The 144,179-nt window shown below is 37.8% G+C and overlaps 3 protein-coding genes and 2 long non-coding RNA genes across 10 annotated transcripts; 1 reads left to right on the forward strand and 4 right to left on the reverse strand.

The window, feature by feature from the left end:
* Positions 1–623: 623 nt before the first annotated feature.
* ccdc3b (coiled-coil domain containing 3b) lies at positions 624–22,736 on the reverse strand. Its single transcript, XM_083534689.1, has 3 exons — positions 21,955–22,736; positions 13,112–13,286; positions 624–2,207 (listed from the first exon to the last, which is right to left on the reverse strand). Exons 1-3 carry the CDS (start codon positions 22,398–22,400, stop codon positions 1,923–1,925), a joined length of 906 nt encoding a protein of 301 aa, XP_083390815.1. The 5' UTR covers positions 22,401–22,736; the 3' UTR covers positions 624–1,922.
* Positions 22,737–26,703: 3,967 nt separating this feature from the next.
* On the reverse strand, positions 26,704–30,531 carry LOC310721867 (uncharacterized protein). The gene is made up of 4 exons (XM_083533893.1): positions 30,429–30,531; positions 29,451–29,584; positions 29,106–29,162; positions 26,704–27,438 (listed from the first exon to the last, which is right to left on the reverse strand). Exons 1-4 carry the CDS (start codon positions 30,496–30,498, stop codon positions 27,397–27,399), a joined length of 303 nt encoding a protein of 100 aa, XP_083390019.1. The 5' UTR covers positions 30,499–30,531; the 3' UTR covers positions 26,704–27,396.
* Positions 30,532–32,608: 2,077 nt separating this feature from the next.
* Positions 32,609–61,518, reverse strand: LOC310721866 (actin-associated protein FAM107A). Of its 2 annotated transcripts, XM_083533891.1 has the most exons (6): positions 61,038–61,152; positions 48,186–48,243; positions 46,674–46,983; positions 40,049–40,277; positions 35,138–35,288; positions 32,609–34,532 (listed from the first exon to the last, which is right to left on the reverse strand). In XM_083533891.1, exons 2-6 carry the CDS (start codon positions 48,192–48,194, stop codon positions 34,416–34,418), a joined length of 816 nt encoding a protein of 271 aa, XP_083390017.1. In that variant the 5' UTR covers positions 48,195–48,243; positions 61,038–61,152; the 3' UTR covers positions 32,609–34,415. The 2 variants fall into 2 exon arrangements, with proteins under 2 accessions (XP_083390017.1, XP_083390018.1); XM_083533892.1 differs by lacking the exon at positions 46,674–46,983 and having other exon boundaries at positions 61,038–61,518.
* Positions 61,519–62,123: 605 nt separating this feature from the next.
* LOC310722032 lies at positions 62,124–84,313 on the forward strand. 5 transcript variants are annotated; one of them, XR_014532257.1, is made up of 7 exons: positions 62,211–62,446; positions 63,200–63,334; positions 63,455–63,569; positions 81,098–81,346; positions 83,600–83,718; positions 83,803–83,846; positions 84,045–84,313. It is a non-coding gene; the product is annotated as an uncharacterized lncRNA (long non-coding RNA). The 5 variants fall into 5 exon arrangements; XR_014532256.1 differs by lacking the exons at positions 62,211–62,446; positions 63,455–63,569 and adding an exon at positions 62,124–62,202 and having other exon boundaries at positions 84,045–84,272; XR_014532258.1 differs by having other exon boundaries at positions 63,200–63,569; positions 84,045–84,308.
* On the reverse strand, positions 81,392–85,808 carry LOC310722068. The gene is made up of 2 exons (XR_014532297.1): positions 85,698–85,808; positions 81,392–85,586 (listed from the first exon to the last, which is right to left on the reverse strand). It is a non-coding gene; the product is annotated as an uncharacterized lncRNA (long non-coding RNA).
* Positions 85,809–144,179: the final 58,371 nt, after the last annotated feature.

Here is a 144,179-nt window from a genome sequence, read left to right on the forward strand (position 1 = left end):
CTGGCAAGTTTTTATCTACACGTTGTCGATTATTGACATTGACGTGTCAGGACACTGTCTAATTTTGATTTTATTTCCCAACAAAAACTTTGCCTTTAAATATGGCTGCCATAAACCCAAAAATCATTAAAATCACACACCCACAACAGCATCCGGGTTACTGATTTTTCCACACACCTGTGTTTCCTGTCACACAAACATCCAAATTATTTAATTATTACCTACACCTGCATTGATACAGTGCCTCTTACACAACACTATGGATTCTGTACTGTTAAATGCTATTTGAGAATGCTATTAATTCTACTGTATACCTTTAAATGGAATGACCATAAAAATTACCCTATAAACTCTAAAACATACCCAATGGACAACAGGGTTATCAATCAAATGCTAGTTCAGTGTGAGATCTGTACATGGAAACAAATGTTATTCCACTACAAAATGATATTCTACACATACTGTATCATGATATACAGTATCAGTGTAGAACTGAAAACAGCTTTCATCCAGATCCCCAAATGTCAGAATGATGGGACCTCAGTAAGCCCTGAATGTTGTATTCTTTATAACCCACCTCTTATATTTTATATCATTTATTTAGTAAAGAATGACACAGCATATTTTTTTACAAATTAATTTATAGTCCTATTTATTGCCTGCAAAACAAGTTCCTGCTGGTGTGGTGTAAAAGCTGTTAGCTCTACATTAGGCAGTTACATACAACTGAGTAAAAAATGTTTTACATTTTAATAACATACATAAAAGCTTATGAATATGTTAAACATACATGAAAAACAATATTGTTTACAAATTCATATTTTTTTTTTCAAAGAAAATTGTCAGTTCACTAAATACTAAAATGTGTCCTTATGATAAGCCATACCGAGTAGTGGTTCTATTTATGGAGTGCTCAGCACCCTAATTGCATATCTAAAAAAAAGAAAACAAAAAAAAGTTTAACTATTTCACTCAGAAGTATAAGAAACACTAAACAGATTGGAATAATAGAAGAACTGTTGAAAGACCTTTGGAAAGAGTGTAGTGTAACATTCCAGAGTTGTCAAAAGCACCATGTATCAAGAATATACAGAAATACAGTTCAATTTTAACCTTACATGGTAAAATATTGTGAAAATTGACATTCATGAATGCAGAACTAGAAGGTATAACATCAGTCTGATGGCTGTCTACTGAAAAATGGCTGAGAGTCTGAACCCTAGCCCTAACCCTAACTTTCAAAATTATCTTACTTGAACTGGAGTGTTTTCTCATTGACTTATATAATGGATAGGATACTTCATAATCCACTGGTTAATATTTCTCATATGTCATATTTTTGTGTCTATTGTGCCATCTATGTGTATTGTTTTCGTTACTGTCTAGTTTGCTGTCTGTTTTTTTATTTGTTACCTCCCTTGGCTGTTGACTGTTATGTGTTTCAACTGCACATTGGAGCTTTTGGAGGAATATTATTTCATACTGCTTTGCACCCTGTTACCTGGCTGAATGACAGTAAAACTTTTGACTTTGACTTTGATTTTTATTGCTTTGTTCTGATTCTCGCTCTGAAGACGCTGATCTCTAACCATGATCGAATCTGCAAATGTCTAAAACTGTGTTTTGGCAGTTTCCTGGTAATATGTCTCCTATGTGGATCTGGAAAAATTAACTGGTAAATATTCATTCATTGATAATTAACATTACTTGTCATGACGTACTAGCCTGATGCACATGCATATTCTTTGGATCTTTTCCTTTCTCTGTTTATCCTGACGTACATACATAGCCCATGACCTTCCATATTACATCCATTATCATACTAGTCTATGGAAACTTTTATGGATACACAGACCTACATCTGTGTAGCCGGCAGTACTTAGGCAAAATTCCCCAGCTTGGAAGCAATGAGACAAAATTTTCTAGTTTTTCAGCTTCCTAGGCAGGATCTTCCCATTACCAGCTTTCTGGACTGGGGTAGTATCTTGCAGTTTATGTGGAAGCTCTGGATCAGGCTCATGAAGCTGTTTGAGAAGCACCGTCTGATCCTTGGTCTCCCGTTTGGCCAGCCTCAGCAAACGCTTCAGGTTCTTCACTTTGTCCCTCAGGTGGTTGTTGGCTTTCTCGAGAACCTTAACCTTCTGAGAAAGTGTTTTAACCTTCTCCTCTTCCTCAAAGAGAGCTTTCTGCACCGTGGAGCACAGGAGCTGTGAGACAGGAAGAGGTGTAGGTGTAAACAAGATATACGGAAAAGAGAACTGTAAATTCTTGCATAAACTACAAAATTAAATAATATAAAGAGCACAATATATTTAAAACCTTAAGGGAAATGGCAGCTTATGATGCAATTGAGATCCATGTAAGGAATAAAACACAATGCACACATTTATAGGGCAGTATTTAATAACAAGGTGGTGTGATACCGCCCAAGATGCTATGGAGCTACTAGTATCACCCTGAAATTGATTGGACTTTTAAACAGTACCTTTTAAAGTTTTTTTTTTTTTTTTTCAAATTTACCACAGCAGTTTTCCGATGCTACAGTTAAAGACACATATCTTTGTTTTCATCCTTTATTGTAATATAATTTAAGCAAAACAAGTAAGTTCCTGTTATCACTAATGCTAAGAGTGCTATAAACAGCTTTCTATATCTTCTACTTTCTAATAAAGTTAATATGACTTGAAGTTAACAAGGGTGGAAAAAATGCAGGTTGCTACAACTAGAAAGTGCATATCATTCTGCCCGGAAGACTTTCTCATAATGAAAAAAAACCTTAACATTACAGCTTAAACTGTTAACACAGAAGACTCCTTCCTAAATGCAAAATAAATGCCGCCTCACAGAACATCTCCAAAGTGCTGCCAAACATTTCTTTGAGCTGTGCTGAAATGTAATCAACACCATTTGTTCAATCAAAATAGGACATTCACACGTGATGTGAAAATAAGTAAATAACATCTGCCCTTTATTTCTTTCCGATTTCTCGGCTAATCAGTTTAAACAGTGCAAGTTCGGTTGATAGTATTCAGGATATGACTTTGAGTGCTCATTTTGCTCATGTCTCATTTTTAAGCCTGTTAACCATAAACTGCTATGTTTATGTTCATAACTTATTTTATGAAATGTCCTTTTGCCTGTGAGGTGAAATTAATGAACAGCTTTTAATAAATGGCATAATTTATTATGCTCTCTTTAATTATTTACCATTCGCCTCCCCAGGCATTTTCTTTACATCATAACATCAACACAACTTTATTGCAATTTTGGAAAGAGCACTTTAACCATGTTAGTTTATAAAAGGTTTAATGAAAAACCACTGGGGGTATTCCTATGTTTTACTATACTAGCATGGGACTTGGTATTGTGGGAAATCTTCTTGAAGCCAGCAGGTTTTCCTAATTTATACGTATCTGTCTCTAATTACGAACAATCTTTCTTTGAGTGAGTGCAAGCCACTGCTGGTTTTGATAACCAGTTTGAACCACAACTATGGCAGCTTTGCTTAATCGTCTGTGGCTACGGAATGTTCCATACTTTAGGGAAAACGAAGCATCTACACACTTCACACTTCTCAACGCTAATCTTTTGTATTCAGCCTAATGGAAAGCGTGGTGTCACCGGCGGGGTGACATCACGACCAGGAAGCTATGAATAAATAAATAAATAAAATTAGTGAAGCTGGCACTAGCTTCTGAAAAGGGTAGGAAGAGCCACAGGGATGCCAGCAGTGTGTGTGTGTGTACATACGTAACCTGGAGACGATCCCCTTCGGTAACTCAAGCTGCTTCAACAACGCTTTGGGAATGAGTGTCCAATAATGCCGGACTTACCAGTCCCTACAGAACCAGTAAACCACTAAACTCCAGAAACAAGGGGGCCACAGAGAGGGCCTGAAGATCCCCCTCTCTCTTGAGAGAGGAAATGGCCAGGTGGAACACAGACTTGACTGTGAGGAACCTCCAATGCACCTCGCACAAAGGCTCAAATGGAGGCTCAGATAGGAAAACAATGCAGGCACTCTAGGTCGTGCCGAAGATCTCAGTCTCTAGGTAATGCATCACCAACGGGTTTATACCCAGCGACTGCCCCAGGGGCATGATAAGCCACAATGGCATACATGCATACTTTTAGGGTGGAAGGAGCCAACTGGAACCAACCGGAAGGGGCAACCGGGCAGTTAACTGTATCCAAATGGTGCAGAATGCACCATGCCATGAACAGGCGCCATCTCGCAGTGTACAACCTCCTCGTCGAGGGAGCTCTGGATTGGAGAATGGTCTCTACCACAACGGTGGAGAGACCAGAGTCTAGGAGCCTTGCCCCCTCAGGGGCCACAGTCTCCAAGCTCTGGGTGAGGGTGAACTATTGTGCCCCCTGCCTGAGAGAGAAGATCTCTTCTTAAAGGACGGCTACCAGGTCTTTAACCCATGGTCTGCCTGGCCACCGTTGGGCCACCAGGAGGAGACGGACTCCATCCTCGCAAACTCTCTTCAGAACTCCCAGGAGCAGCGTGACAGGGGGAAAGTCACACCTGGACAATGGCATCCAGCCAGGCTGGGGTAAAGGGGGATCCAGAGGGGACAGTGTGACATCATTTGAGTTGCAACAGGTCCACTTGAGCCTGAAAAAAACTCTACCAGATCTGCTCCACCAGGTGAGGGTGGAGTCACCATTCCCCAGGTCCCGGCCCTTGCCTCGAGAGGGCGTCTGCTCCCTCGTTCAAGTAGCCCGGGATATACACTGCCCTTAAGGAGAGCAGCTTCCCCTGGGCCCACAGAAGGATCTGATTTGCCAGCTATTACAGGAGGCATGAGAGAACCCTTGCTGGTTTATATAAAAGACCACAGAGGTGTTGACCGAACAGACCAACACATGGTGGCCTCTGAGGTCCGGAAGGAAGTGCTTCAGAGCCTTGGTTAGGTAGCCCGGGATATACGCTGCCCTCAAGGAGAGCAGCTTCTTTCACAATGCAGGCAGGAGACAACTGAGCACGCATAATGGTTGAATTCCACACAACGCCTAAGTAAGTGATTCTATGTAGTGGAGAAAACACATTCTTTTTGCGTTCAGCCGTAACCCAAGTTTCATTCATTTGAGCAAGAACGACATCTCGATGGCGATAGCCAAACCGCTAAGTGCTCTGATTAAACCAAAATCAACCAATCGTCAATACAGTTTAGAATGCGGATGCCCTGAAGTCTCAGAGGGACTAGGGCCGCATCCACACACTTTGTGAACGTGCGGGGTGAGAGGGCAAGACCAAACGATTGGTAAACTTCGGCCCTAAAAGCAATTTAATTCAATAAATATTTATTTGTATAGCGCTTTAACCATAAACATTGTCCCGAAGCAGCTTTACACAGATAATGTGGCGATAAAAATAAAAATTAATGATGAAAACCGTCCCCAGCTGCACAGAGTGGCCTCCAATCGAAGAGGACACTATCCAGAGGCAGGCCAGGATGAAGTGGGAAGATCCGTGGAGGGAGGAGGGGCAAAAACAGTGGTCACTGGAACCTTAGAAGCATGTTTTTATATATATAAATATATATGAGATTATTCAGATTATATTCGCAGATCACTTTAACACTGCAGATCATTATGTATTGGTAACATTAGTTAGATTAGAATATATAAACTACATTAATAGATCACATTACTGTGTCTCCTCTGAATATTTTAGACCGCATTTATAGCTTCAATTAGAATGTGTAGATGAAAACATTGGATAACATCACTGTGGTAGATCACATTGTTTGATCTCAAATCACTTTTCAGAATGCATAAACTGCATCATTCTGGCAAATCAGACATATAGATCATATTTGTATATCCCATTACTGTAGTAGATAAAAAAATATCAGATCAGATTAGTGGATCACCGTAGTAGACCACGATCATTGATTACACCCTTGTGTTTGATCACGTGATTTGACGTATAAATAATAATATGCAGACTGCACGTTGTACTGTATTAGAGGTGAAGATCACAGTAGCTCGCATCACTATTGTAGATCAAGATTTGTCAATCACATCAGTGGATCACATCATCACTGTAGAACAGAAAGTTCATGTTATGTCACTAACCACTGCGGGTAGACTAAATGTGTAGATCATGTGATTGCATCACATCACTGTGGTAGCAGTAAAGACACATTATATAATATTCCTAGATCTGATTTGTAGATCACATTAAGTGATAACTGTGCTCACATTAGAACATAATAAAGGCTGTTGAAATAGTGACTATCAGCTCGCAAGGTTTTTGACACCAGTGATTTGTACTTTACGGGTATAATATATATTGCAAATCTAGCTGAAAACCTTTTAAAGTAAGCTGAATTTTAAATGTAGTTGACATGATGTAGTGGTCATTCCTATAATCTGAGATTTCCTACATAGTTCTTTTAGTAGTGTTACCATCTGGGCTTATGTGTAGCCATGATGTGAATCTGAAGTATTATCATATAATATGTGACTTGGAAAAATGTGAACCATATGTAGATGGAGGAGGGAGTGTGCTTTCAACACAGTGGGTACTGTGTGGTGTGCCAGACTATACAACACTATACAATAATAAAAATAAAGTAGAATATATATATATATATATATATATATATATATATATATATATATATATATATATATATATATATATATATATATATATATACAGTGAGGAAAATAAGTATTTGAACACCCTGCTATTTTGCAAGTTCTCCCACTTAGAAATCATGGAGGGGTCTGAAATTGTCATCGTAGGTGCATGTCCATTATGAGAGACATAATCTAAATAAAAAAATCCAGAAATCACAATATATGATTTTTTAACTATTTATTTGTATGATACAGCTGCAAATAAGTATTTGAACACCTGTCTATCAGCTAGAATTCTGACCCTCAAAGACCTGTTAGTCTGCCTTTAAAATGTCCACCTCCACTACATTTAATATCCTAAATTAGATGCACCTGTTTGAGGTCGTTAGCTGCATAAAGACACCTGTCCACCCCATACAATCAGTAAGAATCCAACTACTAACATGGCCAAGACCAAAGAGCTGTCCAAAGACACTAGAGACAAAATTGTTCACCACCACAAGGCTGGAAAGGGCTACGGGGAAATTGCCAAGCAGCTTGGTGAAAAAAGGTCCACTGTTGGAGCAATCATTAGAAAATGGAAGAAGCTAAACATGACTGTCAATCTCCCTCGGACTGGGGCTCCATGCAAGATCTCACCTCGTGGGGTCTCAATGATCCTAAGGAAGGTGAGAAATCAGCCCAGAACTACACGGGAGGAGCTGGTCAATGACCTGATAAGAGCTGTGACCATTGTTTCCAAGGTTACTGTTGCTAATACACTAAGACGTCATGGTTTGAAATCATGCATGGCACGGAAGGTTCCCCTGCTTAAACCAGCACATGTCCAGGCACTTCTTAAGTTTGCCAATGACCATTTGGATGATCCAGAGGAGTCATGGGAGAAAGTCATGTGGTCAGATGAGACCAAAATAGAACTTTTGGGTCATAATTCCACTACACGTGTTTGGAGGAAGAAGAATGATGAGTACCATCCCAAGAACACCATCCCTACTGTAAAGCATGGGGGTGGTAGCATCATGCTTTGGGGGTGTTTTTCTGCAAATGGGACAGGGCGACTGCACTGTATTAAGGAGAGGATGACCGGGGCCATGTATTGCGAGATTTTAGGGAACAACCTCCTTCCCTCAGTTAGAGCACTGAAGATGGGTCGAGGCTGGGTCTTCCAACATGACAATGAACCGAAGCACACAGCCAGGATAACCAAGGAGTGGTTCTGTAAGAAGCATATCAAGGTTCTGCCGTGGCCTAGCCAGTCTCCAGACCTAAACCCATTAAAAAATCTTTGGAGGGAGCTCAAACTCTGTGTTTCTCAGCGACAGGCCAGAACCCTGACTGATCTAGAAAAGATCTGTGTGGATGAGTGGGCCAAAATCCCTCCTGCAGTGTGTGCAAACCTGGTGAAAAACTACAGGAAACGTTTGACCTCTGTAATTGCAAACAAATGCTACTGTACCAAATATTAACATTGACTTTCTCAGGTGTTCAAATACTTATTTGCAGCTGTATCATACAAATAAATAGTTAAAAAAATCATACATTGTGATTTCTGGATTTTTTTTTTTAGATTATGTCTCTCACAGTGGACATGCACCTAGGATGACAATTTCAGACCCTTCCATGATTTCTAAGTGGGAGAACTTGCAAAATAGCAGGGTGTTCAAATACTTATTTTCCTCACTGTATATATATATATATATATATATATATATATATATATATATATATATATATATATATATATACACATCGATCAGGCTTAACATTATGACCACCTGCATAACGTTGTGTTGGTCCCGCTTTTGCTGCCAAAACAAACCCTGTTGTCTAGCCGTCACAATTTGTCCGTTGTCAAACTCATTCAAATCCAACACTTTCAGCACATCAACCTTGAGGACAAAATGCTCATCTACTGAGAAATAAACCTCAAATAAATTACTGACACCCCTTAAAATTTAAGGAAATGGTAGAACTGAACTGTGGTAAAGATCAGTCAAAATAATAGGATCAGAAACAAATCACCAGATGGTTACTATCCCAGATTACCACTGTTTGAGTCCTAAAAAAACCTTATCAGTATCAGGGGCATTGATCCGGTTTTGTCCAGGCACAGTGCTGCCAGCGATTCAGCTCTCTTCCAAGTGTGAAGACGCTGTATATATTCACCACATGTCTTCTACAGTACCTACATGTACACCATTAATGTCTTCACATTTACATTTACATTATGCTGACCAGCCCTAATAATTTATCTCAGTCAGCCTTTGCATTACTAGATAAAGACTTCGTGATAACTTTGTGGGGGAAAAAACACATATAGCTGGAGAAGGCAAGCATCTCAATACTTTTGTACATATAGTGTATGTACATAAAACTAGTAGATTGTATCATTGTGGTAGATCAGAATGTGTAAAATACAGAGTAAATATCCAGAAATGTATAGATTATATTAATTTATATTTAAATATAAACGTATAGATTATATTTGTTCATATATCTGTTACAAGGTTTTATGACAATGGAAACGTTTAAAAGTAAGCTAAATTTAAATTTGGTCTCACATGATCCTGTCATTCCTAATGACTTATTAATCTGAGATTTCCTACATAGCTCTTTCTGTATTGCTACCATCTGGGGTTTTTGTAGTTAGGAGGTGGATCTGGGGTATTCCAACATAAATATGTGACTTCAATAAATGTAAACCATATGTAGGTGGATGAGGAAATGCGCTTACAGCATTGTGAATAATGTGTGGTATGACCAGTCTACAAAACAACACAATACAATAATAAACCAGCTGCATAAGCACACATCTGTATGTCAGTGGAGCGGTATCTATGAGCCTGTAATTCATATGAACTGTATGGACACTGTCCACTGCACTTGAAACAGGGGCTTTTTGTACAAGCACACTGCTGCTGTGCATTCAATCTGTTCAGTGACCTTCATGACAGCCTGTCTCATAGGTATGTGAACATTTCAATGGAATATTTTTTTAATTTGAAGCTATTTCCGCTGGCTATGAACATTTCTTGATGACTATGTACTTTTTCCTCCCGTTTTAATTTTTTTGTTGGGTAGACTGTGCAAAATGACATACAAAATGGGAAAAAGTAGCAAAATATTTTCATATTATAGTCATTATCAGTATCAGTTAAAGCAACTTTGTCTTAATGAAAGCTGAAACAAGGGGACAAGAGGCATACGTAGCCTTCTGCAAAACTTGGCTCTGACTTCAACAAAAATATGAATGCGATTACATATGAAAGCAAATAATGTCTGCTGTTCCCCGTCCTTCCATATGATCGCTGACACAAACCCAGACCAACTCATTAATGTAACCTAATCTGCTCTCATTGCTTTGCCATGACAGAAAGCTTTCACAAAAGTTCAGGACCTGATTGAAACCAGCTCCCAAGTTAAAAATGCCAAGGTCATAGGAAGGAATGTTGTGATTTATTAATTTCTGTCAAAAAAAAGACAGCATAGGACATGGACATGGATCAGAGAGTAAGCGTTGCAGAACTACGCAAAAATGTACAGCCACAGCGAGAACTAATGTACAGTAAGTGAAATAATGTAAGTGGCTGTAAAACAAGATTTGAATGTATGACAAATAATTTATGAGCATAACATACTTCTAGGAGAATAAAAGACTAAGAAGTGCAGACTCAGACTGATTGATTATTACTTCCAAAGCTCCAAAGACCTTGACCCAGACATAACCTGTGAGTTTTTTTTTTCTCTTTAATGCTTTATGCAGTGGCCAAGTTGAATATAAAGCTATTTCGAGTATACAGAGATCAACATACAAACACCATACGATATCTTTCAGCAAGCAAAAGCCACAGGTCCTGGTTTTGTTGGTCATCCACAACCCACAGCTTGTGATTCCTTATCATGATCAGAACCATGGTCACCAAAGGATGCTTACATAAGCTCAGGCGCATACACATGCTTACAAGTATTGAGGAGAGAAAACCACACTGGTGCGATTTTGTTAGATTTGTTAGTTATTTTATCTGGGATCTAATAAGATCCCTAGAGATTTAGCATTTCCTTGCCTGTAATGAGACATAAAAAAGTAAAAAACATGTTGCCTGTATGGTAATTAATCCTTTTAATCAGGCATGCTGAAATACATTAACTAGAGCATGTCAATGGGAATGTAGAAACTGCTGATTATAGTGCAACTGCTGTAATATTTCCCTGCAAGTAGCAGGTTTTTGCCTTTAAATGAAATTATGTTCTGTTGAACTGTAAACATTTTCTCCAGTGTTATTTTCATACATGTATTTTGGAAATCAGCAGGATCGACAAGTAAAGCTGTAAGGCTGTTGCAGGCACATGTGTGTTTTGAAAGGGAGTGTGCTTTAAATAGTTTTTGAGGCTATGCTGTATGAAACTGCAATTCATGGAAGACATTTCAGTGTCTCAGAGAATTGCAAGAACAATAAAAATGGAGACATACTTTACATTAACGTATTTTGAAATTTGCTACTGTATAAAGCTATAATTGATACCTGGCTTTTCCAGCTATTTGTGGTTCTTCCCTAAACTGGTACCACAAAGAACGAGGCACACAATTGTTTTATAGGATGTCTGTAGGATCCGGTAGCATGAAACTTTTCCTTCACTTTGAACTTGAAGTCTTGAACCTCTTCCAGCATGACAATGCTTCATGAAAATATAGTTTGCATGGGTTGGAAGATCTTGAGTGACCTGCTATTCTTACCTAATCCTGATTTCACGCGTGAGGTAAATTGAAATTCAGTGGTCGACGAAGTACACAAACCATATAGTTAAGTTGGGACACAGTAGGTAAAATGTGACTCCAGTAAAAGTACAAGTGCTCCCTTTAACTTTTCACTTGAGTTAAAGTACGAAAGTATTTGCCTTCAAATGTACTTAAGAATCCAAAGTACTATGGTTTATTATGTCTATAATGTTTCCATTATCATTTTTGTCTCAATCTTAATCAAGTCAGTTTATGTGAAAATACTCTAATGTTACTCTTAGCACAATCTAACCAATCCATTAATAGAATGATATTCATGAGTCAAACACTGATTATCTATTAAAATCAAAATCATGAGCCCAAAACCTTCTTTTCAAATACTTAAAAAAGGCAGGGGTTTTGTGGCAAAGTAGAGTCAGGGGTTTCTTTCATCATTTATTCCTCTCAAAATGTTCTGCTTGCTGTTAAACTGATGCTGAGCTGTATGTTGGTGATAAGTAGATTACACCAAGAGGCAATCAAAACAAGTGCTATATGGTGGCTTGCTGTGTGCTGGACCAGTGAAGTTTTTATCCGCTCATAAAAAAAAAAAAAAGAGAGTCTGATTTCACATAATGTAGTTCAGTTCAAAGTCAGATATTTGACTTTAAAATGTAGTGAAGGTAAAGTAAAATTCCCCCCAAATGGAAATACTTCAATAAAGTACATATACCTGTAAAAGATACTTATGTACAGTGACAAATTACATTTACTTCATTACTGTCCACCACTGTTGAAATGCACCCCCATCCCACTCACCCTACATCAGTACCTGAATTGACTAACACCCTTGTGGCTGAATGAGCACAAATCTCAATAAGCACACTCCAAAATTTACCAGAACATCTTTCCAGGAAAGTGGAGGCTATCATAACAGCTAATTTGGACTAAATTTGGAACGGGATGTTTAAAAAGCACTTATGAATATTCAGGTGTCCACAAACTTTTGTCCATATAATGTGGTTCTGAGTTTCTGAAGAGAAATATACTTTTGTTTGATTTTAGAAGAAGCGTCCAGATTATTTAGTACATGTAGTGCATGTAGTGTTATTTCCTAGTCCGTTAAAAAACGTTTGCCTATGTCTACATATAAAGAATTGTAAGCTGAAATGAGTCACTTTCATATCCACAACAGGGTCTGTTTCTTTACCTGAAGTGAATTTATTATGGCATTTAATCATATGCCTCCTCATTATCTCCTTACACTGTGATCTCTGAACTAGCATGCTAGCAACCATGAGGAAACAACTGCTCTTTAATTAAGTCAATTCTGTCATGAAATTACTTTTCTTAGGTCATTTAAAATGCTGTCTGCTGTTGTCTGTACAGAGTGTGTAAGTGTTCTTTCGGCTGAGGAATCCAGTATCTGATTGCAAATTGAATGAACTGGGCATATATCCACTTCAGTGTGGTATATAATTATCCACAAACATAAGCACATTGTTAGGAAATCATACACTAGCAGGGATTTAGAGATTGCAACAGCCAGGCCACTAAGCGCTGAGAGTTTTTTAAACTCTCGAGTTGACGGAGGAAGCAGTAGGTAATTTTGACTTCAAATTATATAAACTTAATTTTCATGAATGACATGAGATCATCTTAACATTTAAAGAGATTAGATTACAGAGACTTTGTGTTTAAGGTAAACGTACAAGTGGGTTTTATTATGGCTTTTTGAGTGATGACGCTTTTCATACTTGTAATTGCGGGGTCGATTGTTTGACGAATGCTTACCCGGCTGTCCTCCTGCGCCTCCCACTCGGGGGTGTACGTGTGGACCTGCACCCCGGCTGTGCAGTTGGAGAACTGGAAGAGGCTGGCAAACATGCGGTGGTTTTCCGGCGTGTCGGGAAAGATGGGGTCCTGAAAGTTTACTCCGTGAGGGATGATGTTGTAATTTTCATCCATCCTTCAATGGGTAAAAAAAAACAAAAAACAATAGCAAATCATATTACCTATGAGGTAAAGATGGTTTGTGCTCTTTGTTCTGTCTCCATGGAAACTGATTTTGTAAACTTCTCGAACGGTATAGCTGTTGTTTTTTTTAATGTCCTCTGCCAAAAATCTAGCACAGTTTATAATGCAAGAAAAAATTAGCAATTATTAATTTGATGTCATAACATCAGATAACATGTCAAAGCCAATCAGATTATAGCGACCGTCCTTCAGAGACCTTCTTTGTTTTTTTGCTTGACAGTTGAGCTAGCTGTGTATAGAATTTGATTTAGTCCCAAGCTGTCTTTTTTAGAAAAACACTTCACACGCTCACTCAAGTAGACTTACACAGCATCAGGGAAATGAGTAAGGTCTGTTGTCAGATTTCTTAAAGTGGTTGGATAAATATTAATTTCAAAACCATGGTTACATTGGCACAAGGTAGAAAAAATGAGAAGCTTTTTTTTTTTTTTTTACTTTTCCCTCTATTAAAACCCAACTCTTCTTTTTATTCTACCAGTGAGTTTTGGCAGGTGGCCATGAGCAGACACAGGAAAAAAAAGTGTGTGTGTTCCATTTGATCACAAGGATGACAGTGTAATCATTAAGAAATGAACCCAACAAAGAAAAACATTGTTTTACTAATATTGGAGGACTGCAACCATATTAGTGTGAGTTATGATATAGAATAAGGAATTGATGGAGCTCTGTACAAATATGATGTAACATGCTTACTTATTGGAAAATGTCAACAGAGATGTTTTTTTTATTGCTATAATTACATTTGTACTGTCTTACTTTATTCTTGGGGGATGACATCGTACCCCAGCTGAGAAAACAAAAACAGTGTCATGTCATGTTTAGCATTGGTCAGTGTTTCTGCTTGTTTTGGAAAACACTGAAGTATTGTGTGCATGCACAGCGTATTCATCATTTGGCTGTAAACTACAGTGCAATGGACTCCTAAAGATACATTTCCAGTCTACCTGACTCACATACATTGACTTAATGTGTGTACTGTATTTGGTAGAAATGTAAATTTTTCAGCCTCAAAACCTGCAGCTACCTCTGGAGGATCCCGAAAGCTCTTTCTAGCTTAAATTTTCAAAATCAATCGTTTGGTTGGCATACATTTGGAATGAATCCTGAACAATTCTTTGTTTGCCTATGATCTAGTCTTGCAGGCTAGTTCAATTGTCAGTTAAGAAATGTATGGTTCATTATTTAAGCGATAAAAATATCATAACACTTAAAGCATGCTACTATGAGAAAACCATGAAAGAGGTGAGCATTCTTTTTTATGTATCCTCCTTACTTGCCTAAAATATGATTATAAAAAAATTTAAAATAAGAAAGAAATATCATTGCTACATATATTATACTTACATTGTAGCATCTATAAATCTGGCATCTCTGAACAACAAGTGTTTAACTCATTTATGAAGCTGATTAAACAAACTAAGAAGAAATGTTAAAATGTTAATAAGAAAACAGGAGGTTTCTTTCAGTAGGTAAACTTTTAGTCAGAAGACTTTCCTTAAGTGGAATGTCTTTACCTCTGACTTTTAAATTATGAAATTCAAGACTATACATAAAAATGCTCTATAAACTGTACATCTTACAAAATCACCTTTACACACTTTGTAATCCATACATAAGGACGTTCCTGCTGCAATCCCTGTTTTTAAATGTTACATCATGTTTCAAAACCAACAAATTAATATAGCCCTAGCAGGTGGAACTACTGTCAGATCTTCTGACCAATCAGAATCAAGCATTGTATCAACAATTTTTTTTTAACTTACTTCTGGTAATACTACATAGCTTTTCTTTTAACATAAAGTAACTGATACGTTTCATTAAGCATGTTTATGATGTGTGAAAAACCAAGACAATGCCAAGGTTTAAAGCTTATTTCCACTCTAGACAAATATGTGTTAGATCATGTGTCATTCATTTCCTTTCAATAAAGACACGTGAAAGGGGCTGGAAAAATTCCCACAAATGCTTTACTTTAATATGGCAACACGCTTTAAAAATAGGACATAATGTGCTAAAAATTTATGAGACAAAAGTTGTAAAGCTCAAGCACAAATACATCTGTCTGAAAAGAAATGCGAATGATAGTCGATGCTGAAAGGGAAAAGAACTATAAAACATTTGTGATGCTCTGTGAATGGTAAGTATTCAGTAAACACATGCTTGCTAGAAGAAAAGGTTGGGTTGCTAAAGGGGTTTGGATGCATTTAGTGTTAAAATGACAGTGAACTGGATTTGTGGTCTATATCTTGGTGTATTCACCATCTGCATAACAAATGCTGCAATATGGGATGAGGACAAAATGTGTTGTGTAACAAATAATATTGTTTACTTCCACCCTTTTTAATTCCTTGCCAAAACTTCTAGGGTTTCACAAATCGACTTCAATTAATGCCTGGTATGCTAGAAAATGGTTGTGTCAGGTATGCATTAGCAAAGAGGGTCTTTACAGCTTCCATAGAGATTTCACCAGATGTGAGTATGCTATGGCCTGAATTTCCCTTAAAACTTTCAATCACCAGTCCAAATGACCTTTCACCTTGTTATATTAAAAACTCGGCACCCTTGCTTGGAAGGCCCTGCCATGTTAAATGTTGTTTAGCTTAGTATCCATGCTGATTCGATTAACATTTCCATGCTCTGCCTCTCTGGCTTTTCGCATTGTTTTTTTTTTTTTGTTTTGTTCTTTGACTTGTAAGATTTGTACTGTTAAACTTAATCCAGCTGAAAGCTTAGGTTAGGGTTTCTGCTTTTTAGTCAACACACACACACACACACACAAACAAAAAATTGCATATAAATTGAGTGGTGTAATCTTACCATATACTATCTTACCACAGTAGGACAATGACATACTATGTGAAATTGACAATGTACATTTATCCACTGCATTGGACATAATTAAAGTGTATGGTTGCTGGTTATGGTTAAGGAAGCTTATGGTTAGGGTTTGGGATAGAGAAACTAGGATTAAGATATGCGACCTTGATATATTAGGCTCTATGTTTAAGCCAACTGTGTGTATATCACAGGAGGCATGCCTTTCAGATTCTGTAAGGTTAATAGAAGTAATTTTTTCAAAAAAGGAAATAACATAAGTTAACACTATGACCATGCCAAGACAAGTCAAACCCAAAATCACAATCTTACCCTTAATTTAAACATGAGCAGAGTTTTTTCAGCATCTACAAGTTGAAGCAGGGTTGGATGTTTAGCTGTCCTAAACATTGTGCCTCATTGTGGCTATTACTTTCCCCCTTTCTATCTCTTGGGTCCTATCCAGAGGACCAAGACTGATGATTGATTGATGGCAGGCTTTGCCGGCTGCAGTTTGGAGTGTTGCAGGAAATGAAGAACCCAAGAGAGAACTAGAGGGAGGATTTACATTTTTCAACACTGGTTTGCTGATTCAGCATGGCCTTAATGGGGTAAAATGTTGAAAACAATGCATTCTTTTGTTCAATGTGCTCCTGATAAGCCCTCTTAAAAAAGGGTTCTGGAGATAACTTTTGTGAAACCCCTCAGTTTTCTTTATCAGGTCCACTAAGGAAAGCATCCTTTGGACTGTCTAATTGTTTATACTACATGATCCTTTCAGGTCAAGGTCAAGAGTGCATTTGTGTTCTCCTTATGATATCAGAACAGAGATGATTAAAAGGTCACTTTGAAATGTGCATTCCTGGACTTAAATCTTTGTTGATCTTGGGCTGGAACTCAAGTACTAACCTGGGACGTAGCTGTGTGACCAAGCTCGTCCATAAAAAAAAAGGAAAAATTCCTTGAAGAACAACACAAGGCCCTAGCTCTGAGGCTGGTTTGGCTCTAAGAAATTGGTTCATGCATCACCCTGTCAAAATTAATGAGTAAAGCAGCCACCATGTCAATCCTTCTACCACTTCGCCCCTCAAGGTTTAACTTGGCTAGCGACCTCCCGAAGGTGATCTGGCCTGGAATTCCTTTGATATACAGTAGGTGTAAATCACGTGCAGTTGTTGTTGTTATCTGCACGTTTAAATTGCGGTGGATCCTAACCTGTCTGTACAAGCCTGTTTCTTTAAAGGAAATGATCTGGTGCAACTTGGGTGGTGGTGCAGACAATGATGTGGATATGAAAGCTGAAGTGCATAGACAACTTTGATCATGAAAACTCTTCTCCAGGACAGACAAGCAGTTGACTAAAACCTTAGGCTTTAGTTCTTACTCATTATATAATGGGTTTCAAACATTTCCAATAAATCCTGCCAATTCAAAACCCAATTTAGGCTCTAAAATCAGATATACATCGCATGAGTCTTTTTAGATCTTTCACCCTCTAGCTGTACATGAATCTTGGCATCCATTCTGGCAGTCTCTGTTCCACATATGGAGCCACATGTTTCACTGTGATGCTGTTACTGTGGAATTAAGGGACGTTAACGTAACTGATTAAACCCTGAATCATCAGGATGGTATAGTTATCTGATTCAACCGATTGACTATTTTAAAGGGAAAAAAATCCATTGTGTTAAATTGATACAGCCACGTGACATAAACACTTCGACAGCCTTGTGATTGACAACAATCAAGATGAACACGAAATTCTAATCCTCCAGTGCAGTACAGTACAGTGGAAATGATGACATCAGATTATATTTGTGCTTTCTCTTGCTATTTTATGTTTTGTGAAGCCTGAAGGCTGTCAGGAGATGCTTTTTCTCTGTTATTAAATTTACTGAAATGCCACAGATGTTTGTTTTTTAACTGTACTCTTTATGATAGGAAAAGGATCAGTATTAACGTGTCCCTTCTCTTATCTTTATGAAATCCAGTTAATGTTCTTTTGAACTGATTCAGCTGTAAAACTTGGGCTAGAAACTTTCCTTCAGCCCAGAACTACCAGTTTAATGTAAAAAGAGCAAAAAAACAACTTGATACAATAATGGGTGAACAAGAGGAAAAGAAAATTAAGCCACTGTCAGTGTATGCATTGTTGTTATTAATTGAGAAAATAACTACCCTTCTTTCCACCATGTCATCTATTTTTCTAATACGTAGATACACTATACATGCGCCTCATTCGTTTAATCTCATGGAGTTTAGTTTATATAAACCATAAAGTACATTTTCTTAATGACTTGAATACCTGGCTTCCATTAACAGCTAAAGCCATACAGCTGGTGGGGAATTTCATTCTGCATTTTTTTATTGTGAAAATATTGGGTGTTCACATACAGATGTTTTTCATGCACATTGAGCACAGCTGTGTTTGGCATTTTTACAGTCAAATGGCTGATTACCTTCACCAATTTCAATACGTGTTTGCCATTAAAAACAATGAGGAGAGACAGAGAGATATTTGAGAGACACTAGGCAGTGTTACATGTGGGAGAAAAGTATCACCCACTTCGATTTATTGGGCTTTTGAGTGTGCCTATGATGCTGAACACCACTAAAACAGTCTGGTTGTTAAGATATACAAAGCATTATCTGTCAAAAACGTAAATCGCTTCCAACAAGCCTTTAAAAAGTGAATCAGTATAGCTATGATTAAATACCCAAAGGAATAAAGTGCAAATACTTTTTGCCTCTTTATCTTTTACTATAATCCATTTAACATTAGGGTGCTTAGCCAATTAATACACATTATATGGTTTAACACTTAAAGGTTCTTTGGCTTGTTCATCTAAGGCAGACTCTGTGTAAAAGTGTTCCTCTTTCAAAAAAAAAGTATTTTGGAAGGATCAAACTATTATCAAACCAAGTAACAATTAAATATATATTTTTTTTTTTTTTGGTAGAAAAACATCAACGCACTGCACAAACTGTTATATAAAGTGCACAAACTGTAAACAAAGACCATACTTAAATATCCATCCCACTATGCCTCTCTCTATTTTCTTTTAGAAAAATGTCTAGGCAGAACAATTTGTAAAGTGTAGACAATAGACATCCAAAGAACCTTATTTCTAGGTTTATGTCCGAAGGTACTGGCCAATGGCCATTGGTCAAAGCATCACACAATCTGATATTTCCAAAGACGAGAACCTACCTAATGAGCACACATTTCTTTCCTCTCATACATGTCTTTTATTCTATTGTAAAAAAGGCCAACGAGAAATATTTTAGAAAATTGTAAAACTGTTAACGATTCAAATAACCTTTTAGGTTTTTTTTTTACTTTTATTCCTAGGTATGAGTCACTACTGTTAACATTTCTGTCAATCTAATGCCCTAATCCCCCAAATTTTTAGAGCAATGTCCTTTGGACAGACCAAACCAAAGTGGAAATGTCTAGCTATAATGCACAGCTCCATGCTTGGCAAAAACCAGACACAGCATATTGGCGCAAAAATTGAGCACAGTGGTGGAAGGGTGATAATTTGGACTTGTTTTACAGACACAGGACCTTGGCAAAATGCAGTCATTGCGTCCATGAACTCCTCTGTATACCAAAGTATACTGAAGACATTTGAGTCCATCTATCCGACAGCTAAAGTTTTGGAGAAAATGTGTCATGCAACAGGGCCATGATCTCAAGCACACCAGAGAATATAGAACAGAATGGCTGAAAAAAACCAGGATCGTTGTACCAGTCAATGTCCAGACCATAACCCGATTGGAATACTGTGGTGGGACCTTAAGTGAGCTGTGATTAAACAAATGACCACAAACCTCAATGAACTGAAGCAATGCTGTAAAAAAGAGTGAGCCAAAATTCCTCCACATTGATGTGAGAGACTGATAAAGACATACAGAATTACAGGATTACTTCAAGTTATTGCTGCTAAAGGTGGTGCTACATTGAATCATATTGAATCATATGGTGTACATACTTTTACATACATGTTTTTTTTCCTTCTTGGCTTTTATTTTTTTAAATAAATAATGACACCGTGTAATATGACATGTGTTGTTCATCTGAGAATGTATTTACTTAGTTTTCAAGACCTGCTAAGGACTAGATGATCATTATTGTCATGATGTGTAAAACCATAGAATTTAAAGAGGATGTACTTTCTTTTTCACACTGTGAAAGAAAGTTTTTCTACTGCAGCTCCTAAAATGATCCATTTTTGAACCTTTTATCCCATGAGAGGAATGGATTACAGGATCTGACATAAAGACAGGAAAAGAGAAATATCTTATTCACCTTCTCTCTCTTCTGTTTCTATGATAGAAGTGGTCCAATTCAAAACATGTTAGAAAGAAAGAATCAATGTTTATTTAAATAACCCTTGGGGAACCTTTCTAAGTATCTCTTTCAAAGGTCAGTTTTCATGAGATTCCAAAACATATAAGTATTTTAATGGAATCCCTGACAAAGTAACACCACCTTCTTCTTCCTCTTCTTTCTTCCTATTCTTCTTCTTCTTCTTCTTCTTCTTCTTCTTTTTTTCTTCTCTTTCTCTTTTCTTCTTCTTTTACTTTTCACTCTCTTCTAAAATCATGCTGGTCATACTCCCACACAGCTGCTTTAGTTTAGTTGCTTGACCTCCAGTCGCTTCTCTGCCTGTTGGATCACAGTCTTTCTAAACAAACCGAGTCTCATGCTGGCCAGACACAACAAATGAACACTGATATATATACTGTTCTCCAACAATGGGGTATGGGTTCTCAACTTCAAATGTAGAGCTCTCTTAGAGTTTAAAGTTTTCCCTAATACACCTGATCCAACTTACAGAGGGCTCACTACTTGGCTTGGATTAGCTCATGAGTTGGAACAGTTGCGCTGGAAGTGGGGTTCAGTTACTGAAGTTCAAAACCTCTGCATTACAATTGTAGTGGAACATCATTCCCCCCAACCCCCCACCCAAAAAAACACATGAGCCCTGCACATCTAAAGATTTAACTTTACTTATTACTTAAAGAAATACTATGTCTGATGTTCTGATGTCTATGTTTTTGCTAATTTCACATATCTCTGCTTTTACTACTGTGTTTACCCATGCCCATCAATTCATTCTTTTGAAAAAGTGGTCTCTAATTTCTCCTGAATATTTTCAGGGAAACTTGCTGAAAATCCTGTCTAGGGTAAATGCTGGAGTATTCCTTTAACCTACCTACCTACCTATCTACCTATCTATCTATCTATCTATCTATCTATCTATCTATCTATCTATCTATCTATCTATCTATCTATCTATCGGCATATGCACTATACCCATTGTAAGACGATCCAGTCTACTCCTTTTTGTGGCATTTTTCATTACCTAAAGACAACACAGGAGTTTTGTTTTCTCATCACCTCCCCTGGATCTTCATTATAAGGTGTTTATTGTTCTTCAGTACAGGAAACCATGAAAAAACATCTCATCTGTATGCAGTAGGTGGACTTATACTGTAGATATAGTAGATTTAGACAGTAAGTTAATAGACACTAGTCAATTCAGCCAATTATTAGTAGATGTAGAGTGTGTAATTATACATGCCTGAGCAGTTGTAAACTCTAAAAAAGGAGCAACGTGCTTTTGATAAGTTTCCAAACCAAACTGGCCAAAAGCATGGATGAAAAGTTGGTTCATGTATGTGAATAGATGCACACCCTGTGCATTAGGTATAATTTGTTATCTGGGATGCCCCTTGTCCCATCTTTAGTCTAATGGCACACTGGCATTTGAGTTTACCTCAAGAAGAAGTAGTAATTGTTGTTCTCCACCACGCTGTAAGAGTAACATGGAAAGTAGCCGAGGCCGGTGACGTTGAAGCGCGAGCCGGCGGGGACCTCCAGCATGCTGCCCCACGCCTGGTCGCATTGCAGCTCGATCTCAGCCGAGAAGAAAAGTCCAGCTTCGTGTTGCCACGGCAGGTAGTTGTACGCGCCGCCGTGCGCGTCCTCGTGCACCGCGAGCACCCTGGCGAACACGATGATCTCCGCCAGCTCGGCGCGGCACGCTTCCGTCTGCGGTCTCCAGTCATGGGGAAGCTGGCATCCGCGCGCCGAGATCACGCACAGCGCGAGCAGGGACCCGAACGTCGCAAGAGCACGCATCGCGAGGAACCGTGTCCGGGAGCGCGCTAGCCTCCAAATACGCAAATACGCAAAACCAGGTCTACTCACAGCGCGCAGCATCCATGTGCATGGAAACCGTTTCGGCGTGAGGGATGATATTGGAAGAAGGTTGTCAGAGTGTAAGTTTCTGAACCTTCAACATCAGGCTGCACGAGGCTCATTCAAGTTGCTGCTTTTCTTTTCTCCATCCCCGCTCTGTGATCTGGCATTACGCACGGCTTGGTTGGCAATCTCAGTTTCAATCCAGGTTTAAAATCCGTCCCACTTTAAAGTACAAGATTTCAGACCACACTTAAGGCTACCTTAATCGAATGCATGAATGATCCTGCATTAAAACAAGGAGAACAAGTGATATTAATGCAGTGCGTCTTTGCATCCAATGCGTTTAGCAAAAAAAAAAAAACGCATTTGATTGAGCATACACAACTTTTTTGTTAGAATGCTGCAATAAATTAGTTAAAAAAAATTAAATGTTTATGAAACACACTTCCAAATAAAAGCAATATATTTGCTTAAAAGCTGTTTCTGGAACTCTCAAAGGCATTTCCATTCCAGATGTGTCAGCCATTTAAGGAGAATGAGCATATAATGTATGCTTGTGTTCAATCTTAAACTGAGATTAATCCTGGATTTATGATACAAATATGTGTGGTGTGGTGCCATGAATACACCGAATCTATCCAACCTCTTCCACTCTGCTAATGAATACATAATAGCATTGTTTAATAAGCTTTAATGTTCCTGTTTGTGAATCACACCTATACATTATACGGTTCTTTATCCTGCTGAGGGAAGCACACACTTGTAGGCTGTAGCAATACAATTTATTTAGACTGAACCCAATAGTTACCAGCATCAGAATGGTACTGTGCACAGATGAGGACCACAAAGACGTGATTTGAGGAGGTTGGAGTAAAATAACTACTGGAATGCTGCCTTTACAGATGGATGTAGTTTTCACAAACATTTTTACCAGATCGTATAATTCCACTGCTATAGTGATGTTCTGTGATCTACATCTATGTTTATCTATCTACTCATCCATTCAGCTTTATGTGTTGCACTCAGATAGGTATACTTATGCATGTAAGCAGAAAGAAACAACAACCTGAAACCTCCTGCTCTGGATTACAGAGTTTGTCAAGTGGTAAGGTCTACAGGTAATTTCTAGACGGTAGTACCTGGAGGAAGTCGTTACATCTGCATGACTTAGTGCCACCTAAGAATGAGATTTATCTTTTCAGGAAAAAGGTTAGGATTATAAAATTCAATGTTAAGACTGTAAGACGGTCATATTATTACACAACCTTCGAAAAAAGAGTACAAAATCTCAAAATGCAATACTGTGCAATGTAGAGTTCAGCATTGCAGTAATGTGATGAATAATGCTTCATCTATTTTCTCCCTCAGTCACCAACATACTTTGCCTACATGATGGTGTGAATCAGATTTGTCTGGAGCAGACCTAGCATCAAGAGGTAAAAGATGTAGGATCAAGTGGAAAATCAGTAGCTTTAAATTTGCTGTACATTTTTACTTAACATGACTGGGCAGGCATAGTTTAGCCTGTGTGAGTGTGAAGTCTCTGAGGAATGTTGTCTGTTGGCACTTCAACCTCTGCCCCATGACTTTCTGGCCATAAATAGTACTGGAGCCTGTGGAATGACAAAGATAAACCCACAGAGAGCAGCTCAGATTTATACTGAAACATGCACTACAACTAATTAGATAATATTAGTGTGAATCTGAATGTGAAGTACACATCCAATAATGGATTGGTTCAAGATTGAAATATTAGTCCTGCTTTTCCATTACACCTTCAGAAAAACAAAGACTAACTAACCATGAGGTAGTTTACAGTTTTTGGGGAAGATTTTGGTGCCACCTTGTGGTGGTTCTTTAATTTAAGAACTGTTAGTCGCTGAGTGTATAGTCACTATACACGATTTATTCTAAAACATGCACTACAACTAATTAGTTAATATTAGAGTGAATCTGAATGTGAAGTACACATCCAATAATGGTGTTTAAAATTGAAATATTAGTCCTAATATTTTACTCCTAACACTAACTATACACTCAGCGACTAACATTTCTTTATTTGAAGAACCACCACTGGGTGGCAGCAAAATGTTTCCCAAAAACTGTAAATTACCTCATGTGTATAGTGTATAGTATAGGATACACATTTAAGGCATTATGATAATGCACAAAATACGAGTTCCATAGAATTGCACATGAATTGCTTAATAATTCCAGCTACATGTAGTAGACCTTGTAGTCAAATGCAATTTTTCTAACCAGGAACACTGTAGTATAAAAGCGACATGTTTGTATGTCCAAGCTTTTACTCAGGGCATTCAAGCCACTAGGTGGCCCGGTAAGAATGCACTGTAACTGCAGTGCTCTTCAGAACAGTTAGTGGAAATGGATTCCAGAGAAACTGGATGCTTCATTCTAATTGTTATTATCTTATTTTACCATGGTGTGCATCTATGGAATTACAATTGATGCAGAATGTCATTTAGGCCTCCAATAGCCCTGTATACAAGAGTCTAATCATGCCAAATTAATGAATAGTAAAACAACTGTACTGTTCTGCCTGTATCAGTTCACAGTATTACCATCATTAAGACACCATGGTTATAAAAACCATCAACATTATACAGAAGCGCAGTACACCAGAGCGCTGCATCACAGACAGTTATCCCATGCAATGAATTAATGAATGAATTACTAAACTAAAGCAAGAAGGCTAATTAAAACAAATTAAAAAAGTCTCTTTTAACATATATCATCTCTAGTAGAAGCATCAATATTAACCTTATAAAATGACCCTGTTTGTTTTGTTCAATTTTTGCTGGGGATTTAAAATGAGGGCAAAATTGTGGTTTTGTGTAAATTCAGCAGAAAAGAAAACGCAAAAGTATAAATGGTTCATGAAAAAGTCTAACAACTGTTTTACTGTTTGGCTGACTTTTCCTCATGATGTCCAGCTTTTCCTGAAAAGTCCATATTGTAAATGTCTTTATTAGTATATCTGCGGCCAAATAATTTTCCCCTCTGTCAGCCATTGTGGAATAAAACAGCTATAAAATCCACACAAATATATCTCTGACTAGTGTGTTCTCTGACCATTCAATCAAAAGACGTGATTCAATGCCTTCTATAGAGCCTCAAAGTAACCAAGTTGAAATCTTATTTGTTAAAACAACATGGATTTGAAGCTACTGTTCCAAGAGCCTGTGCTGTTCATTTTTGCAGGCCTTACAGTACTATGTGATGTGATGGCTGAAATCTGAATGGATAAAAACTCCAACCTAAAATTAAAGCAGCACACCAGAGAGAAAAACTATGAAATGAAAAAAAATAGACTATTGGGAATAATTCACTACATATTCATGAACAAAAATATATTAAAACATAAGTCAGTGAAATAGAGTTTAGGCCAGCAGAGAAAGCCTTGCTTGACCTAATGGCCCACCACTGATATGTATCCATGGAGGAACATATTGCAGTCTAATGTGCAACATCAACTTGCTTACAAAGCAATCCAATGTGTGCATAGTATGTGTTTTCCTCCTATAAGGAAGTTCTAGGCAGCATAATTCTCAAATCATCTACATGAATTTGGCATGGATTTATTCTTTATTTATTCTTTCTAACTTTTATTTGTGAACTTGACTAGTCCGTCTTATTAAAACCTATAAAAAAGTATTAATAAATCTAAAAACTTTTCTAAGGATAGGTTGTGATTTTCAAGACAAAATTGCTTGATAATTTGATGGGGTTAAGAACCATGGCCAAGAGCAGTGTACAAAAAAAATGCAGGGTTTTTATTTCTCCACAGTATCCCAAGTTTCACTTGCACAACCCTGTTTGCCCATAGGCTGCTCGTGTCCTGCCTCCTCACACAGATCATTCCTCAGACCTCTGAAGTGTGACGGCTCCCATGCTCCGGCCTGCATCGCCTCATAACCTGCTCTGGTGATCCTCTAAATGAGCTCAGCATTCTGTCGCTCAATGCGTGCAAGACCACAGATGTGTTCATCCTGCAGGAAAATCTGCACGGCTTGCAAAACCGGGTCATTATGTGCTTGGTGGTCCCATTCTGGAATGCAGCGGGCAAGATTTGTGCAGGATGTGCAGCAGACAGAAGATGGCAGCAGACACCAGAGAAAAGGTCATAAATCAAAGATCTCTGGTCTTCTGGCACATACTTTTGTGAAGAATTGAGCTTATTTAGGATCACCCCAGATGAACTCCTTATATCAAATGTGAGATCAAGATCAGGGATAGAACGGTGTGTGAACATATTGTACAGATGCAGTAAAGGGAAAAAAAATCAGATCAAGAATAAATATTTACTATATGTATTGTAGTAATTATTTTATTATAAAGAAAATACGTGAAACAGTTTAGATTATATTAGTAGAGAATAAAATAGAACAAAATACAGAAATGGTTACAAATCTGGTTATTGTACATTGTATTGTGATCATTTATGAAAATTCACACTAAGACAAGATTGTATAAGAGATAAAAAATGGATTAAATGCCATTTTTTTTACACTGATGTAGACTTAGCACCATACATCTACTGTGGAGAAACTCAAAACTGAAAAGAAAAAGTAGCAGCATTATTTGTATTTATTTATTCTTTTATATATAAAAAGCACCAAGGTTGGCAGCACCTTGTCTACATTAACGTTCTTAATAAGAGAATCTTATCCATGTACTTCAGAAAAAAGAAATTAGAGAATAAATCTGGCTATAATGCCAACCAGTATGTTTAACATTATTGATAATATCTAATGTAAAATTAGGTATATTAGGTTCAAAGTCAGTCACCAACAAAATGTTAGATTTGTATATGTATATTAGACTTCAAGCTGCTATGTATTTTTTTTTTTTTAATTAATCATATAATTCTCAACCCGCTGTGTGATCCGTCAGAGTGTGTGTTGGTCCTTACATCTTGCAGTGTAGAGCTTTCCTGGCCAGGTTTGCCCCAGGCACACTTTCAACTTTTACACACACAATTTCTGCCTCAGGGTTACATACCTGAACCTTCCTGCCTCGAACCACCAAATGGGGCCTAAGAGAATAACAGAGAGAAAGAGAGAGAGAGACAAAGACACACACACACACACACACGTGTGTGTGTGTGTGTGTGTGTGTGTGTGTGTGTGTGTGTGTGTGTGAGAGAGAGAGAGAGAGAGAGAGAGAGAGAGAGAGAGAGAGAGAGAAACGCATTACATTATGCAATCTTGTAACTTAAGCCATTTGTCCATAAAAGGCACAAGTGAATTGAATTTTAGCTAAGTATGATGGATAGCTAATGTGCTAAAGTGTGTTATGAGGTGCATTTTCACTAAGATGTATCAGGGCTGAGGTAAACAATCAGCTGTATTTTTTATCTTTCTCCCTATTTTTAGTTTAATTGACAATTACCTGATCGACAGGAAGTAAACGATCCCATAGCTGTCTAGGCTGCCATTTCAGATGTGAACACTGATTTTCCCTGATACTTTTATTGTACATAGCAAATAAAGTTGTATTTATTGTTCTTATGAGAAAAATCTTAAATCCTTGACTTAACAACAATAAGATTAAATTTCCTAATTCATTTGACTTTGGCTAATGCTAAGTCTTTGGCCTCATTTCAGTCACAGAACAACACTTTCCAAATAATTTAACAACAAAACAGAGAGAAATGTCGACATTCCTGATAACTTTTTCTCGTTTTCTTTGTCACTGTGCTTTCACATCGCCTGTAATAAATTTTGATCTAATGATGGCTTTGAACTAGCTAGCAAAAGTCCTTAGCCTCAGTTAGATGCTTGGTCTCAAAATTTCTCATGCTGTCTTGAAATTTTTAATAATAATAATAAATATAGATACCAACACTGTTAATAAGAAAAAAAAAAGTCGGCAGTGAAAAATAATTGAATAATGGTGGTTGTATATGCATCCATGTAGCTTTAGCACCATGTTTGTACGATGCACATAAGTGTTTTATCTTTATGTCTTTTATTCATAATCTTTAGGTAAATTTGATTTGTTTTAGTTGTTTGCGCTTCTGCTTTAACTATGTCAACGTGTCTTTTGTTGAAAGCACAAATTCGCAGGTTGCATAGGAATTCACCATGTGACTAAGTATACCCAGTCTTATACACAAAGGGCCGGTGTCACTCACATTCTAAATTGTTTCCAAGTTTCCAGATCCCATTAGGCCTGGTAAGCTGATCTAGTAAACCTGGTTGACTAAGACTAAACAGCATGCCGCAGATTTATCGCTGTTGTTCAGGAATTATGTAGCATAAAGTCAGAAAATTTAGACTGAGAACTTTTACATTTTGTGATCAAGCATAAGCAAAAAATGCATGCACATAACAGAAGGATTTATTTACTGCTTTAGTTTGCACACCCATGTTAAAGGCAGCTTACTGAGTGTGTGAGAGAAGAGAAGAGACCGACAGTGAAAGTAAGACAAGCAACAAGGGATTTCCCTGAGGACGGATTTAGTTACAGGCCACTTTTCACTTAATCACAGCCGAGAGGTGAGCAGGATGAAAGTGAACAAATGGTCTTCTGCACCTCTCAGATAGAGCACCAAGTTTTCAGTTTCTCAGTAAATACATTAATGCTTACAGCACAGTATGCCACAATCTAGGACCATTGCATACAAATATTGTGCAGAACAATTCAGAAAAAGATATTCACTGCTTCTTCACACTTTTCTTCATGCTTGCAATATCTTACCTTGAGCACCCCTGCTTGTGATCCACCCGGATAGAGCATCTTTGAGTTTTCTTGCTCCTAAAACAGACAATTTAAATTTCACCTTTTATATGATTATCAAAACAAACAAACATTCCACTTATTTTTTTCCCATATAGATATATTCACATTAAAACCCTATAAACCAAGCCAGAAGTGCTGACTTCATGCTAAGTCCTGAAATATAGTCCAGAGAAAGTGATCTACTTGTACACTGGCTTATAGCAGGTTAGGGTTGGTTTTTTGCCCAGTGATGTAAGCCACACTGCCAAAGGGCTGCTTGTAAAAGCTTGTAAGTGTGTGCTCGGTGTTGCAAAACACACTCACGTAATCGGAGTTGGCCTCCAGGATCTCCTCTGACTCGCTGCTTTCTGAGCTGCAGTCGCCATTTGCACACCGAGCAGCTCTCTTCTCACGGCCTGACTTCAGAAAATCTGCGGCCGAAGATCTTCTGAGCAATGCTGGGGCAAAAACGTTTGTTATTAGCATGGTGCTAAAATGAATCTTCAATTGCCTTCAAGCAGGAACTATGAAACAGTGACAACATTTTTACCACACAGCACCAAGTAGATTAATGTTTAAGTACATTTGAAAATGTGATGTAAAGAAAAAATGTCTATATAGACAGAAACTGTACACATCTGGTATTTTTTTATAGGGATTATTTGTTATTTGACACCACAACTAACAAATCTAATGCTACAGATCCCTGATAATTCTATCAATGTGTTGTTCAGTCACCACAGTTATGTAGTACAAGTGTGTAATATTATAATATTACAATAATAATCTTATAAGCAATACACTATAATTTGCTAGTATATTAAATGATACATTATAAAATATGTATAACAGATAATAAATAATAAACTAATATTGCAAATTTACTGCAAAATGAGAACATTATAATATACATGTACCAAATTTAACATAGTGTAAGAAAATGGATCCAGTAGGAAGTTAAAGAAAAGCAGCTGCTTGGTATAATAGCTGCAACAGGAAATCGCTAACCGTATTCTTAATCTCTTTGCTCTGGTATTTTTTTTAATAACTGTTATGTACTGCAGCAATTAAAAGGTGGCCTGTCTCCTCTGGACACTTTTAAATATAAATATATAAATATTTACAGGAAGTAATAAGTGCTCGAGAAAATGGCTGGCGAGAGTCCACTTTTGGGAAGTTCTGATGTAGTTCTACTTAACTGAGCAGAAACTCATTAACATGTAATTTCCTAGAAAAACAAACATAATTGTATTTTTTTTTTTTTACTTCATACTCAATGAGACTATTAAAACATTACATTACCTGCTTCACAGATGTAGGCCATGAGTACCAGGATAAGCAGAGATGCAGCCAGCTCTCCCTGTCTTCCCATCTCTTCCTTTCTCTTCAATGTGCTCGTACACAGTGTCCAAAGCTCTCCAACTTTGTAGCAAATCTATCCGCCAGGCTCCACCCATCCTCTACCTATAGGGGTGTGCTCTCAAGGCATCTAGTCCTCTGGTACACCTGTGCAACTGTGTTGCACTTCCATAACCCAACCCACTGTCCACCATGGTATGCGGGTTGAGGTACGAAAGATGATTTGTATGGTATTTAACACGATGACTAGGGGATATTGAACACCCAGCACTAGCCAAGGACATTCAATAGGTGCTGGATAATGTGTGCACGATGTGTGCAAGGTTGCATGTTTTTCAGGAGGTAAAATGTCAAATAAAAGAGGAACAGGGGGATTTATAGATTCTTGCTAGTCTTATAGTCTTTAAGGCAATGAAGCATTATTAAAGTGAAAGACTATATTTCTAGTGCCCTAGTACAATTACATTAGAGATGTTTTATAAAAAAATATATATATATACTACATTTTAGATGGAATGGCCGAGTGTACAAAAAAACAATCCATTCAATCATTCAGCTTTAGTAGGGATTTTATCCTGGTCATCATCATAGAGGCTCTAGAATCATTCCGAGGAACACTGATTTTGGGATGGGAATATGATCGAGATGGGACATCTGTCCATTGTGATCTAGGGGTCAACTGAGGGTCACAATTCCACCAATGGGCCATGTATTTGGGAGTTGGGAGGAACCTGGAGAACACATAAGAAAAAACAGGTATGATTAAATCAGCGGAAAGGCCATGTTCAAGGATCTAAAAACAGAAATCTTTTTACAACTATATAAAGGCCACTTTCTTTTCTAAATATCTTACATTTTTCCCCATCATATTTTGCATTGTTTGATATTTATTTCCAACTGATATTTATTACTTTGCTGATGTGTCTCTTCTAAATATACATAACATTTATAAATTAATGCACTTGTGTGCCAATTTTTTAATAAACGTGAACCTCTAAAGCAGACCTTTTCTAAAAGTGTGGGTTTCAAACTTCTCCACTTACTTCCCTAAAGACCTAAGGATGCCAACCTCACCCAAAGCTTGACCAAATCTTAAATCACCTCTACTAAATGTTGCACGTGTGCACCTTGTGTTGTTAGTTTAGAGTTCTGTGTGGTTCTTTGTTCCTTTTGTTATTTTATGTTGTTAACCCCTAACCCTGGTCCTGCGGAAATGTTTCGTTTCACTGTATACTGCAATGTATATGGTTGAAATGACAATAAAGCGTACTTGACTTGACAGCTGAAGGATACATATTTATATAAACTGCAAATCATCATAGTAGGGTAGAAAATCAAGCTGACAGTGAATCTGTTGGGCGAGTCAGCCCAAACACCTAGTAGTATCTTTTCCTCTTTAGATCACACACCTGTTCTGTATCTGGAGCCCCACTGCGGTTCGGTTACCTGCTCCAGTTCAGGTCCACTTCTTCAGCCGTGCCATCATTCAGTTCAGGTTCAGCGGCGTCCCACCTCGAACAGTTTCTCCTTTGTTCACCAGAGCACAACAGATCGGATCCTGAAGATTTTTCAGGATTATACAGATTGAAGGTGGATAGAGTGGTTGCATGGACAAAGGGTCTTGTGATTTCGAGGTGTATAGTTACTTGCGCCTCTAATTAAGAAGTCATCGAGAAGCTGGACAGGAGGCAAAGATGGAGACATTCCATGGGGGGAAAAAAGTCTACCGAAGTGCCATTAGGATGAAACTGACCATGATAACCCCTCTACAGGAATCTGGGATGTGCCAGGCATAACACTCTCGCTGGTGTTTGTTTGCAGTGTCTGCTGAGGCTGCTGCTTCAGATGACTCTTACAAGCCCATTAATCTCTATGGTTTCACTTTGGAGGCTTGCGAAATTCCCTATACAGTAAGCTGTGATTCTCAAGTCTTGCACTGATGCCTGGATGCCTGGCAGTGTTAAAAGAGAGCAGTTAAGATTGCAACTGAACCCGATAGCCCATTGTGAAACAGTTGGTGTGACTCGATGGAACACATTTTGAGTGTGTATTTTCTTTCAGCTTTTACAGGAAGAAAAAAAAAATAATGTGAAGAAGTATAAATAAAAACTAGAAACAGTCTGTTACAATATTACTCTTCATTTATTTTATAGAAACTAATAACACTTTCTCCATATTACAGGATTGTGTGTTAGTCTATGTGCCCTCATTTGTCATAACAATCAAAGTGTCATTGATTTGATTATTTAAATGTACTGAAATGGTATAGAACCAAAATATCACCGTTCGATGAATGGACATTTTACAATAAAAGCTTAAGAACAATAATAATAATAATAATAATAATAAAAAATTATATATTTTTTAACATTGTTATTTGACTGTAATTTTGTATGTTATTCAGAATGCCCTTGGAAACAAGTATAAGCAAAAATATACCGAAATATAGTTTATTTTCCTAATGATCTTAGGTGCCAGTTAATTATGAGGAGAAAGAAAGAAAACCTTTTTACTGAATGTTTTCTGTGTATATAAGTGTAAAGTTATGGTCAGTTTAATGTAGATTGCGAATATGCTTCCTGATTATCCTGTTAATGCGATTTTAATGGACAGTTCTTGCACTCTCTCTCTCTCTCTCTCTCTCTCTCTCTCTCTCTCTCTCTCTCTCTCTCTCTCACACACACACACACACACACACACACACACACACTATGTGATACACCATTATGCTATACACCATTACCTTATATCTCAAAAAACTGTGACAATGCAGAATACAGATAGTGATATATCGACTGAAATGCAGCAACACTCAGGCGCTCTGACTGCACTCATCTGTTCGGTAGCTCTCGTAAAGGCACAGAAAAAAGAGCAGAGAAATTTAGGCATCACAACACACCTGTGTCAAAAAAATAAAAATCCTGGCTCAAGACCCTCACAGAGAGACCTGCCAAACTTTATACATTTAAGGAGGAGTTTCACATTGTAACAAATGAGTTGTTTCAAAAAAGGTTTTAAAAAGAGCAAATGATATATAAAACAATATATAAATCTGTTATGACTCATGGTCGTGTAAGTGTTTTAACCTTTCTAATATTAACTGACACTCCATTGGAAGCCCTGGCCTTATTCCCAAAAACAACACTGAGAAGAAATAAAAAAAAAAATCTAATATATATTTAACAAACAGACATGTTTAAACTGCGAATGTTAGCTTTGTGGAACCATTTTACTGTTCATCTGATGAATAAAAGGACAAAAATATACCATTTGATGTGTTTTTGTAATTCCCCTCCTTCTACATGACTACACATTCCTCCTCTACCAGGTAGGCAGGTCTGCGGTTACTGATTCATTATGATCTCACAGTAAATAGGATGCAGTCTGATTTTAGCATTCATTTTTCACGCAAACATGCAGCCTTGTAGATATAGTCACATCAGAAGTGAGAATTTATGAACAAAAGTGACTTGTGCTGATTGTTACCTATCAGTAAAAGAAAAATGTTGCGTCTCAAACATCGATTCCTCAAATATCTGGGCTGTGCAGTGCACTTGGCAGTTAAGAATCCAATGATATGCATTAATACTGATTGTATACAGTATAAAGATCTTAAGTTAGAAGTTAATAAAGATGCTCTGGTGCCTCTGCAGAAAAAAACCCACAACGTTAGAACGTTCATCTCCAAATACGACGTTCTGTCTCAGAATAAAAGACTTGCAGAAATAGTCTGATTCCATCAAGACAATCTCAATTTATGTCCCTTTTTTTTTTTTAAGCTCTGGAACTCTGTCTGTCATCCAAGTTGACATTAGAGCTCTGGAGGCATGAGTTTTGTCAAGCAGGAACATATATTTTTGTGTAAGACAGAAAGTGAGAAAGACAGAAAGAGTGAGAAAGAAGCACAAAGATCTATTGTGATCTCGTCCTCTACACCTCTTTCTCTCCAGTGCTCATGAGTGACGTTCTGCGCAGGTTTTCCTTGACCTTGACAAACTCGGGAGCGCTGCGAGAGCACTCATCCTGACGTTCCTGCTCCTGCTCCAACTAGGAAACACATTAAGGTACGTTCTTAGGAAATGTTTAATGGTTGTCTGAATAGAAAGAAATTCTTTCTGAAATCGGTACAAGTTTGAACCTACTATCATGCTTCTATACAGTTAAAAATGATTGTTACTTCTTTTTATTTTGTTTTCACTGTGGAGACATTTAAATTTTTTTTATATTGAGTAGCTCCACCGGATGTTACCACGAGAACTAAAGTAACGTAATTAACTGGCCAAATAACCTAAAATCCCAAGCTAGTACACGAAACTTAGAATATATATTGGAACAGCAAGGCTTTTAATGTACTTTTAGCAGGGTCAATAAAAGATTTCAGTATGCTGAAATTCCGAGCCATCATCTCATATTCATCTTGTAATCTCAAACTTTAATGTCTATGATGCACACCAAAAAACTGGCTTTGAATTTCCATCACTTTTAAAAGGGAACTGCATACAATTTGGCAACCATTACACAATTTTAAAGAAAGAAAATTCTCAAGCGATCACACACACACACACACACACACACACACACACACACACACACACACACACACACACACACGCACATTATATATATATATATATATATTACAGGAATTTTACCTCCTCAAGTTGTTTGTGCCTCTTGAGAAGCTCTTGCTCCAGAGGTGAGATCTTCCTCCGGGCTTCCTCCTCTTGCTTTCTCTGTTTGATCATCTGATCTCTCTTCCTTTGCTCCAATACACGCTGGAGCTCTGGTTTATTCTCCACACCTCTGTGAAAGACAGATAAAGAATTATATAAGATCTGGAAAGCCTTAGCTCTTTTGGGAGTTCCCTTAATGCTAATGTAAAAGCCGATATGCTGTTATCTCTGGGAGTGATTAGTAGCAATACATATTAGATATGTGGCCTGTGTCTTAGAAGTAGGTGCCCTCTAAAGGTTGAATCGATTTTTTGGACCATTTTAAAGCTATTTTTTAACGTGTGACAGCGTTAAGAATAAATTAATTGGTCTAATCTAGATGCTAACATTGCTATCTTTAATTTAAAGCTAAAGCTAACTCTAGCAGATTACTAATTTGCTAATCGTCATGAAATTAACACATGAAACCTGGTAGAAATTTGTTAATAAATTAGTCAAATCTACAGGATAAATTGTTTATATTATATTAGAGAGATAGAACTGCCAGGTAGCATGCTAGCTAGCTTTTGATGAATGTTAGACAATACTTTCACAAATGATAAATAAAGCCTTTAAAACCCCATCACATGTATCACATGATACTGCTATATAAAAGGTCTTGAGGCAAACCCTTTTTCATTTTCGTTAAATATGTAGGAAATTCTTAGATAACTAGCTTACTAAGTTCCTATTAAAGCTAGTCAATCCATGCATAAGATAATATCAGTAACATTTGTTATTTGTAGTACTTTTAAAGCAATGAAACATCCCATCTTAAGCACATATTTAAACTTGGAAAGTTGTATTCCAAACTAGAGGCTGAAATAGTTAGCTTAAACCTTGCCGCTTTTCAAAATGGAATTGTATTAATAGTTTTAATGGTCCGCATGAGTCTTTACTTTTAATTTATTGTTTAATTTTGGTGGTTACTATGAAGGACCAATAGAACAGCTTTGGCAACTTGTAGGTGACATGTTGGTATCTACTGGATACCAGTAGGGAGATTTAAGACATCATTAAACATTCCAGGAAGATTTTACTGATTTGGTTTGATGACGATTTGCTGAAATATAGTCCAGAGTTATAGCCACTTCATAGGGTAATGTGTAAAGGTATTTGTAGTAAAAAAACATTAGAATTTTTTTACTTGTATGTTTTTTTTAAATCAGCCATTAATGTGAAAGTGTGCAAATATAACAGAAAAGCTAGCGTTGCTAAAGAGCAATTGTTAGCCTTTATTTCTCCAATAGATGGCACTCATGTTATACTCTATGAAGGTTGAGAGTTGAAGACATCAGCATGCATAGATTTCTTACCGAGATTAAAATGAAGTTTATTTCATGTCTCTAACTCTAAGAACACTCAGAAATCGACATTAATCATGATTGTGTTTAGGATTCTTAGGTTTGCCTTTTACAAATCTGAATAGAGTTGCTTAGTCTTGTTCCTATCATCTGTACAGAGATCACGTGACATTAGTGATTGTTCCCATGACAACTCTGATCTCTGAGAATACATCAAAACCAGATGTGATCCACTGAACACATATGCAGACACAGGTTCACTCCCTCGCTAATTGCTAATTAAATTAGGTGCATGCCGGTTTCCTCTTCAAAAAGGGGGGGTTTGCGCTTGCTTAGAAGTCGAAAAGCAGTTTGCGCGCTGTAATTAGCATCCCTCCTAATTTATATAGCGTCCGTCAGGCCAAGGAGACATGGAAACAGCAACAACAAACAAACAGAGTAATGAGGCAAGTTAGACACATGGCCGCCTCCAGACCTGTTCCCTGAGACCCAGAGGACAGAGTAGTGTTCACACAGACACACTGATGGTACATTAATTTAAAAAGTGGAAGAAAGATCATATTAAAGAGTGCAGCATCATTTTCCTGAAATAAGTCACTGACATTCTAGAAAAAGACTGGATCGAGATTTTACTGTAATAAGACATATCATTAAGTGCTAATCAATCTCTCATGTAAAGGCTCAGCCGCTTCACTGAAAACCCACATAGGTACAATTTGTGAACAATTTGTGAACTTGTGAAATTTTTGACTTGGAAATGGTGAAATGATAAGTTTGGGGTGTTTATAATCTGTCAGGGAACATGACTGAAAAAATACATTTTGTATAAAAATAATGTTTGGTGCTAGCTATAGGGAAAAAAATGCTAGTTAGGAGGCAAGTCTATCTAACAAAAACATTTCACAGTAAATGTCCAGTACAGGAGTTTTTTTTTTTTTTTTCAGGGAAGTAAAATATATGAATTATTCACAGTTTAGCACAGACTATCAGTGTGTGTTGTCAGTATTTGTGTTAAAAACCATTCATCAGAATGCTAACATTATGGTGTCATTACTAGCATCATGTACCCTTTTCAAAATGTGTTGGTGTATTATCTGAACACACAGCAGCAGTTACAGTATTCAGGTAAAAGTAAAAGGATTGCTGATAAACAGCTTTGGAAAGCGCAAACCTTATCCATGTGGGACCATTTTGATGTCATTTTGCCCGTCCCAGTTATCATGAATGATACAAATTACACTATTCCCAAAGCGAGTAACATGAGCAGAAATAAAAGGTTAGTTGATGACAGAGTAAGCTGTGCTCTGTGTCTGTCTATTGCATTTCCCTCATTTATTGTCACTGCTTTTGTCTTTTGTCTCTGTAAGCTCTAAAGACCCAAGCCATATAAAAAGCTTGTCTTCGGAGGGTTCAAAAGAAGAGATGGGCACCGTTTAGTGGTGACCCAATTCTTTTGCCACTTAGGCTAAAAAGACTAGATCCTGTTGCTGTTATCTCCTGCTTTCTTTTCCCCTCCCTGTGGAGTGCCCTCACTGTGCTCTCTTAAATCATCCAGGGCCAAAATGACTTCAGGTGCCAGAAGTGTCCAACCAGATAGCTGCCTAATTGCAATGATGGCTCGGTGCCAGCTTAGTGTTGTATATCCTCCCCTCTTGCAGCATGGACATACACATTCATGCACACACCTACACACAGTACCACCCCTGCTTAAACTCCCATTTAGGCCTGCCACGCTGATAAAAGTGTAAACAAGAGAATCTTTTTCAACGATCCCTATTTTTTTTTGCATCAAAATCTGTCCTGCAAAATTGGGCCTCAGGAATGCAAATAAGACCCAAGAGAGCGCTTCTGGAAGCCCAGTGCTGTTCCAGAGACATCAGCATCGCAGGGCCCGTTTTAGATAACGGCTTTCCAACCCAAATGCAATAATACAAAACAGTGGGAAAGTAAGAGCTGAACAGAGCCACTGTGCTTGTTGTTGTCAGGCTGACTGGGACTCTTTTTAAAAATGTGCCTTCAAGTGTCCGAGACGGACAGAATGGCAGGATAAAGGTGCCTATGTTGGCAAGTTTTTCGCTTAGTTGTCCTCATCTCCACACAGAGAACGACTGTGTTGTGAATGTGTTAAGGCTTGGAAGGGGGTAGGCGTTGTAGCTCATGGTTCCCAGGCAACTGTAAAACTCATGTCGAGAACGCTTATTCACAAAAAAAAAAAGCTTTTTATCAGGTCTCAGAGGTCTGTGCTTTTTTTTGCTTCATATATTCCTTTAATAAACTTCTAACATGCATCAAACTTGATCTTAAACGAAACACGAAGATAAACTTTTGTGCATCTTTTGTGAAATTTAGACATAGCTTAGTGACTAGTGTAAGTTCTGAGTTCATTCCTTTGGGAAGTTGTAGTGAAACGTGTAGCAACAGATCCCATGGGTCTGTGGGTGTTGCAGTTGTGTATACAGCTTTTAGGAGGAGCAGGACAACGGTCCCCTACAGAGATGTTCGGATATTTAATCAGCTCTGTATCATGTTTTGACTTCTATCTCTCAGTTAAGGATAGTTCCAGTGTTTGAACGCAGACCATGGAGGAAACTTGGACCATGAAACAGGACCATGAAGCAAACTTGTGCAAACTTTGATAAAGAACATCAATTATTCAGAAGTACTTATTTTTCATAAAGTGAATTGACATGCTGTGCAAAATAGCATTAATAATTGACTCATGCGGTGTTTACACACACACACAATTGTATTTGTGATTTTCCAATTACATTTATATTTAGATTTCATGCATAGGTTTTTGTCTTTGTAACTCAGGGAGGCAGCCAAACAGTTCAAACCGTCTGTTGCTGTTTTTCTTACAATATATTTGCAAAACACTTAAAATTTGTGCAATTTAACTTATTTGATTTCCGCATAGATATGTTTTCTGTAATGCAAGAATTAGAAGAGGAAATAGAAAAATAGCTAAAATGCTGAATGTACTTTGTACTGACATATTGTCTCTTTTTTTTTTTTTTCTTTAAACTGAAAAGTTCTAGACAAAAAAACAAACAAACAATGTGTACCTTAAAAATTTCTCCCTTTTCCATTCACATGCTGCCATTTGCAGAGATTTAACCTACTTGCTGTGAAAGCATGGTGAGAAAATGACTACAAATTGCATTGCTGATTAAAGCAATCTTGGCACAAGTATAGCTATGAGACACAGTTTCTTGAAGGCCAAAATACATGTTGTTAGTTTATCAAAAACTTTAAAATAATATTAATATCTATTCGAGTAGACGTGGGTGCTTGAATTGTCAGGTGTTAGGTGTTAAAAGTTTCTAAGTAATATACTTAACACTTATACTTACTAATAAAAGTAATATTTATACTTTTATTTTTGTAGTAATATAATGTATTCTGCATAACAAATAATTTACAATCTGCATACCAAATACATTAATAATGGTTTATATAAGATTGTTATATAATGTCTAATGTGTAGCTCCATGCTATTTATATATATATGTGTGTGTGTGTGCGTGTGTGTGTGCTGTCCTCATACTGTTTGTGGTTCATAAGCAGCTCTCGATGAAGCTCCTGGTGGCTTTTAGAAGCTTTCACGGGATTAATTAGCTTTTTGGGCTTGATGAGATCATCGTCCCTTTGCACATATTCAGGATGAGAAGCATAGCTGGCCACAGGCAGGAAATTTCTGCGTGGGCATCTCAAATGGTCGTCATAGGTTTCAGGCTGATGAGGCTGTTCCCACTGGATATCTGCATAGGCTGAGGCTGAAGAGAGAAAGAAAAAGCAAAAGAGACAATAGTATAATGCAAATAAGTACATCACGGCATTTATGCAACAAAAAAAAACGCCAGTTGGTTACATCATATTTTTGAATTAGAAGATTGCCATATGATTCATGCATGCATTAATGCTTGATTTACAATATACAGTAATGTAATGCTTTGTAGATGTAATAAAAAACAGTGAAAGACAGTACTTGTAATTCATATTCACGTAGGTGATCAATCAGTGCCTTTATGTTTAGTGAGTTTGCATCAAACATTGGCATAATTCTATGTGAATCAAGTCATCATGCATTTGTTTGCTTGTTTTTTTATAGACGCTATGCTAAATGATGAACAAACTGGTGTCACAAAAAATTTCAAACTAGTTTTTTATATAACAAATGAGTTATATATTGCCAATGTGTTGCTTTGTGGTGCTGATCAAAGAAAGAAACATATGTGACACAGTGTAACCAAAGTGTCTTTGAAAACCCCAATATATATCTATATAACATATATGAACTAAGCCAATTAGAGTAAACTATTTATTATAATTACAATCAATTTAATTACATTAAAGTGCACAATCATGAATATTAATCACCACTAATTACTATTAGTATTGCTGTGATTTTTTGTTTGTTCTTGTTTCATACACAGAATGTCCATATAGTATGTATGTAAACTATGTTCTGTACATGCACCTTGAAATAATTGTCTTGGTTCAAAGAAAAAAAAAATACACTGACAAAACTCAACATGTCATATCCAAACAGTCTGGTACTGGTACTGGCATTTCCAAACACATCTATAGTTTGAGTAAATGATTGAGTGAATGATTCCATATGAGAAAAACTAAGTGGAAAAAAAAGATCTTTTCACTAGTAGGTGAACTTTTTTTTTTTTTTTTTTTTTTTCTGTTTATGTTTCTTTGGATTCTGCAGGAAATAGCTTGAGATCCATTTCCTGTCTGCTGAACCCAGCAATTTAAACATCCAAACAAGAACGGCAGGGTCCTAACATGCCACTAGAGCACCTGTTATTACAGACAGATGTGTTATGTTTAAGATGAAGAAAACTAAAATAATACAAGAGCCATGTGGTTTGAGTTGAGAGCATAAGAGCTCATTTAGATGTGAGACTACCACTTGTGCTGACTAAATCTGGTATCAGTTCCGGGCGCCACCCCTGTGACTCTGGTATCTTTTGTACACTTATCTGGTCTTAAGCTTTGGAATCTCGACCTTGTCCTTGCTGTGTTAACAAAGCTCATCCATTCTTTTCACACTAGGTTTTATAATACCATACGCTTTAGGACCAGTTCTCACTTTCTAAAAGGCCAAACATAGCCTTAAGGCACTTAACTAATCAAACTAATGTGTGTAGCCAAGGAATTTTCATTATGTTCTGCACTCAATATTTTCCAGGAGATCTTCCAAGATCCAGTATAGCTCCTGAACAGTACAACTGAATAAGCATTTACAGATAATAAGCGAATATATATAAAAATATATCCCATATTTCTCATAGGCCCAGCTAGATAAATTTACGGATCTGAACGGTTCTGTTTCAACCACAGGCATACTTATTGATTCAGCTCAACTTAAGGGTAATTCGTTTTTAAAGAGAGCCCTACAGGCCGCACACTCCTTTAGTCCACGTCGGATGGAAGATATTAAAGGCGAATTGATCCTTAGCTGAGTGACGGTGGAAAAAGATCAGGTGTCATATGCTCGGAGGCCAGATCTTAACAATGGTGGAGGTTTTGAGGAGGAACCAGAGACGATCTGAGCTTTTCAATATTAAAACCAGAGCACAATAGATTCCTCAGGAGCAGCACGCCTAAATCAAAGCCCAGGATTATGACGGATGAGAAAGTCCGAACTGTCTAGCACCGTATCCTGTAAAGGCTTTTACTGTTTATATTAGCATTCATAAACTGTTTGTGGTGGTGATCTGATAACCTGTGGTCATGTGAGGTGATGTGGATTTTGGAGGAAAGCATATTGACTAAATGAAGGTTGCTGTCCAGACGAATCGCATAACTAGGGCCAATCCAAGTTATAAATGTAATCAAGTGACATCCTCATTATAATTATTTAATACTGATAGCTGTCCTAGCAATCACAAACACTCCTGATTATCCTAATTACAGCTGATTACAATTCTAGAAGTCGATACAAACACTGAGTGATAACTTTAAGTAAGTTAGAGGAAACATTTTTGGTGTTCTATGCTAGCTTTTACATGCTAGACCTATGCTAGTTAATTTCACACTGGACCAACCAGCCTTAGGTAGGTAACTGCCAATATCATGCCAATAAATTTACAGGCAAAACTAATCACCTTTTGTCTGAGATATGTCTCTCGCTAGAATCATATCCTGAGAAAAAACCTCAGCTTTCTTAGCTTTTGCTAATTGTATTTATTTAGGCAAAATACCATTGTCTATTTGTAGAATGTTGAATAGCACTTAAAAATACAAATAATAGAATGTGTGTAAAATCTCAGCAAAGATTGAGTTGCCTATGAGTCAGTTTAGTAATTTGCACATTCTCAGCCAGTTTTTGATAGCAATCTGCCATAGACTTAGGTCTAAACTAAACATGCAATTCTTTGCCTAATTTCCAGAAAACTCTGGTCTGCTAAATATATAATGAACTATATGTTGGGCATCGGTAGTAATTTTTTTCCCAATGTGGAAAATTATGCAAATTAAATTTTTACCTGAACTGTTACTAAAATCAGATTAGAGAACAAACATACTAATCTTCCAGATTAGACTAATGTGAAAATACATAAAATAACATCTATCTCTTTGTTCAGATGAAGCAGTCTAAGAGGTCAGGTCACTGATAGAAAGCTTTCAACCTTCCCTTAAAAAAGTGTGGTCATTTCCTTTTTATTAAAGATCATGATGAAGGAGGGTTAGACAAACTAGACGTCAATGAAAGGATTGTACTACTTCGATTGTGGACCCACTGGTAATGAAATCATTTGGTATAGTGTGTGTGTGTGTGTGTGTGTGTGTGTGTGTGTGGGCATATATAGATCCTACTGGTCCCCATAATATGGGAATATCCAACCATTGTGACTCTGTGGGACATTTAGCAGGTTCCCATGAGGAAAATTGCTTTTGCTTTAAACACTGTGAGTGCTTACTGAGTTACTGAGTTACCAAAGTTAAAGGTAGGTGTCAACATTTAGCTACAGCATTATGCAATTCAATGGAAATACCAATACAATATATTGAATTTCCAAGTCGGAGTATGTGTATCATGGGGACTTGAATGGAACATGGTATTTCTCTACTGAGAACGCTTCTGGTAAGAGTTGCTAAAAGTGTGAGTGGGTGTGTGAGAAAAGGACAACATGAAAGATGGAGTTATGGAATTAAAAAAAGGGAAGAGCAAGAGAATGGAGTCACAGGATCTCCCGGCATATCGACTGCTCCATCGTGGAAGGATCTATCTCCTCATTGATTTGATATCTATGTCATGCAGGGCAGAGGGGAGTGAGTTTGCTGCATCTGTTCTGAAAGTTAATATCCTTCCATTTTCATGGCCGTAATGCATTCAGCTGCCTCCCTCAAGACCTTGGAAGTCAGTTAACGTGTCCAGTAAAGGAAGTCTGCTTCCAAGAGTCTGCTTTCAGGAACAGACAAACGTTAATTTAATTCCACCATCTTTGTGACTGTGAAACACAGGTATGACTCTGGAAGCTAGATCTCTGAAAAAAAAAATAAAAAAGAACGCTTGCCTGAATATGAGTCATGTGTTTTTCATCGGGGGAAAAAAGCGATTCGGAGGCGCAGGCGGAATTCTCCGGGTTAAACTTGTTCTGGCCTTTTACTGTCGCTTGCTGTAAGTGCTGTTCATGCAGCGAGAGGTGATTTATTATTATTTAGCACAGAGTTTTATCACCACTGCCTGACACAAGGAGGTTCTTGAAAGACTTTCCACGCACTTTATTTCCTCCTACGATTGAACACAATCTGGGCTGTTGGCAACAAGCTGTTGTCATGGGGATGCCCAGAATTCGTTCTCCCAAGGGAGGGGGAAATGATGAGGTGGGGAAGTGTATGTGTGTGTGTCTAAGAGTGCAGCAAAGGCAATGGGGCATGTTTCCCATAATCCATTCAAAATTCCAAGAAAAGGAGGAGAAATTAACATTATGAAAGAGCTGCACAGGATGGAAAACTATCCACAACTGGTGAAAAGAAAAAATTATTTTAGTTTAAAAAATCAGCAGATTATGAAATTAACTTTTTAAACTGGTAGTTTCGCTTCTACAATCTGATTGGCTCAGCCTCTCAATTCACACTCTCTCACTCACACACACACACCTATACCCACCCACACACACTCACTCAAATCATGGCCTCTAATCATGTTGCTAAGCAACCTAAGCTTCCTGTTAGCAGGCTGCATTTCACAGAGGAATAGGTTATTGTGAAAATGATTAAATAATGGAATTTATTATTTATTTATTTATTTAGCACTTGATTTTATATTATTTTCTGCTGGGCCTCAAGAACAACCTTACCCATGATTAAATTAAAGCAATATTAAAATGTTGCCTTTGGGAAAGTATGCAATACTTTCAATTTAGTAGGATTCCACAAACTTGAAAATGATTCCTATGGACAGTTTTGCTACCAAGTGCTGCTACTAAACCTCTGCTTCATTTAAAAGAATAAAGCTAGCATAATGCCAGTGTTTGTTATTTACTTATATTGACCAGCAGCCCATTTTATTCAATTTGTGAACACTTTACTGTTGCCACTGTTGAATTGATTTTATATCATGGACTTTACACTGTATTGAGGTTTAGTGGATGAAAGTATGTTATTTTTTTTGCACACACCAGTATATAGATGTTTCTGTATATTTAATGAATCATAGATTCTCAGGTCATCCATAATAGGATGCATATTTCATGAATATTCTCTTTTTGTGGCCACTATTGATTGTTTTTTTTTTTTCACATTGTTGAAGTAAGGAAAAGAATAGTTTTTGGTGAAATATGGTTTTATAGGAAAATATTAACAACCCCCCCCCCCCCCCCCCCAACAAATGGAATTTAACCTAAAACTTTTTTAGGTTAAATTCCATTTGTTGGGGGGTTTTTTTTTGTTAAAGGATGATCCCTTGTTGGAAAAAGTTTCTGTGTTGTTGAAGTTAACTTCAACTACACAGAAACCTTTTCCAACAAGGTATTAAGGCTGTTACAACGCTGTTACAAAGCTCTGACCCTGGAGACTCTTTCCAGAAAATGTTAAACATCTCCTTAATGGAAAATAATAACTGCATTGTATCAAAAATTATCGACAATCGTACACATTTCTAATGCGTCAATGATGCATCCCTGTGTTATTACGCTACCAATAAGAATCAGGAATTCTTCATGAGGTAGTTACGAAAAACTAAATGCCGTGTGGAAGTGTGGAAAAACTAATCGAATCAAACTTTCACTATATCAGATTTCATCTTGTGTTACTGTAAGTTAGCACTGACAGCACTTCCAGGACTTATGTGTAAATATGCACAGTGCAGTTTATTAGGGCCATCCATTCCCAGATAAAGCGGACTACATGGACCTTGTGCTTTTTCCCCAAATGCAAACACTGCCCTGGGCAAAAATTAAAGTGGCGATTGTGAAAGAAGGCTCCATGTCAATATTAAGAGAATACCAACACTATGATTACACGTAAATTTGGTGCTACCAAAAAAAAGACAAAATTTACATATCACAATGTTAAAGTATACAACTTTTCTCATCGCACATGCATTTCGTGTGAAGTGTGTAGTTTGTATGTACTGTAATATCTCTGGGAAGGCACGCGTGACCTCTGTAAACCTTTCTGAGAAGTTTTCGCATGGGTTTTTAATGATTAACCGTTCCCTGATGCGTCGTCAAGTGGGCCACAATCACAAACAATATTCCCCTCGTGTGGCTTTTCTGTCTTGGAAACACATTCTCACGTTGTTTGTGGTGTTATGTGTTATTCTTCAGAGCATTTAACAGACAGACATTATCATCCAGTCCCTGTTGTGAGTCTCATTTCCTGCATTCGCCCAGGGGACATTATAATTTTTTTTTTTTTAAGTGCATCAATGCTCAGACTTCTAAGGAAAATCTCTGAAGAAGTTGCAGCTGAATGAATGAGTGCTTATATACATCTGTATGTTCCTTAACATTTCATACATTCTTGTACAATCTATAGCGATTTATGCATGCTGGATTTAATAAAGGTTCTAACTTATTGATAAACCTGTCACAAATGTTAAAGTTGAACAACTTAGACACAAACAAATTGTCCAATTTGCCACTCTTTTATTGTAACCGTGGTAAATCTGGGCAGTAAAGCTGTTAGGTTGTAGTTGATCATCTTACCTGATTTGACCAGCACATCTCTGGGTCTGCTGGGTGGACTGTCGGGATAGACACCGGCTCCTAATCTCTGATCCATCCTCCTATGTTTCTGTTTTCTGCGTGAGTGTGTCTGCGAATGCCTGTATGTGCATGTGGGTGTGTGTGGGGTGCTCGGAGATCCTACATGTCTGCGTGCAAGTGCGTATGTGGGCGTGCACAGGCCGTTTTTTCGCCTGCTCTGCTCACACACTCGCGCCTCTCCTCTGTTTCCTCTCAGATGTAAACAGTCACATGACTCGCTGGGCATTCCACAGCCAGGGCCCTCCCTCTCCTTTCAGACACACAGCAAAACACTCAGTCACTCCCCACCGACTTTCTGTTTCTCACTCTCCAGTCTTTTATTTTCAATCTCCTTTCTTATAGAGGTCTGATGCCGAAACGGATAATTGGAGGATTAAATCTCTTTCCCTGAAATCGCATGTTGGCCATCAGCACTCTATCACGTCCATGCACAAGCATGCACCAGCTCATAGGCACTTGCTGTAGAGATTATGTAAGATGTAAGAATTTCTGGAATATATATATATATATATATATATATATATATATATATATATATATATATATATATATATATATATATATAATATATATGCTTTTTACAGTTAAATATAACAGAGTTTATAAGTAGTTCAGTTCAAAGTTAACGTAGATAGGCAGGCATCATCGTCTTATGATGACATTTGTATAAAATCGACTAAAGTCCAAACATATTTGACCAGACTTGTTTGAATTTTTTAAAACATGTAAACAAGCTGATTCACATCTAAACAATTCATAATTATTCATGGATTGTGCCTCTTGGACAAAGTGGAAGGATAAACAGCTAAAAAACTGTCTGGGAACTGAGTTGTTACATCATAACTCCTACAAGCCAATCGTATACTAGTAGGCAAATATGTTCTGTTTTAAGACAAAAATTGGAATGTTGATTGGATTTCTTGACAGGAATTGCCACTATCTCTTATTTGTTTGTTTGTTTTTCCTTGCTTAAAACGCATTATTTAATATACAAACCAAACTGTACTGACCATCGCTAATACGATTTCTGATGGAACGAGATTAGCCAACGCTGTGGTGAGACTAAAATATTTATTAAACCAACGCCTTGAATACTTTCACTGAAAATATGTATAAATAATTTAACTCCAGTTATTACTTTTAAAGTATATCAATCAGTCACTGCTTTGAATTATTCAGTAACTACACTCAAGTAAGTGTAATCATGAGCTTGAAAATTGGACATCTGGATCCACTAGCTGCAAGTTTGTGCTGCTACTTTTTAAAAAGAAATGTTCATTGAATTCAGCATGTTTTTGTACTTACTGTATCTAACTATTTATGCTAAGCAGGCAGTTCTGTGAAAGTTGCATGCCAAGAGGTTGTGATAGCAGAGAAATATGGTTCACTGGGCCCAACGTATAACGCATTGCAGAGACTATTGTTCTGGAAGAAACACGAGTGCCGACTTACCCACGCCATTCACATGCTTTTTACTTTTCACACTCTGCTGCTCGATATTATACGCCTTCTGTTGGTGAGAGACAGAGAGAGAGAGAGAGAGAGAGAGAGAGAGAGAGAGAGAGAGAGAGAGAGAGAATTAGAGATAGGCAGACCCTGGTCAAATCACAGTCTTTAAAAAGCCCATGTTAGCTCCTGTTGAAGATTTTAATAGAACATTTCCTGAATAGTTTTCCAGAACTCTCTTTGCATTATATGCATGATTCCAAACAGGCTTAATAACTTTTATAGAATCTGTTTTCTGAAAAGGCAAGGAGATGGCATTCGACTGTTCGTCACACAATTGTCAGAAACTTTACAATATTGTTATTATATTAAAGTCAAGATTTTTATTCAGAATTCTTTCGTAATCCTGGGGCACAAATTCTACTGTAAAAAATTCTACCTATATATGTCATAAATTTTCCCACTCGGAATGTGGTGTAGTTCCCATTGTGGCCAGAGGTGCTTGCTCTTGTTAGTGGTGCATGTGCTTTTGTTCACAGATAGCTAAGTGCATTTGTTTTGGGTCTAGTCCTGCCTCTTTTTCTGCCCTGACAGTGTTTTGTTATCCTAAAGTGAGCACCTGTTCTGTATTTATCACTTAATTCATTTGTTTAGCTTTCGTGTTTCATGCAAATTTGTATCAGGCTTCTTAGTGCAAGTCTATGTTCAAGTCTAAGTGTTGTTAATTCCTTCTTTTTTTTTTTCCTACTATTTTTGGATTTAAGTATGATAACTTGTATATAATATGCCATACGATTCTGATTATGTAGTTACTAAACTCTGTTTAAATCATCTTATATTGTGTAATTGATTATCAATAAACATCCACTTTAATCTACAGTTTCAAATATCTCCTATTCATAACCACAGGTTTTATATCCAAATATCAGCGGTTATATTAGGATTTAATGGTCCTCTCTTATGCTATTCAATTCAATTAACGGTTATATAATACCTCCATAATAGGATCTCGCTGCCCTTCCGTGGTGCTCTGTCATTGTGCAAGCCTTTAAGCCATAATTTATAATGAAAAGATTACATGACATCAAGGCATTACATGACATTATGGCTCTGTTAGAGGCTCCCTGTAGAACAGCAAATTGTTCATCCAACAAGTGATGAATCTGCGTAGTCGCAAAATCAAAGAACCCCATAGTGGAATTTTATTAACAGGCTCTCGGATGACTCATTTCACCACTAAATATTCAGTGTGTTGCAATATATTGAACTTGATGTAACTGGTGGCACACAGGACCAGTTCAGATAATTGGTTTGTATACTCAGTTTAGCAGTTTAGCTCAGTCTTTGGGGTTATCAACACTTTATGCAAGATTGCTTGCTAATGCTTTATTCTGATGGGTCAGAAGGTGACACTTAAATTATAATTAGCATAATAATGACTTATAAAAGGAGTATGGGTAAACCCTTATTTGTATATTTAATGTTTTTTTTAGTTTTTTTTTTAAGGAGTCTCCAGTGTCAGCATTTTGAATATTCGAACACATAAAACTGAGGGAATGTCGTGAGGTTTACAGCTGTTCTAACAAAAGTGACAACAGGACAACAGGAAGTTTTTTTCCATGGATTTGCATTTGATGTAACAATTACCATAAAAAATGATTGAATAAATAAACCATTCTCATCACTGCTGAATTGCTGTGGCACAACTTATAGTTATATAGTTTATAGGCACGTTATTAAGCATGACATGTTATTAGGCTGAATGAGGCTACACATTTGTGGTCTACTCATTTATCCATTACAGTTACATCCTACATTAGAGTTACATCCTTCCTTTCCTCTGCATGAAGGATACGGGGGTGTTTGGTGGCAGTTCTCATCTCTGGAACATCATGTGACCTTACGTTTCATCATATTTATTGTCTTTTTAGAAGTAGTGAGCAGAAAAGCTGCATCCAACTAAGGTTCGGTCTTGAGTTTCAATAAACAAAACATGCAAAGCATTTCTCCTCCTTCCCTACACCCCCTACGTACATCTTTCTCAGGCATTCTCTCGACTCAAGGCCTTAGCTGGAGCCCAGAACACACTCCTTTAAATGGCTAGCGTGAATAGATATTGTTGGTGCTGACTAGTGGTTGCTATGGGAGACCTGCTCATGCTTGATGCCTCTGCTAAACAAGGCATCTACTGTCCTCTGTTACTTCCTCTACTCCCTATAAAGTATGGCTACAATTATGGGGGGTGTGGTATATCTGGACACTAATATTACAATGAAGCATTCTATAAAGTATTAGAATTAACTTGTTTTGCTAGAACTACATACACATTTGGAATTTAACACATAGTGCCAGATCTTAAAGAAAGTTCATTAGTTGGTGAATGGGTGACAGGGGTGTTTTGGCAGGATGAAAGAGTTCATGCTGTTGTCAGCATATTTCTGCTCTTCCAACATCCTGTATCTAACATGTTGACTAATACACCATTGGCAACACAATGACCAATTACAAACACATCGGTGCTTGTTGAAATAGAAAGCATTCCCTGAGTTATACAATCTTCAATTTGCTGCACAAAGTTACTTCGTATTTTCACAACTTCCTTGTAACGTCCTGATATTTCTCGCAGCACTGGAAATTCCCACATCTAGTCGTACATGTTTCCAAAAGTCGCCAGCCATCGTTCGAAAATGAATGGTCCCTGGTCACTTTGTCATTGTGAATTGCTGTATGTCTGTATTCAAAGTGACTTAAGCTCAATTTGTAATCTCGTAAGGTTACACGTATTCACAGTTGGTTTATTCAGCTGCTAAAATCAAATCACTGTGAAACGGTTATGCCTTCAAGGTTGCCAGATGTTTTCACTTTTGTATTTTTTTAAATCACAAACCTTTGAGCTTTGCATATAGAAAATGTGTATTGAAAACAAATCACTTTTATTTGATTTGATCTCACGTGCAGTATGATGCAACATACAAGCAAGAGATTATTTCAGAATGAAACATTAATAGAGTAATACAATGAAAAGGCTGCAAAAAAAAGTGAAGGTGAAGCCGCCTAGAGAACTACACACAACATATACCCATGCCTAGAAAAGTTAATCTTGGCTCCCTTTTGGAAATTTTGAAGTGGGGAGAATTTATTCTTGTCAAAGGCAGGACTGCCAGATTAATGCTTGCCAAATGACTTTCTATAAAATGATCCTGAAATTGCTGGCAATCTAATTGCACCATTTAAGCAAATGAATGCAATGTTGTTGTTTTTTTTTTTTTTTTTACGATGTGATAAGCTTTAATAGGCAATTATGGTGATATAAAAAATTCGAAATCAGCTAATTTTTTCTTTTTGACTCAAGTACATCCTATTCAAACAGCAATAATTACAATGAAGCCAGCAAATATCTATCTAGCAAATATTTACCACCTGCAATATATAACAGGCAAATAAAACCCATTTCCTCTAAACAGGCCTTTATTCTCAAACGTACAAACACATTATATTGATATGTATTCCGTTCGCTCATGTTTAAAGAGGATTTCCATGTTTCTTCAAGGCTTCAGCCTGAGCACTGAGACTAGCTACGAGGCGTAAGTTCCAACACGTGCTCTAATAACCAGGCAGTCGAATTTCAGTGAGCTCACAGGCAAACGAAAGTCGAGAGCTTTCGTTTGCCTGAGCTAAGCGCAGCTCAGTGGAGATGCGCCGAGGCTGTGATGGCGCAAATAAAGATTTACTGTACGCTGTAACAGATGCAAAAAGACAGCTGATTGATTTTTCTATGATTCAATTACAGGAGCTGGACAATGTATCGTATGCTACTGTAGGTTTGCATCCTGTAATCAGCTTTGAAGTACATATCCACATTTTCAGTGTGGCTAAGCATGGTGTGGAATATTATGGTCTGGCAACAAATCAGAAGGTGCAGGGTGTAAAAGATTCCACGTCTAGTTGCAGGATGTCCATCAAATATTCAAGCAGAGACGGAAACAGGAAGTCATAAAGGCTGAAATTGCACAACAGCTTTGATGTAGTCAGTTCCAGTCTGCTTTCACATTAGCCGTCATATTTTTTTCTATTTAAAAAATCCTGGCTTTTTATTTTGCTGGTATAAAAAATTACACAGTCAAAACAACTCTGCTAGACAAAACATTTTTTTATATTAAAGAACATATAGTGCTCTTTTGTTTATATATCCATGTGCTTTTGTGTCATGGTTGTATTACCTTTCATGGTACATCAGTATGTCTCTTTATAAAGCATTGCTGATACTACATCCAAGTTTCCAAGGTGCAAGTTTTCCAGCTTTTTTACTAATGGATATTTCTTTTTTCATACTCTGCTGTCCTTTTTTGACCCTATATTTAATAGGATATAATATGTTTGAGAGTTAAATATGCTAGAGTCATAAATATAGAAATGTACAGTCTGTAACATATCTGTTAGTATCTTGTAAACATTTGTATTCTATATTTTACATGTTGTTATTCAGAACACTCAAAATATACTTAATACATGCTAACAATGAAAACAAACTCAGTTCCAGCTTGACCAATTATCAAAAATAACTTTGATTGGTAGTAAGCCAAATACTTTATATTTATGGGAACAGTGTTTGACCTCACTGCTCATGTGAAATCAAAGCTGCTCACTGCTACCAGAAGTTGCAGAATGAAAACCGTGGCCAAAGCAATCTTGCGTCACCTAAAAACAGTGAAGCGTGAAGCCAGGTAGAACGCCTCATTGTTCCTCGAGGCAACCTAGACGCTACAGCCCACCGCCCGGGTCCAGTTACGAGATGTTGTGTCCACCTGACCTTTCCTCTCCTGGCCCTGTGTGATCTTGGCCATGATTTATTTACTCTGTTCGGAAACCGGCGTTCGCAGGCGACACTGCATCCCACTAATAAGTAGCAAACAAAAAAGCTTTTTATAGAATTCAGGCATGCTCCAGCGCTCTGGTCGCGAGCTGAAGGTTCTCAGGTTTCTCAGACAACATGCGCAATTAGCAGAGGCCATGCAAAGGCGGGAGATGCAGCCCGACTAATTACTCGGGGATCCGAACAGAGAACAGAAGCACGGATCAGTGGGTTGGAGGTGCACCCCAAAACCTGAATTGTACTAAATGTAGAGTCATATGAAAACTCATCTATTTTGGCTTCCCAGTTTGCTTATCCTACGTTCACCATATAAATATCAATGCTCTAAGGTAGGTAACTCTCACCCTCACCCAAGCAGACGCAGACAGTCCCCCTGTCCCCTGGTGGGTGTAATGACTTTTAAAGCTTGTCTGTGGGGGAATGTCTCAGTCAGGAGAGGAAGGACAGAGTCAGTAATGATCTCTCCTGATGAGATGAAAGAAGCTACAACGTTCCAGCACCTCTGGAGGCTATGACATCAAATGAGGGGTGTGTGGAGGTGCAGGATGTTTATGCGCAGATGTGGGGATTCGCATGTGCGTGTGTAGGTTTGAGTATAAAGAACCACTAACAATTTGCGATCACAATCAGTGTATGATTGGATATTTACTTCACCAGTTGATGTCGCAATCTCCGCCGCCATATGGACTCTCGCAAAGTCATACAACACGTGACGGCACAAACTGTGTAACGCACTTCATTTGTAAACACAAATTGCTATCTCTGCTATCTCGTTCTCAATTTATTTTGGCATACATAGTAGCTATCGAAGCAGCTACAAACATTGCATTGCTGAGTGGAAATAAACAATTTTAGAAAATTATTTCCTTTTTGGATAAACAGAGAACATTATACAGAGACTCATTATATTCCTTCATTTGAATGAAGTCAAAAAGTCGTCTTGCTGAATATCAAATCACACTCTTAGTACGGAATAACTCACGCAGAACCTGTTACTATAGAACAATACTGTATTAGAACTTTCTGCCGGCTTCTCCCATTAAGGGTCGCCACAGCGGATCCTCTGCATGTTTGATTTGGCACATGTTTTTACGCTGGATGCCCTTCCTAACGCAACCCTCCCCATTTTTCCGGGCTTGGGACCGGCACTGAGAGTGGCTGTGGTTGGTTCCCTGACCGGGTATCAAACCCGGGCCGCAGCGGTGAGAGCGCCGCATCCTAACCACTAGACCAACAGGGACCCTAAAAACAATACTGTATTAGAACAAATGCACTAAATTAGCTAATGCTGCATCTGGATCTACTGTTATATGAAATGACACTACATCAGATTCAGGAATTCATCTGTGCATTTAATACAGACCATTATAAAGTGTGCCTGCAGGGTGTCATGTGGTGTGGTTCTGGATATTAGACTATACTTTTACACGTTTCAGAGTTTGGCTACAGACTGTAAGTAAGATGCAGAGTCACAGGGGTACCTCAGTCCCATCATTTAAGAAAGCTTCAGGGTTAACAAATATTTAATTCAAAAGGGATAAAGGGTAGTAAAGCTTTCAGTATAATTTCTATACAACCTTGTGCTTGTACTCACTTCTGACATTCATTTGCTACAAATGTTCTTTTGATTCCTTGCACACATTAAGGGTGTAGTTTAAATATAAAGTTTCTTTAGTTCCTCCTGTTCCTTTATTGCTAATTGGGCCTACTCTGCCCTCTTGTGGGCAACATTTGTTTCAATTCTGCATTACAAAACGAGAAGACAATGGTAATTGGGAAAATGTTCTCCTGCTCATTACAAAAAAGTAACACAATGAATAAAAGCAAAGCAGAATTGTGTTTTCTTTAGTAGTCATTATCAGGAATCGTGGTATGGTTTAAAGTTTATAGTGAGCCTATAGTAGGGGTCTACAAATAACGAGGCCTTGAAGCGATAACAATATTAGAACAAGTGCATTATTATAAACTTGTGACAACATAGCTAAAAGAAATTAAATTAATCAACACCTTGTAACCACTCAGACTTTCATATCATTATACGGTGGTGTTATCTCGAAAGCTTTCATGAAACCACCATTGTTTGTGTGTAGGCTTTTGTGTGTGATGTAACACACCATCTGCGTTAGTTGCGTACAGCTGGCTAGTATGGTAGCAGTGCGTGTGAGGGTAAGAGGATGAAAAACACAATGTGTTAAAACCGACAGAATTATTAGTCTTATATAAGTTATAGTCTTAAAAATACAGTGTATCGTACAACAGGTTTTTGAGCTCAAAAAAATGAAATGTTGTGTTAGAAAAAAAAAAACCAGAACAAGGCAGCACTTTACTTTGTTGGACAAAATGAAAATTCTCTTGATAATGATAGCAACATGATAATAATAGCAGCTGCTATTACAGTAGTTAATGCATTTTTCATTAGAGATGCTTTGGTTAAAGCAAAAGAAGTGCAGTACATCTAATAGACTTCAACAGGAATTCATCAGAGATCCGTAAAGCTCTGTTTACATAACATACTACATTAAGGCACTATGTAAATATAGACGTGTGTCGTCACGTTCGCCTCCCTTCTAACAGTTTAATGGATGAAAATCGATTGTTTCAATTGCCTGCTAATTTCAGAGTACCACAATGTTTTATTCTTCTTATAACAGATTGCTACAGATTCTATAGTTAAAATAACACTGTCTTTGCGTTCATGTAAAACATACAGTATTGTCGGAGCTGTTGTTGGAGAAAATTATTCAACAAATCTGATTTCAGCCAAGTTGTGTTATTTTTTTTTTTTAATATAGTAGTTTTGTGTTTTTTTTATGATTCATTCATAAAAGTTGCAGTACCTGTATTGTCCTGTAGAGTCAAATATGCATACTTTTAAATTCAAATATTAACAGGGTTACATTTTACATATTATATTATATCCTTGATTAATTACATTTGTAATTTAAAATGTTTTTTACATTTCTAATCTTTAAAAAGACTTACTTTGGAAAATCTTACTGTTTCCATCTGGTGCCACCAAACCTTCTTGGAATGCCCAACAATACTATGGTCCATTGGTTTGACTAATAAAGTTTTAAAATGCTTGGGAGCATGCTGTTATTGAAAACTAACCAACAAAAGGATTGTGTAATGTAACCAGATGCAAAAAAAAGGCCTACTTTTATATTTTTGAGTTTATTATATATGCCAAAATTACACATTCTTAACATTTTGTTCTTCTTTTACACAACACATTTGCCAGTGTCTTAACTGTAGTGTAATTTAGCTGCATACCTCAGCAAGCAGAATAATGTAACTGCTATAAGGTTATATGTATGGCCGGCGAACTGTAAGGTTGGAAAGCCTGAATATATTACCAAAAGTTTTATTACTGTTTCATCATTAATAAAAGAAAGTAAATCATAGTTGATCTTGAAGCAACTTATATTCAGACTGGATAATTAGATATGTTTCAGTTTCATGAGGTTTTATCAAACAATAATGGGTTTTGGTTCATTGTTAAATCATGCGATATTAAATAATACATTCAGTTTGGTAAAATATTCATAACATATAAAATTAAAAAGTTAGTGGACTCAAGATTTATCCAGCATTACTGTCAGATTATGTAAGTATTAAGTGCTGAAAATAGATTTTCAGGTGCAATAATACATTGGAAATGAAAGGACCAAACTGTATTACATCAATACAACCTGTACTTTTGTATCACACTTTACACAGAACATCCTATAAATCAAAACAGCCAATATTATTTACTCCGTAGATCTGACAGAAAAAGCCTGTGGCAATTTTATCTGCTTTTTCTAAACATTTACATTGTAACCTTGGCGCTCAAGGTTATTATTTTTAGCTTCAGTCATTAATTTGCAAAAGAGTTTGATTAGCCTTGTCTGCTTTAGTGCACTTGATCTTGAGTGCAGTGGGTGTCAAGTTGATGTCAAATATAGAAAGGCAGTCAAATGCTATCATACTGTATCTATAACTGTACCAAGAATGTAATCATCTAATCATTATAATTTTACAGGAACTTAAGAATAGCTATTCCAAAAATGTTGTGAGCAAACACCCCACCACTGCCAGTAGGTACTCTAAACTCTAAACAAATTGAGTCTTTCTAACTTGTAATCCATGTTATAAATATAAATAAGCCATACAAATAAATGCTAATAAAGGCTGCTTAAACTTTAGGTTAAAATGCAGCATGCAGGTTCTGAAACTATAGGAACAATTCAGAGATGCAAATAAAGAGCTTAATTTCTGTAGACTTTGGATACAGCCTTTTCAATTTAGCACTCTGGACTCAACTAGGACCCTAAGGCTTAGTACTCTGGTCTCAACACATATTTTCAGCTGTATACTCTGGATTTAACCAAGACCCAGGGCCTAAAAACACCATTTGGAAAAGGACACTCGACCCAAAATTAACAGCTTGGGTCACTGGATTCGACATGGAGTCTATGGCTTGGTATAATAGACTTGGCTTTGCTTGAAACTTTAAAATCAACTCAGAATCTCTTTATACTGTGGAATCCACACAGACTATGTTTTTTTTTTTTTTTTTTAAACTCATTTCAGACTCTGAGACTGTTGCTGTGGACTTTGTAAATTCTCTGACTAGATATTTTAATGTCAACTTGAACTCTATGGCTTTCCATACCAGGCTTACTAGCAGAACATTTTGAAGACACCTAGTTATATACAGTTATATTTGATGAATGCAGATTTAATAAATGCCCCCAAAATGGCCCTGTTTGACCTACGAATGAAACAGTTCATTGCTTGTACTGTCATTAATAAACAAACATAAAGGAACAAAAGTTATCAAAAATAGCTTTCATTCAAGGTACAGTTTTAGTAGATGGTTCCTACACATGAATCATTTAACAATATGGTCTTTATTTTTTAAAGATTGCTGAAAAATGTAAACATTTTCCTGAATAATGGAATAGTTTGTTGTGCTGTTATTTTGGACATTGTAATAGAGGTACAGGGAGTGGGGGTGGGTGCCAGCACTGTGAGGTGTAGCTGAGTTATTCAGCTCATGCCAAGCTGCCCGGAAGCTGGCACACAGATAAAATTACAGTAGTGACATTTCAGCTCTGTAGAACTACTCAGTCTCTCTTACTTGCCTCTTTGTAAGGCTCAATAACTTCCTTCTTTTCTGAAGTTCTTTCAGGTTTTGTAAGTTACTACATACTATATATTTATGTACATGCATATACATGGTTGTACAGAGATCCAATTAGATTGCAAACTTCAACATTCTAAAGGTTGTGAACAGAAAAGTCTATAAACAATATAACATGGTCAATAGGCCTCGAGTGGGCTGTCGAGACTATGACATACACAATATGGACACCTGATTGATATATTTAAAATGATCAAACACCTTTGGGATTATTAAACCCCAACCCATCATTAGTACCTCACTTTAGTAATCTCCACAATCTGTTAAAAATCTAGGGGAACATCTTCCCAGAAGAGTGGTTAACAGCAAAGGGGATCGAAATGTGGAATTCATGTTCAAACAGCACATACAAATTGCAACTCAACCTGAATGAGATTCTAAGGTTTGCCATGCTGGACTTAACTTGGGGTGTCTGTGTTGCCGAGAAAAACAAGGTAGGTATTGGTAATCGGTAGAAAAGAAAATAATTATGAAGGCAAGCAGTATTTCAGGCTATGTGTGGCGTGTCTGGTAGCGGAGCATGCTCGGTTGGCTTCTTTCACTTTCGGAGCTAGCGCTGTCTCCACGGCATGTGCTTTTATAGCTTACTGGTTGTAATGTCACCCTGCCAGTAACGTCGCGTCTTTCCTTTGGACAGATTACACACCGTGATTTAGAGCTTGGAAATGCGGAAGCATTCCCAAAGAGTTGTTGATGCAGCTTTTCATTCCCTCAGGGAACCAGGGTTACATATGTAACCTAGAGATGTTCTTTAGCTTAGGATTTGATTAAGTTTTTTCAAAGTTTAAAATTCTGAACTTAAATTGAGCTCTCTGGCTTGGAATTAAATTGATGGCCTGAGATTCTAGCCCTAACCCATACTCAATGCATGTAAAATGACTTGGGGCCCTGAATTCTACTCAGCTTCTACTCTTTAGGACTCTGGAATTGACAATGACTTGACAGGGATTTGACTCCATAGCCTGGGACTCTAAACTCAATTTTTTTTACTATATGGCTTGGGTTTCTGGTCTTAAATCTATAGGCTAGGACTACAATTTATGGCAGAAAAAGATTAACTTATAAGTGGACATAGAATGAAAACTGGGTTTTAATATGACATCAAGACATTCAAGGCCCAGGAGTCATAATATCATTTAACATCAAGTCTCTGCCATGATGCAATGTTTAATTTTAAATCTATTTTAACTTTGTAGGCATGCTAAAATAATTTTTATTGTACAATTTATATCTAGTAGCAGCAAAGAAAAAAAACATTCAGGTTTATCTTTAATAAGAACATAATGTACGTCATTAGTCCCATACCACTCTTGTTTTGAGTCTCCATCAATTCTTTAATTTTTAAAAAAAGAAAAATTGTTTGGTGCTTTCTTGGGTGATGCATTTTAGCATTTTGGAGTCAGTCAATATATTAAAGACCATCACAGGTTGCAAATTCTGAAATGTATTCATTTTACTAAGTGTTTTAACAGGCATTTGCTCAAACAGATGGGCATAATATCCTTAAATGCCCTGTGGGGTTGGTTTTATTTCTTGGGTTGGTTTCTTTCTTTCTTTCTTTCTTTCTTTCTTTCTTTCTTTCTTTCTTTCTTTCTTTCTTTCTTTCTTTCTTTCTTTCTTTCTTTCTTTCTTTCTCAATAACCATGCATTAAAATCCTACTCAAATAATGCTATAACTGTGCAGCCTATAGCCGCAAAGTGTTTAAACACTATAAATATACAATTGGCATGGTGTTGACTATCATGAAATCAAATGTCTCATAGAAACATACATGTTTGGTGCTGTCACCATTCAGTTAAGTTAGTTAATAATCCGGAACTTTATAAGCTATAGGATTCTGAATTTGCATGGTTGTGAAGGGTTTAAAGTGGCGAAAGCCGCACTATAATACGAATCATGCTGTTCCCCAGAGTGCATTTTTTTCCCAACAGGATGCCTGATTTCCACTGGCCTGGAACAGTCTCAATCCCAGAGGAATGTGTAAGGGCATATCAGTCCTGCTATTGTTCTTTTACAGCCAAATTTCACTTGTTGAGCCATGATTGTTGTTTTACAACGTAAAGCAACAGCCTGAGAGTCTCATAGCAAAAAGTGCTCAACTGAAATCTAATCTAAAAAAAATATATTTATTTTGTCTGGAATCTTGTTTCTATGGAACATGCATGCTTTGGCCAAAAGAAAATCAAAAGTAATCACATTTTTTCAGGTAACAAGAAGCTGCGTAAACATCCCATAATCCTTCAGTAACCCTTTCAAGAGCAGCTGTCAGCTGTCACATGCAGCCCTCAGCTCTGAATCACGCTTGGAGAACGTCAAACCCTGCTTAAACACCCAGCCCTCATTGCTTAAATATTTGTGAGCTCTGCTAGATGCTGTGGATGTTTCCAATCCAAGAACAAGGTTTTAGATTTATCAGATGTGCAAGTATGGAAATGTAGATCTGAAATACTGATTGATAATAAAATGCTCCAGAAAATTATTAAGTGCACTGATTATGTGCTGATTATGCAGTGTTGCTGAGTATAAATGCAGCAAAATGTTCTTTATTATTATAATTACTATTATTATTAACATTAGTAGTTGATCTTTTTAATATTAAAGTGCATTTATAATAAATTCTTCACTAATGACTGATTTTGTTTATATCTTTCCCTTTTTTTTTTTGTAGGAGAAATAGATCTTATTAATGTTAAACCATTTCAAATGGAAAAGCAGAAACTTGTCTATTTAATGTTTAGCAAGCTAACGTACATTAACAGTTATAAACAGACTACAGTAAATTACACGCTCACTTACTTTCTTGCCATGAGAAGCCCCCATGCTGAGCTCAATGCCTGATTTAGGTGCTTCTCGGCTGGGTCTCCAGGTCCTAGATTTTCCCTTGTGTATTCCTGTGCCTCTCCGGGACGAAAAGATCAGATAAGGGAGGGAGGAATGGGGGAACTGAAAAGAGAATAGATTCTTCTCTCTGCCCCCTGGCACCTTGTCAGCAGAAGGGGATTCCAGCGGGTGGATATTTGCAACATCACATCTATTAGGGTATAGTAACCTGGTAGATGGATTCTGTCTCCCCAGCAGGTCAACCTCTATTGCACTACTGTACACGATTTTACCCAAAAAGGAAAGCAAAAGGGAAAAAAAAGAAACGCACAGCCAGTCCGACCCTTTTGAGCCACCTGTTGCTAGTGAACTCCCCTCTTGTTTCCCTAAGGACCTAGCCTGTGCAGATTACACTAATTGCTAGTGACAGAAGACAACGCCTTAGTGCACATAGTGGTAGCACATAGTGGTCACAAGGTGACAGCCGGTGATCTTAAGTCACTGGGGTTTGGTGTCCACACTCATCTGTGATTATTGAAGCACTACGGAGATTCACAGAGGACTCTAAAGACTTCCTCTATAGAGGTTTGAATTGCAAACCAAAGCTGGATCAAAAAGGGAATAGTGTAGTTCTGTTGGGATTTGGGCTGCAGAAGATCTGGGCGATTGGTCCGGGGTGATGAGAATCCAGCTTTTTGACTCATTACAGTCAGTTTTATTTGCATGTCTTATTTGTTTAAAAGTTTCACTGCTTCAAAATGTACCGGCAGTTCCATAATTGGCGTGACATTAAGCCCCTCAAGAAGCTCTCAAGATAAAAAAGGGTTATGTAAAGGGTGTGGGACTAAAATGTAAAAAGGGCCCCCACAAATTAACATTACACTTATGGTTCAAAGTAACATATTTGATTTACTAAAAAGAAAAAAAAACATTTACTCCTGTTTTTCCTCGCCATGGACATGGAATCATTTTTTTGCTATGGGTTAATTAGAACTGTGCGACCTATAAGACAAATGAAAATGAAACGAAACCTAATTAATATTTACGTTTGATTTGCTCAGCCCACGTCCATCATATTTGGTGTGGATTTATTGGTTTATTTTATGGCAGTGGGCGGGACAGAGAGGTGCAATTCAGTCAGGTGAGCTTTCGATAATAGCTAGCTAATTGTAATCACAGGACGACAATGAATATGGCGGTAAAACACACAAAAAAAGAAAATATGTTTGGAGAGTGTATTTCATCTGGATTTTTTCGGTGATTTTTTAATGACTTTCCTGTCTATTCCTGACGATATTTTAATAGGTAATATAAAGTTAAGCAGTGCTGTGCCGCTATATAAAGCTTTGAAACAAAGATGGCGGCGTCGTGTCTCTTTCACTGAGGTAAAATGAGTTTATATTTAGACATTCGTATATTTCTGTTTATTACCAAAAATGGAAAGGCAGATTATTAAAAGACTACATAATTTGAACGTGTCTACATTTGTGTAATCATGTAAGGAAACACTTAATTCAAAGTTAAACCTTTTTTTCATTGAATAAGTGCGTTGATAAACAGTTAGGGACCGTCTCTAAAGTGCGACAACCAGGAAAAGTGAAAAGAATGAGGACGAACTGGGACGTGCACAACATTCACTCTGATTAACTATTCAAATCATTAAATGATTTTGTGATCAAATGGAATTAAAGCAGTAGATCCCAAACAACAATAACTGCAACAAGAAAATAACAACAAAACTAACCTTTTACAACATTAACTAATTGGCCATATATTTGTAATGAGCATGTAATAGATTTTTAAATCATAATTATTAATTCATAGTTTTATTTATTTATTTTTTATTCATAGTGTCTATGATGTCAGAAATTATCTGTAGATTTCATGTCATGTTTGGGTTGGAGCATGTTAAAATTCCTATACCGGTTTATAAATGAATGTTCAGTTTGTTAGATATATTTCTCTTTTACCTCTATATAGTAACAGTTTAAGCTTTCTGTAAGCCTTGATCACAATATACCGTGTGTAAACGAAGACTCTGGAGATAGGTGACTTTTTATGGAGCGTCATATGTTTTTTTGCCTTCTAAAATGCATTGCAACGCTCAGTCTATCTCAACTCTGCTCTTCTTCCCCCAGCCTGTGGATCACCTCAGTCTCGATTGGCTGAAATGCTAAATACCAACAAGTGATCTGCATGCTGACATCCTTCATGTGGTGAAGCCATTGTTACAGTGCAAGACTGAATCACAATGGTAAAAGTTGCCACAGGAGGTAATATAGGAGAATAAGCACTATCCACTTGATGGCCAGACTCACTTTTTCTATAGTGCTCTACTTACAGAGAGCTTTCTGCAGAAGTACAGCACAAGGCACTTTTCTCCTTTCACCTAGGACAAATGGCCTTCAGCTCTGTGTCAGTCTGCAGAACAAATGGTAGAGAAAGGTTAGCAGAGTGCAACAGGGCCTGCTGGACCAGATCGTGTGCCCCAGTAAACAGACTGGTACGGTAATAAAAAACGGCCCCCCCTTTAGTTGTGGGCTTTTTGATCCAAAGGTCAGGAGTTTAAATCCCAGCACTACCAGAGTGAATTTGCTGGACTTTTTAGCAAGGTCTCTAAACCTAACATTTAATGGGTGATGCTTTACTTTACTTCATTCAACCTACATAAACCCATTCTAACAATCTGCTGAGATCTTTTCAAAATATTCTCCAGAATTCAACTTTCATATGAAAACCCTGCACACATTCATTTCACTATAGAAATATGCATTATATATAATATATAAATACTTATGACCAGAATATTTTGGCACTGTAGTATGCTTCAGAACGTAGCAAAGGTCAAATGTACAGCGTATCTCCTGATTTATTTAGTTTTGTAATTCATCCAATTAAGTGAGAGTGAATGTGTGAGTGCTGCCATCTCATGGAGATAACCAGTAACAACACATGTTCATCTTGCTGTCTTTACATCAAAGGAAACATACATGCACAATCAATTTGCAAATGGTGTAGGACATATGATTTACTTACTGGAAAAACAAATAAGTTTGTATTTTAAGAGTCTGTGCCATCGATGGGTGGGGCGATGTATCCTTGAGGGCATAGTGTTATAGGAAAACTATCAACAATGGCTGTTGCTGCTATCAGCCCCTCTGTATGTTCTTATACCGCTGTGATTTATTAGATAATATCAAGATTTCGTTTTTGATGTTTTACAGGTCCTTCGCATTTCAGTCAAGTAATGATATTGCTAGTGCCTGTGTCTCATTCCCTTCTGTAAATTCATGCTGCCTTGTTCCTATGCTTTGTGTTTACAGTAGTTCTCCAGCCCTCTGTGTCTCACATAAGTTATGCTTTATCTAATTTTTACAGGGAACGCCTCCTCCATGTGGCTCACCAATAGATTGTTGGATGCAGCGACGTGTGTTCGGACCATTCTTTGCAACCTTTATTTGAGTTAAGTAGTTATCACTTATTTGTGGCTACATGTAATGATGCGGAACATCCACAAAACCAGTTTGTTCCTGATTTCCGAGTTGTCTTTTAATGATATGTGTCCCTTATATTATAGAACACAAATGTGTTTGTTACAAAGTGCTCACATTGGAGACTTCTTCCAAAAATCACTCTTTTGATTGAATATCTAATTCTAAAGCTGAGATTTGAACTATTGCCTGAACTACTATCAAAACTACTGTGTCAGAAACCGACTGAACATCTGATTAATTCGATTAGAGAATTGAGAGAACTGTTGTGATATAATTATTATTCAAGTTATTAGTAGTGCACTTAACTTAGGTAGACTCACACATTATTACTATTTGAATCCTTTAAAGGAAGCACTTCTTTAAATAACTGTTTCTCAGAAGTTACCCATCAACTCGCTTTCAAAATGAAGCGATAACAAGGAAAGAAGCAACATATTCAAAAGAAAAAGAAATTGCGATACACGCATGCGGCGCAGCAGCCAAATCCAATCAACACGGCTTGAATTCACTTTGCCTTTTTTAAAAAATTAATTAGATCAGAATAAATGCCACACACAATCAATTATTTCCATGTTCTTCCTTCAGCAGGGCGTAGAGCTCGTGTCACCTGAAGATACAGCAGCAAATTAAAACGGCACAATTAAAACAAGCGGGTGCCATGTACTCATTTATTTACTCATGACACTTGCGTCGAGCTTTTAATTACACAATTTGTAAAAATAGACAAAGGAGAATCAAAAGTGTGACTTTTTGTAGATGTATAGCACAGTAGTGTTGCAGTGATTTTAAAGTATTTTCTGCTTTTCTGCTAATGTTTGCTTTTATGCAAAAGTTAGAAGGTAATAATAATCAGCAACATCCAAGAGGTTACAAGAGTGTAGAATACATTTTGTTGCAGCCTTTTCGGTTATCTGAGATGAAAATCATTCACTGTGCACCTTATGTACTTCAGGATGATTTAACAGTGACACACTGAGCACTCAGGCTTTAAAGGATAGAGCATGTGAATTATGAATATTTAATATGCATAGTGATGAAAAAGCCCAAGGATCATACAGATACGTTCTAAGAGCATGTATTGTTTACCCATCAAATAAGCTGCAAAATAATACAAAATATGGATGATATAGTCCAAAAATGATGATTGCTGGAGTGGTAAAAAGAAAGATAGGATATTTATCCTTGTCACATATACACCGACCACGCATATCTTTATGGACACCGATCAGGCATAACTTTATGACCACCTGCCTAATATTGTGTTGGTCTCAATTTTTCTGCCAAAACATTCCAGACCCCTCAAGCATTAACATCTTCATAATAATGAGGTAATGTGTTATTCACCTGTTATAATGTCATAATGTTATGCCTGGTCGGTGACTTTTACAGCAAATTGAAGATGATCATAAGCTTTTGAGTTCACATCCGACCACTGCCAGGTTGCCACTCGTGGGCCCTTGGGCAAGGCCCTAAGCCCTCAAATGCTCAGTTGTGTAAATGAGATAAAGTCGGTTTGGATAAAGGGGTCTACCAAATGCCAGAATTTAAATTTTTTGGTGTTTTGGCTGCTAGATTATTGTGGTAAACTGCAGAAATGTCACCACATGCAAATTGAGGCACCTCCCACAATTTGGATCGGCTTGACAGGCACTTTTTCCGAACCATTCGGTCAACAAGCTGACCATTACAAACAGAAGTACAGTAAATAGGTCCTGCATAAATTACAGCTGTACACTGGGTCGTTGTTCCATGGTATTCTGCCTAGAAGACCAGCATTCTTGTGTCATCACTTTCCTGTCAAAAATGATGCTGTTGTTTTGCGGATAGTTTAATAACGCTGCTTGCCGAAGACCTGTGAGGCTTCTACATGATGTTTTGATGCGTAATGTTTTGATCCTCCCGTGAAATTGCACTGGGACCTCCAATTTGCTGTCTGTCCTCCTTAGAGTGGGTTTATGCCGTTCTGTGAAGAGAATAATCTACAGCGTTGCAGGATCTCTTCAATTCTTTTCCAAGTTTTTCACATAATAGCCTTCAATTCTCGAAACAGCGTTCGACTGATGTGTCTATTACGTCCTGCCTATTTTTAAGGCCATCATCGGCCCCATAAATGTTGCTGATGCTCCAGATTCTCATGCAGCCCAATAACCATCACAGCGATTTTATGCTGGTGATTATACGCCATATAAACAAACAAACAGAGAAAAATATCAGAGTTAGTTAAAGATTTTTCCCAGAAGACATCAAAAAACTGCTCTAGAAATAGGGCCATGATATTGCACAGCAACATTGTGGAGCACAAGAAAGTTCAGCGCCTACCTTATTTCCTCTTCATCTCACCACACTTTTAATAGCGCTATCAAATATACTTATGCAAATAACCCACCTCTTCCATCCATCAGGTGTGCTCCGGCTGATCCATGACTCATTTCATTTGTCCTTCGAAGAGCACCTCGCTTTCTCTGTCAGAGCTAATACACTCCATCTGGCCAAGTGTTAATCGACCAAATAAATACAATGACGCAGAGGGGAAGGGATGAGTACGTTCTAGACACAAGGTTTCAAATGAACAGGAGAAGGAACGATATGTTTCAATCTTTTCTTCCTCTCCTGAGCTCATAAAAATAATCAGTAATCTAGAAGAACGAGAGAAATGTGATTAGATTTCACTGAAGTTCCTATGAATGAAGCCGGCAGAAAAAAAAGTTTAACTTTGTTTCTAACTGCTCCACATGCATTGATTGATTTAGCTGAGTAATAAGGAAGCTGGGAAACAATTTATAAGCCTGTTAAGTTATTCTAGCATGCTGTAATTCTGGCAAATTGGATCTTTCAAAGGATTAGAAAAGCAAGAAAAACAATTCAAGGCATGTATTTATTTTTATTTTTTTTAGCAACTTTTATAATTTCCATAATTTCCAGACTATAAAGCACTATATATAAGACTATAAGACTATATATAAGCCGCACCCACTGAATTTTAAAAATATTTTTATTTTTAACATAAATAAGCCGCACCTGTCTACACTAATGTACTTTACACAGGCTTTAATGAAAGACACGTTACACACGGTGTAACGGGTGAAATATTTTGCGCTTCCTTTATGAGCATAGCGGTATTTTGGGAATAGCATGCCAGAAGCGAGCTCTCCCTTCACCCAGACTCAACACGTTACAACGGCTTGTATCTAAACAGTAGCCGATGAAGAAAGTCATTGCTCACTGTCTTCCTCCTTCCTTTCACAACTATTTCTTTTGGGAGTTTTTCTTTTGGCATCGTCGTGCGTTTAAAAAAAAGTTTTTTAAGTCTCCTGATGCCGTGCAGCTCAGAACACAGGTGAAGTGCATTTATTTGTTTCTGTTCGGAAATTTCATTGGTCTAATGTTATGGGGTTCAGTTTTTTGGCTTGAAGATTGTGAAACCGGGAAAAACCCAGGAAAAAATCTTAAATTAGCCGCTTCGTTGTTTAAGCCGCGGGGTTCAAAACATGGGAAAAAAGTAGCGGCTTATAGTCCGAAAAATACGGTATATATATATAATATATATAATACACACACACACACACACACACACACACACACACACACACACACACATACATACATACATACAAAGCTCTGACCTAGAATAATTAGCAAAGCTGAGTCTTTAATGCACAAATTTCCTTTTGAAAGCAGGAATTAAAACATTACATATTGGTCCTGGTCCTCTCTCCATTCCTCCAGTGTCTTTATGGCCTCCCACTGGCTCCCAGACATGACAGGTTGTAGTTTTATGAAGCTCCAAGGTGCTGTAAAACAGTTGTCCATTACAAACTTTTATAGTTATCATTTGAAAGCCTGGGGCTTGTTTAGAGAATTGATGGCAGCTTTACTGTCCAGGCAAACAGGTGTAGCTGTTTTGATGCTACCTAAGCATAGTAATTGAAGCAATCTCTAAGGCAAAGTATTTGATTTCAATAAACGCATTGAAACACTTTGATCTTACGTATTATGCTCGATGAATGAGGGGAAGCTTGATGGATATCTTTTTTCCCCTCAATTGTGCTTTTATCATCAACATACAACAGCATGATCATATATCAACATTTGATTCTTCAACAAGCCACCGTTTGCTTTGACAGCTTTGCACACTCTTGGCATTATATGTTAGCCTAATGTTAGCCTCACCTGGAGGGGTTTTCCAACAATCTTAAAGCGTTCCCAGAGGTCTTGAGTGCTTGTTGGCTGCTTTTTCTTCACTCTCCTGTCCAACTAATCACAAACCATATCAACATGCAGCCCTCCATTACTTTGCTTCACTGGAAACCACATATTCTCTTAAGTCTCTTAAGTGTTGTTCATCCGAAGTAACGGTTTCTTTGCCGCAATTAGACCATGAAGGCCTGACTCATACACTTTCCTGTGAACATTGGATGTTAAAATATGTCTGCCACTTGTGAAGCATTTGTGTAAATCGGTGGGTTCTGAGGCTGGTAATTCCAAAAAAACGTGTAGCACTCACTCCTGAGTAAGTGCAAATGTGCAGACATACATTATACACACATATATGTTTTCCAGATTTCTATAAATAATTAAATTACCTCAGTTCTTGGCCATGGAATTTGACTTTCTGAAAAAGTAGAAATGTTAATGTTTTTCAGGCTCTGCATAGATGTTTCATCACCCTGCTTGGAGAACATCAGTGTACATTATGTGTAGCCTGTTTTTAAATTAATGATGAAAGAGCTTCATGTACCGGTCATGTTTTGAGCTATCGCTGGTTGTTTTTTTTAGTCTTTTCATGCCCTGTTTCTCCGAAGACTGATAAAACAAGGCTTTGAAGTATCAAAGTTCCTCTCTTTCTCTTTCTTCTTCAGTCCTGTGGGAATGCACAAAGTCCTTTAATTTAATTGCAACAAGCAAGGAGAAAAATTAAAAAGTGCACACAGAGGATTTCACACTGTGCATTCTTTAAGGAAAGACCAACCCACAAGCAAGACAGAGCACCCGTATTTATTCCTCATGAACATTACTCGTTAATCTGTGATATATTTCGGTATATATTCTGGCCATGAGGCCGAGGGCTTATTTCTGTACGATATGGGTCGAAGGGCCTTATTGGAATGTCATTGTTACTCTTCATGGCACAACAACTTAAATTAGGATCGTTTATCATTCGGGAAAAAGTTGCGTCGGTGACATCTCTCACCAGGCGAGGGAGAATTATCACACCATGAAGTTGTTAGCCTGAAACGAGTGTGGCACACTCTGTCCTCTGAGATCACACTGAATCAAAGTGCCGGTTCAAGTCTGGGTCAGGCATAGTGACAGGGACCACCAGGCTCTCCTTTTTTTTTTTCTTTCTTGCAGTTCTTTCTTTCCTTTTTTTTTAATCCTCCCCCCACATTATTTATGTGTTAATTAATTAAGTAAAATTGAAAGACCTATATTTAAAGACAGATAACTTATTTAAAGACATTTCTTTTATTAGTTAATTATTTGATTAATCACATTATTTTAATTTAGAAATATTCATGTGGCTGTTTAGATCCATAATTAAGCTTTTTAAAATTTATTTATTTACTCGCCTTAACTACTTATGTTCTTTTTTTATTATTATTCGTCCAAGCAGCTAGTAAAGATCTGTATAATATTGGATGCCTTGTGCGTACTCTTACCAATTTGTGACAGCGAGGCCATGCTGGTCACTTAAGCATGCCGTGCAGCAAAGCGGCTAATAGCAGTCTGTCTCTCGCTGTCACATCAGCACAGTTCACCCTGATTAGTCTACGGAGGACAGCAGCTCAGCCCAGCCAAATTAGTGCTTATTTTTACAAACAGAAGAAGAAAAAGTGAACAGCTTTCACCTTTGTCACGTCTGTCTGTGTCGCATCTCTTAAGCAGGTCAACTGGAGCAAATCGAGCTTTGCTGAGAGCCATTACTGAGCCACCACTGGTGTGTATATTGGCAGTCTGATTGCGCAAACTTTCCACGCAGTGCTTACTTGCCCCAACCATTTTAACCATTTCTCCAAGACCTTTGCTATGATATCTGCATTGTAAACATGTAGGCCGGATTTGCTTGAGAAGGATCTAAGAGAGGCGTTTAGACATATAACAATCTGCTCTGCTGAATTCTGTTTAAAGGTGGGGTTGGATTTAGCATGTCTGTGCTGTAAGGCTGCTTTCTCTGATCACTAGCTGAAATAATCACACCTTCAGGGAGAACTAGTTTTGGTATTACCTATAGCCTCCCAATGGTTCTTTCAAACTTTAAAGCATTTTTCCAAAGCTTACGTTCAAAGCAAAATATCGTGAAAACATGAAACCATTCCATTCTTTTATAAGCAGGGTGAGTTTACAGTGCTTATTCTATGTTATATTTTGTACATTGCTCAATCCAGGTAAGACCCTAAAAGAACTTTGCAGTACAATATTTGTTAAACATTTCAACAGACAATTAATGAGCAGACTTGAAAAGAATGCCAAGGTCGTGACACATGACCAGCTCATCAAGAGCAAGATTATAAAACAGGTGACCACAATCAGGCAACACTGATGACATGACGAGTAGAGACAGGACTCGAATAGTATAAACAAAAGAACATGTAAACAAAAACACAAGTGCAATTTATTTGCGTTTAGAGAGAAATACAGTATTTAATCAATTTGTCATTGCTCATGACTTATTCAAATGACAAATCTGGTTTCTCTTCTCTTGGATTTATGTTTGGCTTCTTACTTCCTACTAGTACAAGGAAACCACGCAATCTACGAACAATTTTAATGCAAAAAAATATACTTTTATAACATATACTACATATTAAAGCAGTTGGATTGATCATAACCATCTTAAAATGTTTGCAGTCCCCAATAACATGCCCTAAATAACTCACTGGTGTGAGCCTCGTTAAGATTTCTAATCACTTAGGACAGCCAAGTTGTTAAGCCTTATTTAATTCATGAAAAACAAGCTCAAATTGCTCGAAACAAATTGAGAGCCAACAAAATTAGGAAAATGACTGAAACAAAAGCTCTTACACAGAGCCAAAGATGTGTATAAAATATCAGATTTGATTAAGCGTGAAACCCATTATTTATAAAAGGAAGAAATACAAACACGGAGAAAGATAAGTGAATATTCTAAAACAAGTCTTTGGCTGCAAAAAGAACAAAAGAAAAAGGTTACATCTGATTTATAATTAAACCTTTTTTTCTACATGCATTATATTAAGCGTTTTGCTGTTTCGTGATCATAAGGGAACGCGTGTAAAAACTTGCGCTAACTGTCACGGCAAAAGTAAGGTACTTTCGCCCCGGCTAACAACATTCGGACCATTTTCGCACACGTACCTGAGCAGCGATGTAGTTACAAATGATTTAACAGGTGAAGTAGTGCAATTTTGCTGAACGTACAAGGAAAAGCTGGAGGAAATTGCTCTTTGTTTCAAGCATCCAACTGTAACATTTTAATAGAGTATCTCAGCCACATCCTGACATCTAACCTTTGATTAAGCACATGTTCGCAGGCCCTCAGGAAAGGGATGCAGTCTATGCAAGTGCTTTAGCTTGGCTATCCATAGATCAGCGATATGACCGGACTGCCCACAGCGAACCCGGTCTTTACTGAATAATAAAGGGTGTCTTTTTTTTTTTGCAACCTATTGGAAACCATCGAATGCACTTATTTTTTCCCTCTGGTGCAACCACGAGCACCAAGATCTTAACGTTAAAGCTTTCTACCATGACAGGCAACAAGTTGACTACATTTAATAGCGTTTTCCTAAAGCAGCTGTCATTGCAGTGCAGGAATCTGCTTCAATCTCTAGGGCCCAAACCGCATCTCTCCCTACAACCAGTGCTCGAATTGAGGGGGGCTGGGGGGATCCAGGACCTCCCATTAGGCATTATTTTAGTAAATGGTCCTTGCATAATGAATATTAATACATTTGAATACAGCAATAGAGGGGTAAGGTATAGTTTGGGGGTACAAATTGAGTTTCACAACTGATTTGTTACACAGGTAAAAAAAACTGACATTGCTTAGTGAACTTGGACACATGGACAATAATTGTAGTAAATGTTGAATGTGTAAAATTTATAGAACCATGATATTTTTCTCCCGAACAAATATCTTTGGTCTGATGGAAGGAAAAGGGCACCGTATGAAACTGGCTCATTACAGGACATGCACTCTTGATTTGTACTGCTGTGCCCTAATGAAACAGCGAATGTTTTCCAGAAATAGCCTCATGTCTCTTTTTAAACTGTAATCTGGACAGAAGCCCAATATAATCTGCCATAATCATAGTAATTACGTTGAGGATCTCTCGGGAATCAAAGCGTGCGCGTGTGTGTTGGTGTAATGGATGGACCCCCCAACACTGAGGCTGTGTAGATAAATGAGGCTGCAGTCCTTCATCTCGCTGGTCTGGTTATTCTCCCTCCCACTGTGTTTCTCTGTATATATATATCTATATATATCTATATCTCCTTCTCTCTGTCTTATATCTCCTATGCCATCACACATCAGCCATCCCCAAGATGTTTCAATTACACGCCCACATACCTCAGCTACAGTGTCAAGTGTCCATGTGTACCACAGCACTGCTTTTTTACTGGCTTTGGGTCATACTTTATGCAGTAATACACACCCGAACATTCTGTATCTTCACCCAGGAGGTCAAAGCTACCATTTTGTCCAGCACCGCAATAAAAGCTTTGCGCATTACTCTCCCGCCGAAAAACGCCGCCGACGTTTCACTGACAGGTTATTGGTCCCGGCTGCGCACAAGCGTGAAAAACCTCGCTGAATCGATTCTCAAACGCGCCCGGGAACTTTTCTCATGCGCCGCATCAAAAACTCGATTTTAACCGCAGAGTGAAGATCTCAAGGTCATCATCCTCCCACTCACCTCCCAGAGGCACAAGCATATGCTCAGGGGTTCAGGTTCTAAAGCACGCTTGGCTTCGTCGTATCCAGCCCTCGAAAGACTGCCTCTTTTATGCGCTAAACGGTTTCAATTTAGGCTAAGAAGAGCAGTAGGTAATAGTAGATGGTGGTTCTTTATGCGTCCTCAATTATTCTCAGGTTGAACTTTGTGTAGACGAAAAACACTCGCGAGATACGAGGGCAGCATCAAAGCGCCTTTTTTTGTTCTGATCTGTGGGCATTCATTCAAGTGCGTCTCCTCTGTTAATGCACTTTAGCTTTTGAAAGGACCCCCAGTGCACTTGTGTACTTTTTTTGTGTTGCGCTGTGGTCATGTTACAGTGCTCAACTGCTATTCCACTACGCTTAGAATAAAAAACGGGCACATTGCAGTACATTTATTGCATGTTTTTTTTTTGGATCAGTCACAGTAGGAATTTGACATAGAATGTCAAGTCAGGGTTAAAATGTAATTTGAACAAAGGCAACACACGTGGTTGCCAGATTGAAGTAAAAACGTGATAGAGCAGCATTTATTAGAAAGTTAGATTTTTTTTTTCAGTTTCTCAGGGAGGTGGTTTTTATGTCTTTGTGTATAAATGCTTACACAATATCATGGCACCATTTTATGTAGCTCTTAATTAGACTTTCTTACTGTTAACACCCTAAAACTGGATGATTTTCCTATTACAGCTCATCCTGAATGTTCTCCATATAATAAAGCAATTTGCCATTGATCATCTTGAATCTATTTTGACTCGGCATGCCTTCAGTTATAGTATTTTTTTAGCTTGAAAGTATAAATCTAGTATTAATGTATTCAAATGTACTGATATTGTAGCAAGAACTACTGTCAGACTTGCTGTTATGGAAAATGAATCAATACCTTCTGGCCAAACTGAATTGAGGATTCAAGAACACTGATGTATGAAATGGAAAGAATGGGCCTAAATACAAGCAGAGTTCAACTAAAATGATCAATTATTTAATGCCCATCTGATGCCTATTAGACTATTTTACCCATTTGTTATGAAGGGCAGGTGCCATGTAGTTTAATGAATGCTGCTACTGTTATGATGAGTTTTAACAGATTGTCATAGACTAATCCCCCTGAATCACGTTTTTTCCACATTTTCAAGGATTAATTATTGAAATATTGTAGAAACTCCATCTTATTGCTTACTTTCAGCAGTCATTTCGAAATCAGCTGTTTTAACGTAGAAAACCTTGTTGTTTCATTTTACTTAAAGTATCGGGCGTTCCATTATTCCCCTGCAATTTCTTTTTTTAATAATAACAATAAATCCACCCAGGAGCAGTAGATTAACCCGTGCGGTTGGGTGGAGAAAGGCTATAAAGCGGAATTACAATCTGAAATTCAGCTGTCTTAAACAGTTTTCATGGTAAACATTAAACAGAAGCGCATTAATGAGATGCATGGTTAGAATGGATAACAATGGGAAGCATTAGCTTGTGTTGTAATTACTGCGCCGCAGCCAGTAAACATAATTCACGGCGAGCTTTTCAGGCTGTTAAAAGCGCAGCCTTTCGCTTTTGCCGAGATCTTCTTTCAGCATAGATCTGAAGGTCATGTTCTCGTTTTAAAACATATTTATCATTACGTGCACTCTGAACGCAGATTCAGCTTCGATAGCGTGGGGGTGCTTGAGAACTTGTTGTTTGTGCCTGAAGCCAATTAATTCATTCAAATATGTAAAGGAAAAGTAGGACATGTTTGTGAGGGTTTTATGTAAGAGAGTGTCAAAGTTAGATTTATTATTATTTTCTATTCGTTTGCTTGTAATAATGAGCTATCGTTTCTATAGCAACAGATGGCTCTGGTCTGGGTAGTAGGTGATACAGTTAAGTGTTTAGCTGTTTTTTGGAAGGAGTCTCCAGGATTAGCACTATTTCTAATAATAGGTCATGAAAAGCACAACCACGTATCCTATTAAAACAATGTCACCATAGGGGCATGTTTGGTTAGATCAAACCTGCTTCTATGATAACAGAACATATATATTCGCCATATAGAAGGTACTGAACAGAATCTTTGGGCTGCATGCTGCTTTTTTATTCCCAATCCAACAGCCAGAATAAAACTTAATAAATCTCTCCATTGAAATTAGGTTTTACTCAAGATATCTATTTAAACTTAAGAAAAAATGTTAACTCTGCTGGTCAAGGATCTGAATTCGTATCACAGCCAGAGAGCTTTATTTTTTCCCCTCTTAATTATAGGCTTCACCCTCCACTACTCAGATTAATTTGTTGATTGTAATCCTTACCTCACTGTGAACAAAAAACACCCACCAAATGTATCCACGTCCACCTACGTTTGATTAAACACAGACATTTCAGCATGGGTTTCCGACTGTAAAGGCCGCTCCAGCCTCAGCGTATTCTTTTTCCCCTTGCCCATCAGTCTCTTTCGTCCTCGTCCATTTGGGGGAGCCAACAAGCCATGGCTCAAGTGTTGAACCATGCTCAGATAGCAATCAGGCCCAGGAAGTGTGTTTTCTTTTCTTTTCTTTTCTCTTCTTTTTTCCCCCTTCTCAACCACCTCAGAGCCCTGGCCAGACAGTTATTGAAAACAGCGAAATTAAGATGCAGGCTGAGCTCTCAAAACCCAACAGTCAGTCTGTACTGATGCCCACACTAAAACAAAAAAAAAAAGAACATACAAGCGGGAAAAACAACTCCCTAACCAGTGGGATGGAATTAAATTTTGACGCGTTTTTAGGTGAATTTTTAACAATTACTAAAAGGAACCAGTGCATAATTGTATTGTATTTATAAAGCCTGTACCTTTTTGTACCTCACTCGTTTTTTTTTTTTCTTCTTTTTTTTTTGGTCAGACATGCTGACAGACACATGCATATATATATATATATATATATATATATATATATATATATATATATATATATATATATATATATATATATATATATATATATATATAACAGGTTGCCAAGTTACTTCTGAGTGGAATGCCTCTAAACATTACGTGCAGCCCGGAGACAACAGTGTCAGCATGACAGCATCTTTAAGAGGTTTCAAAGAGTGTTTACCAGCCAGCGGCAGGTTTTCATTTCTGAGTGCAGCGAGAACTCCTGATTCGCAGAAACAGTGTTTGTGCAGCTCCCGAAACAGCGAGCGTATAAGGAAGTGCGAAGACGCGGTGCCTAACTAGGGAGAAACACAGCAGGGCTGTGCTGTTTTAACATCGGCAAGCTCATTAAAGCCAAAATAAATAAAGCGAAATAAAAAGCTGATCTGTCATCAAGGCAAAGACGCAAAGAAACTCTGATACACTGCAGCCATTATTATTATTATAATCTGCGCAAATTTTGTATTAAAGATGTAAGTCATAGTGAAAGAATAGTGATTAAAGTATCACGAAATCTTGAGCCTTCTGCTTGAAGTCTAGCAGCCTTGCTCAAGGGCAAAACGAAGGCACAGAGAGCATGAGAATATCGCCAGCAGAGATTTACTGACTAACATGGCTTCAGAGCAATCAAAATGAGCTCTGTCTCTCCAATGTCTGTGTATGGCTCTCTCGTCCTCGCCGCATTTCAACACCCCGACTTCAAAGGCGTGCTGGCTCTTATACAATTATAGCAACTTCCCCCTACTTCCCGCATCCTCCTCATCCCGTCTGCTGTTTGTTTCAAAATTAAAGTTGCTCTCTTTCTTTCTTTTCTGGGCCAGTCCTTATTTAAAGTAAAAAACAGTGACCAACAGTGACCTAGTGACCAGATTATAGGAAAAAACCTAAAGAAAACGAGCCATTACAGAAATGAACCCAAACAAATTTAGAGAGAGGATTAATTGACACAGAAATCAAAGATATTCTTAATGTTGTCTTAATTATTCAAAAATAATAATAAAAAATAAATAAATAAATAAAGCACACTTACATTTGACTCTCGGTACAGTGATTCATGCTTTCATATTTGCAATGCTGATAACAATCAACACTGGAGACAAAGAGGAAATAACTGATTGTTTAGCGATTCTCCACACCAGATTAGTGCCTAGCCCGAACCCTCGCCTGTACACAGTTAGAGAAGAGTAATGAGTTTGGGTGGCATTGGGGGAATGGGAAGCATAAGGTTATTAAGATGGCAGTACAGATATGGATGCAGGCATCTTTTAAGCACCGAGACTGCACCTCGGTGACAAACAATGTAGGCGACCCAGCTAAAGAAATACAGCAGCTTTTGAAAACAAATATGAAGCAACACAAACAGCATCTGTTCTGTTAGTCTGGTGGTCAACAGCTAATAATGAACATAATGCTTCAGGATGCTTAGTGTATTAATGCAGGAAAAGTTTCAAGACATGAGTAACAGTGCACAGAGTTGCATCCAAAAGAATTACTTTTCAACTGTTTAATGGTAACTGATGCTGGGTGCACTATTTGAGATGGCACAAGGATGCGCTATAGGAAGGAGGCAAGCTTTTCTAATCCTGGGAATATTGCATCATGAAATTCATCAGGTTGTTATTTGAGGTAGTGTATAACACCACCTAATCTTTGTTGTAGACCAAGTACACTCCTTCATGGCAGTAGCATAATGTGATATCAAATAACGCATCATCCCTAAATACCAACCTGCAGAAATTGTTCAGGAGTAGGTTAAGGCGCAGGACAAAGATTTCACGTTGTTGAGTTGGCCACTAAATTCCCCACATCTCAATCCAATCAAACACCTGTGTGATGTGCTGGAAATGCAAGTCTGATCAAAAGATTCAGGACTTAAAAGATGTACTGATACCAGCTACCACATCACACCTTCACAGGTTTTGTTGAGCCCATGTTTTAATGGGTCAGCGCTGTTTTTCGGCACAGGGGAGTGCACAATATTAGTATGTATAAACAAAAAGCCCTCATGGAAAAAACTTCCAATCCTTTCCGAATCACTTAAATCCATGTGGCACACTGTGGTTTATTTTGATAAAACCAAGGTAGAACATTTTGTGTGTAATCCTTGAAAGCATGAAAGCAAGGCATCTGTGTACCCATAGAGAATCATACCTACAGTCAACCATGCTGTAGGCAGCATCATGCTATGGGGCTGCTTCTCTATACCTGAAACTAGGGCTCCAGTTAGAAAAGAGTGGAAAATGTATATCTCCAAATACCAAACTATTTTGCCAAAAAAAAAAAAAACCTCTCCAAATATAGAATTGAAGCCAACAAAATAATGTTTTCTTACTGTAAATTTATTTAGGTGTGTATGATTTATATATTCACTGCCTGTACATAACATTATGAAAACCTGCCTAATATTGTCCCCCTTATGCATTCAAAACAGTCCTGCCCTAGTCGAGCATTAACAGCATTACATTAGCTACAATACCCTGTCTGTCGCTGGTTCACCACTTTTCCTTCCTTAAAGCACTTTTGACAGATACTGACCACTGCAGACCAGGAACATCCCACAAGAGCTGCATTTTTGGAGTTGCTCTGACCCAGTCGTTTAGACCAGTGATCCCCAACCCCCGGGTCAATTGGTACCTGGCCGCACCGAAAGAATACATAACTTACATTATTTCCGTTTTATTTATTATCTGATTCTGAACGATGTTTTATTTTGGAAAATTACCAGATTCTTTCTGCCACATTTGTCTATGACTCACTCTTGATGCATGTCAAGATGCTTCCCTTGGTCACATGGCTTACCTCCATCCACTAACTTCTTAAAGGGGCTGCTCCGGCCGCTAACACATAATACATTACCGCTAAATTGAAACCCCCAGGCTAGCATAATGAACAAAAAACAACACAGTGGATTCACGTTTAATATTATATTTAGAAAATACCAGTATTTATGCCGGTCGTATTATTTTATTTTGTTGTATTTATCCGGTCCGTGAAAATATTGTCTGACATTAATCCGGTCAGTGGCGCAAAAAAGGTTGGGGACCGCTGGTCTAGACGTCACAATTTGGCACTTGTCGAACTCACTCAAATCCTCACGCTTGCCTGTTTTTCCTGCTTTTAACACATTAACTATAAGGTCAAAATGTTCACTTGTTGCCTAATATATCACACATAGTAACAAGTGTCATGATGAAAAGATATTCAGTGTTATTCACTCACAGGTCATAATGTTGTAATGCCATTATGTTACACCTGATTGGAGTATTTGAATAGGTATAAGGCTTGAAATGTTTGCTGATTGAGCTTTGTCACAAAAACAGCCTCGATTATATCAAGTTGGAGGTTGAAGGTGTTCATGCTGTATATTGCCTGACGATGTAAGCAAAAGTGGTGCTAATGGTAAATGACTTGGTCTCAACAGGTCTTTTTGATCATGAAGAACAAAAGTCTTTAGAATATTTGTCGAAATAGTAGTGGATAGTTGTGGCCAGGTGGCAAAGGCTGCTACTTGGAAGCTTGTAATGTCCCAGCAGTCCCAGCTGCATCCAACAAGTCTGGTTGGGTCGTCAAGAAAGACAACACTCTAAGGAATAAAAATGATATTACTCTGTACCTTTTCTTGTTGCTGGGGTGCTGCTGGGCCTAGGTGAGTATATTAATGGGACCTCCAATGATTTTTAAAGGTACACATGTCCAAGTAAAAGATAGAAACTAAGGATATGAAAGATCAGCAACATAGAAAGATAAAGGTCAGTACCTTTTTTGTTGTTACCAAAAACAGCAAATGTAAAATTTCCTATAAAATGTTTCAGCTGTCATCACTGCTTCATATTAACCTACATTTTCCATTTTTGTTTGCAGGCCAAAAGTCCTTTTTTCCATAGGAAAACAGCTACCATGACTACCATTAAGCCATTTCAAGAACAGTGACATTTTGCAGACAGTCTGTTTTCACATTGCAGGAAATAACCTCATCTGATAGCTTGGACATCTTCAATAGATATACACCCAGCATGTAATCTAAGGAAGTAGTTTACAGAAATTTTGGGGTTGGATGATGAAGCATGGTGCCGAACATAATTAATTTTTTCCCTTTCTAGCTCATAACTATGAAGTCCCAAGAATAATGACCCACCAATAGCTCTTAACCTTACCAACCTCCTTGAGCATACATCTCTTATATCTCTAGATGGAAAAGAAGCAGTAATTCCTTTTTTTTTTTTTTTTTTTTTTTTTTGTAATACATAATTTCCTGCAGGCGAACTTAAGGAAATAAAAAGTTATATTTTTCCTATGTTCTGAGCCTCAAGTCAAATCCTTGACCTCATCCAATAGCAGTGGTCCAGATGAGGCTTTTCATACACTATACCACATTAATAAGATTTTTCTTTTTTTTATTGCCCATGCCTTATATCTGGCTGTGACAGGAGATTATTACACAGTGGAGAGGACAGTTTATTATATCAAGCAAAAAAACCCAAACCAAAAAAGCAAAGAAAGCTCTCGGCATACAGTATTGTTTCCGAATTTGACAAGATAATAACTGTGTCGCAAGCTAGAAATGCATGTTTATTGCAAGAATACAAGGTATTAAAAATAAAGACACGGTTATGGTACGCCCTGACTCCAAGCCTGAGAATTCAGACTGGTGGATAAATCTTCTGAAAATAAACTTGTCACAATCAAGAAGGAGAGTGGAGTGCAGAAACTAATTAGAACGGTCTTTATTTTCCAGAGACGGGACGGTGAACTTTAATTCATGCTGGCTGGAGGAGGAGCAGATTCATTTATTTGGGTAATTGAGGATCCTGATTAGCTGTCTGCGACGGAGAGAGGAGGGAGAGAATGATTACTCTGAAATCCAAGCTGAGTAACAAACCCAATCTCCTTCTTCTACTTTCCCCTCATATTGCTCTTTTAATCTCAGCCAGCCATGGCTATTGAGAACGGAAGAGATATAGCGAGGAAGCGTTTTGCTAGTGAGGTATACAAAGCCGGCCTTTCTCTCTCTTTTTTTTTTGCGCAAGTATTTGATTTATATGTAACTATAAGGATACTCATGTGAAAGATCTTTACAGCTTGCCATGCATTATAGATTGACACCTCTGCAATGCTTACCTTTAAAGTCGGAGTCATAGAGGCATGAAAAAGATAGACACACACCCAGTATATACTACATAAAGCGTGTCTGACTCTCAGGAGACCTTTACTGACTGCTCACTAGGAACATCAGAATCAAGGTTGGTTTCTGAAACGGTGAGGTTGAAGAATCATGCAGCAGTGCAGTCATTTTTATTTTTATTTTTATGCAAGCTTTTTTTTTTTATACAGTATGTGTTCTCAAATCCCCAAGCAGCAAACAACTGAATAAAAAGGATATAAAAAATGATGGAAAGGGTCAGGTAGAAAAGGTAATGTGAACAAATGAATGAGGCCAGACCAAATATGAATAAGATTGTGTGTCAATAAAAAAATTTAATGTCGAAATATGGGAAACAAAGAGGATAACGGTTGACATAAACGTACGCAAAATAGCTCACAATGTTGTACCATTCGGCATCAGAAGTCTCAATTAGTTTAATGGAGTCCACCTGTGTGCAGTGGTTACAGCTGGAGAGCCTATCCAAATAAGCAAGGACAACCTGAATGAAGCATTAGGTTGGTAGCATCACCAGCTAAGCATTACAAAGCCTCCATCCTTAAGGACCTCGAATGTGTCCTAATGGTACACCTGGGCAGCAAGGAAAAGACCAGTTTGCTACCCTCATTGCTGGGAGTACAGTATTAAAAGATTTATTTATCTTCCATCATCCCAGGATAGGTCTTTTGGGGACTCCACATGATAACCAGCTAGGTTTGAAAATGAAATATCTCCTTGATTTGATGCTCGATCTTTGACCTTCTCCAAATATGCCTCTTTGGCTGCAGACTTTACCCATTTGGAACATGCATTGGATGAAAAGAGCCCCGAAGATGTAGCTTCTTTCCACTTTCACCCTTCTTGCTCAGATCCCTAAAGCTGTATCTCAGGAGGGGGGAAGGGACTATAAAAGTTATCAGAGGATTCTATCGCAGGCACTCCGTCTGGGGCCTGATGAGATTCTAACTGTCCTCTGTGAGAGACTCATAAAGCCTCCAGTACAGTTTAAAAGCCACAGTGGTATGGGACACCGATAACCAGGATACACCTTGGCTGTAATAACTTTAGCAAGATGCCTGACAGTAAGCCTGCAGATCAGAGAAGCGATATCCTGGAGGAGACTGTCACGCTGCCACGAAAGCGGCTCACTGTTTCACGGTGCTGGAATTGTGCTCTTCGTAACAGGTTGATGAATATCAGAACAAGGCTTACTCCGGGTTGCATCATGCAAACGGATGTCTTTGAAAGAGCATTTCCATGCAATCTGGAGAAGCCTATGACTTTATTATTCTGGGCTAAACTCATGTATTGTCCAATCACAGGCAGCATGAAGGATGACTTATGTAATCCGCTCAAGGCCTTTTTTTTTTTCTGTCAGTAAATCACTAAAGATTTATTCATGTTGAGACTGCAGTGCAATCCAGTCTACAATAAAAGAATAGGGGCAAATTAACTAAATAACAAAAAATAACAACCCCGAACAGGGGTTTGTGGAAAATTTTAGTTCCTGATGTGACCCAGTGTGAAGATTTCCTCATTTTTAAAAGTAGTTGAGATTTACGTTCACATATTAATTGAAGTCAGAGCAAAATCATCCAGTGCTAAAATAATTCATATGCATGTCATGATTTGGAGTAGTAACCACAATAGAAGAAAACAATCAGCATTTTGCAGCAGAAATCTGCACAATAATTCTTAAATCAAAGTGAACATAATTAATATAAATATATAAACTGGCTTAGGACTGAAGTTGCTATGCAAAGTTTTCCATTCAAGCTTCAATCAATTGATAACAATGATGGAACTATAATGAATGGACATACAGTATGGTGTCATGCAGAGGAGGATGGGTTCCCTTTTGAGTTCCTCAAAAGGTGTCTTCCTTATACAATCTAAGGGACTTTTTCCTTGGCACTGGCTTGCTTATTAGGCATAAAACTATAGGTACTAGTTTATGACACTAAATTTTATATTTGAGTTGCTTTGAAACAATGGCAATTGTGTACGATTACAAATAAAATTAAACTGAAGTGCACTGAAATCAGACAAATATAGGTTTCTTTAAGGTTTTACACCAACATGTTTTTTTTTTTAAAGAGAGAGTTCTGTTTAAAGCTGCAAAGAAAGTCAAAAAGTTCAGAACAGTAATCACCAAAAACAATCATCCAGTGCCGGAGCACTTTGGTCTCTACAATTGGCAAAGCACTAACTGCAAGGTGAGGAGAAATAAACTGCCTTTTCGCACCATCATGTTGCTCAGCAAAGCTACTAACAATGTTTTCTGTTCCATTAAAATCTAGCTTTAGGTTCTTGTTGAATTTCGTCTGGGATACAAGACAAAAGAGTAAGTTACTTAGACACTAACAACACTTTTACTCCCCCCACATATACACCACTTAAAGATAATTTCTATTGTTTTTGGTTTCATTCACAAAGCAACGGCTTTGTCTGTGCCGCAAATGCTCAATTAATTACTGTCAGCTCAGCTCTTTATCAAGAAAACCCTTGTCCTTTTTTTCCCCTCTTTTTCTTCGCTCACCAGCCTTCATGGCCTGGCCAGTGAAAAGCTCCTTTCATATGCCTCGCTCCCAGACTGACATTAATTACTGTATCGGTACTGTTTGCTCGGTCTACAGTCGCTGGGAGAAATCGGTCATTATGAACACTCATTATTCAAAGAAGTGCTTCCTCTGTTTGCACCATCACAACTGATTTCTTCTGATTGGCCTCTTGCACTCGCAGCCATGTGGACACTTTGCATTAAGCAGGACTGAATCTGGTGGCCTTGAGTGGCCATCGTGCAAATATAAAGCGTTCAAGGGTGGATATTTTTGCCACAGTGAGGCAGCGGAAGTCGGATACGAGCGCAAGCTGTTTATTAAGGAAGACAGTCCAAATTGGCAGGCAAAAAGGAAGTCTGACTGGCAAACAAGGCAATGAAGACAGATTACATTCATAGAAAAAACAAGGAATTGGATATTGGTTTTGAAATTAGGTCACACCTTAATTTGGATAGATCTGAAAATGTGTTTTCATTGTAAAATGCACTTCTTTATCTGAAAGCACTTTGTGTAAAATTATGCCTTTTTTTCTGTTAACAGTTGTGAACAATCTTTTTCACAAAAAATGCAGTCTGGAGGTTGTGCAAAGGCCACAACAAATGAACAACCTGTAGAATATAGCAAGCACGTGCATTGTCTACCGTCTTGATTCAATCATCTTGAATGGGACACGTGACTAAAAATGTTTTTTGAATTCATTTACAGGTTTAACATATTACTTACATGGAAATATAAAATTACATCTTTATAATATCTGCATAAAACAACAATTATCTTGTTGCAAGCGTAGAAATATTATTTTCTGTAATGTATGTAAAGTTGGATAGTGGCTCTTTAGGAGCAAAATGCACAGTAAATCAGTGTTATATTAATAAACATTTTTCCCCAGAACATTCTTGTGACTCAGTAGAAACCCTTTCACGGCCTGGCGGTTCAGGATCATTGGTTCAGAGCATCTAAGGTCATATGAAGTATAACATATATGATGTCATATGTTAATTATGATATAATTTGTAAGTGTGAATGCTGCAGTGAATACAATAAAACCTAAAACATTTATAAGCCAAGCTATAAAAGGTGTTAATAAAGGAACGAACCAGGTGTGTATGTGCTGTTATAGGAAAAGCAACACAGAGGCGGAGTCCCTGTTGCCAGGCTGAAGTAGATCATGGTGCATGGTGAGAAGTGCTTTATTCCTGTTGTACCACATCTAACTTGTTTTTTTTTTTTTTTGTAGAATTTAATGGTCATTTTTTGTAATTAAAGTATTAAGGAAAGACACATAATAGTTGTGTCTATTCATAGTTAAACAAGTTTAAGTTTCTCTTTCCCTCTCTTTTTGTTTCTGTTTTTTCTTTCTCTTTTTTCTTTCTTTGCAGTCTCTTTCCACCGTAAAATTCTCTGAGTGTATTGTTTCTAAAGAAACCATTTCAGCATTCATGAGGATTACGCTACAAGTGCAATATATAAAACTTTAGAACTGAATTTACAGTGACTCATGAATATAGCATTAATAACCCGTGCTGACAAAATGGCAGTGTAAAAAAAAAACCCACGAACCTCATAGTTCTTTTCTTCGTAGGTAGACTTTTAGTCTAGATTTAAAATAAATAATAAAAAGTTCTGACCTGCACTCATATGATCTAATAAAACTCCAGGATTTAATAGAAAATGCAATTTCTACATTCCAGAAACGTATCTCTGTAATAATAAAATAAAAAACTAAAAAAAGATTAATTACTCTGATCATCCTTTTGGCTATTTGGATTTACAGTATTAAAATATGTTTGTGTTTACAGCTTAATGTGTATTTCTACTTGAACTTCTAGGTGGTGAAAATTGCATGTCTGAGAGCTGAGGGGGAAAAAAAAACCCAGCAGTGAGATCACAGCAAACAAATCACACATCCAGGAGTCAGGAGTCAAAGCAAATCAGGTTTTCAGCCACTCATGTGAAAGTGTAACACTCTTAAAAACCAAATCTAATAGAGACTTTTGTGTCAGGCTTCCAGTGGTGAAAATTAGACATTTTTCTCTTCTTCTTCCCTTTTTTTTGTTTCCTACCTGCCTGATTTTTAATCATTGCCTCAAGGGCTCTTCCATTGGAATTCCATCTCTGCTGTCATGTTGCGGTTTCTCCCATCCTGTTCAAATGCTCAGACTCATATGATGTTATTATGTACGTCATAAATTATGACGTACATCATTTATTTATTTATTTATTTATTTATTTTTGTCCTTAACCCATGTTTACCAAAGTTCTTCAAAGTTCTTTCATGTGCTTTAAGAAACAAAAATTATAACGAAAAAAAGCCTGAATAGACTACACACACAAAGAAATACTGTAATTCCCTTTTTACTTGATTCTGAACTAAAGCCCACTTTCTTATCAGCTTCCCCATTGCCCTAGCTTCTATTGTTTACAAAATATACAGAAAAAGTAATATATTATATTCCAGCCTAAAAATAAACTCAAGACAGTATATAAAATCCGGATCAAATTAATAGTCGTAAAAAACATTTCAGTTAATTAAACCAGAACTGTAAAAGCTCCATCATATTGCACACGGCGATCACAGCTAGCCAGCTTCTGCAAACAATATGACGTAATTGTGAAGCAGATGGATGTTACGCCAAAGCTCATGTTGCGTACATGGCAGCTGGGGAAAACTCTGGAAACGAACACACTTCATGACAAAGCCAGTGATTGGAGCATTCATATGCATGGAGCATTGAGAATGCAAGTTAATAATTCTGAAGGTGTTTCGGACTTTGTAAAAACCTCGCTCACATCAAAGAAAAACAAATTTGGAAAACATCTTCATCCACATGAAAACGTTCACACGATCCACGGTGCTAATTCGTTCTACGACATAGACGATATGGATGAAAAAATGTGGATACCTGTCCATTATATGTGCTTTTTGAACATTCCAATTTACATTTAGTTCCCATTTTCTATTTTAATAACTTTTCTGAAAAGAATAGATTTTTGAGAGTGCTTGTGGAGATTTTTGCGTATTCAGATACACAGGTGTTAGTAAAGTCAGGCACTGATGAAGGGTGTAAGTCAGTGTTCCAGTTCATCTCAAAGGTGTTTAGTAGGGTTGAAGTCAGTGCTCTATAGAAAGCCACTCAAGACCTCTCAGTCCAAACCATATAAAGCAAATCTTCATGGAGCTGACTTTATGCACAGGGGCATTGTCATGCTGGAACAAATTTATGTCTTCTAGTTCAAGAGAATTAAAAATGTTATGCTACCATAATCAACTGCATCCTCTACAGTTATGTAAATACAACTTTGTGGTAGCAGTTTAGAAGTGTAGAACAAAATATAGCTGGAAAGGTCAGTTATCCCATATCGTTTGTTCGCGTGATTTGCTTAAATTTCAAAATCGTTTCTTGTTGTCCCGGCTTGTACTGTAAACATTGGCGTTCTTTGTTTAGACTTTATTGTTTATAATCTAGTCTGTAGTTTGGCTCATCTGGTTCTTCTCAGGGTTTCTTCCCTCTTGCCAGTCATATCCGGCTCTATAAAAGACTGTCTCTTGTTTAATTTCCGTTTCTTGTATATCTAAATCTTGTCAAGACAATTCATTTGAGTATGAAAATTGGTCAGAGTAAAAAAAAAAGTTTTTTGTCATTTTATCCTTTTTTTTTATACCCTATGTAAATTGGAATGTATTGCAATCCAGTATGCAAATGTACATCATGTAGTACTGTGAGGTGGACGTGTTATTAATCAGCATATTAATAGGATATGGATTTTATGATGTCAGGAAATACATAGACGTGTCCGTGCGTTTTTCTCTTATGTAATGACTTTTTTTGTTGTTTTTTTGGTTTTTTACAGAACTGCTGCATCAAGCCATTTATCATTCGAAGAATAAAATAAAAATCGTTGGTGTTCGGGCAACTTTAAGATTTATAAACGCACCATATAAATAGTTTACATATTATTATTGAGACATGATCTTTTCCGAGTAAACACAAAGTCATGCAGATTATTATTATTCGTTTTTTTTTGTTGTTCTGCCATGTGTAAGCAGAATCACAAGTGCAATGGTTTCTCGGAAGAATTGAAGATATGAGCTAGAAGTAAATTACATTTCGTTTCTGTAGGAAAAGTGTTCATTACAACAGTCTGGACACAAATCTCTCAGCTAAGTATTCTCATCTCATAAAAATAGACCATAAAAAATAAAGCAATGCAGTTACCTTGAAGCGCTCGGCACAACCCCGGCATCTGAATGATGCTATAGGTTTGGGTTTATGGGACGTATTATTACGATTATAACCCCTTATAGTTATACAGCAATGTGCTGTTGGTTATAAAAGCATTGCATTGGAATAATTATGTTTTATATGTTTTTATATCTTTTTTGGTAATTTGGTTTATGATTCGGTTCTTAACTACAGTATGGGGTTAAAAATCTTTGTTTGGCAATACTATCATATAACAATTTTAAATATATATTTACATTTAGTAAAAGTCTTATTTAAAAAACAAAAACAAAAAAAAAACAATCACAAGTAGTTTCTGAAAAACAAGACGAAAAGGTTTAACTCTATGAACACAAACATTAAACTAAGCAATGACGAAAGTGAAGAACGCAGCCTCTAGGAAAAAGTAGTGCAGAGCGTGATCTAATTTTACCCGTTCACAAAGTGATATCAGAGTGAAGTGTGCAGGATTGAACTCAATTTCATATAGCCTTTTTCATGTTATTATAATCCTTATAATTAATACAGTAGTATTGCGTAGTTTGCATCTTTAGCCATTCTAGCTTTTAGCTCATACAAAAAAAAAAAGGTTTAAAATAATGAAATTATAGTTTAACCAATGACTTGGTCAGGTCTCTACCCAGAGAGATGACTAGCTTCAAACAGAAACTTCTACCATCTAACCACAAGAAACTGCACTGCACAGCCCTGATTTTAGGTCATGCCCTTGTCTAAGGTATTATGCAGATTAACATATCCAGATGCCTAGTTTAGGAGCAGAAAATGCCAGAGGTGCCCTGTCCTCTCCAGTGGCTCGCAGATGTGAGTGCCACTTAATCGGGATGATTGGAACATCTGGCACGATGCTGGGACTAAAGCGACACCTTATGACTCAGTCAAACCTGCCAGCAATGTGCCAGAACGGCATTAACCGAGGTGACATTGCCCAGAGACAAAGACAGAGAGGGATCATGGGACATCATACAACGATTCTAGTACTGACTCATGAGTAGTATTCGAAGATAAAGCACAGCGCTGTTGAAATCTCGATTGGTTAGAATGTGCACATTTTATATTAATACTCTTGCTCTAATCTATTATAGTTGACACACCATTCTTTTATTAAAGTTCAGATTTAAAGCTGAGGTAAGCATTTTATCAGTCAATGACTGTTATAGTCATTGATCAACACTAGACTCAATGTCAAGATCTTTCTTTCAAAGCACTTGTAGTTGTGTATTGGCAAATAAACACAAGTCTTTAACAACCTTGGTCAGGGTTTGACATGAAGAGTTCCTTCTAGCATCTGTCTCTTGTTGGCGCTGGTGGCCATGTGAGCAGGTGCACTAGTTTGCACCTTATCTTATAGTTATGGTTTAAGCCTTGGTTTTAGTGTGACGTCTTTTGCATTTATTGTAATGTTTTAATTGTAATGTTCACTTACAAGCCTGTAAATTTAAGTGTAGGCGAAGTTTTTTCTTATAGTATTTGCATGTCTTTTTGTATGGGGCAATGATAAATAGAGCATAGTAGCAATGCTTACATGCCTTAATGGATCAGTGGTTAAGGTACACATATGTCTTAGGTTCCTGTTTCATGACTTGATTTAGGTTGTGTTTTCTTTTTCACCACGTCTGTTTGTGAATGGGGGATGTCAACTAAAAGATAAAGCTCTGAAAAAAGATTGTTTGACAAAAGCCACTAGTGGCTCAGTGGGCCAGAAAATGTCAGCCAGTTCTGGTTCAAGGCTTGGCTCTGATGCTGTGTTTTCTTTATAAACACATGTCTTTTTGTGAATAAATGTCAAGCAAAAGATAAAGCCTCTAAAAAAGCCTGTTTGACAGAAAGCACTGGTGGCTCAGTGGGCTAGAGGTGAGGTCAAGGCTGTCACTGTGAGCACAAAGGGTCGTGACTGCTTCTAGAGAGCTGAAGGTGTTGGATCCTGGTGGGGCACTAAATCTGGCAAAGTGAGTGAAAGCTAGTAGGTTCCATCCAGTGCTCCTAGAGAGGTAGAAAAAAGGATTAAGGTACACTAATTTAAAAGAATTAGAAAAGTACAGAATTTTTTTTTTTTACCCCAACTGGGCTTAAACTCAGCCCACACTCACACCTTCATTCTGATCTGCTGAGCCAATAGTGCTGACAGTACATAGGCTTGGTTATGTTGTTATCATTTTTTTTTACACTTATTTACAGAAAGATGCTAAATGAGGTTTGAACAAGAATGATCAGGATTAAGAGAGTATACACCTAAAATTCCACAGAGGCTACATTTTTACAAAAACAAAATTTAAACGTGCAATTTTGTGTTTTTGGTTGCATTTTTTTCCATTTTCAGGCAAAATTTTTGCAACCTACTTTCAAATGGTCTTTGTTTAAGAGCAGAGCTGAGGCAAAACATATGCTCTCACTCTGCTCTAGTGGCTCAGCCCTGTCTTTTTTAATATCATATGCACAAGAGAACAAATAGTACTTATCGTTACAATTGCAGGTTAAATTGTGGAACAGGAAATGACAGTAACACAGACAAACCATAGCAGAATGTTCAGAACTGAACGGGTTAATATTAAATGTGTGACTCTGTGGTGTGGCAGAGAGACTTCACAAAAAATGTAATGAAAGGAAAAACTGTGCTCTGTTGGTTCCTAATAATTAACAGCAAAAGGGCATTGATGGAGTTATTGGAGAAAAGAATGTCTCTGGCAAATCCTAAAAAAGAGACAAGAGACATACAGTTGATCGAATTAGAATAGACTGGACATGCTTTTCTCTTTTCCAATTCACTGAGGCTCAAATATATGTAAAAAGACAGTGTTCTATATCACATGGACTAAGATGACCTTGTGTCCCTAGAATTGGTACTCACCCATTTTGTATCAAACATCTTTGATAACTGTGCAAACAAACTACTTGTCTGTTCCACTTGGGTATCAAACATTAGGTTACACCAAGACAAACAAACTCTCACTGAACTATGGGTGCTATAAAGAAACTAAAGCAGCCACAATGTTGAGTAAAAAATCCCCCAAGGGGAGGAGCAGCTGTCTTCTTTTGGCTCTGGTGGCTCAGTGAGCATGTTTACTAGTATTAGTGTGTCTCATAGTCGTGGTTTGAGGCTGGGTTTTGGTGAGATCTCTAACAATTAAACACATGTTTTTGAGTGAACTTGGTTTACAATATGACCATTACAATTTATATTTATGTCTTTAATAAATTGGACCAGCTGAGGGTTTAGGACCTTGTTTAAGGTTTCTACTTTGGATTTAACTGTGTGTCAATTCTGGTTGAGAGCTTACAGTAGGCTTCATGTTTTCTTCAACTTTTACAGCATGCTGATGGCTCAGTGGGTTAGCACACTGGTATGTATATGGTAGATGCTCCTGGTTTGAGGCTCGTTTCAGGTTATATGTCTACTTTATAATAATTTTTCTCTGTAAGGAAGTTTTCAAGTAAAAGTTAAGCCTCACCCAAGGAAAAAGTGTTTATTGCAAGGATCATGTGGCTTAGTGGGCTACATCACAGGCAGGTGTGTAAGACAATCTTGGTTTGAGTCTTGCTTTGTGTTTTTTCCCTGTTTTTTTTAGCTGCATGTGTTTATGCATAGGTGCCTTGCAAAACATAAACCCCCTTTATATTATAATTAAAAAAATAAAAAATAAATGAAAAATAAATGAAAATAATATAAAAACACAAGTAAACATAAAAATTATTTGAAAAAAATGTGAAAAAATTTGAAAAAAGCTGAAGCAGCTTAAGCAGCTTGTTCGCCTGCAAGTGTTAGTGGCGTAGTGGGTAAATGCACCAGCACCACAAGTGTGTACTGTTTATCCCTGGTTCAAGGCTTGCTTCAGGCTGTTTTCTTTCTTTATAAGTATATGTCTTTGTGTATCATTTAAGAGATAAACCCCTTAAAAAAGCACAGGTTTGACAGAAAGCACCTGGTGGCTCAGTAGGTAAGAGCACAGGTAAGTGCGAACCTGACAGTCCTGGTTCAATCCTCACTTCAGGCTTCATTTAAGGTGTTTTGTTTATAATCGCATGTCTTTGTGAATCATGTAAAAAATAAACCCCCTAAAAAAAGCAGGTTTGACAGAAAGCACCGGTGGCTCAGTGGGCTAGAGGTGAGGTTGGGGCTGTCACTGCGAGCACACAGGTTCGTGACCGCCTCTGGCGAGCTGAAGGTGCTGGAACCCGGTGGGACACTAAATCTGGCAAAGTGAGAGAAAAAGAGTGAAAGCCAGTATGTCCCAACCGGGGCTCCTGGAGAGGTGGAGGGAGGGGTTATGCTACTCTGGGCTATATATATATATATATATATATATATATATATATTATATTTTATATATATATATTTTTTATTATTATTATTATATTATACATCATATTCACCTTTATTTGTATGTATAATTTTTTTGTATACTTTGTCAATATAATAGTTTTACATTTTTATTTTCCTCATTACTCTTACTCTTCTACTTAAAATTATACATATCTACTTGCTTTTTTATTTTGTAAGTTAGTTACTAATTTTGTTAATAAAAACTTTGTGTTAGATTTTGAAAAAATTAAGTTAATATACTTACTGCTGACTTGAGGATGTAAACCACACCTTGGATTTGAACCCTGAGCTTCAGCACCACACAAACACTTGTGCTGTAACCTACTGAGCTACAGATGCTGTTGTTAAAAAAATAAAACAATTATTTTTATTTTACTTTTATTTATAGCTTTTTTCTGTATTTATATTAAGGAAAACATAAGCAGTACATGAACCAGGAATCCAATGGGTGAAAGACGAACACTTTTTTTTTTCTTCTAGATAATTCCTTTTCATATCTGCTTGCTATGCTATATCATAGACACTTTGCTTTTCCATCAACTATGCTGTTCTATTGTACAATTTCCTGATTTAGATCATTAATTTTTTTAACTTTGTTAGTAAGTAAATTAGCAAAATATTTCTTGATAAGTAAAAGTTCACTTAGTTTAACCACACACTTTTGGACAAGGTCTTGCACTATAATCCAGACTGGACTTGAACCTGGAGCTTCAGAGCCTCAAATACACATTTTCTTACTCATTAAGCTATTGGCACTAGTCCCTGCAATGTGATTTTTTTTTTGTGCCTTTATCTGGTCTTTCCGATTTTATTCAAAAAAAGTACACTGATGAGATTCGAACCAGGGACGCCTGTAGTGACAGACAAATGCCCTTCAAATGTGCCACAGAACTATCCTTGCGACTGAGGCTACAAAAAGTTTTTTGCTCCTTTATCTTGCCTGCGGCCTTTACTTAAAGAAACGAGCCTGGTGCTTGAACCAGGGACATCAACGGCAACAAGCAAACGTCCTACAAGCATGCCACGGAAATGCACGTTAGATGTGGGCTGCGAAAGAGGTTTTCTGCTTCTTTATCTGGCCTGTGGCCTTTAGTTGAAAATTAGAGGCCGGGGCTCGAACCAGGGACTTCAACAACAACAAGCTAATGATCTACAAGCATGCCACGGAAACACACTTCAAATGGGGGCTGCAAAGAAGGTTTTCTGCTTCTTTATCTGGCCTGCAATTTAAGATTAAAGGCCAGTGCTCGAGCCAGGTACGTCAACGGCAACAAGCAAAGGACTTTCAAGTATGCTACCGAAACACAGGTTAGACTGGGGCCGCACTGTAGATGTGTGCTGCAAAAGGAGTTTTTGGCTTCTTTATCTGGCATGTGGCCTTTAGTTAAAGAATCGAGGCCAGTGCTCGAACCAGGGACTTGAACAGGCAACAAGCTAACGATCTACAAGCATGCCACAGAAACAAACTTAAGATGGGGGCTGCAAATAAGTTTTTTTGCTTCTTTATCTGGTCTGCAGCCAGATAAAGAACCAAACAAGAAGGCCAGAAGAACCAAAGCCGGGGCTCGAACCAGGGACGGCAACAGGCAAGCGCCCTAGTTTGCAAAAGAGGTTTTTTTGCTCCTTTATCTGGCCTGAAGAAAGAAGGAGGCTGAGATTTAAACCAAGAATATTAGTGATGAAAAGAAAGTGCCCTCCAAATGCGCCACAGAAGCAGACTTTAGATCGCGGCTACAAAGGAGATTTTTTGCTTCTTTATCTTGCCTCCCGCCTTTACTTTCAGAAAGAATGATGCCAAGCCTCAAACCAGGGTCGCCAGCAGCAAAAGGAAAATGCCCTGTACCCTCCAAGCAGGCCACAGAACCTGCCTTGTGACAAAATCTGGCCTTCCGCATTTACTTAATGAATGACCAAGGACAAGCCTCGATCCAGGAATGCCAGCAGCCAAAGACAAACACCTGCCGACCAGGTTACAGATCAGTTTTTTCGACGGAGGCTAGAAAATAGTTGTTTTGCTCTTTTATCTGGCCTTTGCCTTAACTTTAAGAAACAATGAGGCTGCTAATCGAACCAGGGACGCCAGCGGCAAAATGTAAGCGCCCTCCGAGTTTGCCAAAGAACCGCCCGTGCAGCAAAGGCTGCAAAAGGCCTTCTGCCTTTACTTTAAAAAAAACAATGAGGCCGGGCCTTGAACCAGGGACCCCAGCAGCAAAAGCTAAGCACCCTCAGAGTGCGCCAGGGAACTGCCCTTGCAGCAAAGGCTGCAAAAAAGGTTTTTTCACCTTTATCTGGCCTTCCGCCTTTAATAAACAACACGGCTGAGCCTCAAACCAGGGATGTCAGCGGCAAAATTTAAGCATCAAGCACAGAACAGCCTGCTCCTCGAAGGCTGCAAAGAAGTTTTTTTGCACCTTTATCTGGCCTTCCACTTTTACTTAAAGAAAAACAAGGCTAAGCCTCGAAGCAGGGATCCAAGTGTGCCCCAGAACCACCCTTTACTTAAAGATCAACCATGGACCTGACCAATCAACAGAGTTTTTTTTTTTTATATCCTTTATCTGGCCTTCTTCCTTTTTCCTAAAGGAAGAAAAAGGCCAAGCTTCGACCAAAGGACACCAGCAGCGAAAAGCAAACGGCTTCTGAGTGCACCATGGAACCACCAGCTTGAGAGGGGCTGCAAAAGAGTTTTTTGCACCTTTATCTGGCCTCCGCCTTCTACTTAAAAACAAACAAGGGCCCACCATGAACCAGGGACAATAGAGGAGAAAGCCACGTGCTCTTTAAGCGAGCCATAGAAACGACTTGCAGTAAAGCCTGCAAAAGATAGATTTTTGCACCTTTAACTGCACCTTTACTTAAAGGAAGAACTGGTCAAGTCTCAAAATAGGCAACAGCAGAACGTGCCATGGAACTGCGATTGTGGCAGGTGCTGTCAAGAAAGCCTTTATCTCCCCTTTCGCTGTTGTTTAAAAAAAGAATGAGGCAGAGCCTCAAACCAGGGACTACAGAGATGAAACCCACGTCCCCACCAAAAATGCCAACAGAAGGCGGCAAACTAGGGCAAACTATTTTGCGCCTTTATCTCTACATCACTTAAAGAAAGAAGAAGCTGAGCATCGACCCAGGGACACCACTGGCAAAAGGCAAGCACCCTCCAGGTGTGCTAAAGAACTGCCCTTTTGGCAAAGGCTGCAAAATAGTTGTTTTTGCTCTTTTATTTGGCCTTCCACCTTTATTTAATGAATGAACAAAGCTAAGGCTCGAATCAGGTTCACTAGAGGCAAAAGGCAAGCACCCTACAAAGGCACTACAGAACACCCGCTGCAGTAGAGATTACTAAAGAGTGTTTTTTGTTTTGCACATTTATCTCGCCTTTCACTTTTATTTAAGGAAAGAACGAGGCTGCGCCTCGAATGTGGGACACCAGCGGCGAAAGGCGAGCACACCCTACTGAGTAGGCAAAGTGGTTTATTTGTGCCTTTATCTCTGCCTTCACTCAAAGAAATAAAGTGGCAGGCATTGAACCAGGGACACTAGCAGTGAAAGTGCCCTCTTTGAGGGTGACATGGAGCCTCTGTTGTGGTGGCAACTGCAAAGGGTTTTTTTTTGTGCCTTTATCTTGTCTTCCACTGTAACTTAAAAAACACTTGCTCAAACAGGGGGGCCCTTAAATACCAGTTGTGAAAAATGAGCATCACAGAGGGTTTAAAGAATAAAATCTTTCTTTCCTCCCTTTAGGGGTCGCCACAGCAGATTATCTACATGTTTGATTTGGCATATGTTTTTATGCTGGATGCCCTTCCTAACGCAACCCTCCCCATTTATCTGGGCTTGGGACCGGCACTAAGAGTGGCTGGGGCTGGTTCCCTGACTGGGGATCGAACCCAGGCTGCAGCGGTGAGAGCGCCGCACCCTTACAACTACACTACCAGGGAACCGAGAGTGTTTAAAGAATGAACAAAGAAATCCTTGAACCAAGGACACAAGGGGTGAAAGATGAACACCCACCTAAGGCACCAAGGAACCTTGGCTGTGGCTGAAAAGGGTTTTTCGTGCCTTTATCTGGCTTTTGTGCGTTTTGTGTGTTTGTTTGTTCTGTTAAAATAAGGCTTATAACCCTAATATATATTATATTTACATGTTTTATATTTAGCATTTTTTTTTATATTAAATAATTTTTATTTTAATAATTTAGCTTTTTAAAATTTTACTCCTTTATTATATTTCACAAATACACTTTATATTTCATTTTCTTTCTCACAATTGTATACATTTTCTTTTTTTTTTCTTTGTAACTGTTTACATACCATGGAATATTAGCCACATACAGTAGCTTTCCCTTAATTATTTACTTGTTTTATATCGTAACTTACTGAGGTAGTAAGAACATTTGTCAACTTAAATTTCATTTGTCAAGCATTCCCTTATACTTCATAAAGGCTTAAGAATTTGCACACATCAGCTCAAAATGGGCTTGAACCAGAAGCATTAGCACTACACACACACACACACACACACACACACTTCCCTACTGAGCTCTTATTTATTTATTACAAAAACAATTAAGCAAGGTCTAAACCTAGACCATTGGGGTTACAGGACAAACATGTTACTCTAAAGCCATATAGGCTTGGGTGGTTGATAACTATTTAGCCTAGATATAGACAAAAATCCTCAGCCAGCGTTTGCTTATAACTTGAGTTAAAGTGGAACTCAAAGCACTTGCTCTGACTCTTCTGGTTGCTCAATGAACATGTGTTTTATTATGACAATCATGTTTCAACTCTTGGCTCTGGGGAAACCACAATTCTTTTGGCACTTATGCCCAAAAAACCCTGGTCAACACTTTATGTATACCAGTAGATGTTTTGTATAGAAATATGCATTGATGTGGCACTATAACTTATGACTTTCACGAGACCTCACGTCAATGGTGTTGTTAGAAACAATTTATTTTGCCCAGGTGCTAAGCATTGTTCAGGATTGAGCTGTTGCTCTCAGTCTGCTCTGGTGGCTCACAGGGCAGGTGAAGCTTGATATAACTGTGATGAACATGTTTTTTTTTTTTTTTTTTTTTTTAATTATGCATAGTTCTGTCCAAATGATGGACCAACACTGTATTCTTGGAACATTTGCCTTTTCAAAATTATTTGGCATTTCCACTATTTTTTTTTACAACACACAAGGTCACCTTTTATGAGCTTTTAAGATTAATTAATATTCTGAAATTGATAGTTGACTTCTGTTTTATATTTTGATATTTCCTTAATATATCATTCATGAGAGGATAAATCAACACAGCAGCTCTTTTTTAAGAGTAATTGGGTGAGTAATGTCTATTTATTTTGTTTTCCAAATTTGACAGAAAGCCAGAACATTTTACATTTTGACAGAACATGGCACCAAATGAAAGCACATTTTTCCTGATTGATAATTGGACTTCCTTTACAGTTTGGCATCAAATATTTATTTTATAGTAAATTGTTCGTTTGGATTACACCAAATTTCTTGATGGGTCCTGTGCTAAAAATAGCATAAAAACAATGCCTTTCTGTGAAGTCACAAACAGAGAGCCTTTAAAATCCACCAAAGGAACTGTGAGAGCAGCTGATTTGAAGGTTGACTAATTCACACCGCTGCTTCATCAAAGTCCTACTTATGAGTCATTTATTCTGTGAGTAAAATTAGGGCCAGCAGAGAAAATTTGTTTCTATGGTTTACTTTACTTTTTATTAATCCTGAAGCCAAGTTCGATATTTTGATCGTGACAACGACTTATTTTTTTTAAAAGTTGATTTCTTTTATCTGCTCTTGATAAATTCTTAATGGACAGAAAATTATTTCTCTTGTGAGGCACCTTGTGGACGTGCTGGCAGTTAGTGACATGCGAATTAATTAAACATTAGAATGAGATGAGGAACACACGTTCTCTCCTGGACTTTTTTGTAAGTGTTAATTAATTTTTGGCAAAAAATAAATATATAAATAAATCAATCAATTAAAAAACACATTAGACATCTGGTTATGACATTGTTCAAGAGTTTCTTTGGAGGCATTATGAAGATAACTTGCAAACAAGCTTTTTGATATATTTTGTATTTATTTTATTTGAATTCCCTTTGTCATACTAAATGGTTTTAGGAGAAATATATTGGGAATATTGGAATATTACGTTTTAAAAGTAAACTTTCAGTAGTATGGCTTAACTAAAAGTCACTGTCTTTTTTTTGCATATTTTTTTCTTTGACTTTCCTCCTGTTTCCTCTTGCCCTTTCTACAGCCTCTCTCATTCTCTCTCTCTCTCTCTCTCTCTCTCTCTCTCTCTCTCTCTCTCTCTCTCTCTCTCTCTCTCTCTCTCTCTCTCATTTTTCTTTTCACATTTCATGCACTACACTCCCGCATAAGGTGACTTTACTCAGCTTGAGCTGCGAATGTGCACTGTGCTCACTCCATCATGGCCTCTCCTTCATGGAGAAACTTTGCCTTGGTTTCATTCAGGCAGCAGTAGTGCTTAGCGGCGTGTAAATGCCCCATGGTACCTCGGCCCTGCTCATGCAGCATTTTTGCATGAGTGCTTTTCAATTTCGCAAACACTCGTTTACTTGCTTCAGCTTGACACCTCTCTAAAACAGAGCAAAGGGGTATATACATCTACACCGAAACATTCAGAGCTGTGATTACAACTAAAACATGAATTTGGCTTAAAAATAATAATTGTCAGTATAAAAAAAAATCCTCTGATGTGCCTACAGCACTTAAAAGTAGAACGAGTGGGAAAAGCGCTTCGAGATTTTTTGTTTGTTTGTTCAAATGAGGGGGTTTGAAAGGTGATAAAGGTCAATATGGACACGAGAGTTATCAGCTCTACCAAACAGAGATGGATGGTTAGTAGTAACACAAAGCATAACTTGACATATATTTATCACACTGTGATGGTCACCTTTGCCGGACTAAACTAGATATAATAACCAAGTATGTGTTATCCTGGGAACAACCTTCATGTTGACATATTTTTCAAAACAGGTCATGTTAACATTGATCCATTCTTAGGTCAGTTAAACGAGAGAAAACGTTTTCTGATGTCATCTGCACATGCTGTGTAGGCACTCTTCTTTGTTTTGGCGAAAACAGCCCTGGTTTGTCGCCGGGTCACGGCACCACTCAGGCCCATTCTTCCATGCACAGGCTCTGGATTTGCTGTGAACCTGTCTGTGAAAAAGCTGTTGAAAATGAATGTGTTAAGTGAATAATGTATCTATTTGTATTGTTGTTTAATTATTTCAAAAATTTTTGACGGCAAGGCATTAAAAAATGGCAGAAAGCCAAAACACAGTCTAAATCGAAATCATTACTAACCCATTATGGTCATTTAATCTATACTTCTTTTTTTTTCTAAGAATTTCCACACATCTCATGGTATTACGTAATGAAATGATTTGCGTAAATATCCTTTTATTTTTTTCTTGTTTAATTTATTATTTGTTAAGTACAAACAAACGTCAAAACATCCTTGCTGCTCATTTCACACACAAGTGGTGGGTAGCATTTATTTCAAGGCTTTCTGTATATTACCTACACAACAATATACAGTATATATATATAGAGAGAGAGAGAGAGAGAGAGAGAGAGAGAGACGGTACTGTGGCACTAAACGAGGATTAATGAATAGATATGATGAAATGATTGAACAGGCAGAACAACAACAAAATGAATAGTGAAAGGGGGCACTAGGATTATAAACCTAAAGATTGACAAAGTCTGGATGTTTTGCATAGCATGCTGAATGAAAGGCTGTCAACATGTGTTCTCTTTCTTTTTTTCTTTTGTACCCTCCACCCCTATCTCTCTCATCCGTTCAGAAGTCTAAGTGTAATTATGCTCTTTGTCAGCAGAAGGACATACAGTCAGAAGGATCAGGCACAGAAGAATGATAAAAAAAAAAAAGGGACCTCAAGAGACTGCGCTGTTTGAGAAGCAGTGGGGATTTTAAGACCACTGCAGAGAGATCAGTGTGAATCACAGCCGTGTGATGTTTCTGGATCTGATCTTCTGAGTGTCAGCCTCTGACATACATCCTTCCCTCTTACAGTGATGTCCTGTAATCCAGCAAAGCCTGTCGATCACAAACAGAATGAACATGTTGATGAAATACGTATGAAAGTAAGGTACAAGGGTGCTATAACAGTTTTAACTTTTAGATTAGGGTTTGTCATTGAGGTTTAAATGAATGTGCATACGAACATAACTGAGTATTTGATTTGCCCTTTTAAAAATTTTTAAACCGAAAGTAAGACTCTCCAACATCCTTAGGAATCTGAGTACTTTATACTAATATCTAATTCCATCTTCGGCCTAGTCCAAACCTTATACCATGGGCAAATATTTCTTACAGTTTGGCTTGAAAGATACAAGTTACAGCTTCATATTTGTCAAACCAGGGACTCCTTCCTAAAATGTATTTGGATTTATGGATTATGGATTTCATATTGCTTCATATTCGTTATTCTCAATCCAACTCCTGATCCGATGTATACAAAATAATCTTGACAATAACTCTTATAATTTTCATATTCATTCAGCATGTTCAGGTGTTCAGTGGTTTTGAATACAGAGCGAAATAAAAACTCATTTGTGAGCCGTTCTTCTTCTGATGCTCTTGGGAAAACTGTATAGTTCTAGTAATTCTTTTTTTTTTTACATTTATTAATGAAGCAATTTCAGGCTGGGGTGCGAAATGAACACAATCGATTGCACACTTGTACAAACAGTGGATTATCCTTTTCTAATAGCGAAGATGCTCATGACACACTCTTCTTTTCATGTCGGGTTCATGCAATTGAGATAGAATTTGCAATTTGAGACAGAACGGCGCGTCCTATCACTTTCCCTCATGGCAGTGAAAAAGTGTACGGTGTTCCAGGAAGCAGAAATATGCAAATTAGTACATAATCACAATATTGCAGGATAAGATAACTCCAAGAATGATCACCGAGGAAACTAATTAACATCCGCTTGCAGATAGATTTATGCTTGCTTTTCTTAATTGTGGCCTAACGTTTTAATGAGTGTCTCAACAATGCATAAATAACCTCTGACAGCCTCGAGAATAACATTCCCTTCTTTTCATTTGCTTGTTTTCCCGAATTGCAAGAAGCTTGTCTTTGCCTAGCGTTGACTTTATTATTTTTTTTCTTTAATCATCGCCTGCTGTTAGAGAAACTACATCGTTAGGGAAGACGTGGCCCCTCTAATTTCCAACCATAACTCACATAAGTCTAAATGCGCTCACTGTATGCCAAATGTTTCACACGGAGTTTGGCAAACCATAGGCTGTGGGAGGATAAACTTGCGCTTATACACACACAAACACAAATAAAGGTGTTCGGTAATTCATTGTCAAGAAGCGTCATGAAACCAAGATGGAATGATTTAAATAATTCTTTGTTAATTTTTGTTCAAATCTGCTCCAATACTACAGTCTATAAGAATTGTCCGTTCTAAATTTGACAAAGCGGTTATCTGTGCAACTTAATAGAGAGATGTTATAAATATCCAAGTCTGGTTGGTATTGAATATCTTTTATTCATGTGCATTTCAATGCAAAAGTATGCAATTTTTCCCCACAATTTTTCCCAAACCCATGAGATCAGGTTGTCATTTCTGAGATATTGGGGAAAGAAACTGCTGTCTCTTGCTGATCTCTCTATTAAGCAAACTTCAAAAGTCTGCAATTTAAGAGTAAAAAGTTTAAAGCCCCAGCCAGAAGGTTTTTTTCTTTTTTTTTTTTTAAATCCCTTCTTTCTGGGCCAGTTCAATTTGTCCCAACCATGTTTCTCATAACAAATGGATGGCAGGAGCTGTGCCATTTTGATTTGTCCAGCCTGAGCGACATTTTCATCAGATTTATTTAGACGTTTATGGGCGCCAGGGTACATGAATCAAATCTGATGATAGTTTGCGTTTAAAGCATTTCAACTCAAGCCTGGAGTGGGATAAATATATGCTGTTAAACAGTGAACATGCATGAACCGTGCATGCATATGGGTTCGCTTTGTTAACAAGACCATTATAATGTTATAATGTATTTTTCCCATGATGAAGGTAAAAATCTTAATTGTTCCTAGTGTCGCTAACTTTATTTTGGCATTTAAAGCACAATGATGTGTGTTTTAGTATGTTTTTACAATTCCAGACGTAAACAAAGAACAAGCATGATGAAAATAAGCTCAACACACTTGCTATTTGCTAAATCAGAGCCCTATAGCCTCCATTAAAATGTTGTTTGGAGTTGTTAATACAGTGAAAGTTCTCTCTACTCCGTTAGACATGGTGGCTGTGTTTTGCATTGGAGATGTGACCTTTTGCATTCTCGGCACCATTTAGTAAAAATGAAGTCCAAAACAGCTGCCAAAACAGCTGCCAAAATGAACTATCACAGCGTCGACTCTCGTCAAGGTTCCTGCCTCCTGAGTTCACTCATTCACTGACAGATCTACTTCATCCTCCAAGTATTTATAAACTTGTGCAAAGTCTTGCCAGTCATTCTGGGATATGCCAATTTTGTGTTTTTCTTGTTTCCAAGATCATGTGATTGTGATTTTGGCTTTAGATGGCTCTTTGAGTACTGACCATTGACTGCCTGACTTCATTGACTTTTGATAATTCATTCATTCTTTAATCTATAGTAAACACTTTATCCTGGTCAGGGCTGCATTTGCTCTGCAGTGTAGCCTGTGAACACAGAGGTGAGACAGTACTATGGCCTATTTTAATACTGTTTTATATCTAATAATTGTAGCCAATTCACCTACTGCCCTGCCAGGTGTAATGTGGGAAATAGACACATCCCAAACACACCCATTTGGAGGAACTTCTGGATCTCCAAATAGAGTAAACTAAAGCACAAGACTGAACTAGAGACCAAGGAAGTACAAAGCATCAATAGCATTTTCTGGTCCACCATTCTGGCCCCGTTGGATAATGCATTCGATTAAAACTCGTCTACAAGTTCTTGCCAAACATTGTTACCTTTTATATTTTTTTCTACTATCCAGGAAATCCCAACATCAGGCAAATACTTGCAATACATATTTTGTTATTTATAATGAGTCAATTTCCAGATGCTTTCATACCACAGGCATAGCATTTACTTTAACAAATTGAAGCTAATGGTGGACTCAAGGTAGTGGCTTGCTGGCACCAAGATTTAACCTCACAACCTCGTAATCATCAGCCCAGAGCCTTAGCTGCATAGCTTTCAAGATCCTCCATTTCCCTTTTCAACGATTTGATAAATGGAGATCCCTGTTAACCATTGGCACCCTTAGTGATGGCTTAAACTATGATAGGTGAGTGAACATTCATTGCACGTTAAAACAGCTTTACGTTGCGATCGCCTGATTTAATTGCCCCTGCACCAGAGACCCTGGGGCCTCGAAATCCTTCTGACTTTTATTTAATGTGCCATTAGTGCTAATGAACCCACCACTCATGGAGACGTAGAACACACTGTGAAATCGTCTACCATGTCTGATCCCCAGCTGAGGCTGGAGCCAAAGAGCTCACCAATCACTCAAGTGCAGAAAATAGTAAATGGAAAAGTATACTTTAAAACAATCTACTGCCAGAACATTTGGTGGTGAGAATGATTCCCACGTGAATGCCCTTTTAAAGTGTTAAAGCTCTACCAAGTTTGGTCTGTAAATTAATTCCCTTTATCCCCTGTCCACTTTAGTATTGCATCATCGCCAGACACCAATTTGCCAAGGCCTTATTTTTTTTTTAACTGATCACACATATAAGTGCTGTGTAGATATCCTCACCGATATCCCACATAACGATATGAGTTACTAAATGGCGATTTCATTAGTTTAAAGGCAATTACTGAACTTGCTGCCACTCACAGATGCTTCATTGGTCCACAGGAGTTCCGTTGACCCGACTCTCAAGAACTTTCCACTTTTTACAGTAATGAAATCATTCTTCAGCGTCAGTTAGTTGATGAAATGACTTGACCAAGACCTTTAAAACTTTCATTATCGTTTTAGTCCTGCAGTGCAGACCCGGAAAGTCATAATGTCTTCTCTAATGACTACGGGCTGAGGAAGTGTTCGTGCGACTGAAATGCCTCGCACGACCCATTTAGTGGCAACTCTGATCTTGAAACTACATTTCCCATGCTTCTTTACTCTTCACGCTCATGCAAGTGAGGTCAGGGACACTTGGCTATTAACCTGTAGCAGAGATACAGGCCAATTGAAGTGCTGAGTGGAATGCGAAACTGCAGTACTTAGTTTTTTTTATAGAGCCTTGTGCAATCAAGATTGGATTATTGTATAGCGTAAGAGTGTGCTTAAAGCAAAGAGGTGTAGAGGATGAAAGGTCAGATGAAGAGTCTATGTTATGATTAGATTCAGAGCAGAGCAGTTGATTAGTAACTCAAGGCAATTTTTGTTCTCTGTGAAAATGGATATAAAGTCAAAAAAAGGTGAGAAGTTCAGATAACTTTCATTTATGGATTGGTTTCTCAAATGTTGTATTTTTTTTTGGATAGTTAAGCTTTATTGGGAACGTTCTCTCGGGTTGTGTTCAATATACATCTTTTGGAAAATTGGTTCCTGGAAGGGTTCAGCAGATTTTTTAAAGGCTATTAGCTTTTTGGATAGATTCTTCTTTGAGCTTTTTGGTAGATGAACAACCAATAGTGGGGTTCTGCGTACCTTTGAGGATTCAGGATTCGTCCCTGTTCGGCAATTCGGGTCCCCAGGGCAGGCTCCATATCCACCATGACCAGAATAAAACATGGATTCAAGAGAAATGAATAAAAAAAATGTACATAAAAGGTATTTATTTTATATTAAATCATAGTTATTGGAACAAATAGCAAGCGATAATTGCAGAAAAACAATACACTCTTTTATATGCTATATGGAAAAATGTTTGTGGACATACGATTATGTGCTTTTTTAAAACATCTCATTCCACATTTTGTCTCATATTTTTGGTTATAATGACCTGCACTCTTCTGGGAAGATGTTCCACTAGATTTTTGAGTGTGTTAATAAAGATTTGTGCTCAGTGTTAGTTAAGTCAGGTTCTGATGTAGGTGAGGTGAGGAGGCCTGGGGTGCAGTCAGCAGAGTTTAGTAGAGTTGAGGCCAGAGCTCTAAAACGAGCCACTCACGTTTTTCAGTTCAAGCCATTTAAACCATATCTCCATGAAGCTGGCTTTTTGCACAGAACCATTGTCATCCTGCAACAAATTTGAACAGATCTGGATCAGATGAACCTGTTTAGAAAGAAAAAACATTAAATGTATTTTTGTTCACTAAAAATACATGTTGCATAAATGCATACTTACTGTATGTGTTCGAGCTTTTTATTTCTAAACCTTTGAAACTTCTCAGCTGTACAAGCTGTAGCTGTGTAGCTACTGTATATACTTCCAATGGAAATGTTTTTGATTTGTGTAGGATTGAAAAGGTACTTTTTTTCTCTATTAAATTAGTGTATAATGAATAGGTGCAAATCTGCAGGTGTGAAAACATGTTAAAAAAAGAACCGAGCATTTGTCTAATTAATATAATCTAATAGATTTTTTTTTAATGATGATATTTTGAGAAAAGATGCAAAACCAGTATAAACAAAATATAGATATAGCTATAAACACGATCTGTTCTTTAACCCGTATACTTAGTGCATGTGTCTTATACAATAAGCCCTCAATTCACATACTTGCGCTCAAACTTGATTCATTTACATGCCTTTTAAAATTATCCTGCTCGATAACTAAATGGATTGATATGTGCGTGTCCGTCCCCTTGATGCCTCTCCACCCTACCGAGTGCAGGCTGTTAAAAAATCTGCTGAAGGTGAAGGTTAATTGGAAAGCATTCCTCTGAACATAGTATGCTCCAAAGTCTGACTACTCCAAATTTTCCCTCCAACTGTCATACAGCAGACTTTGGATGGATGCCTGTGTGTTTACGGAGGAAATCTCACAAAACGAGCTTTGCACCATTGCCAGATCTTTAGAGATATGACTTCTAAAAAAAAAATAAAAAATGTTGAAGCTTTTCACTGTCTTGCTTAACGAGCACAGTAGTACATAAGAGTCTTGTTAAAATGAAGATTACACACAAGCTAGAAATTCTTGATGTGGTTGATATATTGGCAGAGCCAACCTGACTAAACTCATCAGAAACAAAAAAATTAATACTAATCTCTAGATTTTATTTGACAGACCAATAAAACTTTGACACACCCCACACCCCCGAGGTTGCTTTTAGACGCTTTCGCTTGCATTCACCGGGGATATTAAGGCAGTCAGATGATAAGATTAAAAGTAAATATCCGCAAAAGGAAAAAAAGACAACGGATAATGATCACGGCACATTTTTATAGACTTGCGGATATAAAAACCTTTTTTTTGCGTAAATCTTTCAGTCCTATTGAGATGCTCTGTTTAATTTTTTTAACGATTCGCACATGAAATATTCAACATTTTGTTAAATAGTTCAAACAGCCAAAAGGGAAAAGGGTGAGCGAGTGAGAAGTGACATATTAAACAAAAAAAAAAAAAACTTTGATCTTGTTGGGAAAAGTCTGAAGCAAACACAGAAAGTACTTGAACATTTGATGGCATATGGATTTATTGAAATGTATCACCTCTCCTGAAAAAAGGCCCTACAGCACATAAGCATTATCCTACGCTCTCTGAAATCCATATCATATTAGAGGTAATGGAGTGGGAGGCCAGACCCACAGTGGGGGCGGCAGGCTGAAGACATTATTCAAATCTAACAGCAGGTGTGTGTGTGTGTGTGTGTGTGTGTGTGTGTGTGTGTGTGTGTGTGTGTGTGTATTGAAGAGAGACAATGAGCCCAGTATTTGCTGCTCATTTGGATTTGAAGGACCACCACCGACTGGATTGAAGTGCTTATTTGCTCTCTCTTTGCATATGCACTATGCAAATCTTTGCACACGCTCTTCGTTTCTCACCTGCAGCTCTGCAATTTGCTCCAAAGTTATAATAGTTATATAAGCATTGATTCAAATTAGCATAAGTATTCCATATTACCATTGGTATATACAGTATACTGAAGAAAAAAATAAAAAAAATAATAAAAAGAACCCACTTCCACAGGGCAGCCCCTTCATTATGCATTACGTGTCCGAGTGCAAGAATTTGAAGCAAGAAAAAGCACAAGCAAGGACAAGATTCTGTTTTGTAAAGCATGCACAGCTGCAGGCTGATGTTAATAAATAACAAGAAATATACTGTAGTCCCAGCTAGTTATTCTCCATGAGTTGGTTGATTTTTTTGCAATGATTCCAAAATTGCTTCATTAAATTAATACAATCAAATACACACACACACACACACACACACACACACACACACACACACACACACACACACACTGGCCAACAACCCACTTACTGTAAATTAGAGGTTTCTGTATTATTACAAATAAGAACAAAATAGCATAATACTGTAATATTGAGATAATCATAGGGAGAAACCTTTTCCCTTTATTTGTATCATGTGAACAGTTTGTAACGGGTCAATGGCACATTGGTGTGATGGGAAGAAGTATTATACATGCTGGGAAAAAAAGCAGTACACCAGGAGCTGATTTCACTAAATAATTTTACTGTACCTCCTACAGTACTTGTGAAAATTAGAACCAGCTTGGGTAGTTAATGCTGATAGCTTAAAAAAAGATTTAGCCACCTTTACATGTAAGTATACAAACACCTCATAACGGGTAAAAGCAACGCCAATAACTTATTTAACCATGATGATTGCTAAAAAACAAGGACACTGGTTACCCATGAATTTCCCAACTTTTAAATATTCCTGTGGGGCCATTATATGCAAGTCAAAGGAACATCACTCTACAATCAACAGGCCATACACAAGAGCTCCTCACAAAATATCTAATCACAGAGTCAGAAGGTTAGTTAGAAGAGTAGCCCAAGAGACAAGGATCACATGGAAAAGTGCTCCAGGAAGACTTGGAGGCAGCAGGTCCAGTTGGAGCAGAGAAAATGCACCACCACCACCACTACGGCCTCCATGCACGCGCTCCCGAGAAGGATCCATTATTGAAGAATTATTAAAGGTTTGTTGAAGTTCAGCAAACTTCAACATGCCAGTTCTTTTTTATTTTATTTTGATTATCAGTGTACTGTATGTATATATATCTAGCGATGCCAATATATGGTCAATTCATCACATCATAAGAACAGAATGTTGATATTTAATATTTATTTCCCCCCACTCTGTATCTGTACCTTAACAAGAGCTCACCTGGTTTAAAGAACTAGAATATTGACTAGAATATTACTTTCACAATTCAATTCAATTTTATTTGTATAGTGCTTTTAACAATTGACATTGTCTTAAAGCAACATTGCTGAGATAATTCGGTTATAAAGTTGTATAAAGAGTGTCAAAGTTTAGTACCTATAAAGTAAGTTTGTTTCTTTTATTTGTTTCTTTTATTCGGCTGCTATCCACACAGATTTAAAAAAAGCACATAGTTGATACAGATAGGATGCTATGAGTGTATTTTCTTTTGCATTAAGGGCACAGGAATTTGTAATGCAAAGGATACAGTGTTTATTTTAGGTCTGACTCAGATGGGGGTAACTGATTTTGCATTGCTCTGGTCATTCTTGACAGTTCCTCAAAGACACAAGGTGAGGCGACAAAAGACTTATCTTTTCAGGCATTTTTTAAAATGTTTTGTAAGGATTAAAATGGTCAAACAAGAAGAAAAGGAGTCAATTGCACTGTAGAAATGCTAAAGCAACCATACTGTAAGCTAAAACTCAATGAGAGTTTATAGACCTTTAAAAATAATGTGAAGTTTTCAACCCATTCCCCAGACGATTGTTCCTGATTAGTCACTGAAGCCGGCAAATTGCGCACACACACACACACACACACACACACACACACACACACACACACACAAACACAAAAATGATGCCACGCTGGTTTTTCATTACACACTTTCTTTTTCTTAGGGATCTAACACAGACCCTGGCCATCGTAGCCAACCCTGTCTTCTCTTTCTCCATAATCTGTGGTTAGAGTCAGGCCTGTGTGGCCATCTGCCTGCGAATGCAAATAGCATGTAAGTTCTGTTTGACCGTGAGGAAGATGCCACACTTAATATCGCACTGGCATCAGTATTCTCACTCGGTGCCAGAGCTCATTAGCACACCACCAGCTCGGCTCAAATGCTGAATTACTGCCTACATCATCTCAATTCGCTAGGATTCCTCAGAAATAGGAGCAAAACAATACAAGTTCTACAAGTTATTGCTTTCCATCAGGCTGTAGCACACCAGGTGTTTTATTTCTCTTATTCCACAGCAATTTGCCAATAATGGCCGATTGTAATTTTGCTCCCTTTATAGCTATATGTTTGTTGTTAAGCTTCATCTCTAGGTTACGTATGCAAACCTGGGTCCCAGAGGAAAGGAGACGCAGCATCCACAATGCATTAGGAGCGCTTCAACATGTCCACGCTCTTAATCACGTGCGCAATCTGTCCAACAGGACGTCGCAGCACCAGACTGACCATTCCCTTCCTAGTGTGAATAAGCACAGCTTATTCAAGGCTTTAGAACCAGCTCACAGCGTTGCGGATGTCTTGGAGAGATGCGGCAGAGCAAAAGGACTTGGAGGCCGCCACAATCTAAGTGGAGTGAACTTCGACCCTGAAAGGTGCGGGGAGACCAGACGACTAATAAGAGAATAAGATAGCATCCTTTGTTCGCAGGGAGTCCCTTTTTATAGGCACCGTAGCAGACGAACAGCTGCTCTGACTTTCTCCACAGCTCCTTTCTTTGGACAAATAGCCGGTTAAGCTTCTCTTGGTCAGGGGCCTGAAAGGGAGTGTGACCAATCCTCTTTAGGGAGTGGTCTTAACTGTAAGAAATTTAAAGGGCACCTCAAGCAAGGGCTCAAAGGGCTTTTGCGGCATACAACCGCCTCGTGGAGGGAGCTCTGGATTGGAGAATGCTCTCTACTACCTCTGCAGAGAGACCAGAGGCTAAGAGCTGTGCATTCTCGTGGGCCACAGCCACAGCCTCCACATCTCTGGGTGGGGGTGAAACAAGGTGCCCCCTGCCTAAGAGAGAACATCCCTCCTGGGAGAAATCTTCCAGGAAGGGGGCTCGAGAAGGGCTACCAGGTCCACAAACCATGGCCTGCCCAGCCACCATGGGGCCACCAGGAAGAGACGGCCTCCATCCCGGCGAACTCTCTCCAGAACCCCCAGGAGCAGTGCAACAGGAGGAAGGCGTAATGAGCCTGTACCATGAAGTCCAGCCCAAGCGGGGCTGGGTAAATGAGGGTAAACCAAAGAAGACACTGCAATGTTTATTGGGTCACAAACAGGTCCACTTGTGCTCTGTAAAACTTCCTCCATATCTGCTCCACCACATCTGGGTGAAGCCTCAGCCCTTGCCTTAAAAGGGCGTCTGCTTCTTGATTTAGGCCCCCTGGGATTATATGCTGCAATCACGGAGAGGAGCTTCCCTTGCGCCCACAGTAGGATCTAATGTGCCAGCCTGTACAGTGGGCGAGATCGCATACTCCCTGGTTAATGTTGAAAACCACGGATGTGTTGTCCGTACGGATCACCATATGGTGGCCTCTCATGTCTGGGAGGAAATGCTAGCATCCCTAGGCAGGTGATGTGTCAGATAAGATAGGGCCTGCTCCAAAGACCTTGGGTGGAGCGACCACTCATGAATGCACCCTATCCCGTGGGGGAAGCATCCGTCATTAGACAAGGAGCTCCTATCATGAGGTCCTGAGACAGGATCTCCGGTTGTCTCCAAACATCTAAGACCTGTAGGGTTTACTGCATGACCTTAATTGTGCAGAGTATGATGCCCTTCTGTAAGAACCATCTGTCCCCAAGCCACCAGGAGACAGTTGTGCCTGCAAAATGGTTGAATCCAACACTACGCTTAGATCAGGTTTTCTGTACTGGAAAAAGTACACTTTCCTTGGTGTTTAGTCTTAACCCTAGTTCCTTCATGTGGGTTAAGAAACGACATCTCGATGCCGGACCACCAAGTGCACCAATTAAGTTAATATCAACCAATCGACGATTTTGTTCAGAATGCCGATGCCCCGGCGTCTTATCAGAGTTAGAGCCGCACCCATACACTTGTGAAGGTGCTGGGTGAGAGTGCAAGGCCGAATGGAAAGACCCGATATTGGGAGAACCTGAATATCTTGAACCTGATTCTCAATAAAGAGTGTTTCAGCTGACGCAGATCCCCCATTCTTCTTGAGAACTGTGTCGTACCAACTGTAGAACCTGGACTCTCACTTGATTGTCTCCTTCCTTAAGAGAGTGTGTATTTCCTGTTCTATAACCAAAGTTTGCTTGGGTCCCACGAGAGTGGTAAACACCCTGTTGAGACCCGAAGTGAATCAAGTAGCCTCTTTCTACAGTGCAAAGGACCCATTGAGACACGTCTTGAGAGCCCGGTCTGTAGCACGACGCAGCTCTTAAACATCGTCAATGCCTGTAGTAGCTCCCTCATCCAACTCCTGCAGCAGGTCAGCCTGATAAGTCTGCAGCATGGCCATGGTGTGAAGGCAGTCAGCGGCTTGACCCGCTGCCGTGTAAGCCTTGCCCACCAAGGCTGAGAAAGTCTGAAAGGGGCTAAGTGGGCAGTGCCGGGGCCTTAAGGGATGATGCAGCACCGGGGAGAGACAGCCAGATAGCGTCTCCTCAAACCAGGGCATCGTCCACCTTGCTTGGTGTTTCTGCTTTTTGTCTGGCCAAGCGAAATCCAGCGACAGCATTAGTCACTACCTCCAGGAGCTCCACGAACAAGATTGACTGTGGGGTATCTATTCCCTCCCCCTCCTTGGAGAAAGAGAGTCGAAGCACAGTGCTCTCTTCACAGGGGGAAGAAACCGCTGAATCTGGCAGATAAGGCAGAAGAAGGGGGACAAGCCCATCTCCAAACCCTTTGCCGAATCCATCTGTGAACACCATGACATGAGTCGACCGCTTCGGTTTGGCAGAAGCAGGGCCAAAACTGCAAGGAGCGAAAGCGACCATCTCAGGAGTGCTCATAGACATGTGGCCACAATGAGAGTCGGCTCCCTCAATAGCCTGCGTATGCTCCACTCCCGAGCAAGCGACACACAAATTGTGTTACATTTTTTTATAGCTACCTGTTAGTGACGTCACCCCGCTGGTGATGCAGCACCATTTGGACAGATTACACACGTGATTCAGCGTGATTCAATAGCAGCTGTAAACAGTCTCACCAGTTTTTATTTTTCCCTTTCTTTATATTAAGGGGAAAAAAAGCAGCAGTCAGAAAAGGTTTAGCGAGAAACAGTAAAGTTTGCAATCAGAACATTTACAGTTACATATAAAGTTACAGCCTCATTTCTGACACATCTTCCAAAAGTATTAAGTAAATGTCTCCTCACAGAACAACATGCTCCTGAGGTACCAGTGACCAGTGTTCCTGTCCCTTTCTTCTCTTCGGATCTGCTCGATTCATCCCTATATCTGGAGTTTTTTTTCCATTTGGAGACCACTCCGTGTAACTGGAGATGCTTACACCTCAACAGCCTAAAGACACATTAGGTTACTTAGCAACTCAAAAACAGTGAGGTTGGATTTTGACTGTCATTAATTTCAACAGTCTGCTACAATGCATCCACAGGTTGCATTGAACAGTTTCGCATTCAAGCGCCCTTCACTGCACATCTCAACAATGATGGCCCTGTAATGAATGGACAGTCTGTGCCACCCAGGTTCCTCTCATGGTTTCTTACTCATACTAACTCAGGAAGTTTTTCCTTGTCACCGCGAGAGCACGCTTTCTGGCTTATTAGGGATAACTTTAACAACTACCAAGCAGAATGAATGAAGAATGAAGAATGCACTGACAATTAATTTATATTAAGACTTCACTTTTGACCATTGCTATTTTTATACACACACTAGCAAAATCAGGTAAGTCACATTTTTGCATTGTCTTGCACACTTAATCTGCACAGAATCTTAGTCTGGAGAACTTAGAGAGCTGTTATATTATTTCTTGTTGGTGAGTTTTGTGTGCACTTTTGATGCCTTTGAACTTTGTCTTATTTCTGTCTGTTGTTCTTATGGCACCAAGTTTCCACTTGAGCTTTAAAAAAGTACACTACCCCACTGAGCCCTGTTTAAGTCTACTGTATGTGCTCTACTTTATATACAGTTAACCTCTTCAGCCTACAGTAGAACTACGGTCTGAGCTGTGCAGCTATGGAACGATATTAATGTTATCTTGACCAGGGGTCTTCATCTTTTTAAGTCAAGGACCCCTTAGGCGATAGAGGCATGGGGCAAGGATCTCATAATACAAAATGTGTCAAACATAACAACTTATATTAATAGAAATCAATCGTATTACAGCTAGTTATATTATGTTGAGACAAATAAAACGTTGTTGTTGTACATACATTATTGTTTGTATATTTTCATATATTTTTAAATATTTCAAAAAGATTTATGCAACATTTTAATAGATTCGCAGTTTCATACATTTTCCTTTTACTATCAGGTGAACTAATACATTTACATAACCATCAGCTTTACGTTTAATAGATCTTTAATGTAATTCTAATATTAGTAAAATAATTGAAAAAAAAATGGTGATTCAACATTAATTAGCGGACCCCCTGCAGCACTGCAACGCACCCCCTAGGGGTCACAGACCACCGGTTAAATACCTATGTTCTTGTCCATTCAGATATAATAAGGTCACAGCACTGTGATGGATACTCTACATGGGGGAAAAAATATGTGGACCAATTTGCCCATCGCAGCCATGCGTGGTTCATTCCCAAAATTATGCTGTATAGAGTAGCATTAAGATTTCTCCTTACTCCAAATAAGCTGACATGGCAAAGTTGCAGTGCACAGTGCGAGCTCCATTACGTTATGCTCCTTTAGGATAACTCAGGTTTTATGTAAGAACCCTCGAACTTCACCCCAGGAACCACTTTCAAGATGAATTGGAATGCTGACTACGGCTACACCTACACTAATCCGGAGAAATTTGAAAACTGCATTTTCGTTTAACAAATGCTCCACCTCCCCTTCGGTGTCATTTCCGTCTGCCGTTTATATACGTTCCAGCTCTCTGAAACTTTGCGGCAATGTTGAGGTAAGTCACTGTCACATGATTAAAAGGGTCCTCATTTTTGAACGCCTCCGTTCTCACAGTCCACACTGCAAATTTTCAAATTCATCCACTTTGGAGAGTGTTTTCAAAAAGTTATAAAAATAATAATTAAAAAAAAGAATAAAAAAGCCTTCTGAATATGCATGGAAGGCCAATATGCGTTTTTAAACATATCTGTGTAAACATGGCATACAAAAACAATGATATTAATGTCTTAATTCACTAAAGCTCTTGTAATTAAATAACCATAAGGCTAGTGGAAATATTGCCTGGGAGAGTCATGATTATTATTACATTAAAATCTGTTGTGTGTTGAAAAAAATTTAAAAAGTGAGTGTGTCTGGTTTTCCTTATGACCATATAGTGTATATTGTATGGAAAATATATGGGGTTCTACATACAACATACAAGTTTCCAGAGACAAAGGTTTCACAGCAGGTGAAGGATTTTGGTCTAAAACAGCCTACATTTAGAGATCTGGTTTCAAAAAATTATTTAGGATGGTGGCACCTAATAATACTTCCAATGACTGTAGCTATCTGAAGTTACAAACATCATTAGTATAATAAAAATATATAATTTGATGTCTGAAGCATTCTTTAGTATATTGTTTCTTCAAAAGCGTTCTACAACTCTGAAGAACCTGCAGCATCTCCTCAATGTACAGTTCAACATTTTGACATGCTAAAGAGTAGCAGAGCTTGCATAACTATCGATTTTGATTCTAATTATAAGAAATAATCTTTAAAATAATGCATAAATAAAGAAGAAACAACGCACAGTACAACGTCAACTTTCTGTTCAGAGTTTCAGTGTTTGAGAAAAGCTTTAGTTGCTTAAGTAATCATGAATTCCTTTGCTTTTTCAGATGCCCATGCTTCCCTTATTGATGTCTGCTATGCATTTCAGCATCGTTATTGCATCACTTTGTGCTTTCTGTACACCTGCTGCTTGCTTAGCTGTAACCGCAGAATGACAATGACAGGGGGGAAGCCCGCATTCATGAGCTGCTGACCTGAAATCGCTGCCTTTCTGCAATAATGAGGTGCTCTGGCAAAGCAAATGTACTGCAATAATGGCAATTTGCAAGCTCCTTATTTGTATTATTAAATTCCAGGCGTGCACGAATATCTTGCCCTGTCTATTATTATTAGGTTTGTTATGCTAATAACACCAGGACCAATTAAGCCGGCTCATTTCCATTCAAATACCTTCTCGGTGAAAGCCGTTCCATTTCCTTGTACATTACAGCACGCCAGTGACAGCTGTCAGAAAAAAAAACATGAATAATAAAAATAAAAAGCCCTTGAGCTGGAAAACGGCATAATAATGAATGACCAAAGCAATAGCTTTTTTTGTCACGTACATGGAAATTTTTAAGAGCAAAAAAAGGATTATTTATGCAGTAAAACAATCATTAAGGAGAACAATTGTAAAAAAAATAAATGTTGAAAATAAAAACAATCAAACTGACCAATATTAGTTATGTGCAGTAGTGCGGTTTTTGTGTTAACCCAAATGGCATGCACATCTACTCCAATACAATGTGCATCCCAGACAGGACGGCACAAGTATAATGGTGACTTTTCACCAAGCACTATTACTAAAAAAAAAAAATGCATTCGAACACAATAATGTCCTGTCAGTCATCCTGTGTCTGGTCGATTCCTATTTCAGGCCACTTCAGATAGTTATCAGATGCAGTCGAGTGTCGAAAAACCAGAAACAAGCAAATTTGCCTCATGCTCATGTACTTGTCAGAAACACGGCCTGAATTGGCTTGTTACCCCCATATTTTTCACCCCACACCCACCTTCCATCCCTCTTCTACCCCCAACTGAAAGACCAGAGCAGATCAGAGCAGAGGGGAAGACACTTATGATTGGAGTCACACATGAGAGGTGATCGAGGGAGTCTCATCTGCCGAACAACCTGAAGAGGCCACAAGGTCTGATAGCAAACGAGTGGGCCATTTTCCAATCAACCCATCGTCAGGCTGAAGTGGAGACCAAGCAGAGACTAAAGAGTTCTGCTTTCTGCCCAACATTTCTCTATGCAAACTTTTAAAATATTCCCCGGTGAGGTTTCTTAAGAAATAAATAAACAATGTCAAATGCAATTGTAAAAATCTGGCATTGATACAGTAGGTATAAGGTCAAACAAAGTCTCAGGATTGTGCAATTTAATCAATCTACAAAAAAACCCTTCATGTTTGCACAACTGGAAGACATTCTCATGCGTTCCAAATTCGAGATCAGGAAGTTCACATTGCTATTCTGGGAGTCTCTTTGAAATCGGAACTTGCCATGGCTACCGGGAGTGTTTAGTGCATGCAAAAATCTTATTTACATATTTTTTATTCCCCAGATGTTTCACTTAATAGAATTTTAACACAATTTTTTTTTCTTTCTGTAAAATCACCATCAATATGACCATCAGTTATGTCTACAGTTCATCCCTGGGTCACAGTTACTTAATAATAATGAGTGATCTGTAATTTTGTGCATCTGTTATTTCATCACACCTATATCTGTTTTTGTCTAGCATGTTATTTCAGATTTACACAACATCTGGGAATGATTTTCACTAGATCTTGAGCATTAATGAGATCAGGTCTTGTTAAGCGAGGATGTCTCAGGGGAAGTCGATGTTCAGAACGATGTTCAGTGAGGTTGAGGTTGAGGTCAGGCCTCTGTGCAGGACCTCCATTTTTCCCTAAACACAATGTCTTTGTGGAACTTGCTTTGTGCACAGCGACATTGTGATGCTGAAACAGGTTTGGGCTTTTTAGTTCCAAGAGAAATGATAATGCTACAGCATATAAATAGATTCTAGAGATGGTCAATCTTGTAGGGCCTGTGTGTGTGTGAGTTTGCATTCAAATCAACTGATTTCACCTGTTTTTTTTGGCTGACCGTGGCTTTCTGTAGACTGAGCACCCACTTGGGATAATATTGGACCCAACTCTTCTAGATTATTGTGTCCTTGAAAACTTGTCAGATGTAGCAGTGTCTGAAATTTAGAAAGCAGCAAAAAGAAATCTGGATTTGACTAATATTGGGTAGTCTGCCTATAACGTAATCTGACTTCTTACAAATCTAAAAATTTTGCTTTTAAAGTGTAATTTTGTCACATGGTAAACACAACGATTTGATGCAGTTGTTCAGTAGCTATGTGCCATAGTCAAAAGGACAAAAGACTCATCGTTTAAGTTGTCCTCAATGCTCCTGCATAAAAGTTGCCCATCTAGATAACCAGACTTCAAGCTACTAAATGTTACTTGTGGTTAAAACACATGCAAAGATAATCAAAAGAAATCAGAACTTTATAGCAACAAATCACCATGCAAACTATTTTCCCTAGGCTTGCACACATGTCTTGATTCTGAATAAATGAAACAATGAATATAGACTTTTGATGACGAGTCAAATCCACAGGTCACCACCCACGTTCTCTTCCACTCATCAATCCTCATTAATGGTTCCTTGTAACCAGACATGTTCTTATACAGGCAGTTGAAATGTGTGTCCGGAGGGACACCTGAAACTGGAACCTTCTGGTCAAAATCAATTCCGGCGTGCACATCAAAGACAAAAGTCCCCGGAGAAAAAGTGCCTCGATATAAATGACAGGTGATGAGCAAGCTTCTGTCTGAACATGACAGATGAGTTAACGCCAAGAGACCTCCATGACAGCTGCTCAAACACGTGTGGGGGTGTTGCACTTTACCCATGGGAATAAATGGGCTCAACTGCCTTTAGATTGAATTTGCCCCAAAGAACGAAACCCTGCAGGAACAACAGAGGAAGGTTTTGACAGTCACGGGTGGCTGTGCTTTATTATTACGAATTCTGTCGCTAATTATTAAAGAAATGTGTGTATTATATCGAAACTTGTATCCAAGTTTAACATTTCTATTGCACAATGAACTATATTGAGACTGTTAGAATCTGTAGTAGAAATAGTAGGGGGAAAAAGCAATATATTGCAGAATGTGTTTTAGTCCCAAGGTGGTTGATGCATGGTTCAGTGAATTGAACCCTATAAAATAAATAAAAAGTTTTTCCTTTTGTTTTTTTGGCAAAGGGCACTTTCAAGTGTGCCATCAAGTTCTGGAGCTTTTAAAAGTTTACATTGGCAAATATATGTATATATGCACACACACACACACACACACACACACAAACACACACACACACATAATATACAGTATGTTACCGTGTTCAGTGTGATAAATTGTGTACACAATTTGTGCACTTGTGCTCACAAACACTGTGGCTCCAAACTGGCAACTACCTTTAATGTCTACATTGCGGAAAGACAACACCAGACAGAACGGTAAATAATTGCCACAAACATGCAGTACCTTGGGCGTCTGTGCAATACCATCACTAAGCAGTAAGTTCTGAAAAAAGAAACAACAATTGAAGCATGTATCTGTAGTGAGATTTACACCATGAATAACACATAAAATCTGCCAATAACTAGATTTGCACTGATTTCGATACTGATATCAGGTGTCACTCTTTTATGTCACGCTATGTGACAAAGTACAGTGTTACACTATTGAACAGGACGTGATGAAACATGAAATGACAACGATATAGACCTTTTTTTATGATTAACGATGGAAATCATAGCAGGCTGTAGGGTTTTCAAGAATTATTCTAAAAATATAAATGTTAAAGTTAAAAAAAAAAAAAAAACTAGGTATGAATGTTACAATTATTTATACAGTGTTTAGCTGTGTCTGTGTTGTCTTTGTACCAATGTTATCCTGGAGAGGTGTGAATTGATCACTCAGCATGTACTTTACAATTGACCTGCTCACCAGAGTCATTATAATCTATATACAGAAACCCAACAGTGTCCTGATTTATATCCGACTTGTTGCGATAAAATTATTCATATGTTTATACTGACTGAATGTCTGCTAAGTCGATTTCAAATCCCGAACACCAGTACACTGTAAGAATTTTATTTTTTTTTATAGATAAAGCTAGTAAAAAATTAGTGGGTGCCTAAGATCAGCTCCTACTCAGTACAGTATGTTACTTTTGACGATCAGCCATTATTGACTAAGAGGGTTTCCAAATGCTAAAAAAAAATATAACCAATTTAGCTTCCTAATGCGAATTTATCAAATAGTTATTGTTATAAAAAAAATGACATCAGTAGCCAGTGTGCATGAAGACATATTTGTGCTTATTGCTAGAGTTCTTTGTTTATTTTTCATATTAAATAATTCAGTAATTAATAATAATTCTAAATAAGTGTGTCTAAAACCTTTTTCCTAAAAAAAACCATTAATCTTAATAATATACTGCAAAGATAAAATATATTATTATAAAAATAAAAGTTATTAACAAATAATAATAATGATTATTATTATAATATTTATTTATTTAAAAGTTATAAATATATAAATATTAAAATTTTATATTATATAATTATAATAATAAATAAAATAGTTTTTACACATTATCTACACTACATGTACACAAATATTGGGGAACCTGACTTTTCCAGCCATATGTCATTCTTCTCCAAAATCCTTCCACAAGTTGGAGACACACAAGGCATGTACAATTACATTTTCCCTTTATTTGATGTAAGAGACCCAAACTTGTTTCATTGTGGCAATGCCTTTATACACATAGCCAGCTACATGATGATATGCTTTACATGGGTTGGAGTGGAAGATCTTGAGTGGCCTGCTATACAGCTCTGACCTCAACCCTATTAAACACCTATAGTATGAACTGGAACACTGACCTCGTCACCCTACATAATTTTCCTGACTTTATTCACACACATGTATCAATGAAATCTCACAAATCTCCACAAACATACTCGAAAATCTAGTAAAACTTCGTCCCAGAAGAGTGGAGGTTATTATAACTGCAAAAGGAGACTAAATGTGGAAAGTTTTATGGCGAGGTGTTCAGAATATCTTTTTCTATATAATGTATTTTTACTAAATAAATAAACAATAAAGACTCTTTTTCTCAACCCTGAAAGGCTGCCGCTATACTTTGCATATCATGCAGATGTTGCAGGTATTTCCACTCTAAGAGGTCACTTAAGGCCATACAATTTGTATGCAAATGCAAGAAGTGTTGTAGGTGAAAAGCTCACTGACTCATCGCTCTATATCTCCAGATTGTACTGTTAGGTATGCATAGATTTATAGTTACACTAAATATGGAGTGATTAACCTGATTATTAGGCGTTGATGAACACGATGGCCATGTCTGCCTTTGATTTTACTGTCTTATTCTTTTCTTGTTGATTTTTTTTTTATGTTGACTGTGGATTTCTATTGCTAGAAGTTGACAGGACAGTTTAAATATGGATTTATTATTATTTAATTTAATTTGTGTTGAGATTTGCTTACACAGAATATAAAAATGTCTGTTCTTCCTTATTTTGAATAAATAGATTTCAGTATTGGTCCTGGGGAGCAGGTGGTCTTTAAGCTGCTAGGGTAAACATTATAATAATATTCTTTTGGGTTTTTGCCATTATTCATTCAAGGCCTAACAAACAAATGATAGCCGTGGTATAACATAATCGTTTCAGGAAAATGCTGACGGAAAACTAACATGTCTTTCCATCTCAATGCTGAAACAGGGGTCAATAAAAGTGAATATTCTATATTCACTTAGCATGCTGATTCGTTTCAACCTCCCCCAACCCAGCCGCTGTGGCTTCCTCACTATAAAAGCATTCAATTTGTTGCAGGAAGGATGCCAGCGGCCCGAAATTATCACTACGGTTTCCGAGGCCCTTAAGCTCATGTTGTGACGAAGGCAACTGTCAAGCGCTAAATAGAAAAACATTATAGTCTTTCTTGGTGGAAAATTCACCTGTCATTTCGTATAGGAGACATACGTATCCCCCCGGTCAAGCACAAAACACTATCTGTCGCTTTCACTCACCTAGCACATAGCTCTTAAAGCACAAAGAAATAATGCACTATATTGCCTGCTATTCGGGTCGTGGCACCACCCTGACAGGGATTCAGATCAATGCCGTTTCCTTGTCTGTTTCTTTTCCTCTCTATCGTTCACCGAAAAGGGGACCTGGGGAGTTTGAGTGCAATTCGTGATTACACAGATTAGATTGGTTTAAAACCAAAAGGTACCCAAACATTTTACTCTAAAGGCCAACACTAGTGCAATTTAAAATCTCCCTGGACAGTTTTGTTTCAAATGGCAAGCTCAGGGTAGGTGGATTTGGCAGGGTGCATAGAAGGGGGTGTAATTTCACTGTGGGCACTGCCAAGTCGACTGTGAATAATGTCATTTGGAAAGTGTCGGGAAGAGTGGAGCTGCTTGGGAAGCAGGCCAAAAAATCCACCATGTGAGCCTTAGATGAACTTAAAAAAAAAACTCAAGTCAATGGTGTGTTTAGGCACTTTAAGAAAAACACACTTAAAATGAAAGCAAATCACACACTTCTAATTAGACTAATTCAGAGTATTAATTCAAGGGGGTCATTATGGCGCAAGAGAATAATCTCCATCAAGCCTCCGGAAAGCCGTTTAGTGCAACTGGTTAAGTGCATCAGAGCGTAATGAAAGAGGCTGAGGACAGCCGCCTTGTAGCCTCTTCTGGGCTGATAAGAAAAAAACTAAAATTCACCGACAAGGGATTTTTCTAAAAAATACACCCAGCATGGCATGAGACATGTCAAGGCGTCGGCATTAATCAGTCTTACTGGTTGAAAAATGCTACAAGCATCGCCCCATAGTGGACATCTAAGACTTTTAGCATTAACATTTAATTACCTTAGAATTATGAATGGTAGAGCTTTAAAGAGACAACGAGAAAACTTTACTAGTCCTAATAGAAAAAATTTTATCTGTGTAAAAATCTATAAACAGTACAGATATTTAACCAAAAAAGTTACAACATTTTGACTCCCATGGTATAGTAAAACCTCAGGGCACTGAAATGAGTGAGGCAGATCTCATTAGAAACAGACCTACTACTTTTTAGTAGGATTTCAAATTAGAACCCCTAAGACTTTATTAGCTGTCCATCTAGGGGATTTAGCAGAAGTTCAGAATTTTTCTTGGTTAGAATTTTGCAAATTTGTGCAGCAACTTTGTCCAATATGGAAAAAAAAAGTATTTCTTACAAAAAAGAAATTCTAGTTGATCCTAGATTAAAAAAAGAAAAAAAAAAGTCAAATGGCTGTGGTGTAAAACAACAAGGTTTTCTTGTTTATCCAGTGCAATGAGCACACAGGAACTGCATTTTTATCGCTCACCCTGAAGGATTCTGACATGCTGGATTTTTAAGTGAACTTAATGAAGTGTCTCCCCGATGAAGAGCTAACGCAAATATTTGTGCAGAAAATAAAACAACAGGGAGCACAGGACACAGCCCTGAGGAATACATGTATAGATAACCATTTTCTCAAGACCAAAGCTATGGTTTAGAATATTTACAAGAGTGCAGCGGAAGGAAAAAATCCACAAATAATGTCAAGCCTGAAGATGTGAATAGACAAAATGGAACAAGGATGAAAGGGCATCATTAAACCCCTGCTGTGTTGAGTTGCAGCAGCTGTATTAGTCAATGAGTGTGCATTAATTCAGGCTTTCAAAGTGTTTTTTTCTCTACTGAGATTAGTACTGCAGTACGTCTTGGGACTCGTTTATGGTTAATTTCATTTTGGTGTGTAGTAATGAGAAGCTGTCCAAATTTGCAACACGCACCGGTCAAGTCACCCACCACTTGTGCGTATTGGTGTTTCGTCACCTCCTGCTTAACATCTGGACAAAAGCCATGTACCTGCTGTAGCCCTGAAATAGAAAGAGGAAAAAAAAGATGAGAAAGAAAAAAAGCCAAAACAAAGGAGCTTCTGAAACTAAGACTGTATTTCAAACCACTACAGCTAATACTACTAATATTAATTATGATAATAAAAAGTAAGAACATAAGGTAAATAAAGCCAATTATTACACTTGTATACATACAAAAACAATTACACCCAAAGTCACAATATGCAAAGTTATAAACAATAGTTTTCTGGCTAAAGCTAGACAGTCTTATACAATTTCAGCATCCTACGAAATCAAACCCAATGTATGAAGATGTGAATTACACAAAAATTACTACTAATGTGAAAAGCAATAAAAAACACAAAACAAATAATTATAAAAAAAAAAAATGTTTATGTCAGAAAACAATATATTATAGTCAAGGCTCTGGATTACTAATCAGAAGCTCAGGAGTTCGAGCCCCAGCACTGCCGAGCTGCCATTGATGGCCCTTGAGCCCTACAAGCTGGCATATGTGAAGAAAGAATTTCAATGTTCTCTACTTATTTTTTTCAGCCATACAGTATGCAGTTCTTCCCCAAACCTTTACCATACATTTGGAGTCATACAATTGTAAAGGGTGTCTTTAAATTAAATTTTCCCTTCACTTAAACTCAGTGGCGGGCGATCAGGTCCAGCAAAGGTCTTCTCTGCTGGCCTAAACACTATCAGAAGCACTGACCTACATTTACAACATATTTTCTAATATTTCCCTAAAATTTTATTAATTTATTCCCAACAGTTTATTCTTTTCATTTCATAGTGTTTCTCTTGGCTGCACTGCTTCCAGTACGTGTATGTAAATGTTAGATTTTTTGTCCGTGTTTGTTCTGTTGAAGATCGATAAACTACACCTTGTTTTGCTCCCAGTTTCCGACGTCTGGTGTATTCGTGACGGTAGACTAGGATGCAGCCCTGAATCCTTTTTTTGAATGTAAAGCTTTGAGACTAAGTGAAGAAGTGTGCAGTACAGCCCACTTCATGAAAAAAAATTTTTTTAAGCATTTTTTTTTTTTTACCAGACACAGTTATTTCAAACTCTTACACCCAGCAGCTACAACGTGTGCCAAGCATCTGATTTCAAATGCAGGCTGGTTTTCTTCCAAACTAGAAAATAAATCTTTGCACCTTGCATACACCAGTGGCTTAAAAATGAACCCAGCCACGAAGGCACTTCCTCTGTTATTGCCCATGGGCTTGTGGGCATTGTAGTCAAGCACCTGCTGCCCTAATACTGTACAAAAGTTGTTTTTTATATATATAAAACTTAAAGAGGACTTAAAAATAAAGGACAACTCTCCCTGCAGTTTTACAATACAGTAATATTACTGCCAGGACCTGAGTTCTTGCTAGTATTGATTTCTTTTTGTTTGTTTGGTTTTTGAACATTGTTGAAGAACATCTGATTGTTTGATTGCAGTATCATGGGTTGTTGTTAAGCAGAGACTTGACCTGCACAACCTCAGCATTCTGTTACAATATAAAAATGTGCGAAGAAAGCCGATAGTTGACATCTAGTCATAACTTTACTGCCCTGCCAAGTCTCGGTTGGATTTTCGAACCAGGGGTGGATTCTATTTTACTTTTTTGTTTCAAAACAATTTTTGGTTGTTTTTTTTTTCATTCATATTTTAAACCTCTTTAAGTCTAAGCCTCTTTTCCTTTTGTAGTATCTATAAACAACTCAATCTACACCGGACTTGGATTAATAAAACAGAGATCACCCACAGCTGAAATCTTGTCACAAGAATTCTTCTTGGTGCATTTTGGTTGGAGGAACGCATTTGTGATGCAACAATTTAGTCATTCCTGTACAATCCGTTACATTGTTTAGTAATGCTTATTCCATTTATATTATAATATATTGTATTACTGCTATGCCTTTTCGCATAGGAGCTGAGCAATGTAATTTAGGGTACGCTATGATTTAATCACTCACAGCTCTTGAACAGAGCAGGCTTTACAATTGCCATTGCTGGCAAGCAGGTCCCGACTGTACAGCTAGTAATATTGTTAGAGACTATACATCTACTGTCAGTCTCCTTTAACCTAAAATAATAGGAATGCACATTTTGCAGTGTTTTCTTGTCAGCTGGATAACCTTTTTTTTCCCCCCTAACTAAAGAAAGGTCAGTATCACACAATGTAAGCATGCAGTACAGTTATAGCTAACAGTTTAATGTTTTGTTCATTTAAATCTGGCCTACAAAAACAGTCAGGGCAAAACATTTGGATAACTAGATGCATCCAGCGTTAAGAATAGCAAAACAGCCATCTGAAAGTGTTTTTCAACTTCTGTCCTAGTGCTTTTTTGGCTTCATCTGCTGCCAGTCTCTCAGCGGGAAGCCTGCTGTAATCAGTCTCATTAACCGAGCTCACCTGTTACCTCAGCCATGCCAGGCCTGATTAAGGCTCGGCCAGGCTTTGAGACCAGGTCAGCTTGCCAAGGACGAGGAGTGGCTCGATGTGAAAAATCAAGAGCTGGCAAGTATCGTTGCCATCCAGCATCGTTAACTGCTGGTGGGAAATAGACAAATCTTGCAAAAGTTCAGAGGAGGAATCCAAGAGCTCCCCCAGTACCAGAGCAACCTGGAACTCATCAGTGCCACAGCTCCAACAGAAACAACAGAATTCATTCCTGTTCACTTTTAATTATGCCGGCAATCCAAATGCGCTATTACCCAATTTGACAAGACTAAGGATTAACATTAACAAAGCAGCAATTTCCTAAACAAGACTTAAGGTCATACAACATAAAAGTGTAAGGATGATAAACCTGCTGTCATTTATTTGAGTTTTTATTTAGGCAAATAATTAGTTAGCTAGGGGATTGTGGGAGATAACGGCAACAAAGACAAGGCTGTAAGGATGAGGAGAGGTGGAGGTTGTTTTGGGTGGGTTTTTTTTTCTTTTTTGTACAAAATATTCAACACAATACAATTATTCGATTTTAGCTTCAGGCAAAAGTACTGTTTGTACCTTCTCACATTTTGACACAAAAAATGCCTAAAAAATAAAGAAACGAAAAAAAAAGATTGGCATGCGATAAATTGGAAAAGTTTACAAACTGCACACTTTTTTGGTTATTAATGTATAAGGAATAGGCCTGTGCAGACCTCTTATTGACCTTCCATAAATCTCTGTGCATTTCACGATTTCATTACAGCAACAAGCTCATCCCTATTACCTCTCATTTGGCCTTCCCTTGTTATTACATTAAACTGATGTTAGGAAGACTTCCCTGAGACCATTTGTGATCAATTTGCTCAGTACTGATTGGACAAGATTTCGTGTCTGGCCACTAGCACTACATTACATCAGTCCTTCTGGCTTATATATGTTTTTTTTTTTTTAAACAGATCCTCTGGCTGTCTATTAGAACCTAAATAGTCACTCAAAGCTGGAAAAATGAATTGCCAAGGTCTAGTCAGGAGCAGAGCTGTAACCCATGAGTCAAACCGAACATCACTCTTTAAGATAAAGCCTTTAAAAGCAGCCTCAGTCACTGTTCAAGGGTTGTTGGCTTTGTGGGAGACATCTTATTCATTCATTGTATCTCAATACTGTGCTCTACATTGAATTTCATTAAAAAAAATGTCATTAGAATATGACAATTTTAGCTCTTGTTCTTTTTGTTGTAGGAGCAAACAGTGTAACTATTTCTCATGAGAGTAAGAAATCCAGAGTAGCAACTAAAATATCATAATTCATGTGTTTTAGAGTGGAGTTTTCTTTAGGCTTTATACTATGGTATACTTTATATTCTGACATATTTGTTCCACTCCTGATTCTTTAACTTATGTAGAACTCATATAGTCTGCTTTAATATAAAAATAAGAAATCAAAACAGAATGTCCTCTCAATCTCCTTCGATTCAGTTCACGTTGACTATATATAGTCATTATGAGCAGAAGAGTGCTCCGTTTATGAGCTCTCAGATGAGAGTCCGACGGTACAGGGTGAGCCATCACACTTTATCTTGCTCATCAAAAGGTTCAATTTGGAGCTGGATAGCGGCTCTGGGATAAGTTATAGAAATGGTTTAAAAGGTGGTGGGTTTGTTGTCCCGGGTCTCAGGTGGTACACTGCCACTGAGTGATTGTGTGATTGAAGTTCTGCAGATATCTTAACTGTTAGCCAGACTTTGAAATTGTGGGCCCCCCGCCCACCCCCTCAAAAAAAATGTCACTTCACCAAAACGAAAGCATTAAATGAACTAAATTGGGGCAATCCTACTTCCGCTTGAGCATATCTTTGGTTAAGTGGCTGTATGATATTCCTGAGGACATAAATGTTTAAGAAAAGAATCATGTAGGAGGTCCACATTTGGTCTAAGCAGGATTATTTTGTGCGTGTTTGGGGGAGCAGATCGTAATCTCATTGTTAGTTTCATATTTGATGCTTTTCCACTGACATAGTGTCTTTTGGAATTGTACAACTAACATAACTTAAAAACTTAACTTTCTTTCGGCTTCTCCCATTAGGGGTCACCACAGCGGATCATCCGCATGTTTGATTTGGCACATGTTTTTACGCTGGATGCCCTGCCTAACGCAACCCTCCCCATTTATCCGGGCTTGGGCCCGGCACTAAGAGTGGCTGGGGTTGGGAGCTTCCCCACTAACATATGCAACAGAAAAAAAAATATGAAAATCTGAAGCATTAATCTACATATCAGAAAATATCAATCCTACTGTCAATATGGTATTTAATGGAGATCCAAGACAAAGTAGAGAGCTCGTGATCTCCCCTTCAGCCACTGCACGTGACCTTGGGGTAACGATGGACAATCAACCGAAATTTCTCCCCACCATCTCTAAGGGTAAGTAGTAGATCTACATCTTCTCTTCTCTGTCCTGGCCCCTAGATGTCCATACAGCTAAGTCACTGCCTATCTTCAAACACCGGGTGAAGACCTACCTCTTCCTAAGACACTTAAACTAGCACTTTTCCCCCTGTTCGTTTTATGTCTTTGTTGATTAAAATTAAAACCTAGTGAACCAGTGTTGATTTATTCACTGATAGACACTCAAAGCACTCTTGTATGTCGCTAAAAGAAATGCATAACATTGGCTTCTGTCGGACGCAAGATCTCAGGAGAAGTCTCTGTGGACTGTTCAGGTAAACAACCTCACTGTCAGTTCCTCAAGACACGTGAAAACTTGTGACCGGTTTTATTAAAGGATCCAGTTCAGATGACCCAGAGAACCAGAGCATGAACAGTCTTTGCCATGGTGCAAATTATTTCTTTCATTGAACTTCAGTCATGTAGGGATGACATTTTTGCGAGTGGGTGTCAATTTTGGGTGATGTTCACTCAAAGATGAGCTAATTACAACAGTTGACTCCGGGTTTATAAACTGGTGAAATGTGCAGTTGTCACAGCAACCCTTTCCCTACATCACAAAACATAAAATAATCTGACAAGAACACATACGGCTGCAAATTCAGAATAAAACCACTGAAGCTAATTTGAAATGATTCATTATTGTTTTCATTCCATTTTGCTTGGATACAATGATGTAATGAAAAGAAAAAAAAAATTGCTTGCCTGAATCTCAAAACTATTGCATCACATTCAAACCCCAATCATACGTACATATCGATTTTTCTTTCATTAGCTCCAAAGCTAGAACTAAAACAAAAAAAAAAAGAAATAATCGAAGAGAGCAGATGTGTAGGATGAAAGGTTCTCAGCGCCGAGCGCCAGCTGACAGACTGGACTGCAGCCGTGGTCTTCCTCCTGACCCATCTGCTTGCTTTTAAGAAATGAGGCCTAGTGACCCCAGAAATGATTCATCTGACACCAAAGCCCAAATCTGTTCTGAGCAATCTCATCTCACTGGAACATGCGTAGGATTTGACATGCGGTGTAACTTGCTTCACCGCGTTCCTCCGTGATCTCTTTTTCTTCTTTTTTCCTTCAAGTCGTATTGTTTACCTAGGCAAGAAACTGCAGGTCATAGATTACTATCAAAAGAAAATATCAGATTTAGCCTACAAATTTAGCCTAAATCAAATACAGTAGCTTATGACTTGGATCATTAAAACACAGGCTGCTATAGTTAGTGTTATCCTCAACAGCATGGCTGGAAATATTCCTCGTACACCACAGCAGGTTGCCAGTAATTACAAATTCATTTCTATTAAAAAAATGAAAGAATACACAGTACTTCTTTTTTCTTTAAAAAAAAAATAAAAAATTGTTAGATACATTTATTGCTGAATGTGCAAGTTAGTTCCTTTATAACTTACATTGGAGCATCAGTTGACAGTTGTTTCATAACCAGCTTCTCATTTTCCTCTTATAAAGCATGACAGGTTACCAAGAAAACCAAAAAAACCCTGACAACTGCTCAAATTGACACTGGAGGCTCCTTCCAAACATGCTGAATCTCCTTACACACACACAAAACAAAATCGATTTCTGTGGAACATCTGTCCTGCCATGTTAATTACTATAGAAATTATGATTGTCAGAATTGTTCCAGTGTATATATTGTAGTAGATCATACTGTATAACTGTCTTCACTTGATTTAGTTTAAGGGGGTTAATTAGCACTTGTATAGAACGCCACCATGTTCTGCATGCATTGTCTCATGTGTCATTGTTTCTTTTTCTTTCTTGTAACCAATCGAATTCCACATTTCAGGTCCTTGTTTTCTTGACAAATTATTAGTTTCCTTTTTTTTTTTCTCTTTTCACGTTTGCACCATAAATCAAATGTATACATTAGAACATTGCACTTTAATATAAACCTGTGATTTGTCTTGCATTCGGAAACGAATTGTTGCTGCTATAATAAATTAAACCAAAAGCTGCTGAACAATCATATTTGAGAATTATGCAATACCCGGAATAACTGGCATATAGCAGAAAAGACACCATGAATGTTCCGAAAAATACAAACTGCTCTCAAAATGCCTAAACCTACATTGTAGTTAACCTTCAAACACATTTTTCCTAATGTAAATGATTTGTATTAATACCGCAGGTCACGATATGAATTAGCACGACGAGCTAACAAGATGTAAAAGCTTCACTATTATCAGAATTAATGGCTAGTCCTATACAGCAATGCCTACGCTTCATTATTTCCTGATGTGCTAAGGATTAGTGCATAGATCCATTCATCATTATGAACGCATTAGTTAAGGAGTAATATGCACGTTCGTAGAGTTGATTTCAATAAAGTCCCTGTCAAATTACACACATATTAGTACATGCTTGCATGGAAAAATAATTCTCTATATGCACTATATATGTACATGTAATTTATAAAGTATATAGGTATACTTTTATTATAAAGTAATAGGAACAAAAAAAAGTTAATGTTTTTGCATATTTTGGGGGGTGGGGGGTGGGGGAGTAATAGGAAATTGAAGCAGTACAGTTTATGCCCTCTCTCTGAGCTAGGAGCTGAAGGCAAGCGATACAAATACCTGCATATAAATAATTTGTATCAAGTCATTATCACTCGTTTTTGTGAGTGATGTGAGCTGAGAATCGTTCAATTCACCATTAAAAAGTTTACACAAGCAAACCAAGCTTTCTTTCAGGAAATGCTGATCATGTGACCACATGTGTGTGAAAAGAATGAGTCTGACTGTCAGTTTAATTCACACTAATGTCACTTCCACTCCAGAGTAATTATCACAAGTCATGGGCTTTCGTTTGGAAAAGGCTAATTGCATTCTTTCCCTCGAACAAAAAAAGTCATTTTGATCGATTCGTATTCATTTGTATTCTCTGCTATTACCTTCCTTTGCTTTGACACAGGAGTGGAGTTGGAGCTTTTATAGAATAATAATCAATAAAGAAGAGTTGTGATTTAGCTAGACTCGAAGCAGAGTTCCTTTTATCATACCTGATTATTTTCATATGAGTGTTTTTTTACTCTTATTTTGGAATTTGCTATTTTGTAAAAATGAACATGTAATTTTTAACCATCACTAGTTCCATTTAATGTGGAATATTGATTAAAACAAATAAAATTTCACTGAAAAAGTTAATCTGTAATGGGAAACTTCTGTCATAATGTCAATTAATGAATTAAATAGATTGCCCCTTACCGGGACCAATATAATTTTTTACCTTTTTTAAAAAGAGTGGGATGAATCTAGGTCTTCAGTGGTGTCCTTCCTGAATCAATCCACTTCTTAATACCATAATTATGACCCAACGGCTTTAGAAACCATCAATATAATACAGCAATACAGTATAACTGATCACTGAATCACACAAAGGTATCTCATGCAGAGAGAATGAATGAGATTACTAAAGCAAGAAACCCAATGAAGACAATTCAACAAAGTCTCCTTTCACTGAAGCCACAGCTGTGCCACCAGCACACTTCACTAGCAGAAGCATCGACATTAATCTCATAAAATGACTGGGTTTTCCATGCATTTTTCTTCATTGCTGTGCATTTTTTTCTGTGCATTACGGTTCCACTGGGGGTTTTCAAATGAAAGCAAACTGTGTGTTTTTTTGCAAATTCTACACGAAAGAAAACGCAAAGTATAAATGGCTTACATTTAGACTGCCTGACCTTTCCTCACGATGCCCAGATTTTCTTAAAAAGTCCGGCTTGTAAGTATATCTCAAGCAAATAACTTTTTCTCTTCTGTCAGTCATTGAACGGAAAAAAAACCCCAGATATTAAATCCACAGTATATCTGAATATACTTGTACTTGTGCAGTTTGCTAAAAACGACTAAAGACTAGTGCACTCGCTGACCATCTAATCAAGATGTGAAAATGCCGACATTATTGTATGCCTACTAGAAGGCCCTACAGTTGCAATCTGAATGGTTAAAGCCACAGCTTCGAGCAACATGTGCCTTCAGTGCATTTTGAAGGCTCAATGCAGAGTCTTTAGACCACAGCAACACATGAGGAAGTCTGATTGGAAACAAACTTGAACGTAAACAGACACACGGTTGAGAAGCCGAGAAAAAAGCTATGAAATGAGGAGAATAGATTATTGGGAATAAAACCCCCAAAAAAGTTGGGACACTGTACAAATTGTGAATAAAAACAGAATGCAATAATTTACAAATCTCATAAACTTACATTTTATTCAAAATAGAATATAGATAACATATAAAATGTTGAAAGTGAGACATTTTGAAATGTCATGCCAAATATAGGCTCATTTTGGATTTCATGAGAGCTACACATTCCAAAAAAGTTGGGACAGGTAGCACTGAGAGGCCGGAAAAGTTAAATTTACATATAAGGAACAGCTGGAAGACCAATTTGCAACTTATAAGGTCAATTGGCAACATGATTTGGTATAAAAAGAGCCTCTCAGAGTGGCAGTGTCTGTCAGAAGAAAAGATGGGCAGAGGATCACCAATTCCCCCAATGCTGCGGCAAAAAATAGTGGAGCAATATCAGAAAGGAGTTTCTCAATAGAAATGAATTGCAAAGAGATTGAAGTTATCATCATCTACAGTGCATAATGTCATCCAAAGATTCAGGGAATCTGGAACAATCTCTGTGCGTCAGGGTCGAGGCCGGAAACCATACTGGATGCCCGTGATCTTCGGACCCTTAGACGGCACTGCATCACATACAGGAATGCTACTGTAATTGAAATCACAACATGAGCTCAGGAATACTTCCAGTGACATTCGCCGTTACCGGCTAAAACTCTATAGGTCAAAAAAGAAGCCATATCTAAACATGATCCAGAAGCGCAGGCGTTTTCTCTGGGCCAAGGCTCATTTAAAATGGACTGTGGCAAAGTGGAAAACTGTTCTGTGGTCAGACAAATCAAAATTTGAAGTTCTTCTGCATCTCTGATGGTATGGGGTTGCATGAGAGCGTGTGGCATGGGCAGCTTACACATCTCGAAAGGCACCATCAATGCTGAAAGGTATATCCAAGTACTAGAACAACATATGCTCCCATCAAGACGTCGTCTCCTTCAGGGAAGACCTTTCATTTTCCAACATGACAATGCCAGACCACATACTGCATCAATTACAACATCATGGCTGCGTAGAAGAAGGATCCGGGTACTGAAATGGCCAACCTGCAGTCCAGAAACATTTGGCGCATCATAAAGAGGAAGATGCGACAAAGAAGACCTAAGACAGTTGAGCAACTAGAAGCCTGTATTAGACAAGAATGGGACAACTTTAAGCAACTGGGATGCCGCACAGTGGTAAACACGGCCTTGTCCCAACTTTTTGAGATGTGTTGATGCCATGAAATTCAAAATCAACTTATTTTTCCCTTAAAATGATACATTTTCTCAGTTTAAACATTTGATATGAATAAAATATTGAAATTTGAAACTTCCACATCATTGCATTCTGTTTTTATTCACAATTTGTAAACTGTCCCAACTTTTTTGGAATCGGGTTTGTAATTTAATACACAGTCATCGTCGTCTTCTTTCAGCTGCTCCCATTAGGGGTTATCACAGCGGATCATTCGTCTCCATACCACTCTGTCCTCTACATCTGCTTCTTTTATACCAACTACCTGTATGTCTTCCCTCACCATATCCATAAATCCCCTTCTTGGCCTTGCTCTTTTTCTCCTTCCTGGTGGCTTCATCCTCAGCCTATATGTTTTGTTTAATGATGCTATTCCAATTTCTACAACCATAATCTGATCTCTGAGAAAAAAAGGCATTATCAACTGGCAGGATTGAAACAAACCTAGATAAATATTTGAAAAAGCTTCTAATGTTCCTTTTATTTTTTTTTAATTCCTTTTATTACTTTGGTCCATTTAAACACTTACATGTTTCAGTTTATTCCTTCTTAGTAATGCTGAACAGTTCTTGCTTCACTTAGCTTTAGCTTTATGGTGTGCTGCTTTAGGAAAAGGTGATATGGTTTGGTATGAGGTAGAAGTTGAATATTAGTGTGCAAAGCCACAGCAATTTTACCAACAATTGTGATTGTCAGAATTGCTGCTTCAGATAATTAATCAACACCCTCTAAACCAATCAGAATTAAGCTTAAACAGCAAAAAATAATACTTCACTGTAGATTGGGTGAAATGAATAGTGACAATAGACTTACAATGAACCTGTAATGTGACATTGGGAAAAGTGGGAATTGCAAGAATAGCAGGAATGGTGGGACTGTCTGCATTTCCATATTTCATTTCAAGGGTCTGTTCATGGCCTAGCTAATACAGAAGCACTTTTCTACACTCTATGCAAAGACGACTCTCTCATTCATAGCACAAAGGTCAAGGAACTCTAAAGAGAAGAGGCAGCCTGTATGGTGAACTTCATTGCCTGATGGCATTTACACAAATGGCTGTGAAGGGAGAAAATTGTTCTTTTATGATCCCTTGCTTGGCTGCGTCGAGGAAAAAAAAAATCATTAATCAAACAGTGACAAGTACTTTGTTCTCATTAGCGGAGTCGAGAAATAATCTAATTCTGTGCACGCTGTTTGTAATCCCAAAAGGTCATTTTTAAATCTTAGCCACCAGCCGTGGGAATCAGGGGGGAAGACTAGCGACAACGAGGGGTCTATAACAGGTCTTAATGAACACGTTTTACGGACAATGCACAGTCCTCAAGGAGTCCTAAAATAAGAATACCAAACGGCCCTACTTTGCAAATATATATTTATATCGATTTTCACAGGGCCCAATGAATTCAGTGTTAGCTTCAATCTAAAAGGCTGTTATTATAAGGGATAACACGATTCACAGGTAGAGGAAGCATAACGAGAGCTGCGGAAATTAGAGCTTTCACCTGTATCGATTGTACTATGTAAAAAGAGACGAGCACACTGGAATTGCTGACTGACATCGCACACAATGTTGCTGCATTCCTTGCTGCTGCTCCCTGAAGCATGTTAAAAGAGCAGTCCTGGAGATATTTGTAAATCTAATTCTAATGTAATCATCATATGGAATAAACCATATCAGGTTCAGCAATACAGTTTGGGCTAGAATAAAAGCCAGCTCATCCTTGCTTAATCCCATTCTGTGTATTTGTTTTTTTTTAGCCCAATACTGGAGCAGCTGATGACACACAAGTCTAAAATAATCCACTTTAAGACTGTTGTGAAAAGAAGAAATCTGATGTGAATGCCAAAAATGAACCAGCAACTATGCTAATCCATTGCCACCCATGATCAGATGCTTATCCATTATAAATGGATTCAGAGTCCAAACTGCATAGTTTCCAAGGCATTCGGTCAGCTCTGAAAAGATGACGGATGGGGGGTGCAATCTGTTTTACAGAAAAATAAATAAAAAAATAAATCAAACAATGACTAAATCGCTGGATTCAGAGCAACAGCAGTGCTTTTTATTTTCTTTAATATTTCATGCGTTTATTTTAAATGTATTATGTTTCAAGCCACAGTCTTTCTAAATGGCGCACTGTGTAAGCCACAGCAATATTCCATTGGGAATAAGTAAGTAGTACGAAGCACTTCATTTCTAAATCACTCACTTTTTTCTTTTCTTTTTTCTGTGAAAGTACCCACTGGAAATCCACACTAAGAAAAACCTTCCACCAAATGGAGCTGCCTGCTCAAAGTGCCGTTCTAAGAAAAAAGCACAAAATAAAAAAAATTGTTGAATATATTACTTTATTTGCTTTAAATTTAACACACAACCAACATAATGACAGAAGGGCCAGCAGGGGTGGATGGGATCGATGGTGGTTTTGGCCTAAGATGGTTATCGAACGCATGTAATTTTTTTCGATGTAAAGTAGGGATTCACTGTATGTACAATGTGTGAATATGTACCGTATTCCAAGTCCATCCTTAAGGTGGTCACACTCAGCTCTCCCCTTCAGCCACTGCTCACAACCTTGTGGTAACTATTCTCCAACATCAGAAGGATTCAAGATTCATTTCGTCCACACGGCCGCACAGGTGCTTGTTCAGTCTCTTGTCATTTCGAGACTGGACTACTCCAGCTCTCTGCTGGCAGGTCTTCCTTTAAACGTTAATCGTCCACTGCAAATGATCCAAAACGCAGCTGCGTGACTTGTGTTTAACCTGCCCAAGTTCTCCCTCACCTCTTCAAGCGACGGGTGAAGACCTACCTCTTCCTGGAACACTTAAACTAGCACTTTTCCAGGTTCCAAAATCCTCTCAGTTTGTAATCTAATGTACCGGTGTAGATTTTATTTATTGATAGAGACTCAAAGCACTTTTGTACATCGCTCTGGACAAGGGCGTCTGCTAAATGCCATAAATGTAAATAAATGCAAACAAACTGAGCAAATGAATAAAGTGGTCTTTATACATTCTAAACATTTTATTTAAAAAAAATCAAGTTCAAAATAACAATGGAAGAAAAGAACACATTGTGATTGATGACTCATTGAAGGGTTATTGTGAATCCCTATGCTGCACAAGCCAACTTGCGTCATCTAAAGCCTTTATCCATTGCTTAAACCGATACAGACCCATATACCATGCCTCAACCCTTCCCCAGCTTGCCCCACATTGTTCCAAAGCCTTCGCAAAACATTCACGTGATGCCATTTTAGTTGACCACTCCATCTACTGGTTTCAAGTTTGCATGATGAGTTGCACCTATGGTAATCTGCAGTGGTGGAAAGTATTTAAGTGCAGTTACAAAGTACATTTACTCAAGTAATGTTTTGGCTATTTTACTAAGCAACTTCTACTCAACTATATTTACGATTCAATACTGTAAAAGTACATTTTACTCCACTATATTTTAATATGTGACACTAACTGTTACCAATTACATTTCGCACGGCAGCTTTATCTACCGTGGCCTATTTATTTCGCAGAAGAGGCGATATTGCATCGCCTTTTTATTTGTCCATTGAATACTAATGGCTCTTCTACTTGTTGACATGATACTGTAATTGTATTTGTTAATTTAACATACTTTTTTGAAAAACTGCTTAAATACTTTTTCTTTTTTCAACTTATTTCTTTAATATTTGTTTCATTCTGGCATGAAGAGGCTGTTGTGTTGATCTTGGTTAATGCAGTGTTTAGGTGTAATATTTTATTTGTATTTCAGAAAAAAAAAAAAAAAAAAACACAAATCAACTGTTTTTTTTTTTTTTTTGCGTTTCACTAATATGTGTCTTGGTGTTGAGGAATAATGCATCTTTATATCCACGTTAAATATGAGTCAAATAATCAAACATTGTTCAAATCAGATAAGACTTTTACTCAAGATTTAGAATTAATGACGTGTAATGGAGAACGTTTAGATTTTTAGGTAGTCTTTACACCTCTGTTAGCACATCTTGGTAGTCACATAGGGGCTTATTCTTATTTACATTTACAGCATTTGGCAGATGCCATAATCATGAATGACTTACAATTGTCTCATTCATACTTTACAACTAAGCAGTTAAAGGTTAAGGGCTTTGCTCAAGGATCTTAAGGGCCGAGCTCAGAGACCCAGCAGTGGCAACTTAGTGGTGGTGGGATTGAAATTCATGACCTTCTAATCAGAAGGCCAACATCTTAACCACTGAGCTACTCTACCGCTTTCCATTTTGCATCTTTGGGGCTCAGGGTTTTCAACCCAGACTCTAACTAAAACTCTTCCTCCCCCATTCTTATTCCGAATTTGAAACTAGTGATTGCAGACATGGTCAAAGGTTTTCATGTGACAAAGTATTTGCCCCCTTTCTATCTTCCTGTTCTTTCTGAAGCCTTCTTAGCCTCTATACATTTACCTTATTTTAATTTCACCATTATTTCCATAACTAATACAAAGCTAGAGGAATATACCTCCACAATACACAACATTCTTTTAAATCTTCCTTCTCATATCCATTCAAGCTTGTCCACTGTGTTGTTGTAAAGGGCAGCCAGGATTTCATGTCATAATTGATTCCTGGGTCGGAGTGGCAGTGATGGATGCGTTAAAGGATGAGTCATATGCTTGACAAATGACACAAAGCAACATAAAAAAAATGTGTGGATCCCTAATCACTGACAGGGGAGGAGTGAAGGAAAGACTTGAAGCACTAAGCAGACCCTGAGAGACCTTATTCTTATAAAAGTTGTTCGCTCAGCAAACATTTGAAGATTTTCAATAATTCAGAAATATGATGGCAGTTAAAACCAACTGCCTTTCGCCTCCATTTTGTGCTCAGCCCAAATTGCTGTGTTTTGGCTGGTACCAGTATTTAAAGAAAGAAAAAACTGGTTGCAGGTTTCATCCATCAGGTGCAAATTGTTTTCCTTTATTGTAAACAAGGCTAGTTTTAGTCATGGATAAAGCTAAAAAGAAAAAGTAAAAGCCAGCTAATTTTCAGTTCTGCTCTCATTTCTAAGCTTTTGAGTTCGCGAGCCTGCTGTCCTCCCCATGCAGTGCCGCCTCTTCAAGGGCAGGAAGGCGAGTAATCAATAGAGAATTCAACAGCAACCATTTAGGGGAAAAAAAAAAAAAAAAAAAAAAACACATTTTCCTCAGCAGCTAACCTGAATGCCAATCCTCCAGGACGCTTATGCACATTAGTAAAAGCAGCAATCTTGCAACTCGGTTCTCATGTTGAGAAGATCTCACGGATTCAGAATACTAACAGCTAGGGAGGGGAGGGAGGTGGGTGGGCTCCGTAGAAACGCACTGACAAAAGAAATGCAATTAGAGATGATATTCGGGAAACGGCAAGGTGGAAGCGATCATATTTCTTTATTATCCGATGGCTCAAAGCAACTTGCTTAAAGATGAGTAATGATCAGAATCTGCATGCACCCAACAAGTAAAAAGAAGAGAGACAGTTTGACTGCAGCCATTTTTCAGCTAGTTAGAGCCGCTCTGCACAAACATTGATAAAGATATTTTGTGCGAGGCAGAAAAAAAAGTGCGACTTTTTTTTCCTTTTTTTTCTGCATAACTTACAAAAAGTTGCTCAATAAGAATTGCTGTACAAAGTTTCAGGCAGAAATTTCAGGCAGCTTACACAGACAAAACAGAAATCATGCTAGATATGTGGTGTAAAAGTGCTGTGCAGAAGTTTTCACCCCCTTGACGTTTCCACAATGTTTATACTGTTACACCCGGGAATTGAAATGGACATAATTGGGATTATAGGCTATGAATCTACACTGAATAGTCCATGCTGCTGAAGTGTTTTTGTGAGAATTAACAAACAAAAATGCTGTGCTTGCATAAGTGTTCGCCCCTTAACTAAAATCTGATGCAAACCGTTGCCATCAGAAATGACAATTATGTGAATGCAGTTTACGTCACATGATCTCAGTGCCAAAACACCTGTCCTAAAACACAACCTAAATAAACAACTAAGAAATCTCTGGTGCTGTTAAAGAGAGTATACAAAAAGGAGTTTGGTGTTTTTCAAAAGTTTGGAAACATAATCTTTCATTGTTTTTGAGGCACAAAAACATACAAGAATTGGACAGTGAGTGGAACCAAGTTCTGTAGACAGATGAATACAATTTTGACATTTTTAGCTATAACAGAAGAAGATGGGGAACAGAAGGGAACATTTTAGCAAACTGCCTCAAATGCACAGTAAAACATGGAGGTGGACACTTAATGGGGATGTATTGGAGCAGAATACTGTATTGGAGACTTATTCCAGGTTAAAGAAATACTGAACCAAAATGGCTACCATTCCATACTTAAACACCATGCAATTCCATTCTTCAACACCATGCAATTCTATTGGACTCGCTTCTCATTGGAACTGACTTCACCATAAAACAAGACAATGACCCCAAGCATACCTCAAAACTAGTAAACAGTCAGCTGGAATGATGTCTATCATGAAATGGCCTGTCCAGTCACCTAATCCCCACTCCAATTGAACTGCCATCGATGAACTGGATCATAAGGTCAGTAGAAATATCCAACTAGTGGAAAAAGCCTTTGGCCAGTTTTACTAGGGGCACGGCAAAGTATCTCAGCAAATGTTTAGAGAAATGAACTGCCCATTTGCCAAGAGTGTGTAAAGCTGTTGGTCATTGTAATGAAGGATTTTTCTTTTTATTCGTAAACGAAGCACTTGTGAGTCCACATTCTGAACCCAAATGCATAGCATTTTCAATGGAATGTCACAAAATATTTACGAACCAATATTGGACGCATTTTCAAACCCATGGTTTCAACCCAAAGAATGTTCTGGTGCTTGGTACAGATTTTGGAGTGAACATCCTCTGCTTTGAATGATTCTTGAGCAAACTTAATACACATGAAACAATATTGAGCTTGAAAAACTTCCAGCAGCCTTGCAGAATATAATCAATTTGACACAGTGTGACTTCCCATCAAAGCCAATTAGTGTACGCATACAGATTTATTTCTTGACTGCTCGCTTTCTATTTAGGCAGCAAGGAAACCAACGACTGCATGCGAGAGTGGCAAAGAAATAGCACACGTCAATATTCTGATAAAAAGTGTATGGTGCACATTCGAAATGACAACCCTTACATTCTAAAAAAAGAAGGGCTTGCTGTATGTACGAGGTAGAGAAAATCATATTAATGCAGACTTGTGGAGTTGTACCCTGTCCATAACTGAAAAATACACTAGAAATGTGGTTTAGTTTTGGCCTCCATACTAAAAGAAATTGTACACTTTCATGTCTAATAATAATCAGAATCACAGGAAAGTCATTGACATAATTACATTTTCTTTTTAAAGAGCAATTTATATAATATTGTTAGAAGGAGGCTTTTTTCACCTTTGGGACCTTTTCAAGAGTCTTCAATTTTCTTAGTAACAGTATATGTTGCATAAATAAATAAAAGATTTCTTTAAGAAAATGAAAAAGCCTGGCTGGTGTTTGAAGAATGTTTATTAGCTCCAAATTGAGTAATGCTATTGTTCTTTTACTTTTTCTTCTTTTTTTGTCTGGGGTGTTTATGTCTGCCCATAGAATTTTGGAGGGAAATTCTCAAATTTGGCACATTGAATGGAAATGTAAAAAAAAATAATAATAATAATAATAATATTCTGAACAAATTTGGGCCAAGTGCTACAGAAGTTGCAATCAAGATTGGGCCACGTATTTTCAGCCATATATGGTTCTTTCCCAAAATGGAATGTGGTGGCATAAAATTTTCCCATCACTTGAATTAGGAAGCCAAAACCTGTTCCATCATGACAATGCTCCAGTGTGCAAAGCCAGCTTTATGAAGATGGGGACAAAATGTTGAAATGTTTAATAGGCACATACAAATCTTATGGTCAGGTGTCCACAACATTTTTGTCCTTATAGTATGTTGTATATTTGTTACTTTTCAAATGTCCAAAATTTAACAGCCAGACATCCCTGGATTTGATTTTCCACCATCATGGAATGTTGTCAAACTTTCTCTCTCTTTTACTCCAATCCTATGTCCAATCAACAACAGCTTTGCCAAGGAAAATTAATGACTGCCTTGTGGTGAAAAATGACTTTCTTGTATAAGTGGAAGAATGTGTGTTAAATTCAGAGTTCCAGAGTATGCTAAAGTGGCCACACACCTACTTCTGAAATTCATTGTTCTTCCAATTTACCATCTTGGATCTCCAAATTTTGTGGAATCAACACCAAATTTGGCATGCATCATCTTCTGGACAACTTCAATAAATATTTTAAAAGAATGTTGATATTCTAAACGGGTTGCCTGTAATGTTTTAACAAATCTAATAGAAAAGCAACCAATACACAGTTGAATTTCAGATATAGGGACTATTTTATTGAAGTACAGAGAAAATTAATTATAAATGCGTCAAAATTCTTCAATTGCACACTCACCCAAATCTTGAGAGACAGATGTATGTAGCTAACATACACAATTACAGCATTACACACAGTAAGAACTCACATTATTCTTATTATGTATATATCTGCACACGGCTTAGAACTCTGACCTGGATTTCTGACCATATTCTTTTATATCTTTGTATGAAGGCCAATTATTCATTAACATCATGTATTTAGTGATATTTCAAATAAACAATACTAATTTTTTTTTAAACTGTGATTTTATATATATATTTATAATCCATTTGCAGGCCCAATAACATCAACATTATTTCCAGCTCTTTAGAGATGCTTGACGTTCATGCCATGAAACAATGTGTCTTAAAAGCAGACACACAATGTACTGCTTTTGTTTCCATAGTAACCTCACCGCATTTATCAGATGCAGTGTTATTTTAAACGCAGTACAGGTCAATGCAGGTGTCACTCATAATGGAATCTTTGGATTTCCCTGATTTTTTTTTCCTCATTCATGTTTGTTTCAACTAAAAGCACATGGAGCTGATCGATATCTTTCAACGTTTCCACGTGCACATGTCTATTTCCTTTTGCTGATGATCCTGGCACTTTTGTGAAGACGACACATTGTGAGAGAAGGGTCACTTTATACATAATATAGGCTTTGCGCAGGAACACTAGTTTGCTTTTGTATTCTGCCCTTTAAACATATATTTTACATCAGTGTTATAAACCAAGAGCAAGAACTTACTCAAAAAATAAACAAACAAACAAATAAATAAATAAATAAATAAATAAATAAATAAAACGCACACCACATTCATAATCGAGATGTCAGGTAAAATAAACATGACCGATTTGTATTGCCACTAATGCTGTTTTATGCACAGAGATGCTAAAGGATATAGAGAACAATAACTCATCAACCCCAGGCCCAAGCCATAAGTCATGTAAAGGGGTTTAACAAGACAGCCAAAATAGAGACAAACAGAGAGTCGAGAGCGAAGATGATGAAGAGTAATTCCTAACCTAAGGCTGTTCAAACATTCCCACTTCCGAAAAATCCCTATTTGCTGAGATTTAGGTGGGAGGGAGATTGAAAAAGAAAGTTCACTTTTATGCATGAATTTGCAACACATTTAGACTCACGCTGTGTCTGTTCCTAAAAAAAAAAAAAGGCATACGACGTGAAATCTTCTTACATTATTTTTTGTTTCACACATTTATCACATGTAGGCTTTTATAGAAATCTAATTTCACACATAATACATTGTTATCCTGTACGTGATATTTTACACAATTGTTTTTAACATCATTCTTTTATTTTTCACATGTTAAATTTCCAGTGGGGCATGTGGTTTTTTATTTATTTATTTATTTGTTTTTTGTTAAATATCTATCCTTTTATAGATTTTCTTCTTTTACAAATAATCATTTACTTTTTTTAAAATAAAGAATTTAATTTCATATGATTTTTCTTTTTTTACTAATGATTTTTTTCTTAATTTCTTTTCAATAAATGATGTATTTTTCACATATTACTTTTTTGTTGCAAATGATTCATTTATTTCTACTTACACATTTTTTTATACTTTTAAAAAAATCCATTATTAATTCTATTAAAAAAATATATTTTATACAATATAATTTAGTACATTTTGTATTACATTATTTTTTTCACAAATTCTTTTTCAAGATAGCATTTTTTACAAATGATTCATATTTTTGGTTCGTTGTATGTTCGCATGACTCGCACTTATATGAGGATTTTATGTTTCTCAGGTTATCATATAAAATGAATCACATCCGTTT

The sequence above is a fragment of the Silurus aristotelis genome (assembly GCF_946808225.1).
Source record: "Silurus aristotelis genome assembly, chromosome: 28".
Lineage (NCBI taxonomy): Eukaryota > Metazoa > Chordata > Actinopteri > Siluriformes > Siluridae > Silurus > Silurus aristotelis.

What these genes read in the sequence shown, in the direction of transcription:
- LOC310721867 (XM_083533893.1), bottom strand. Translation starts at nt 30,498, where the DNA reads ATGGGAAGACAGGGAGAGCTGGCTGCATCTCTGCTTATCCTGGTACTC. An exon ending in GGCCTACATCTGTGAAGCAG is followed by an intron (nt 29,585 to 30,428) that starts GTAATGTAATGT and finishes TTTTTGCCCCAG; the next exon opens with CATTGCTCAGAAGATCTTCG. An exon ending in CACAAGCAGGGGTGCTCAAG is followed by an intron (nt 27,439 to 29,105) that starts GTAAGATATTGC and finishes TTATTCTCTTAG; the next exon opens with GCCCCATTTGGTGGTTCGAG.
- ccdc3b (XM_083534689.1), bottom strand. Translation starts at nt 22,400, where the DNA reads ATGCTGCGCGCTGTGAGTAGACCTGGTTTTGCGTATTTGCGTATTTGG. An exon ending in AATTACTACTTCTTCTTGAG is followed by an intron (nt 13,287 to 21,954) that starts GTAAACTCAAAT and finishes TACCCATTGAAG; the next exon opens with GATGGATGAAAATTACAACA. An exon ending in AGGCGCAGGAGGACAGCCGG is followed by an intron (nt 2,208 to 13,111) that starts GTAAGCATTCGT and finishes CCTGTCTCACAG; the next exon opens with CTCCTGTGCTCCACGGTGCA.
- LOC310721866 (XM_083533891.1), bottom strand. An exon ending in AGATGTGCTGGTCAAATCAG is followed by an intron (nt 40,278 to 46,673) that starts GTAAGATGATCA and finishes TTCTCTCTTCAG; the next exon opens with CCTCAGCCTATGCAGATATC. An exon ending in GGCACAAACAACTTGAGGAG is followed by an intron (nt 34,533 to 35,137) that starts GTAAAATTCCTG and finishes TGTGTTTCCTAG; the next exon opens with TTGGAGCAGGAGCAGGAACG.